Genomic DNA, 141,600 nt, shown 5'->3' with positions numbered 1-141,600 from the left:
CCCTGAAATGGAGGAATTCTGTTCCTCATCATGGTGAGAAGGGAGGGGGAATTCCAAAGACGCGGCTCCAGGGCCCTGGCGTGGGACCCAGGTCTTCCATTTCTTAGAAGCGTACTCACTGCTTTCCGGGAGAGCCCTCCTGACGTCTGGCCTCCTCTGGCTTCGTGGCTGAGTTTGGCAGGTGGATCAGATCATCCATCTCCGTGCTTGGAGACAGGGTAGAGTGGACACAGTTTGGCTCCTGTGGCTCCTGGGAGATTGGAATGAGGAAAAAACCCTCACCCCTGAACCCATCGGAACCTCCTCTTTCAGGCTGCCATGCCCCAAACGCCCCAGGACCAGAGGATGAGCTGTCTCCTGCAGCCCACCCCTTCTTGAGAAGGGCGGCAGGCCCACACCACAGAGGGGAGAGGGGCAGCCAGGGCATCCTTGTCCATTGGCCTTATCATTCTCGGGGCATTCTGAGTCTCCTTCACCCCCTGGTCCGGTGGACACTGGTTTTCTCTGCCCTGGGCTGGGGCCCTGAGGAATTCAGAGCAGGATCAGACAGAGGCCCTCAAGGCAGGAGACATAGTCATGCCCATGGGTTACAGACCAGACACCAGTGCTATGCAGACAGCAATAATAATAGACTTTCCAAAATGGGGCACTTGGGCTTCCCTGGTGGCGCAGTGGTTAAGAATCCGCCTGCCAATGCAGGGGACACGGGTGCGAGCCCTGCTCCAGGAAGATCCCACATGCCGGGGAGCAACTAAGCCCGTGAGCCGCAACTACTGAGCCCGCGTGCCACAGCTACTGAAGCCTGTGCTCCTAGAGCCCGTGCTCCGCAACAAGAGAAGCCACCACAGTGAGAAGCCTGTGCACCACAACGAAGAGTAGCCCCCCCTCTCCGCAACTAGAGAAAGCCTGTGTACAGCAATGAAGACCCAACGTAGCCAAAAATAAATAAATAAATAATTTTAAAAATGGGGCACTTTATGTAGATTGACCCATTTAACCCTCAAAACAGCCCTGGGAATTCAGTACTATAATATCCACATTTACAGATGCGGAAGCTGAGGCCCAGCGTGGTTGCATAACTGGCCCAGGGGCTTCCAGCTAGGAAGCAGGATGGGAACCCTAGTGGTCTACCCCAGAGCCTGCATTCTTACCCTCTACACCTGCACTGCCCAATACAGTAGCCACTAACCTCATGGAACTATTTAACTGAAATAATTAAAATGAAATACAATTAAAAATTCAGTTCCTCAGTTACCCCAGCCGCCTTTCAAGGAAGGGCTCTGCAGTCACACGTAGCCAGTGGCGACCATATTAGACAGCGCAGATACTGAACATTTCCGTCAGCCCAGAAAGTTCTGTTGAACAATGCTGGTCTACTCTCTACTGTCTCTTCAGAATCAAGATGGAACAATGGAAACTCATCCTTCAGTTGATAGATAAAATAATAATTAAGAGTGTGGTAATAACAGCTCTAATTTTCCATGCTTCCTACGTGCCAGGCACAGTGCCAAGCCCATAATCCTTGCTCAATCCCAGGCTCAGGAAGGTTACCCAAAGTCACAGTAGCTAGGAAGTGAATCCAGGTCTGGGTGACCCTGGTCTGGTCCTTCCCCCTCCTGCTCCACCCCATGCCAAGCCCCCAGGAGTTCATAGCCCCTGGGGAAAGGAGTGGAAGGCAAATGCTTGCGTTTCACAAGAACAGGGATTAAATAAATCAGCACATAATTAACATCATCACATTTCCTCAAGCCTGTTGACCAGAACATCAAGTAATGAGGTCATGGTCTTGATTTTGAGCCCTGTGAGCATTACTTCACTTCACAGGGAGAAAACCCTCACTCCCTGCCCTGAGGGCTGCATCAGGCCCCCAGATATTGTGATTAGGAGGCTGGGAGGCTGTGGAGGTGTTTCACCATAGCCTGTGGCCTGCTATCGGAGGTCAGCCCAGGGAAAATTGTTTTAGGCAGGGCCAAGCTGGAGAAAAAGCCCTGTTAAGTGCTGGCAGGTGCATGTCTTCTGGACGACGGAGATGGCAATGTCTTCCTCCTCTGGAATGGATGGAGTTAGCAGAAAGCAAGTCCTGAGTTTGAAGAAAAGATGCAGCGGGAGATAGAAAAGAGCTTCTGAGACATGCTTCCTCTCAGGTAAAACTTTGGTGGGGGACGTGGGGTTTATAGGAACTTTGGAGGGTTTGACTTGGGTGGGGAAATCTGCCTCTAGTATCCCATAAGGATTGTTCTCTTGTGGGAAAGTTAGCTTCCATTATATGTCAACCACCATATGTCACCTGGGGAGATAAGGACCAGTAAGTGATAAGAGCAGAGCGTTCAGCAGAGAGCTTCTCCCTGAGAGACTGAGGTGATGAAGACATGTGCCTACACAGGGCCAGACACGTGGTGGGTCTCAGTAGATGCTGATTGGTTTAAATGACCTCTCTCCTTAAGCAAATTTTTACTGGGCCGGCATAGCACCAGGTCTGGGGGACTCTGATGAGTTGCCAAAGGCACCAGCCAATGACTGGCCATGCAAGTCAGGATAGGCTATGCTGTGCTGCAGTAACAAATGAGCCCTGAAATCTCAGTGGATTCACATCACAAAGGTTTGTTTCTTGCTCACACAATTTGGCCAAGGCAGACTGGCAGGGGTTCTGCTCCACAAAGTCATTAGAGATCCTGGATATTAGATCCATTATTTTCAACAGGTGGCTTCCATGGTTGTGTCTGCAGGGGCAGAAAAGAGCAGGAGGGCTGTGCACTGGCTCTCAAATGCTCTGGCTCTGAAGTGACAGATTGCATCTCTGTTCACAGCCTATCTGTCAGAGTTAGTCTTGTGGTCCCACCTAATGGTGAGGGACTGGGAAGTAAGGGTGGGGCATGTGGGTATGTGGTGAAGAGAAAATGTCTCTGTCATTTCACCACTTCTTCTCTCAAAACCCATTTTCTTCTCCTGTAAAAGGACTCTGAGGTGCCTTTTAGCTCTGGGATTCCAGGTCTCCATGGAATGTTATTCCACAAATATTTCTTAGGTATCTTATCTAAATGATGAACATCCTCAGTGGGGTTTGATCCTCCCCGATCAGAGCTGGAATTGACTTTTTTAAACAACCAAAAGTTATTTGACAATCCAATTTAAAAATGGGTAAAACGTATGAACAGACAGCTCATCAAAGAAGATATATAGATGGTGAATAAGCCAATGAAGATGCTCAGTGTCATTTGTCATGAAGAAAATGAAAATTAAAACAACAATGAAAAACCACTCTATACTTTTTATTAACAGAATGGCTAAAATTTTTTAAAAATTGGCAATATCAATTGCTGGTGAGGATGTGGAGCAACAGGAACTCTCACTCATCTCTGGTGGGAATGCAAAATGGTAAAGCCACGTTGGAAAAGAGTTTGGAAGTTTCTCATAAAACTAAACATAGTCTTACCATATGATCCAACAATTTCACTCCTAGGTATTTACTCAACTGATTTTAAAACTTATGTCCACACAAAACCCAGCACAGGAATATTTATTTATAGCAGCAATTGACTTAGAATTGCCAAAAATAGAATTGCCAAAGAAGCAGGATGTCCTTTAATAGGTGACGAGATAAACAAAGTGGTATATCCACACAATTTAATACCACTTATCAATAAAAAGAAAAGAGCTATCAAGCACACAAAGACATGGATGAATCTCAAGTGCTTATTACTGAGTGAAAGAAGTCTTGAAAAGGTCCATTCTATGTGATTTCATTTATGACATTAGGGAAAAGGCAAAACTGTAGAGATGGTAAACAGATCAGTGGTTGTCATGGGTTTGGGGTAGGAGGAGGGTTGAATAGGTAAAGCACAGAGAATTTTGTAGGGTGGTAGGACTATTCTGTGTGATAGTGAAATAGTGGATAAGTACTGTGATTGTCAAAGCCCATAGAAATTTACAACACAAAGAGTGAGCCTTGGGCTTCCCTGGTGGCACAGTGGTTAAGAATCCGCCTACCGATGCAGAGGACACGGATTCGAGCCCTGGTCCGGAAAGATCTCACATGCCGTGGAGCAACTAAGCCCGTGCGCCACAACTACTGAGCCTGTGCTCTAGAGCCCGCAAGCCACAACTACTGAGGCTGCATGCCACAACTACTGAAGCCCGTGCACCTAGAGCCCATGCTCCACAACAAGAGAAGCCACCACAGTGAGAAGCCTGCACACCGCAACAGAGTAGCCCCCGCTCGCCACAACTAGAGAAAGCCTGCACACAGCAACGAAGACCCAACTCAGCCAAGAATAAGTAAGTAAGTAAGTAAGTAAATAAATAAATAAAAAAGAGTGAGCCTTAACGTATGCAAATTTTAAAAAATCATTTAGGAGGCTGGGAGATCACAGGATAGAACACAGAATGTGAGAGAAGAATCTAACTGTATTACAAAAGTATAAAACCACCTCCTTGAATGGGATGGGAGGAAATGTACTAAGTAACTCTGGGAATGAATGGAGTCTGTAAGACTAAAGACGAAGGGAGCTGAACACAGCACTGTACTCTAGTTGATAAAGTTGTTTCCCATGGAAATATGGGTTAACAATCTGAAGTAATATACAGGTATACTGGAATTGAACATTTAAGTAAATGGATGGCAGATAGGAGCCAGTTTCCTCACTGTTGGAGTGAAAGGTTTCAGTAAGAGGAGGAGCCTAGAATGATCCATGTGGTAATGGATTAGATTTGGGGACATAAGTACAGACTCATGTCTAATTTAATACAGATATGGATGGTTACAAAAGAAATACTTACAGAAATGTGTATTATACACGTGATTTAGTAAAGACATATATTTCCTTTCTCTGTCAACTGGGAGTGTCTATAAGCAGCTATACCCCAGTAGTGACAAGCACACCTAGTGCTCAGATCTTGGTTTCTAATACCATTCTTCATTCGAAGAAACCAGGGCTCCCTGGAGAAAAGACTGAGTCTAGGACTGGGGCAGGAAATATACAAGATGAGCCCAGAGTATCTTACAGTGCCAGGAAGTAAGGAAGTGCTAAAAACAAAAATCAAACAAACAAACAAACCAAAAAACCCCACAAGAGGCAACTGAAAGAATTCCAGTGGCCAAAGATGGAACTTGAGAAATGAAATAGTTTTGTACCATAACCCAAATATAAAATAAATTTCCATGAGCCCATAACTGATATAAATAAATGATTAAATAAATCAATGGGGGAGAAGAGACAAAATTTCCTATGCAGAAGAATTCCAAATATCCAGGCTGTAGATACTTCACTCTCAGGGAGGTAGACCATAGCTCCCTCCCCCTTAAGTGTAAGCTCTGCGTAGCGACTTCCTTTCAAAGAGGACAGTATGGAAAGGATGGGGTGAGGGGAAGCAATAACTTTAGGATAGAAAAAGCTGACGAACACCACCTCAGCCATGTGATCAAAGTCAATATCAGCGGTGATAAGTCATGTTGATGGTATGTACCGTTGATATGATGTGATGAAAACGACACTTTATCTGTGTTCTTCCTCCGTAAACTCGTAACTCAAGCCTAATCATGAGAAAAACATCAGACAAATCCCAACTGAGGGATGGACATTCTACAGAATACCTGACCAGTAGGTCTCAAAACTGTCAAGGTCATTAAAAACAAGGAAATGAGGGAACTGTCACAGCCAAGAGAAGCCTAAGAAGCATGAAGACTAAATGTAATATAGTATCCTGGAAGTGGAAAAGGACATTAGTAAAAACTAAGGAAATCTGAATTTCCTTAGGAAATTAGGAAGCGTGGATTTTAGTTAATAACAATGTGTCAATGTTTCTTCATTAATTGTAACAAACATACCATACTAATTAAGATATCTATTATAGAGGAACCTGGGTATGGAGTGTATGGGAACTCTATTATCTTTGCAATTTTTCTGGAAATCTAAAACTATTCTAAAGTAAAGGATTTGTTTTTAAAATGTTACTTGAAATCAAGTTGAAAAAAATAATGTGATGATGGGCTTCCCTGGTGGCGCAGTGATTGAGAGTCCGTCTGCCGATGCAGGGGACACGGGTTCGTGCCCCGGTCCGGAAACATCCCACATGTCTCGGAGCGACTGGGCCCGTGAGCCATGGCCGCTGAGCCTGCGCGTCCGGAGCCTGTGCTCCGCAACGGGAGAGGCCACAACAGTGAGAGGCCCGCGTACCGCAAAAAAAAAAAAAAAAAAAAAGTGATGGATTAAACTGGGTAAAAAAAAATTTTGATTCTGATGTGATGAGTTTAATTGACTTTAAAAGGACTGTGAATAAAACTACAGAAAGCCACAGCTTTCTTTATCACAGCTGAAGAAAGGAAGGAAGTGGCTGGTGGCATTGAGACAGGTCAGGGGCAACCTGCTTTTTTGATCTTTTCTGTTGTGCCCCTGTTGATTCAAAGAAATAAAACGTAAAACAAAAGCAAAACCAAAACGCACTGAACAAGCAGCATGATCAGAATAACTGCCCTCTTCTGAGGTAAACTTTTTGAATGATAACCTCATGCATGTGTGTAAGTTCCAGTGTTCTTTTATGAAAACCGGGTCCCCCCCCCAAAACGGTCAACCCTTCAGACCCCACCTAATCAAGGACATGTTGCTCCTTGTTCCCTGGGGTGTGCAGGAGAGCAGGCAAGGCGGTGCCGTAGTCAGAACACGGGTGTCAGAGCCCCGTGGCACTCACCAGCTGTGATTCTGGAGATAACCCAACCTCCCTCAGCCTCTGTTCCCTCATCACCATAATGCGGGCCTGAAATTGCCACTTTGCGGGTGGTGGAAAATTGGAGAGAACGTGTGTGAGCTAATAAGGCCAGCGTCGGGCATGTCAAAGGCCTTCCATGAACGGTGGTGACTATTAGCAGAGGAGCTTCGGGGCAAGCAGATTAATCCAGATGACCTGGATCAGACTGTGTAGACAACAGGAGGGAAGAGGTCTTGTTGACCGAGCTGCCCAGGAAGGCCCGTTCTGCAGGTGCTCAGCGTGTGGTGGGGTAGGAAGGGACAAGGGGTAGACTTCAGGCGCGAGAATCACAGGAGAAAACACAGGAGGCGGATGGAGAGGCAGCCCTCGAGCAGGGGAGGAGAGGGAGGCCTGGAGGGGCCAGGGAGAGGGCCCAGGGGCGGGCGGGGTCTCCATACGCTGGTAGGAAACCCCTGTAGTGTTTACCAGCCTAAGTGACCTCTCGGGTAATCCCGGTACCTTTTGAAAAAATAAATGGTAGGTGATGGCGCCTCTGGAGAAAGAGAATCGACCAAGGCTAGAACCTGCACCAGGGCAGAGAGGGGCGCCAGTGGGTCTTCAGCCGTGTTTCTCTTGGGGAGGTCTAAACGGTCACGGCCACCATTAGGGCCTTTGCCCTCCAGGGCAGCCTGTTCCCTGAGTCTACCTGAGGCCTTGAGCCTCAGGTGGTCCAGTCCACTCACCGAATGGGGAGGGACACAGAGACTGCACCTGCACTCTCAGACTGCGAAGGAGGAGGGAAGGGACTGAGGACAGGAGCTGTGTCTCCACGTTTAGGCTGGAGGCTGCTGTGGGCAGGGGCTGGTTCTTTCCCATTTGCTGGGGGGCTCCTTGGGGGCTAAGTTGAGTCTTCTCCTCAGTTTCTCCCTCAGCATCCTGCATGGAGATCTACCCCAATGCATTCTTGAGATCTGGAGCCAAAGCTCCCGCTTACTTAAAAAAATGTCCTCCACAAACTGGATCAAAGGCCAAGGGCTAACATTAAATAAAGAGGGCATTCTGCTATTCTTCAACTTTCCATAGTTTCAAAACACTTCATTCTGGCCTTTGAGAAGAAACCTCCCCTGGCCCAGTGCTAGGTCTTGGGGTTGGGTGGCAGCAGGGAGTGCCAGGGATCTAGGTCTTGACAAAATAAATCCCTCTCCCAGCCACCTTGGCCGGCAGAGCTGAGGCGGCCCACGTGGTAGAGTTTTCCTGGGGCCGCCAGGCCGAGGCCGTCGTAAATAGTTTAACTGTGTTTACGTAGCAGTAACATGCGTGTTACTGTTCACAGCGACCGCATTCCAGAGGACAATCGGGGGTGATTTACCTTGCAGCGCACAGCCGCCAGTCCCTATGGCGGGTGGGTGGCCTCTGGGGCCCAGCTCCGCTCTCCCAGGAGGACTGTTTTTAAAGAGCTGCTCCTACCTTGCCATGCCCTACCACGTGTGTGTTCCAGATCTGGGGATTCCTCAGCGGCCTTCCCAGGGCCGTTAGAGGAGTCCGAGGCAGCTGTCGGAGGCGAGGGCCTCTGAAGCCTTGGGCCATCCCCTCCCCTCCTCTCACCTCTCCAGCCAGGCATCCGGTGTTTGGAACTTGCCCATCTCGTTCATGGAGATGGATGGACACAGGTTGCAGCCCTGTTCTCAGTGCTGGCCCTGGTACCCACAGCGGCAGCAGCCCCCAGCCAAGATACTAACAACAGCTAACCTTTGTGGAGCCTTATTAAGTACCATTTTTCAAGCCTTATAGCTCAAAGGAATTGCTGTCATGAGCCCTTTTTACAGACAACAAAACCGAGGTAAGGAGAGTTTACATAACGTACTCAAGGCTGCACAGTGGGTAAGGGGCAGAGTCAGACTCATCCAGGCAGCCTGCACTCCCAGCCACCACACTTTCCTACCTCTCTCGTGCCGTGAGCACTGCCCGCAAGGGTCTGGCTCCTGGATGGGGCAGGGTGGTCGATGGGGAGATGGAGTGCAGGAAGCAGAGGATTGCTGGGTATCTGTGCGCACTCCCACTGACACGTGCCATGTGCATGCAGGTGCATGCATGTCTCCCACACAAACATGTACATATGCATGGGTCCCCACCCACACATGTGCCCCTCCTATATGGTTTTTTTTTTTTTTTTTTCGGTACACGGGCTTCTCACTGTTGTGACCTCTCCCGTTGCGGAGCACAGGCTCTGGACGCGCAGGCCCAGCGGCCATGGCTCACGGGTCCAGCCACTCCGCGGCTTGTGGGATCTTCCTGGACCGGGGCACGAACCCGCGTCCCCTGCAACGGCAGGTGGACTCTCAACCACTGCGCCATCAGGGAAGCCCTATATGTATTTTTATAATCACCTTCACACATACACAAATGCATGCATGCATATCTATATCTTCACCCTCTATAGATGAGTCCCCCACACGTGCGTTCTTACCCAGACCCACATAAATGCAGATGTGTACACCAACGCTTGTGTGTGGAGTGTGTCCCACCTCTCTGCTAACCAAGAGCATCCTTCCTTTCCCTCACCTCCAAGCTAAGTGTCAGCTGTAGCACAAATGAGGCAGAATTGAATCTTCTCTCAATACCTCCTGTGTTCACTCAACCAGTATTTCCTGAGTACCCACTGTGCGCAGGGCCTTATGGCAGGGACTGGGGTGGAAGACACAAACTGGGGCTCAGCCCAGCCTCTCAGGGGTACCATATTCAGGTCAGAGGAGGGCCACCAGCCAGTGGTGGCCTGTCATCCCTGTTGCCAAGCGCCAGCCTGGGGGATGCAGGCTCAAGGCGGGCTCCAAGTTCCTCTCTGGTGACAATGTATGTGCCTCTGGAGGCCAAGCTGCCTGTCTGATTCTGGGCACCCACAGGACCCTGGGCTTTCCTGCAGGCTTGAGGTCTGCACGTGTCCCCCCCCGGGGACTCTGGATGCCTCTGGCAGGGCCTGGGACCTCTCCCCAACATGCTCACAGCGAAAGCAGCAGCACAGCCAAGCTGTGTGAGTCACCAGGCAGGCCACACCCGGAACGCCTGCCTGCCTGCCGTCCCAGCAGTGTGCTGGCTTGCCTTTGTCCACGCAGCTTCCAAAAAGGTCCATGGCATGAGTCTTCCTGATGCCCGGCCCCTCTTCCAGCCCTGCCATGCCCTGCACTGTGGGTTACACGGGCTCCTCCCTGGCAATGAGGGGCCAGACCTTTTACTCTGTGTCTATTACCCAAGTGCCATGCCAGGGCGAGCCCCTCATTTGCGAGCTGAGAGCCAAGCAAACAACCTGCTGGCCAGGACTGGCTGGATGGGTGATCCAAAGGGCCCGTACTTATGAGGGTCCAAGACTGGCTTAAGGTCTGCTCTTGCCATCTTGAAATTCTTAGTAGTTTTGAACAAGGCCCCCCAGAATGATGTAGCCGGGCCTGCTACAGCCGGGCTGAGGCTTTCTGTGTACAACCCTTTCCTGCCCCCTCCCGCCTACCCCCCAGCCCACTGCCCACCTCCCCCAGCCTTCCTGCCACTCCTGCATGCCCCCAGCTGCCCTGCCACTGCCAGCTCTGCCTCCTGCCCCGGGCTGGCCCCGAGCGCTGAGATGTGGGCGGCTGTGGTTTCCCGGCACCCACAGCGCGGCCGCAGTGTTTGAAGATGAACTTCAGCGGTGTCCTCAGACTGTGTTCCTTCTGTCGCCCAGCCTGCGGTCACCCTGGCCGGCTCCCGCCCCACGGTCACTTGCCTGCCTGCTGCCACCCAGGCCATGAAAAGCGGAGGAGGGGGGCCCCCGGCCAGTACTCAGCTTCTGGTCCACAAGCCACGTGCGGACGGCTCAGCCCCAGCCCCACCCTGCTGGACACGGGCTGGGTGCTCTCTCCACCTCAGTGACCTCAGCTGTGAAATGGGGATTAAGCAGTCCTCCCAGCAGCATTGATGGGAGGATTCCTGGTAACACATAGGAAGCGTCTGGTAGGAGCCTGGCACGGAGTGGGTGCCTCGAGAGCATTTTGTTTCGGCTGCTCATTAGTTCAGCGTTTACCGAGTGCCAGGCCCGCAGAGAATGGGAGGCGAGGCCCTGCCGAGGGAGCGCACAGGGCTGGGTGGCTGAAGGCGGAAAAGCAAGTCGCTTAACTAGGATGCAGACAGAATACTGGAGCGTGAACTCGAGCGGTGGGAAGACCGAGGCCCAGGGAGAGGAGGCGATTTGCCTACACTAGATCTCAGCGGTCTTGCTCCTCTGCCCACCAGACACCCCTCACTGACAGGCTGCACCGTGTCCCTGGTTCCGCAGAAGTTGCGCCAGGCTTGGTACTCGGCAGCTGTGGCTGTGTGGATGGGTGTGTTCCAGCTTCTGTCTTCAGGGCATGAGCTGGGGTGTCCTGGGTGGGATGTGGACATCACCCATGCCTCTGCCCATCCCTTCAGACCACTGAGTATTTATTAAGCACCCCCGTGTACCCAGCACCTGCAAAGGCTCAGTGACCATCCTTGGGCACAGCACAGCAGCCCTAGATATCTAGGTGGATAGAATCTAAACATTGAACATCTATGAAATAATCCATACCTCATCCATCAAACTAAAGACCAGCTGTACATGGAGTAACTCTTCTGTAGCGTTCATTTTAAATTAGGGGGGGAAAAAGGCTTACAATATAACCGAGAAGGTAGCATAGAACTTTGGCTTTTTGATCAGATGATTTAAACTCTTGTCCAAAAGCTTGTTATCAATGTAAAATTTCTTTTTTGGGGTAAACCTATCAAATACTTCTGAATGAGAAGTAAATTATCTTCTTCACTTTTGTATACCCAATATAAATCCCTGCCCTTTGGCCTTTTGGAGCAGTGATGAGGCAGCTGACGTCCCTCCATTTCCATGTCCCATGGCCCTGGGCACTACTGGGTAAGTGACAGCCAGGCGCAGACCCTCTGCCCATCACTCCTTCCAATTCCCAGACTCTCCTCTTGTCCAATTCTTCGGGTCGCTCATCTTCCATGGGCTCAGCCCGCTCCCAGCAGGTTTAGTGAGGACAGAAAAGCCCTGGGAATGACTTACTGAAAGCAGAGGGTTGAAAAGGAAGGTCTTGGTGGGCACTAAAGGCAGTCTGAGCAGGGCAGTGGTGTGGCCAGTGTCATCTTGAGAGGCTCACTCTGCTGGGATGTGGAGAAGGGGCTGCGGGGTGACGGTGGACACAGAAAGAGCTGATAAGAAGGAATTTCAATAGTCCAGACACCGGCCTATGGGAGCCCGAGCTCTGGGACGAGTAGGGAGGCCTCCAGAGAGACTTGGAGATAGAGCCCCAGCCCTCCTGCCGGCCGTACCCCCACGCCCTGGCAGCCTCCATCCTTCCCTCGCTGAGTCCTTGTCCAGACTGTGGTCCCCAGGGCTCGGAATTATTCAGCCTGGGCACCAGGCAGCGAGTCTCATGTCTGCCCCAGGCCACAAAATGGATTATATATATTTTTTATGCGTTGTCCCTTATTAATTCATAATTGCAATCGTGTAACATTTAATAAAGACACAAAGCGACCCCCATCGCTGCCCCACAATCATTCATAAGCTGACAAGATGGAGCGGCTCATAAAAAAGGGCCGTTAAAAAAAATTCCGCAGAAATGGAAAGCAGGAGGTGATGCAAGCCGCGGTTAACAAAGGCCGGGGAGGCGTGAGCGGGTGTGAGCGGAATAACCCAGCCCTGATAAGCCGCAAAGCAGAGCCGGCAGCTCCCGCCCCCCTCTGCCGCCTGAGTCAGAGAAGCCAGGATGTGTTCAAAATCTAGCAATGTAATTAGCAGGTTGCATCATGCCCCTCAATTATAAATTACAATAGGCACAAAGAGGGTGGATGGAAGAGCAGGGATTATGCGGGTAACTCAATCCTGGTGCCCAGGAGGGGGCTGGGAGCTGCCACCCAGCCACCCAGCCACTCGACCCTAGCAGTCTCTGCCTGCCGTGTCACAAGGTGATGAGAGGCTTGCTCAATGCCTGCTTTGTGTAGCCTGGGATAATGATTTACAAACTCGAGGAATCAGGAGGTGCGAAAAGAAGATGACCCTCTTAACCCGGCCATTGTCTACCCGCCCCCCACCCCCGCTGGAATGGCCAGCCCCCGCCCGCCCAGTGCACCTGTGCACACGGATGCTGTTTGGGGATGGTCCAGGTGAGGAGCCCTCATAGAGGCTGAGCCGATAAGATCTAAAGGGGCTGAGCAGGGCGTTTGGAGACACCATCAGCGATGACTGACACTCAGCAAACAGAGATGGACTGTGGTGATGCTGAGGTTTCTCTGCAGAGCAGTAGGGGAAGGGGGAGTGGACAGGAGCTCGGGGTTGATGACAGAGCCAGCTCTGTCCTGAGTCCAACCCTTGCCTCTGCCACCAGCAGGTCGTGGGAGCCTGGGCAAGCCGCTTCTCCTCTCCAATCCTCATTTTCCCAACTTCAATCCATCAGCTAGCTGTACGACCAGGGCAAGCCATTTCCCATCTCCATGCCTCAGTTTCCCTACCAGACCTGTCCAGAGCTGGCTGTGTGACCTGAAACAAGCTCACTTCAGTGTAAGTGGGAACCTCAGTGTCCCCATGTACCATGAGAGCAGTGACCCAGACAATCTTAAAAGTCCAGTTTGGACTTTCTCTGGGTCTAGAATAAACTCTTTTCCCCAAAGCTAACCAACTAGCCTGCACCTTGGAGAGCAGGGAAACGGGACGGGCAGCTCTGCAATCTGGCCATCTGCGTGAATCAGAGTCTGGTGAGACAGAGGGAAGTCAGCACAGGCACGCGGCAGGCTTGGGCAGAGCGAGGTGCCGGTGGCACCGTTCCCCACAGCCTGGGAGACACGCCCTTTACTTCCTCCTGGTGGCAAAGATTTCCCCTTTCTGTCTGGCCTTTGCAAACAGCCTTTACTCCACAATGTTTTCTTAGCAGCCCTATTCTTCCACACGGAAAATAGTCCCATGAACTTTATTATCTCTGCAGAGGAAGGACAGGATATAGATGTGCCCTTAAGTTCAATGAACTCTGCTCTCTGGAAAACCAGAGTGAGAGCCACTATCCAATGGGAAATTGTTTTGAACAAGCCCCAGCCCCAGCAGAGTTTCATTCTGAATCCGAGAGAGAGATCGTAGCTGCCCCCTGAACTGTGAACTCAGCCACTCTGGGGCCTCCATGTCTTCTCTCTGGGCCTCAGTTTCCTCGATTCTAAAATGATGGGAGAGGAGGGGGTACTCTCAACAAGTAGCTGGAGGTTGGGATGGAATCCCAGCGAGCACTGCCTTTACTCAGACCCAGCATCTCGCCCCTGGACTGTCATACAGGTCCCCGGTCTCAGCCCCCACGTCCCTTTGCCTCTGCAGCCGCAGGATGTAGCTGAAACTCGTGACTCTGATCGCACTCTGCCCCATCAAAGTCCCCCCTCCCCAAAGTCCCAGGCCAGGGCCCCACCAGAAGGTCCCCAAGTTACCCTGAATGGCAGGTCCCTTCCCAGCACACCCCCGGCTATTTCACACTTCCATGCCTTTGTACATGCTGTTCCTCCTGCCCAGATTACCCTTCCCTCCCCTTGTTCCACTGGCCAGTTCAGAGTCAGCCTTTGGGGCCTCACTCCTGTGTCGTCAGCTCCCAGAAGCCCTCATCCAAGTGTTCCTTCTGTGCTCCCCCACCCGAGCGAAAGCTCCATCTTAGCAAGTGCCGCGTCAGATTGCAAAGCAGCCTGGGTACTGCGTCTCCGCTCGACCGCGAACTCCAGGGCTGTACCTGCATACAGTCAGCGCCCAGAAGTGCCTTCCTTATTGAACTGCAGCCTTTTCCCACAACAGGAAAGAGGCAGATGTAGCCTGACGCCCTGGACTGGGGGTGAAGTATGGAAAACTAACTCATTCATTCATTCACTTACTCATCCGTGTAACCTGAATATGTGTAGTGAAGGGAGAGAGGGAGTGCCAGACCCAGCCACTTTGAACATTTCCCAGAAGACACTTCCAGAAGCCCCTGACCTCAGGGAGAAGAATGTCCCTGAAGCCACTCCCCCCAGTTCAGGCCAAGCCCCAGGTAGACAGTGGCAGTGGGGTAGCTGTCCCGTCTGCTTGGCCCAGCAGGCCCTGCGCCTTATCGGCTGCCATCTCCCTGCTGCCTCAGTTAACAGAAGCTGGGGGTGAGGAGGTGGTGACAGGGAGGGGGCCACCTGGAGGCCTCTTCCCACCTGTCAGGAGCTCCCCCGGCACATCCTCCTGTTGGTGAGGCAACCGTCCTTGTATCCACATCGCCCAGGCAGGTGAGTACTCTGCTCCCATGTCAGGATGACATTAGATCCCTAAGTCGTGACCTCACTCAGGCATCTGTCCTTGGTACCTGTCTGCTTCTGAGCAGAGAGCCAAAATGTCAGCAGAGACAGAGCGCCTGGATACCCTTCCCGGCAACAGCAAAACCCAGAACAGGTGTAGTGCTCGCATGTGATCAGACAGAAAACTTGGACTCGACATGTGGACACGCCCACCCGAGGTCCTACAGCTCCCGTGGGCCTACTTCAGCCTGTAAAGTACATCCTTTCCTTCTTTCCCCACCCTTGGGTGTTGAGTCGTGCCCCATATTTGGTCTTTACCACATCCAGTGTAGGTGGAGATGTGAGTGACATTAATGACTACATATATTAGACACCTACTATTTACCTGGCACGGTTTTAAGTACTTTATTTTCATTCATTCAATCAATAATATTTATTGAGTGCCGGGCTCTGTTCCAGATGCTGGGGGTATGGCAGGAAGCAAGGCAAACAAAGTTTCTGCCCTCAGAAACTTTCTAGTGGGAGAAACAGAATAAGTCAAGAAGTGAGTAAATAGAAAATAGTCCGGGTGGTGAAAAGTCAGTCAGGAGAATGGATGGTCAGTGAAGGCCTTTGATTTGGTGACATTTGAGCTCACCCCTGAAGATGTTGAGGGTGGGAGCACGGGACAATCTGGAGGACATAAATGCTAGGCAGAGGGAAGAGTAAGTGCAAAGGCCCTGGGGCTGGAACATGCTTGGTGTGTTCAAAGAACAACGGCTGTGGCTGGAGCAGAATAAGAGAAGAGCAGAGCACAGAAGACGAGATACTTGTGTGGTATTCACTGATACACAGTGTGATATTAGCTGTGTGTTAACTCATTTAATATCACAGCAATGCCGAACACCAGGTGCTATCGTTATTCCCTTTAGCTGATGAGAAGACTGAGGTACAGAGAAGGAAAGGAATCTGCCTAGCGTCACACAGCGGGCACGTAGCTCTGTACTGATGATTTGTGAGCACCCTTCATGGCCCAGAGCACTGGTTCCCAGTCCCAGTAGGAACTGAAGTCACCCAGGGAGCTTGCAAAGAACCCGATTATCAGGTTCCTAATTTTAACAAGCTGCCTGGGTGATTATGACAGAATCTTCATGACCCCAGCTTTGGTGAGCCATTGGGAGATGGCTGCGGGCAGGTTGGGGTGGAGGATGGAGCACTGGGCGAGGAGCCTAACCCCAGCTCTTCTGTGATCTCTGAGTGGCTGCAGTCCCTCTGAACCTCAGTCTCTTCATCTGTGAGATGAGAGGGTTGAACTCCACCAATGCATTCCCCACGTGCTTGATAGCAGTGGAATTCTCCATTCAGTCAGGTCTTAGGTGGAGCCCACAATATGACACAAGTCAAATGAGCTTTATTTGGGGGGATGGGGCGGGCTTCGGGCCATTATGCCCTCGGCAGCCTCCGAAGCACGACTTACCAATTCCCTGAGTTGCAGTCTGCGGAGAGCATAGGCACGGGGCCAGATGCTTTGGGTTCTAGATATCCATCCTGGGTCCTCTCTTCAAGCAGTGGCCCCTGGAAGGACCCCAAGTCCCTGGTCTTATGAATACTCTGCTGCAGGAGCCCTCCAAGGAGGCTGCCCCAAGCCCAGGCTCTGAGCTCTGGGGAGGCCTGAGTGCTGATAATGGGATGGGGGTGGAAGGAGAGGGGACCTGGGGCTGGCACACGCTCAGCCCCCTTCAACTTGTCAGATTCCTCTACCTGCTTGCTGTCCTTGCTGGGGAGGGGGAGGGGGAATGTCTGAAATACTTGGGATGATCTTTGGACCAGTTGTTGAAGACCAGTATAGTGGGTAGCAGCTGGTCAGGGCAGGAATTTGCTTTCATAAGCGCAGGGCCTCTGACGTCTTGGATTGACCCTCCTTCCTTGCCTTGGGATGGTAAGAACATCTCTGCACGGGTGGGCCCCTGGAATTGGCCAGGTCCTTCCTTGCCAAGTTCCCACCCTTTGGCTATTTCACAGATGAGGAAAGTGAGGCTGGCGAGGTCAAGAGATCTGCCTGGAGTCATGTGGCTTCAAAAGTGGTGAGATCAAACCTCAAGTCCAGGGCTTCACCTGCTGGTACTGGGGTCCTCTTGGACAGGGGGGAAAGATGCCCTGCAGAAGACAGACAGACAGACAGGCAGATCCCTGTCCTGACAGAGCCTGCACTCCGGAGGAGGGTAACCTAGGTTGAAGTCCTTCCATACATTCCCTCAACATCCAGCACAGTCCCCTGCATACAGCAGGTGCTAAATAATTGTCTGTGATAATCGTGCTTCAGAGCTGGGAGTGAAATGAACTTCCTATCGGAGCTGCCTTGGAATCTATCTGGAGTTCTGGCTTCCTCGCCCATAGAATGGGGACAGTACCGTTCTCTGCCCAGCCTGGCGGTGAATGGGAAGAGGGCGTGGTGAATGCAGAAATTGACACAGACACCTATGACGCGCCATGCTTGGCCACCAGTCGTCACGATGACACCCCATGATAGAAATGACTCTCCCCATTTTATGGAGAAGGAAACTGAAGCTGGAGAGGCAGACCTACATCGATCACCAAAGTTCCTGTTCTTTCCGCTACATCCTGCGACCTCCCTACCATTGTCCCTGCGCCCAGCATGGGGTTTGGTTTGGTTTTGTTTTTATTCTAAGTTCCCAAGTGAGACAGGGCAAGATTGAAATAAAGCCCTTAGGATCTCTCGCTTCCAGGTGCAAATACCCAGGGGGCCTGGGAGGAAAGGACTGGGCTTGTGCTCTGAGTACAGAGACCCCCTCTCTGGCCAGGGCGTGGAGCTGACGTGAATTCCTCAGCACTTCCTTGGGGTTAGCGGGGAGGTATGGGGATCAAGTGGTCCATGGGGTCCCCTTCCCCCCAGGATAGATGCTGGTTGCTTTTGAAGGCCTCATCAGGGTCTAGGGCCTGGCCGTGGGCTCTAGAGTCTGGAAACCGTTCCCCTCTCCAACACAGCCCTGTGAGTGTTCCAGCCACCCACACGGGGCTGCAGCCTTGGACAGACAGAAGTCCGGGAGTCAAGAGGCTGGGCTTGACGGGGGCACAGCTGGCTCCTGTGGGGAGACCTTCTCTGGCCCCCAGAGTGAGTCTGTGCTCAGGCCCAGCCAAGGAAATGACCCAAGGGGAGGCCCGAGCCTTGGGTCCCCTGATGTCTGCAGCTGCTCCTGGGACCACCCCATGAGACGGAGGCTACCAAGCCCCCGAGAGACCTGTGGGGCTGAGGAGAGGCGATATTTTCTCAGCAGGATTTATGTGTGTGTGCGTGTGTGTGCGTGTGTGTTTAACGAGGAGTGGGGCCTGCCTGACTTCTGAGCCTGGAATTTATACAGCCCCTCTTTGGCGGCGGCAGTTTATCTTAAGCGAAAGAATAATAAACTGAGTTGACAGGATGATGTATTCAAAGCATCTTCCCGTCACTGCACAGAGCCCTGCCCGCTGTTAGGATGTCTGGCATAGTGGGGACCGTGTTATCGAATGTTTAGCCCCCGCAGATTGTCAACAACGCATTGTTTGCAGGTTTGGGGCAAGGCAGAGATGGGCCGGGCTGGGGTGGGAATGGGGGGGGTCTGGCTGCAAGGGCGGGCGAACGGAGGGCTGCCCAGATGGGGTCAAAGAGGCGTCTGCCTTTGATGGAAGCTGAGGTCCAACCCCTCCTCCCTGCCCTGATGCTCCCTTTCCTGCCTCGCAGAGTCCTCCCCACTGCCCTCCATATCGTCCCAGTCCAGCCTGAGGCATAGGGACAAACTCGGGTCCCCCTGTTCTCTCCTCCACCCTCCACTTCCCGTTTTTAACTTAAACAAGGAAATCAGCATTAAACCTCAACTTCAAAAACTTATGCCAGACTTACTAAACCCTGGAAAGGATGAGAGAAAGCCAGTACCCTGGCCTTATTCATGAGAGAGCTCTCACCCCAGTTCCCTGACCCTCTTTCAGACAACCATGGGCCATCCTGTGGCCTCTGGAACCTTCCCTTCCTGTGTGGGAGGGAATCACAGTGTTGGCCCCTCCTATGTTATAAATGACACTGTTGCCACATATTAAGGGCTTATTATGGGGGTGAAGTAAGATAAGGATTAGGCAAACACTTAAAAAACTTGGAAGAAGGGCTTCCCTGGTGACGCAGTGGTTAAGAATCCGCCAGCCAATGCAGGGGACGTGGGTTCAAGCCCTGGTCCGGAAAGATCCCACACACCGCGGAGCAACTAAGCCCGTGCGCCACAACGACTGAGCCTGCGCTCTAGAGCCCACGAGCCACAACTACTGAAGCCTGCGCGTCTAGAGCCTGTGCTCTGCAACAAGAGAAGCCACCACAATGAAAGGCCCGCGCACCACAACACAGAGTAGCCCCCGCTCGCCACAACTAGAGAAAAGCCCGCAACTAGAGAAAAGCCCACGCGCAGCAACAAAGTCCCAACACAGCCAAAAAAAAAAAAAATTGGAAGAAGATAAAATTATTTTTTCTCAAAGTGCCCTAAACTTCAGGCAGGAGAGCCTTGGCTCCTGCCTCAGCCAATGGGCTCTCTCCCTCAACCTCCATTATTGGAAAGTCCTTTCTTGTACACAACCTCAAGCTCTCTTGTTTCAGTTTTAACCTTTCCTTTGGGCTGTCCCACATATAGGTTCCAGTTCCAAATCTCTCTTAGGGCACCTCTTCTTTTCTGGCTTTAATGGTCCTCATTTTTTCTCTGCTCCCGGGCTGGGGGCTCCACCCAAACCAGCTCCAGGACTGCACTTCCTATAGGCGTGAGTTTTTCACTCCTACTCCTAGAAAGCAGGGGGGCTCTCCTTGGTCGCACAGACCATGGGTCCACGGGGGGTAGCAGTGGCAGGGACAGGGAGGGAAGGGAGACCCCACATACTGAGTACTTGACTGAGCAACTGGGTCCATTCCAGGGGTCAAGTTGAAACCTCATTTAGTCTCTTAACAGCTGGTACTAGCCCCATTTTGCAGATGAGAAAACTGAGGCTGGGGAAGACTCAGTCTCTTGCCCTCTGGCCGATGGCAGAAGGAGGACTCAAGCCCTGAAAGTCTGGCTGGCTCCAGAGCTGCACTTGACCTGGCAACCTCAAAGGAAGGCAGGAAAAAGCCACCCAGAGGTTGGAGGGCTCTAAGTCAAACAGCTGGGCAGGTGGGGTCAAGGTCACAGGAAGAGCCAGGGGGCCTGGGAGCGGAGGATCAAGGCTGTGGGAGAGTGGCTGGAGTGAGGAGTGGTGTAGGAACAAAGGCCTGGAGGCTGGAGTGGGCCCCCAGGGAGAAGTTGAGAGAGAAGCTCAGATCTGAGCACAGGACACATGTGTGTGCTGGGCCAGCTGGGCTGGGAACAGTGACACTGAACATCAGACAACAGCCTCCTCAGACCCCCGATAGGACTCAGCCATTTATTCACTCATCTATTTACTTGTTCATCCTTTCACTTTATCCATTGTTTGCCCAGGACCCCTCGCAGTCTAATAGTAAAGACAGACCGGTCAGCAGGTCAGGGACCCAGAGGTCCCCATTCACCCAACCATCTGTCCCCCATGTAGTGAGTGCCTGCTCTGTGCCGAGTCCTGAGTTCTCCAGACAGAGGAAGCTGCCCGCACCCTCTAGGCACTCATGGTCCAGCAAGGGGTTGTGAGAAACAGACACGCATGTTTATGCGTTCACTGAGTCAACCAAGATTTGAGCGCCCTCCATGGCAGGTGCCAGGACCAGCAAGAAGACCAGGACACACTCCTGCCCATGGCAAACTCAGGCCAGTTGAGGACATGAGAAAAGAGCCCAAACATTTCAGCTCTAGTACGCTGACAGCTGCAAAAAATATCGAGCAAGAAGCAGCAGGGGAGTACGACAGTCCCCAGAGGGAAGTGACTGTACATTTGAATTTTGCGTTTGTGTATTCATTTATTCCATCATTCATCTGTCGGTGAGCATCTTTTGTGTGCTGGGCATTGCTGGAAACAACACGAGGGCCCCCTGCAGGAAGCCATCTCTCTGATAAGTAGACCACTCTTTTGGGCCCCGTTTGGGGGACAAGGCAAGCTTGGCGTGGAGACTGTGGTCGTGGCGGGGTGGGCAGCCACAGACCCTTCCCAACCACTGGGAGGGGGACAGTGGTTAGGAGCTGGAGGGCACTTAGCAGTGCAGGCAGGAGGAAGCTGGGCCCCATGGGAGCTGCATCTGGGCCATCCTGGGCTCTGGCCACAGCCTGAGTAACCAAGGGCCAGACCACATGATGCAAGCAGAGGGCGGGGGGTGGAGTGGGAGAGTTTGGATTCTGGTAGAGCCAGAAGACCCAAGCTCTGTGCAAGGACATACTTGGGGATCCTTAGGTCCCATTCATTAGAACAGAGAGCCTCACTGTCAGGACTTTCCGGAGTCCTGATCTGCACATGTCCTCCCCATCCTGGGGTGGATTTGCGTGCCTATTTGCATATGTTTACATAAAGTACGCTTCTATCCATATTCATTTCAGGCATTTTGATTTCTGTCATTGCTCCCCTCCCCCAGCTGGCTGTCCCCATGCCTTGTGCTCCCCCTTCTGGAAGGGAAGACAGGGCAGGGACCATGCCCAGCTGCAGACAATCTCAGTGTTTCTCTTCAGCCTCGCCTGGTGAAGGCTGACGTGATTTTCCTGAGAGTGAATCCGCCTGCCTGACCATACTGTGCTCTGGTTGAAGTAACTGTGAGCTGGGCGGTCCCTGAGGACCCGTAAGCTGAGCTGTGTCCTCCACTCTCTTGCCGGGCCTTGGGGAGCGCCGGGCCAGAATGAGAACCGCCCTCGGACTGTCGGTTAGAGCACTAATGGAGTGACAAGTGAGTGTCGCCTTGAAGTCTGGGGGCCGTCCCATGTGGCTTACCTCCTCTGACCAGAGGGTCAGGGGCCCACACAGGGCTGGGCTTGGGACCCCTTCCAGGACCTGGCTGCAGCCGCTGGGCCTGCAGAGCACACGCCCACGGCATCCATGCATGCACATGCGTATACACATGCACAGATCAGAGGGGAAAATTGACTTCACAGTCCTTGCAGAGCCTGGAGCGGGGAGAGAGCTGGCAACTCTCGAGCGCTGAGTGACCCTAGGCAGGGCCCTTCACCTCCTTGAGCCTCAGCTTCCCTTTCTGTACCACAAGAGTCTTCCCAGTGTTGGCTTTTGCGAATGCATGCTGGCAACCCCAGCTCATTAACCGGGCCGCAGAGGGGATCCTCCTGTCAAGAAAAGGCCACAGCCAACTATGCCACACTCTTCCTCCTCTGGAAGCCTCCCTCAGGCTTCAAGGTCATGGGAGCTTCAGTGAGTGCCCAATAGACATGCCTGCTGCCAGTCAGCTCGCACTCAATATGATGTGACAGGTGGGGGGTGTGTGTGGATAGGAGCCAAGAAGCTGCTGGGAATCCAGACGCCTCCCCTCAGTTCCATCCCCACCATCTCCATCGTAATGAGGTCCCACTAGAGGGGCTCTGGTGTCAGGGAAATGGGAATATTTCCACCTGGGCAGAGACAGACGGGAGGAGCTGGGGGGCTGCCTCAGACGGCCTCTTGCCCAACAGCCCTGACCTCGTGCCCACTCCCCCACCTCCCCACCACACACGTCCTGGGCCGTGCAGGGCTCGGCTTGTCACCGACAGGCTCTCCACTAAATGAGGCGACCTGATTGCTTCTTATCTCAGGGGCTTATCTCCTGTGGTCACTCGCCTGCCAGACTCCAGAGAGCCACTAGGCTTCTTGAGCCCTGACTCTCCCCTGTCCCGAGGAGACACTGGATTCCAGTGACCCTCAGTGATGGTCGGTCAGGCTGGGGACAGAAAAGGGATAGAGGAAACTAAGGGTACAGTTCTTCCCCACTGCCCCTTGTCCCGACAGCTTCAGACACATGCTCACCCACACCCTCTGTGGGGGGCCCATCCCTCCCAACATCCCGCCGTCCTGCACCAAAAGTGAAAAATGGGCTGTTATCCAGAGCGCGGTTATCTAACTACTCAGACTGGGGCTTTCATAGAGCAGGGGCTGTGTCTCCCCTCAGACCGGGGCTCCCTGAGGTCCTGGCCGCATCTCCCCTCAGACCGGGGCTCCCTGAGGGTGGGGCCCCATCTCCCCTTCAGTGACACTCTTGCCACCAACCATCCAGACCTGGGCCCAGCTCAGCCTCACCTGCTCTCTGTGTAAGTGGTCAGTTCTTGGGGTCTACACGGGGCCCTTTGTTGCCCAAGGATCATTTCCTAGAGCTGGGCCTGATGGCTGGACACAAGGGGCCAAAGCTGGTGCCATAGGGCACCTCTGAGGGAAACGGGGCATCACCTGTGTGGATCTATACGCGGTTGCAACCGGAAGCAGGGGGAGGTACAGGATGACCCTTTTATTGACTCTTTGGGTCAATAAACCCTTTTATAAGTGCTCAGTGTTTAGCACAGGATGATACTGTGAGGGGCAGGGGGAGTTTTTGTTTTGTTTTGAACTTGGGGTGGGGGTTGTTGATAAAGACAGAATGAAAAAAGGAAGGAAAGAAGGAGGACGAAAGGGAGGGAGAGTAGGGAGGAAAGGAGAGCGAGAGAGAGGGAGAGCGAACTCACAGCCTTTCCTCTCTTAAGTCTCCTGTCAGGGAGTTGATTTGTTTAAAATCCTCTTATCTCCAACACTTGCTTCTCCGCTGGTTGAGGAGTCTCTGGAGCGAGGCTGGTTTTTCTCTCAGTGACAACAGGATTCCAGGCTCCACAAATGGCCCATGGGTGTCTGGCCGGAAGCGGAAGATGGGTGTGAGCTGAAGGCCCCGGATGCTTTTCCATGCGCTCTTCCCACCCAGCCTTACCTCAGAAGCAGCTTCATCCAGCCCCAGACCCCTGAGACCCAGGACAGGGGACAGGCCGGCCAGCCTCTGTGGGAGGCTGTGGCCAGCTTGGTCTCCCTCCAGCCCCTCTCCTTCCTGTCCACTCAGGCCTGGCGGGGCTCCTCTCCTCGACAGTCTCCCCTGACGCCAGCTCAGCAGAGGCCTCCCAGCCTTCGAGGCTCTCCTCCCCAACTCTGTGGGGCTCTTTCCCCAGGTGCTGCCTCTTCCAGGAAGAAGCTCTTGATGCCCTACCCTCCCTCATCCACTCGTTCACATATTCATCCTTTCAACACGTAGTTTTGAGTCCCTGAGATGTGCCAGGCATTGGAGATAAAGGTCCTGGGGAGCTCAGAGTCCAATGGAGGAAACCAAATGTCAACAGTCAATTAAGGCCCTTTAGAGTGGGTTACAATTCACTCCAGTCTGTAACAATCATGTCCAACATCAACCGAGGGCTTACTATGTGCGAGGCACTATTCTAAGTGTTTTACATGAGAAACTCATTTAATTCTGGAAACAAGTCTACCAGGGAGAGCTATTAGGCTTGATGTTTCACAAAGGTCCTGAGTGCCCGAGGTCTCAGCACGTGAGGCTCAGGCCTGACTGCAAACCCAGGCAGTCAGGGACAGAGGCTGAGCTCTCAAACCCGTTCCTGAAGGTTTCCACACACCCGCAGGCCCACTCCCTCCCCTTTGCCCTGCGCGAGGGCGCTGTGCCAGTCCCGCTGTGTGCCCTGCTCTCTGCCAGGGCTGAGTCGGCCATCTCTGAGTGAAGTGACCTGCATTTGGCCTGGCCTGCCCCAGCTGTCCTGAGCCCGCAGTCTGTGGCCCACCTCTCTGTGGAGAGTGGGCATCTCCCAAGTCAGGCTGGCAGCCCCTGGCAGCCACAGCCTGAAATCTCCTCCCGTTCTGGGCCCAGGGCAGGACTCCCTGAGCTGGCCGAGGAGGGCAGCCCTCAGACGGGGAGGAGGGTGGGTGCTGATGGCTGGCTAGCGTCAAAGGTGGTCAGAGCAGAGGCTCTGCCTGTGGTGGCTGTGATGAAAGTCCCAGTCTCCTCTGAGGAGAATTGTCTCTTAGAAGTAAATATCCTGCTGGCCAGCCTCAAGCCTCCGTTGTCCCAAGGCCCAGAGAGGCTGGCGAGCGGCAGCCCTCATCTCCGGGATCGATGGGAGATTTGGCCTCTGACGGGATAGCCTCGGGAAGCTCAGGTTATGCCCCTCCCTGGGGGTCCTAAGCAGGCTCGGCAGTGCTGGGGATGTCCCAGGCCTAAGGCATAGGAAGGGAAAGAAAGGGAGAAAAAAACGGAACAAATAGAAGTAAAGGAATTGGGAACAAACAGGGTGCATTGGCGTACTCCATGTGTACTGAGCACCTACCGTGTGCCTGCCACCATCCTGCCTGGGTCTCCACGCAGGGATGGAAGCCCCAGCCTCCAAGGAGCTCTCGAAGCTGGTTGTAGCTGGTGGTAGCCCATAGGCCCCCAAATCCAAGTAGGGAAAGTGGGCTGGGGTGGGATGACCCATCCCCAAGTCAGCCCGGCTAACCCCCACAGAGGCAGGGCCAGATGACCAGGTCTGTGTCCAAGACCTTAGGCCCCAGTGCCCTTGCCTCCTGGCCCAGGGCAGCGGGACGCCAGCCACCACTCCAGAGAGGAGGGAGTCAGCTCCTGTCTCTGAAGTTAACCACGGAGGAGGCATCACTCAAGAGTCGGTTCAGGGGGCTTCCCTGGTGGCGCAGCGGTTGAGAATCTGCCTGCCGATGTAGGGGACACAGGTTCGAGCCCTGGTCTGGGAAGATCCCACATGCCGCAGAGCAACTAAGCCCGTGCGCCACAACTACTGAGCCTGCGCGTCTGGAGCCTGTGCTCAGCAACAAGAGAGGCCGCGATAGTGAGAGGCCCGCGCACCGCGATGAAGAGCGGCCCCAGCTTGCCGCAACCAGAAAAAGCCCTCGCACAGAAACGAAGACCCAACACAGCCATAAATAAATAAATTAAAAAAAAAAAAAAAAAAGAGTCGGTTCAGGTCTGACCCTGCCTGCCGGCCCCACACACAGCAAGACGAGTGCAGGCGAGATGAGTGATCTCTGGCACCAGCCTTGTTCTCCTTTGTGTGGGGACAGAGGATAGAGAAGGCTCCTCATACCTCACGAGCCTCACGCATTGGCCTAGAAGCCCCTCTAAGTCAGGAAGGAAAGGGAGAACCTTTCAGAGCTGAAGCCAGAGCCCATGCCCTTCCCTGTCCTGGGGCCAAGTAGCCTGAGGAGGAAGATGGGACCAGACAGGGTGAGGCGTCCTCAGACCAGGCCCTCCTATCCCCCTGGCTGCCAAAGTCTGAGCCCTGAGCACGTGTGCATGTGGGTATTTGCATGCTGAATACGTGTCAGCCAATCCACACACGTGTGTGTGTGCTCGTGCACGCCTGTGCAGACTTATGAATGCAGAGGTCCTGGGAACTCAAGGACTTGGCCTCCCCTTGCTTCCAAAACCACAAGGCCGCTGGCCGGCCTCAAGCCTCGGTTTCCTCAAGGCCCAGAGAGGCTGATGAGAAACAGACCCGACTGAGCTGCCCATGGGCATGGGCAGCTCAGTAACCCATTGGCCTGAGGGCTTGTCTTCTCCTGGGACCTGGGTGACCTCAGACCACTGAGGGCCCCCTTTGGGCCTTCCCCATCATGGATGCAGAGGAGCAGTTCGTGAGGCCAGGGCTGCCAGGCTGACCCGAGATGAAGCTGGTGAGCCCCTCTGCCAGGGAAGCCACCCGCCTGCCTGGCCTCCACCGTTGCCATGGCCTCTGGAGGGATGCCAGAGGTACCAAATGTTCCTCAATGAATGAGGGGAGGAAGTGGCTGAGGGGAAATCTCCCCTTCCCAAAGGAGTGGTGCCCCCCTGCCCCAGGCGGAGTAGAGGGTGCCCTGGAAGAGGGGAAGGAGGGTCTCTTAGGTCTGAGTTTCTTGGAGTCAGAGCACAGATTTCCTGCAACACAGTCAGTCATGATGTGGTGGTTAGGAGCTTCCTGAGAATACAGCTTCCTGGGACTGTCCCTGTCCCCAAGAAGTCCTGACTGAGCAGGCCTGGGGTGGGTTAGGAAACCTGCATTTGTTACAAGTGCCCCCGGTGACCCAGGATGGCACAAACAGAGCAAAGTGTGATATTTAAGAGACCAGGTTTTGGAGACCTGAGTTTGAATCTCCAATCAATTTCTCCCCATCCTTAAAGTTGGGTTAATAATATGACTTCATAGAGATAACGGCGAGTCACAGATGCTCAGCACATGGTAGAAACGATAACAGCAATACTAACAGTGACAGCGGTCGACCGCAACCCAGCACTGCCTGTGTGCCGTGTCCTCTCTGTCATTACAGGACTCATATCCAGGAGGATGGGGTACTGAGTGCAGGACCCACCCCTGCTGTCCCTTACCTCATACATGGCAGATAGGAAGACCCCCTCCTGTGGGTACCCTGTGGGCTCTGGGCATAGCGCCACAGCTGCCCCTGTTCACCTAGCCAGCACTCCCAGAAGACCCTGCTCTCTTGGGAGATGCAGCCCAGAGCCCCCAGGAGACAGACCTGCTTTCCTCCAGGCTAATTGGCTAATCATCTGCTGCCTTGATAGCGGGAGGTCTAGACATGACTGCTCCCAGGGCCGGGCGCTCATTCTGCCCACCTCCCTGGTCCCTCAGAGCAAAAGGAAGGATTAACATGCAGGCTGGATTTGCTCACCTAATTCCTTATCGAGCCCCTGTCCTCTGACAAGAGAGGGCAGACAGTTTCTTTCTCAGGCAAAGGACCCTGGGAGGCCTCTGGACAGGAGGAGGGAGGGAGGGAGATGCGGTGAGAACAGGAAGGGAGGACAGCTGTCCCTCCATCCTTGCCTGCCCAGCCTCACCCACCCCTCCCTGCCAGGGAGTACAGCCACTGACCGGAGTCACCTCAGCTGGCCCTGAGGCCCCAGGGAGAGGGCCCCCAAACAACCTTGCTTTTCAGATAGGAAACCCCAGTGAGGGCTGGTGGCTGACCCAGCCGTTAAATGAGATGGAGCCTGCTTTGAACCGAGGTCTCCAGCACTTAGCTCCAGGGCACCTCATCTCCTGCCAGTGGGGCAAAGGCAGAGAAAACATTCCATGAGGCCTCAGGCTGGAGTCTCACTGGCAGAGGAGTTAGGGAGTACAGGCTGCAGCGTGTGGGCCCCACCAGGGAGAGAAGGTAGGAGGGGAGACAAGGTAGGAAGGAGCTGGTCACTCAGGGAGTCCACTGCAATGGGGAGGGATGGTTTGGGCCACCGGGGACGTCAGAGACTCCAGCAAGGAGGGCTCTGGGGAAAGATGAGAGACGTGAGGCCTCAGCCCAGAGAAGAGAAGGTGTGGGTGAGGAGTACTGCTACCGTGCCTAGTCTCTGCATGAGTTACTCCATTCACCCAATCTCATTATGGTAACAACCTCCATATTATAATTCCCATACACAGATGAGAAAACTGAAGTCTACAAAGTGTCTAGAACTTACCTAAGTTCACACAGCTGGTAATGAGCAGAGTAGTGAACAGCCTGCCCTGGCTCCCAGCTCTGGAGGGGGTCCCAGGTCACTTCCCCCAGGGCAGAAGAGAGGCAGAAGTCAATCTCTCTCTCCATCCTTCAACCCCTACCCTCAACCTGCTAAATGCAGGTGTCAGCTAAGGATCCAAGTCTCAGCTACCAGCCTCCCACCAGCCCTCACGTCCCGTGCTGCCTGTCCCCATGCTAGGAGCCGCTCAATCTCCCCTTCCTCCAGGAAGCTCCCTGACCATCCCACCCCTATTGCCCCTGCCAGACCTCCAGAGCCGGCCCTGTATTTGCCAAGATGCAGGGCATTGTTTCCTGGTCTCCTGGGGCGGCTGCACAATGCAGGGCTTTGCATGGGCTCCAAACTCACACAGATCTGGCTTTGAAACCCAGCTCTCAGCTGTGCATCGTTGGACAACCTGTGCCTCAGTTTTCTCATCTATAAAACAGGACTAATAATGGCACCGACTCAAAGTAGGTAAAGATTTAGAGATACCACAGGTGAAGGAGTCACCCCGAAAGGGATAAAACAAGGCTGGAAAAGTGTGTGTGCTCTCTATGACGTCCCAGAGCATACTAATGGCAGTTAGAACCAGAACTTTAGAGCTAGGAGGATGAGGCCCACAATAGAGGGTGCCCCAGGTCTCTGGACTCCTGGATCAGCGTTCCTATGCCTTGACCATGAAGTCACAGGGTCTCCATGGTTGTGAGCGCTCAGAACCAGGCCCTGGAAGCACGCCCTTCCGGCTCCCATGCTCCCGCAGGGGCTGTCTCCACCTGTCCCTGGTGGTCTGTCTCGGGCGTGGGCCTGTTTGCAACCGGCGCCTATCGCCTGCTGGCCTGAGTGCACCTGTAGTGCCTCATCCCAGCCTGGTGAGTCAGCCCTTGGCAGGCCTTGCGGCAGCCACTCCACATAATCTTAAGCCTGAAAGAGGACCTTTCTTTTTGCTTTTCTCCTCCTTCCTCCCTCCGCTCTCCGTGAAGTGGTCATCTCCGCAGGGCAGCTGGGAACAGCATTCTCTGCCAGGATTTCTTGAGTCTCCTTAGTCAGGAGACAGGGTGGGGCCTCGGAAACAAAGACAAGGCAGCCTAGCGCTGGCCAAAGCCCCTGAGCTGCTTTAGGACGCTGCTTGTGCCCCCTGACTCCCTGCTTCCAGTGGGGGCATCTAAGTCAGGGCAAGTGCGGTGTCACTTCAGTTATCCAGAACCCACGTATCTGACAACCTCAACCATCCAGACTGAGAGCCGAGATAAAAAGGCTTCTGAGGAGATGCTCTCAACAGCTGTCTGACAGTTCAACTTTACTGATCTATTTTTCCCCAACCTGAATCAGAGCCTATCTGCTCTTACCTTACACACTATTCTTGTATGCCTGGTTATCTAATTTACATATGTATTAAAGGTTTTTTTTAATCTATGCAAATAGGTCATTTATTAAACCTCTGTCCTATAAATGCTCTTAACTTTTAGATGTTACATTACCAAGTCTTTGAACAGGAAAACAAAAATTTCCAAGGGGTAAATAAATAGGAAAAACTCTCTGTGAAACATTGTGGATATTAATCATAGTATTTCATACCAGTTTATTCCCACCCCCACCACAGATGGGTTTGAGCCTTTTTAGCGAAGACTGTATTATTTTATCTTCATAAATGCTTTCTTTTATTTATTATTATTTTTTTAATCAATGCTTTTTTTTAAATGAAGAGAATCTTTACCTATCCACTTGGAGAGTGTTGTAAATGCAGTTCATGAACAAAAATCTCTGCAAATAAACACTTAGGACGAGGTGACTTAAGCTGGCTTGACTGCACTATTTGAGCTTCAGGATTCATATTTCATGACTGAAAACGGTGAGCAAAAGTTTTAAACTAGGATTGGATTACCTCATCTAGTAAGTGGAAATGACAATGCAATCCATGTTCTAGAGTGGGTTGGGAGAATTAAATGGCATAACATGTAGAACACTTAACACAGTGCTTGGCAATTAGCTCTAAATAAACGTTAGCTATCAGTTTTGGTATTAGTATTACAGTGAGCAGTAGAATTAGTAGTTGTTGTTATTCCCATTCTACAGGTGGCCAGACTGTGGTTCAGAGATGTTATGTATAACCACCCACGGTTTGCTTGAAAGAAGAGGGGCTCTTGACTACATAGCAGGGAGGCATCAGATGACAGATTTGTTCTGGGACACTGGAAACTAATGTTGTTTTATACATCCAAACTTGGCTGTGCTCAAGCACATGTCTGATGATTGGCTGGCTGTTGGCTGGGGGGCTCTGGTTCTCCTGGGTCTCCATGATCTCGTAGGCTAGCTGAAGTTCACACATCTGGTGGCTGCAAGGTTTCAAGAGCATGAGAGTAGAAGCGGCTGGGCTACTCGAGCCCTGGGCTTGGACCTTGTATAATGCCACTTCCCCATCTGTTGGTCAAGTCAAGTCACAAGCTAGCCCAGGGCAGGAAAATAGGTCCCCCCGATAGACCATTTTGTCAACAGACAGAACCTCTTGATGGGAGGAACAAAGGATTGTGGTGATTTTCTGCCATCTAGCACAGCTTATCAATAATAAAGTGATATCCCTTACTAGCAAGACTTATTACTGAATATGATATGTACATAGGAAGCAAAATAGATACCAAAGGGCTGTCTTTTCTCCCCCGATTCTTATTTTGCCAGAATTTTGTTCGCTGGATGAATGGCAGCTGCATAGAATGCCCACCTCAGAAGGGAATGGAAGAAGACTTGTTACAATCAGCTTTTACAATAATATTTCTCAGAACCCTCAGATAATTGAGCAGGTTGTTATGACCCCCCAAAACGTCCACAGGATTCTGATCAATCTTATGAAGTACCCGCAGAAATGCAAGCAGTACCGACCGTTCTGGAAACTGGACAAAGCGATCGTGATGGAGAAGTTTGCCGCCAAGAAGCCCCCTTGTGTCGCCTATGACGAGAAGTTGCAGTTCTATTCCAGTATCACCTCTGAAGTGATGCATCACCCCTTGATCAAGGATGAGCACTGCATCCACCTTCAGCTCGGACCCCTGGCGAACACCATGCAGGAAAACGCCAAGGTTTAAAGTTAGGATGGGGAAAATGTCATTAGGGATATTTTTACTGACCGCAAAAAGTATCAAGTGAAGACACAAACAATAAAAAGGAGACCCAAGAACTCAGAATTCAGGGTAGGGACAAAGAAAATGATGTACCCCAGTTTCTAGGGGCACCACTATGTTTTAGTTATGATAGGGGATATTCTTAATGGGAACCCTGTGTCTTCAGTGGAAAACTGGATTATGGTCAATATCTGTTTAAGGTTAGAGACAGTGTGATATATATCTTTACAAGAACTTTTGAAGAACATAATTTTATATTTCTTTGTGTTTTTGACATTTAAAGAATTAATTAAATGAGTTAATAATGGTAGACAAAGTGATTTAGACCAATGCTCCTACTGAGAACAGCTACAACACCTAGACAAAATAGTTTTAAAATTTACTTGAAGTCATCAGGGAGCTAACAAGACAGCAATAAATTTCTTTACCACAGCTGAGACCTAGAAAAGTAAGAGTGGCATTTGGGTGTTTGCCCATTCTGGAGGGGTCAGCTGAGAGTCCAAGAAGCTAAACAACTCTTTTGAGTTGTGAGACTAAGAGACGTAGATTGGAGCTCCAGGCTTACCAAGGGGTGAACCCTCTCTCTTTGGGAAGGCACCCCAAAAGGGCTATACATCCTAGGAGTTAGGGGTGAACCAGAAGAAGACAACTCAGTTTCTAATCACTCAGTCCTTAAAATTGAAGTAGGTGATTCTGTATTATTAGTGCCCCAGGCACCTGGCAGACACAAATGTCAATCCTTTCCAAAGGAAGGTAACATCATTCTACACCTCAGATTATTTTTACAAACAAGACTGTAAATACAATGTCTAACACATAATTGAAAATACCTATACACATGAGGAGTCAGATAACAATTTTTAAAACATCAGAAATGATAAATAGAAACAGACCTAGAAAAGCTGCATGTATTAGAGTTATCAGTAAAGATTTAAAGTAACTATGCTAGCTATGTTCCAGGAGATTGTTGTGGTTACTATTGCTGTTTAACAAATTACCCCCAGAACTTAGTGGTATAAACAACAATGTTGTTGTCTCATGATCTTGTGGGTCAGGAATTCAGGAGGGGCTCGGCTGGGCAGTTCTCACTGCAGGGTCTCTCATACAGTTGCTGTCAGATGTCAGCTAGGGCTGGACATCCAAGACAGCTCCCTCACATGGCTAGCAGTTGGCACTGGTCACTGGCTGGGAGCCCAGGTAGTGTTGTTGACCAGTGTCCTATGTGTGGCTTCTCCAGCATGGCAGTCTCAAGGTAGTTGGATGTCTTACATGGCAGTTGGCTTCCTCCAGAGTAAGTGTCCCAAAAGAGCTAGGCAGAAGATTCAGGGCCTTCTCTGACCTAGCCTCAGAAGTCACACAGCATCACCTCTGCTAAATTCTACTGGGCACAAAAAACAGCCCATATTCAAGGGGAGGAAACACAGACCTGCCCCCACTACTTCTCAGTGGGAGGAGTGTTGAAAATTTTGCAGTCAAATTTTTAAAATTCCACAGAGGCAAAAAAGTTAAGTTGCTATTGTTGAGAAAATTCCAGTAGATTGATGATCTCATCTGAATAATGAGATATTCTAGGTTTTATCCAAATGAGCTGTGTATCACCCCCCAGGAGGACCTCACAAGCCTGTCTGGGCCACATCACATGAACATCTTCACGACACAATGCACTGCTAGAGACGGTCAAAAAACAGGGGTTGCCCCAGCTCCACATCCACACTCACAACGACATCCCTTTGCCCTCACACCTCCTGAGGCCTCTGTTTCCCCCACAAGTGGCAAGGAATCTTCTCAGAAAGCCCAAGAATCTTAAAAGCATGCAGTGACAGAATTAGAAATGATCTACCCCAGGGCTTCCCAAACCCAGCTGAACCTTAGAACACCCGCTAAAATGGAAGATTCTCAGACTGGGAAAAGAGATTCACAACTTAGAAACCTGCCAGGGATTAGAATCTAAAATGGTCAATGAACTTCTTTTATCAACAAGAAAAAGACAGGAAATCCAATAGAAAAAAAAATGAGCAAAAATATATGAACAGGCATGCCACAAAAGAGGAAGTGCAATGGCCAAGGATATGAAGAGATGGGTCAATTCATTAGTCATCAGAGAGCTGCATACTTCAAACAACAATATGTCTCTCCACACACAACTGAATGGCACAAAGTAGAAAGGTGGATTATACCTGCTGTGAGGAGATGAGACTCCTGTGTCCTGCAGGTGGGAGGATAAGCTTATATATCCATCCTGAGAGCGGCAATCTGGCAATATTTAGTGAAACTAAGTACGCACACACCTGACATCCCAGAATCCCACAAATGAGTAAATAGCCTGGAAAAACGATTATATAGGGTGGAAAGAGGACATGTACAGGGTACTCATGACAGCAAAATCTAGCGTAGTGGGGAATTGGAAGCAGCCTAAGTGTCCATCCCTGGGGGAGTGGATAAGTAAGATATGGCAGCTCCCTTCCACATGGTGGTTAGAAACAAGCCAGAGGCATGTACCAGGATACACAGATCTTCACAGCAGTGCTGAATGAAAAAAGTAAGAAAAAGAGGAGAATTATAGCATAACACCATTTATATAAATGATAAAACATGCAGAAAGGTCTTCCCTGGTGGCGCAGTAGTGGAGAGTCCGCCTGCCGATGCAGGGGACACGGGTTTGTGCCCCGGTCCGGGTGGATCCCACGTGCCGCGGAGCGGCTGGGCCCGTGAGCCATGGCCACTGAGCCTGCGCGTCCGGAGCCTGTGCTCCACAACGGGCGAGGCCACAGCGGTGAGAGGCCCGCGTACCAAAAAAAAAAAAAACAAAAAACGTGCAGAAAACAACACGACCCAGTATACGAAGATGCATATTTCAAGACCAATATCAAGCACATAGAATGAGGGTCTGGAGGCAGGGGGCTGGGGATGGTGAGAAATGGGAGTGGAGATCAGGGGTGAAGGAGAAAAATAAATGAAAAATAACATTAAAGGGGGCTTTGAACAGAACAATGATGATAGTATAATTAGTTCAATTGTCTGCATCTGGGATAAAAATAAATAAGTAAAGCAGATTTCTAGACTGAACTTCAGTAGGGCTGCCATGAGCCCAAAATCATGGGTCCTGGTGATTCTGCTAATGCCCTCTGCAACACCCTAGATAGACGTCATCAGTGGCTACTCGAATACACCCAGTGGTGCAGAGTTCAAACCTGTACCAGTTATTAGAAAGTACTTTTATTATATTATATTGTTAAATTATGTAGTACAATATTTATATATTATATTATTATTATATAATTCAGTTCTAATGATTAGAAAGGTCTTGCCGAGGCCAAAATTCATCTCCTTGTACCTTCCAAACCATCAATCCAAGTGTTTTATTCTTTGGAGCAAATACGATAATCAGGTCTCTCCTGCTTCTACATGCCAGCCCTCCATTGACCCTCTGTCTTTAGCATCTACCCCACCTCCACTCTAGCCAAGCTGTCCCCTCAGGTCTGATCTAGCTACCAGTGCTTCTCCTCCCTCAGAGAGGCCCCACATTCTGGGTACAGCCTGACCAGCTCAGAGTATAGCAGGACATACATCTCCTCCTTTATCCTGGGTCCTATGCTCCTATTAATATAACCTCAGATTATGGTTGCTTTTTTTCTTTTTTTTTTTAAGCAATTCTCAGTGAGTTTATGGTTAACCAAACTTCCATGTCTTTTTCAATAGAATTTTTATAAAGCTTGCTCCATCCACTTCCCCCTACACACACACACACACACACACACACACACACACACACACACTCTCATATATGCATTTGGCCAATGTATGAGCCATCCACTGGAATTTGGCCAAGAGTTCATTTTACCAGATTTTGAACACGGACTTTCAAAATGGAGTTTGTTTCAGCACCCTCTCCACCCCCAGTGCCCCGCTGCTGCCTCCACGCAAGCCTGGCCATGATGGTTCGGAAGGGGCCCCTCTTCCCAGCCTTGCATATTTCCTGGCTCTCAGTGCCTCCCAGAGTGTAAAGCCATGGAATCCTTCCTTTCCTGGAGTCCAGGATGTCCATCACCCATAGGCCCCACTTCCTTGGGTTCACTGCTGAGCGAGCACTCACAAAGAGAAGCCACTGTCATTTCCAGCTGGCGCGCGCCTGAGCAAGGACCCCACTCACCTCGGCCAGATTTGTTCAACAATCACATGTTATGGGCATGTTTTGGGCCCGACTCTGCCCTAGGCACTAGGAATACAAAGGAATACAGCCCAGCTCCTGCCCTGGAGGAAACGCACAGAGACTTGGCCGCCACTGGCTGCCACAAGGGGTTGTGATCAGGCGGCTGCAAGAGCTCGGGCTGTGGGGCTGGCCTCTTCTGCAGGTTTTCTCTCTGCCAGTTTCACGACATCTATCAGGAGCACATCCTCCCATCCTGCCAGCTCTGAATTCTGAGATGCATAGAGCCTTTATCTGATGAGGCAGCCTGAGCATGTGTCCCCAGAGGCATCACTTCCAGTCTCAAACATCTCAAAGGGAGGCAAACGGGACGTAGGTGCGGTTGGGCAGAGCCAGGACACCAGTCCAGGGTCTTCCTATTGTTCCCTAAGCACACCCACCCCACCCCGCCTCCACCCCACCCCTTGCCCACTTCTGTCTGCTGTTCTCTGGAAGGGAGAGAAGTAGGAGGGGACCTCCCTCTGTACCAGGCACTGTGCTGAGTGGACTCCCACCCAATTCCTGCATTTCCCCCGGGCTTGTCTGTGCTTGGGGGTGAGAGATGTGCACAGGTGGTTGTCAGTCAAGGGCAAGGTGCACTGTGCCCAGGTGAGAGATATAGTTCCTGGGCATTGCGTTCAGAGGAAAGGCCACCCAGCTGTGAACAGTGGTGACATTGTGTGAACTGGTGAATTTACAGAGCACTTTGCAGCTTTCCTGCCCCTTATCCTCTCACCTCCCGTGAGCCAGCAGGCAGGGAGGCAGCGTCGCTGGCCAGAGAGGGCAGCTGGGGCCTGGAGTGAGCAGGGCTTGGAGCAGGGTCCCACTCTCAGTCTCCTCCGCCAGGGCAGGAGGCACGAGCTCTGGAAGACTCTGTGGGTCCCCCAGATCTGTTTTCTGTTCAGCCAGGGCGGGGAGGCTGGGCCTGGCCCTGCTGGCAGCACCTCTCTCCAGCGGGGCCCAGCCGGCCCAGAGGTGACGAGTGAGCAGCTGGCAGCCCCGCAGACGGGAGAAGGAGCACACACCCTGGGGGCACCCAAGCCCTGAGTGCCAAAGCCACCTCCACTCTCCCCGCAGCTCAGCCAGGGACAAGGGACAGCAGGGGGCCGTTCCATCTCACGAGCCCAGCTCTCCTAGCTCACTTCCCTTCCACCCCAGGACCCCAGCCTCTCCTCTGAAGGGTGGGCAAGAGTTTGACATCCTCAGCTGGGGTCTCCCAGGAGAACGTGGGTCATGGACCGAACCCCCCTGCTTAGATGCTCCAGGGCAGTGGTAGGCGGGGCCGTTCTGAGCTGGGGCCCTGCAGGCCTTCTATCCCCACCCAGAAAACGCCTCCAGATAAGTTCTTTGACCTCTCAGGGCCCCAGCCCCCTTGACTGGTGCATGGCGGCCTCTGAGCTAAGTGAGGTAATGCGGGTGGTGTGTTGAGGACAGAGTCAGGCACATGGCCAGAGCCTGATGAATGTGAGAAGCTGCTATTGTCGTCAGTATTACTACAAAGCTCTAGGCCACTCCCCGCCATTGCCTGAGGTTGGGGTCATTCTGTTAAGGTCCAAAAGACCACCACCCTGTGTCGGGGTCCAGGGGAGCTCCCCACAGCGGGTGGCGCCTTCTGATGTGGCTCAGGGGGGAGAGAGACGGACCTCAGACCCGACGCTGGATTTCAGGCGGTGGGGATCCTGACACACAGCTCAGCCTCTGAAGGTGCTGCATGTCTGAGGTGTGTGTGTATGGGGGAGCGGGTGAGGTGGGGTGTGCAATGTGGTTCAGCCACAGAAATGCCACCCAGGAGCCAGCAGAGAACCCCCCGCAAGAGACTCCACATGGAAAAGGAGTAGGATGAGGCCTTGTCAGCCACATCGTCTCAGAGGCCTGGTTCTCTGAGTGCGTCACCCGGGACATGAGAAAACTTCCAGCCTGGTCTCTGCTACAATGGGGAATGAAGGGCCAGGGCCTGTGTCCATCCCTCACTCATTCGCTCCCTCCATCTTTCATTCAACTGGGCTGTGTTGAGCACCTCTCATAAGTCCAGGTACTAAGGATGCAGGATTAACAGGAAACTCCTGCCCTCGGGTTGCTCTCGACGCTTCCTTGAGCAGCCCCCACCTCTCTCCCCAAGATCAACGTGAGACGGCACCAGAATCCTGTGAGAGAGCCCCAAGAAGTCGGAGTCTCATGGACCAAGCTGCCCTTCTCAGTCAGGAGGGTATTTCCAGCGCCAGTCTTAGAAGTTCTGTGGCTCACTTTTATCAAAGCAGGTGACATTTCCTTACTGTCTCACCGCCCATCGGGGAAAAGAAAGTGACCCCTGTCTCTTTCCTGCATCCTGACAGTGGCTTACCAGCCCCACAGGATCTGGTCCCTCCTACCTCTCTGAACTCATCTGCCACTACTCCCCCTCTCACTCATTCCACACCAGCCCCTTTGCTCTTCTTCAAATAAGCCAGCTCTGCTACCACCCCAGGGCCTTTGCACATGCTGTTCCCTCTCAGGGAATGTTTTCCCCTCGTTTCGCACATGGCTCCCTCTTTCAGGTCTTTACTCAACTGTTACCTTCTCCGTGTGGCCTTCCCTGACTTCTCTGTTACAAGTGCACCACCCCCTTACACCCATACTCCTATCCCTCATCCCTTCTTTATTTTTCTCCAGAGGACTTACCACCCTCTAATATACTTATTTTGATGTTTTCACCCTCCCCTCTAGAATGTGAGCTCCATGAGGTCAAGGACCCCTGTCAGTTTTGCTCACTGCTGTCTCCCTAGTGACTAGAAGTGCACAAAATAAGTGCTCAATAAATATGCTGAGCAGGAAAGAGGGGGAACACCCAGAGAGCTACATACTCCAAGGAGACCTCAGCACTGATGGCGGGGTCACAAGAGCCCAATAAGTCCTACTGACCTGCAGCCAGGAGCACATGAATGGGAGGGTTGCTAGGCAGGGTGCTAAGTGAAGAGCCAATGGGGTCGTGCCCCTTCTCCCGTCAGTGTCACTTCATTCTGGCTGCAGTTTGACGTGTCTGTGTTACGGGTTGAGAGGAAGCATCAACTCAAATCTCATCTCCAAAAGAAGCCTGCCCTGGTAGTGCCCCCGACCTTAGCTGGCTTTCCCCTGAGCCTTTCAGCCTCAGGTCAGGGAGAGGCCCCCTGCATGAAGCAGAGAAGAATGGAGTGAGGAGAAGGGAAGTTGCCTAACTGGCACCTACTATGTGCCAGGCACATCCTATGCACTTTCTTTCCACAGCAGCCCATTTTACAGATGAAGAAACTGAGGCCCAGAGAGATTATATAACTTGCCCAGAGTCACAGAACTAGTAAGAGAGGGAGCAGAACTCCCACCCAGGGCTCTGACCCCTCGCACTCCCTCCTATCCCAGGGACCGTGGGAGAGACTTCATAGGCTCAGCTGGAAGTGTGGAATTGGGGATTCTGCAGGGGGGGGTCTCTGTGGGGCAGCCCTGGGTATTGGGGTGGGCTGAGGAGGCCTGGGTCCCCACGTATGCTGCTGACACTCCAGCTCCAGCCATGGGGTGAATCGCCCACCCTGGGTGGGCAGCAGGAGCACCTCAAGGCCATCTCTGGGGTCAGGGCCGGCTTGCTCGGCTCCCGCTGGCTGCCAGCTCCCTCTGCTGGACCCAGACCCAAGGATGCACTCAGACATGGGGACGCTGCTGTCTGTCTGCACTTACGCTCTGGCAGCCCCTCCCTGTCCCATGTGGACAGTCACATGCAGGGCACCTGCCGGGTTCTCCCTGCATCTGGGCAAGCGATCCTCCTAAGAATCTGTTCTGGATGACCTGGGAGGCTTACACTGGAGGAGAGAACAGGGCAGGGGGTTCTAATCCCAGCCACCACCATGCTCAGCTCAGACACAGCCACTATCTCTGTAGGCAGGGGCTGTGTCTCCTCCATCAGTCAAGGGCTCTCTGAGAACAGGGACCGTCTCTCCCATCAGACTTGAAACTCCTTAAGGGCAAGGGCTCTGTTGTTTCCCTCAGACTGGGAGCTACCTGTGGGCAGGGGCTGCCTCCCCCCCCTTCAGACTGAGACCTCCTGAATTGTGGTGATGCTCCCCTGTGATATAAACCCACCTTAGCGTCCCCCTCCCACCCACCCCCACCCACCCCATACCCTGGGACACCGTCTCAGCAGTATGCCCACTCCCAGATACCAGGCACCTCTCCCTGCCACACTCCCTACCCCCTAGCCTCCCCTTCCCCACCTTGGGAGCTGAGCTGAGTCTAGGCAGTGCTGGCAGGTGCCACCCTGACCTCAGCAGCCCCAGAGGCGGTACAGTGAGTGGCCTAAGAGCTTGCCAGAGATGGGACGTGACTGGCCCCCCTGAACTCAGTTGCAGGTTTGGCCATGAGGAAAGCGATACCTCAGGGAGGTGGAGTGACCAATGACATCAACCTACGTGACTGTCAGCCCAGCTCTCCCCTCTGCCCTCCACCCCTCCTACCCACGGTGCCGGCCGAGCACACCGACCTTCAGCTCATGGGCACAGGCCTCTCTACGTGCTCACCCCAAGGACAGGGGCAGTACCCAGGGGGAGGGGCTGCTCTCTGACTCCTTGTCTTCAAGTGAGTACCCAGGGGACCAAGGAGGCCACAGGTCCCAGCCCTCTCCAGCCTGGGCTTCTTGGGCAGGAGACAGCCGCCTCCTGGGTAACCCCCCTTGCTGGCAGCTCTGCCCTAAGGGAATTGAGCGTTCTCTTGGCTCCGCTAGATTTTCCTCCTGAGTGTCTGGCAGGCTTCCGGTGACTGGAAGCCAGTGTAGAGGGAAACTGGCTCCCCCACCCCAGGTCTGCTGACAGAGGAGCCAGGACTGTATCCCTGTGGGAGCAAAAGCCCAGCCAGGATGGGCAGGGCCGACAGTCCTAAGGAGTCAAGTTCATCCACCTTGGATGACCACCGCTTGCCCCTGAGATGCCTTCTGGAGAATTCTGTTGCTGCAGCAGCTCTTCTCAAATGCTCCCTAGACCCCACCTAAGGGATGCCAGTGCCAGCCCTCAGCATCCAGACAGAGCCCCCAGCTAGGGCAGAGCAGTTAGAGATGCACAAAAGCAGACCAGTCGTTGCCAAACTTGTTTCATCGTGCACCCGTATCGGGAAATGGAAGCACGCACTCAGTATAGGTATATTTCTTTAAAATTACGTCCCTTAAGGCCAACATCGCAGCTAGCCTGAGGTATAATACTAGTTGCAGCAAGTAAGAAATTAGCAGAACAGCAAAACATTTAACAGGGATATCCAGGAATAAGAAAGCCATAGTGAGTCTAGATAAGCTCCTATATATCTCTGGGGATGTGGAAGGCTGTGTGCACACTAAGAGGACACTGGAGAAGGCCTCAGCTACCAACTCATCCCTGGCTCAGCACACAGGGAGTAACAACTGGGGCAGACTTGTAAACTGCCAAAATCTGCAATATGCTCCCCAACCCACACACAGATGCATTGGCAGAGGACAGAAGCCTAACTGGATCAAGGTATTTCAGCACAATTTCTGACCAGTCATTGGCAGAACACTAAGTTATGCTGACCTGGGGCAATTTCTAGGAAGCCAGGCTTAAAAATAAAAAGAATTTTAAAAATAAACTGAGCAGAGGCACCAGCAGCCTCACACTGTGAGGAAGACAGATTCCATAGAATTAGTCTCGGCAAGTCACTAAACAAACAAACAAGAAACACTGAACTCAACAACAATAACCCTGATCATGGTCATGGGGAGTCAGAATTCAGAGCTGCTACAATGTATCGTCTAAAATGTCCAGTTTTCAACAAAAAATTACAAGACATGCAAAGAAACAGGAAAATGTGATCCATTCAGAGGGAGAAAAGCAGTTAATAGGAACTGTCTCTGTGGCAGTCCACCTGTTGCACTTATCAGCCAAAGACTTTAAAGCAGTTATCATAAATGTGTTCAGAGAACTAAAGGAAACCATGTACAAAGAATTAAAGGAAAGACTCATCAAATAGAGGATATCAATAGACAGAAATTATACGCATATATATGTATTATATATATGATATATATATCATAGATACACACAGAGAGAGAGAGAGAACCTAATGGAAATTCTGGAATTGAAAAGTGAAATAACTGAAATTAAAAATCCACTAGAGAGGTTCAATAGCATCTTTGAGCTGGAAGAATAAAGAATCAGCAAACTTGAAGATTCAGCAATTGAGATTATTCAGTCTAAAGAACAGAAAGAAGAAAAGAATGAAGTAAGATGAACAGAGCCTCAGACACCTGTGGAACATCGTTGAACACACAATATACACTTAATGGGAGTTCCAGAAGAGGAGGGAATTAGGCATAAAAACATATTTGAAGAAATAATAGTCCAAAAATTTGATGAAAAACATGAATTTACACATCCAAAGTCCAAGTAGACATCATAGTAAAACTGTTCAAAGACAGCGAAAATCTTGAAAGCAGCAAGAGAGAAATTGATGCGACATACAAGGGAGCCACAATAAAATTAACAGCTAATTTTGTATCAGAAACAATGGAGGCCAGAAGGAATGAGATGACATATTCAAAGTGCTGAAAGAAAAAATATTCTGTCAATCAAGAAGTCTTTGTCCAATAAAAGTATCCTTCAACAATGAAGGTGAAATAAAGACACTCCCAGACAAGCGAAGAGTGAGAATTTGTTGCTAACGGGCCTGCCTTATAAAAAATACTAAAGGAAGTCCTTCAGGGTAAAAGGAAACGACACTAGACAGTAAATCGAATCCACATGAAGAAATAAAGAGCAAAAGGCAATTATATAGGTAAATACAAAGACACTACAAACATATTTTTCTCTTTTATTCTCTTAACTGAGTTAAAAAACAACTGTCAGGTTTATAACATAAAGAGGGAATAGAGTTATATTGGAGAAAGGAAAGGAAAGGAAAGTAACTTGAATCCACAGAAGAAAATGAAAAGAACCAGAAATGATAAATAGGTGGTTTAATATAAAGAATTCTATAAATACATTTTTTTCTCCTTTCTTCTCTTAAATTTTTAAAAAGACATATAAAGCAATAATTATAACACTATTATTGGATTTATAACATATATGGATGTAATATATGTGACAATAATAGCACAAAGGATAAGGGAGGGAATTGAGCTATATTGGAGCAAAGTTTTGATAATTTATTAGAATTGAGTTAGTATTAATCTGAAGTATACTGTGATAAATTACATATTATAATCTCTAGAACAAACTGAGACTAGTAACTCAAAAATATAATAAAGAAACCACAGAGGAATTAAAATGTACATTAGAAAAGTATTTATTTAACACAAAAGAAGACAGTAGAGGAAGAACAGAAGCACAAAAAAAAAACAAAACAAAAGAAGACATGAAGCATATAGAAAAAAATAAAATTGCAGAGAGAAATCCAACCATATCAATAATTACTCTAAATATAAGTAACTTAAACATTCAGACTAAATGTGAATGACTTAAACATTATCAAACCAGATTAAAAAAACAAGATTCTATTATACACTCCCTACAAGAGACATTTTAGATGCTTAGACACAAATAGGTTGAAAGCAAAAGAATGAAAAAATATACACCATGCAAACAGTAACCACAAGTGAGGTAAATTGTCTATACCAATATTAGATAAAATAGACTTTAAGACCAAGAAATATACTAAAGACAGAGATATTTTATAATGATAAAAAGGTCAATTCATCAAAATGATATGACCTAACAACAGAGTCTCAAAATACATGAAACAAAGCCTGACAGAACTGAAGGGAGAAATAGAGAATTCCACAATAGTAGCTAGAAAGACAACCTACTGAAAACATTTGCAAATGGTATGACTGATAAGGGGTTAATATATAAAATATATAAACAGCTCATATAACTCGACAACAAAAAGACGAACAACCCAATTAAAAACTGGGCAGAAGACGTGAATAGACATTTGTCTAAAGAGGACATTCAGATGGCCAGCAAGCACGTGAAAAGATGCTCAACATCATTAATCATCAGAGAAATGTAAATTAAAACCATAATGAGATATCACCTCACACCTGTCTGAATGGCTGTCACCAAACAGAACACAAATAAGAAATGTTGGAGGGGATGTGGCGCAAAGGGAACCCTCGTGCACTGTTGGTGGGAATGTAAATTTCTGTAGCCATTGTGGAAAACAGTATGGAGGTTTCTCAAAAAACTAAAAGTAGAACTACCACGTGACCCAGCAATTCCACTCCTGGGCATATATCCGAAAAAAATGAAAACACTAATTCAAAAAGATACATGCACCCCAATGTTCATAGCAGCATTATTTACAATTGCCAAGATATGGAAGCCACCTAAGTGTTCATCAATAGATGAATGGATAAAAAAGATGTTGCATGTATATATACAATGGAATACTACTCAGCCATAAAAAAGAATGAAATTTTGCCATTTGCAACAACATGGATGGACTTGGAGGGTATTATGCTAAGTGAAGTAAGTCAGACAGAGAAAGACAAATACTATATGATATCACTTATAGGTGAAATCTAAAAAATAAAACAAACTAGTGAATATAACAAAAAAAGAAACAGATTCACAGATATAGCGAACAAACTAGTGGTTACCAGTGGGGAGAGGGAAGGGCGGAGGGGTAAAATAGGGTTGGGGCTTAAGAGGTACAAACTATAATGTATAAAATAAGCTAAAGGAGGGCTTCCCTGGTGGCGCAGTGGTTGAAAGTCCGCCTGCCGATGCAGGGGACGCGGGTTCATGCCCCGGTCTGGGAAGATCCCACATGCCGCGGAGCAGCTGGGCCCGTGAGCCATGGCTGCTCGGCCTGCACGTCCGGAGCCTGTGCTCCGCAACGGGAGAGGCCACAACAGTGAGAGGCCCGCGTACCGCAAAAAAAAAAAAAAAAAAATAAGCTAAAGGATATGTTGTACAACACGGGGAATATAGCCAATATTTTACAATAATTATAAATGGAGTATAACCTTTAAAAATTGTGAATCACTATGTTGTACACCATAACTTATATAATATTGTACATCAACTATACTTCAATAAGAAAATTTTAAAATTAAAAAAAATTTTAAGTGGCTAAATGGATAAATAAAAACCGAAAGAAAAATTAAAAAAAAATTTTTTTAATGTATGCCTTCCAAAGAACTAGGGGAAAAATTTCAGGAACATGCAGTCCATACAGGGAAAAAAAAAGGAAAAACAATAGTAGCTGGAGATTTCAATAGCCCCCTTTCAATAATGTATGGAACAACTAGGCAGAAAATCAGCAAGGATATACAAGACTTGAACAACACTATCAAACAACTTAATCTGCCATGTATTAGAACACTCCACCCAGCAACAGCAGGAATACACATTCTTTTCAAGTGCACCAGGAATATTCACCAAGATAGATAATATGCTAGACAATAAAAGAAGTCTCAATAAATTGAAAAGGATTAAAATCATACAAAGTATGTTCTCTGACCACAACAAATTAAATTAGAAATCAACAGCAGAAGAAAATTTGGGAAATCACCAACTATTTGGAGACTAAACAACACGTTTCTAAATAACTCATGGGTCAAAAAAGAAATCAGGGCTTCCCTGGTGGCACAGTGGTTGAGAGTCCACCTGCCGATGCAGGGGACACGGGTTTGTGCCCCGGTCCGGGAAGATCCCACATGCCGCGGAGCAGCTGGGCCTGTGAGCCATGGCCACTGAGCCTGTGCGTCCGGAGCCTGTGCTCCGCAACGGGAGAGGCCACAACAGTGAGAGGCCCGCGTACCGCAAAAAAAAAAAAAAAAAAGAAATCACAAGGCAAATTCTAAAGTATTGATATTTTGAACTGAATGACCACACATAACACGAAAATTTGTAGAATGCAGCTAAAGTGGTACTTAGAAATAAAATTTATAGCTTGAAAAACTTATACTAGAAAAAGAAGATGCTAAATCAATAACCTAAACTTCCACTGTAAGAAATTAGGAAAAGAAGAGTAAACTAAACCCAAAGCAATCACAAGTAATGAAATAATAAAGATTAGAAATCAGTGAAATATAAAACAATAAGAAAAAAACAATGAAACTAAAATTTAAGATTAGCAAAACTGAGAAAACTTTAGATTGACCAAGAAAAAGAAAAAAAATGAAAAAAATACAAATTACCAAAATAAAAACCAAGGAGGGAATATCACTACCAACCCCACAGAAATTAAAAGGGTGATAAGGGAATACTATGAATAACTTTATGCCAAAAAATTAGACAACTTAGATACTTAACATCATTAGTCATTAGAGAAATGCAAGTTAAAACAACAATGAGGGGCTTCCCTGGTGGCACAGTGGTTGAGAGTCCGCCTGCCGATGCAGGGGACACGGGTTCGTGCCCCGGTCTGGGAAGATCCCACATGCCGCGGAGCGGCTGGGCCCGTGAGCCATGGCCACTGAGCCTGCGCGTCCAGAGCCTGTGCTCCGCAACGGGAGAGGCCGCAACAGTGAGAGGCCCGCGTATCGCAAAAAAAAAAAAAAAAAAAAAAACAACAATGAGATACCACCTCAGACCCACTAGGATGGCTATAATCAAAAAGACAGATAATAACAAGTGTTGGTGAGGATATGGAGAAATGGGAACCCTCTTACATTGCTAGTGCGAATGTAAAATGGTGCAGCCACTTTGGAAAACATTTTGGCAGCTTCTTAGAAAGTTTAACATAAATTTACCATATGATGCAGCAATTTCACTCTTAGGTATATACCCAAGAGAAATGAAAACTTATGTTCACACAAAAGCCACAAATGTTCATAGCAGCATTATTCATAACAGCCAAATAGTGGAGATGACTCAAATAACCATCAACTGGTAGATGGATCAATAAAAGACGGTCTATCCACACAACAGACTACTATTCAGCCATAAAAAGGAATGAAATACTGATACATATTAAAACATGAATGAATCTCAAAAACATTATGCTGTTAAAGGAACCAGACACAAAATAACACACATTGTATGATTCCATTTGTATGAAATATCCAGGAAAGACAAATCTATAAAGACAGAAAGTAGACTAACAGTGGCCAGGGGATTGATGGCAAATCAGCAGGAGGAATCTCTGGGTGGGGGTGGAAATATGCTAAAATTGGATTGAGGTGATGGTTGCACAAAGAATTGCACTGTTAAAATGGGTAAATTTATGGTATGTAAATCATACTCAATAAACCTCTTTTAAAACGAAGTATATGGGGTTTCCTTGGTGGTGTAGTGGTTAAGAATCCGTCTGCCAATGCAGGGGATGAGGGTTCAAGCCCTGGTCCGGAAAGATCCCATATGCCACAGAGCAACTAAGCCCGTGCGCCACAACTACTGAGCCTGCGCTCTAGAGCCCATGAGCCACAACTACTGAGCCCACACGCCACAACTACCGAAACCCACGTGCCTAGAGCCCATGCTCCACAGCAAGAGAAGCCACCACAACAAGAAGCCTGCATACAGCAACTAAGAGTAGCTCCCGTTCTCTGCAACTAGAGAAAGCCGGCGCACAGCAACGAAAACCCAAAGCAGGCAAAAATAAAATTTTTAAAAAATAATAAATGATATATATGTACTGCATGTAAAATATACATTCACAATAGAAATTTTAAAGGATGAGATAAAATGAATGCAACAATTTCTAGTAATTCCTTCCTGACCTCTTCCCACTTTGGAGACCACTAAACTACAAGAAAGGCTGTGTTGTCCAATGGTTAGAGAGATGGGCCCTGGAGCCGGGCTGCCTGGGTTCAGGCCTCAGCTCTGCCACCTATGAGCTGAATAACCTTGGGGAAGCAATGTAAGCTCTCTGGGGTTCTGTCTCTCTGTTCACAAAATGGGGATGATGAGAATAATAAGAATTAATTAATAATTAAGTGGGAATATCCAGGAGCTTCTGGGAAGATACAGTGGGGAGGGGCCACTCCCAACCCATCCCTGGGGTGACCACTGGATGCAGGCCCATTGCCCCTTAGGAGTCTTTCTCATTCCCAACTCCTGGGCAAGGCAGGCTCACCAAACCAATTCATAAAGCGCCTACTGTGTGCTTAGCACCAAGCCAGTACATCTGAAGGATGATGCTCCCCAACCCTAGACACACACAATATGCAGACTGCCTCATAGACTCATGGAGTCTCGCGAGAACTTATCTCTATTGTGAGGATGGGGAAACGGAGGCCCAGAGAAAGGACACTAACTTCCGAACACTGGCAGGACTCTCATGGCTGGAAAGAACTTGGAAAAGGAAATGTCAAAGGTGCAATGGCAATTCTGAGCAACGCAGGGAAGAGAGAGAGAGCGAGGGGACCTTCCGGGTGGTGCACACAGGATCAGGGTGTGCATGTGGGGATGGGGGCTTAGACCTGCCAGTCTGCCACCAGCCTCTGCAGAACGGAGAACGCAGACGGCCCGTGGGCAGTGTCCTGAAGACCTGAAGATCAGATCAGTGTCCCCCAGCCCTGGGCCCGAGCCCTATTCCAGAGCCTTACACCCCGTCCAATCCACGCTGGCCCGAGAGGATGTTGCCAGCTCCCAGTTCATTGAACCCAGACTGGAGCTGTTCCCGGGCTGCTGGGACTGACCTGACTTCTCCCAGGTCCTTGCTGAGCCGTCGGGGTCTGCCGAGACATCTTCCTTGCAAACCTGGAGAGAGTTGCAGCTGCATGGGCTCTGGCCTGGAGCCCCCACCCTGCAGAGGTTGCAGAAGATGGGGAAAGTGTGGGTTTCCAGGAGCGTGACCTCTGCCCACCCCAACTTCCTGCCCTCTCCAGGGAGCATTCACAGAGTAAGCTCATAACCACTCTCTAAAAATCACTTTCACCCCAAGTTGACTTCTAGAGGTCACCCCCTTCAGATTTAAGGCTTCAGCCAGAGAATTTCAGATGACCCCCCCACCCCAACCATCTCTTCTGACAGCTTTCTCCTGCCTCCCAGCTAACCCATCCTCCATTCACTGTCCCCTCCCAACTCTCCCTCATCTCCCTCCCTTTTGGGTGGCTCACAGGTGGGACAGGGCAGAGATTCAGGAGGACCTGAACTGAGTCCCTAGTTCTGCCCTTTATTGCTGTGAGAACTTGGACAAGTTGTTTGACTTCTCTGTGCCTCTGTTTCTTCATCTAGGAAGTGGGGATAATAATAGTACCAATCTCTTAGTCATTGGGAAGACTGGGGGTGGAGAGTGGCATTACTACTAATTCCTTACCCACCCTCCTTCCTACACATCCCCTCCACCCAGCCTTCACCTTCTCCCCCTTACATATACACAGGAATTACACAGAGGGGTGAGACACATATAAATAATATTTCATTAGAACCACTGCCTTTCTGAGACCTGAGGGCAGTAGTATGTTGAAGCCAACTTTCTCAAGCTTGGGCAATTATAAACATCTCTTCCCCATTTCTTATTCATTGACTTCAGGTTGGGAGACTGAAATCAACAATGGTGGAAGTATTTACACCCTGGTTATTGGCAAAGGCTACAAATAAAGACTTTTCCCCAGAGAGCAGTCCTTAAACAATTACCAGCACATCACTGCCTGGAGGTCAGGGTATCCTAAGCATTAACCATTAAAGTAAGCCCCTGGGATAGGGCTGGAGGAGCCCTGAAGGAGCTGTGGGTGGAGCTAGGCTGCCCCACCTTCTTCGTCCTCCCCTCCTGCTCCACTGCAGCCCTGTGCCTGAACCACTAAGGTTGCCTCCTGACTGGGGTCCCCACCATGACTCAACCCCCTCCAATCTCCTCTCCACTAACCTGGAGTCCCTCCTTTTAGGATGAAGACAAGCCCACCAGGTTCTTGCTCTGAGTACTTCCCAGCCTTATTTGTATTGTTCATTCCTGCCTCAGGGCCTTTGCACATGTTGTCCCCTCTGCCTAGGCTGCAATTCCCAGCCTCCACACCCACTTCCCAGGGCAAATGCCTAATCTTCAGATCTCAGGTGTTCCCTGGAAGACCTTCCCTAATCTCTCACCCCACCCCCAGGAACAATGCTTATCATTGCTGTTTTTATCATGTTTGTAAACGTGATTGTCTCAAGTCTTTCTTACTCACAAAGACGGTAAGCTTCAGGAAGGAGCCTGAAAAATATCTGCCAGATGGATGAATGAATGAATGAATGATCCAGTTGGAGCCTTGAATTTAGGGAGTAAGGGACTCCTTCTAAATCCAGTGGGGAGGCTATGCTTGCCAGGGCCCGAGCACTGGGTTAGAATCTAAGTCCCTTGTCCCATCTTTGACCCACTGTGGGACCTGGAGCCTCCGTTTCCTCCTCTGTAAAACAGGATAATAATAATGGTAATCACGTGCTTGGCATACCCCCAGGGTTGCTGTGCGATCAGAGGCAACATAGACAGAAGAAATTTCTATGAGTCATCCAAACAAGAGCTTGGGTTTAGATCCCAGCCGCACTGCTTGATAGCTGGCTTAGGTTGGAGAAGTGACTCAGTCTCTTTGAGTCTCCGTCTCCTCAGCTGTGCAGTGCAATCTCTACCTCACAGGACAGTGGGCGGGTCAGTCGCTCAGCCCCGAGTCTAGCGCGGAGTAAGCTTGGAGCTCCGTGGGTGGCCACTGTGACTATCACCTTCAGCTCCAAATCTATTTTACACAGGAGCTGTGGGGAACTGCTTATTGAGAGACCAAAGAACGATATGATAGTATGTGTTTTGATAGTACATCTGGGCCAGGAGGGTGGGTCAGGCCTCCTGGGGTGAGGCCTCCTTGAACATCTTTTCTGTGCCAGGCACCGTGCTGCACATGTGCGGGGAGCAACAGACCATCTGGGTCAGCCCTAGGTGGTTCCTTCCACAGGAGCAACCCAGGAAGAAGGTGAGGCTGGCCACAGTGGGAGCATCCGGGTAGGCCCTGGCCACAGGCAGGACCCTGGGGGAATCAGCCCACAGGACCTTCATGCAACGTGGTTGGACAGAACCAGGGCAGTGGCTGCTCAGAGCTGAGCTTCAGACCACAGGGAACTAGGGCTTCCCACTTGGACAGGCCATGCTGGGCTCTTGATTAGGGCTTGGAGAGGCAGCTGCCATGTCTGAGCACCTTCTACAGGTCAGGCTCTAGCCTGGGCACTTCACACCACATCAAAACAATCCTGCCAGTAGGCGCTCCTAGCTCACTTTTAAAAGGAGGAAAATGACCCATTGAATCCCAACAACCATGAGAGATAAAAATACTGTTTTAAGCCACTAAATAAATAAATAAAGGAGGAAACTGAGGCTCAGAGCAGTGGGGTGACTTGCCCAAGGTCACTTAGCCAAAGTGTGCTCAGGTAGAATTCTAATCCTAAACCAGCAGCTTTCTACTGCCCCATCCTGCCCCCCTGGGGAAGGAGGCTAGGCCCTGGGCAGGTCTGCCCTGGGCTACCTCATGGGAAGCAAAGGGAGCAACAGGCTTCAGGGCCCTGGACACTCTCCCCCAAGTCTCTGCCACTTCCAAGTAGAGGTGGGAACGCTGTGTTCCTCTAACAGAGTAATATTATTAAGAATATTATTAGATATAATTTAATGAGAGGTTATTATGTACCAGTGAGCTTTCATTAACTCATTTAATCCTCAGAAGAGCCCTGTGGCTGGGTCGCATGATTATCCTCAAATATAAATGAGAAACTGAAGTCTAGGAAAGCTAGCATTGATTCCTCTGACACCTCTTCTGCCCCCTTGGAAAAATAAGATGTGTGGTCAGGGCGCTTTGGAACATTGAACCAGAGTCATGGAACGACTAAGGGAGGCATGAGTGGGTTGGGAAGTCCTCCCTCACATCTGCCCCAAGTCCCCCAGGCTGCAGTGAGAGCCTGACATTCCACAGCTTCTCTGGGCCAGTCGGCAGCCACCCCCCACCATGTGGCCTTGGCCCCTCCTCTACTGGGGGTTGAGAGGGGGGTGGTTCTTCTTTGTTCCCCAGGCCTCAGGGAAGCGTCCTTACCCTAGAGAGGCTGGCTGAGGTCACGGGTCTGTGCCCCCTCCCCAGGCCAGCCTGGCCATGCTGGCAGCCCCGTCAATCAGGTACAGCCAGCTCAGCAGCTGGTCTTTTATTTCCTAAATTAAAAGGGCTTGTGATTCCTGATTGAATTAAAGGCGGGAAGGTCAGCTCCCAGACCAGCAGGGAGATTTCAATCACAGGAGCAGTCAGGGTGGGCAGGAGGGCAAGACACAGAGCAGACAAGGATGGGGACAGTTGCTTCTCTCCCGGACCAGACCCAGGTGGAGCCCAACATGAGGATGGCTAGTCTACAGCAGCCGCTCCCCACAAGCCTCTGGAGCATGTTGGTTTGAATCAGAGAAATTTCATTCCCCTTTTGCCCCCTCGCACAGTAGACAACCTGCACCACTGTACTAGGAAGACTCGCTTGCTTATCTGTTGGTCAAATACCCTCAGAAAAGTGAATTCCACGGTGCGCCTCACTTCCTACTGACAGCAAGTTCTTTTTGGCTTCTCTCCCAGACTCCGTGTTGGACCTTCAGGAGACAAGAAGGATATAGCTTCTTACTTTGGAGTCATAAAGGGCAGTTTCTTCCACCTGCTTTTCTTCCACCTGTGACTCGGGCTCTGGGATGCTACAAACCTCTAGTGCCTTCCCAAAGACCTGGACAGACCGGAGAGAGGATTGCAGTGAGCATGAGACCTCAGTCCTGGCTGTGTGCCCTGGGGAAAGCCCTTTTTTTTGCCCTGGGACTCAGTTTCCCCTGCTGTGCAATGGGCAGCATAGCCCTTACAGGGTTGGCCAAAGGCCTCCCCTCCCTGGATAGATAGGGTTAGGATGTGCCTTCTTGCCTGGGCTGGCAGTGAGCCCACCCTGTGTAACCATGGGGACCCCCTGCCAAAAGACAAGTCAGGAACGGCCAGGCTTTAATCCCTGTCCCTGCCGGATGGGTAAGGAAGCCCTGGAGTAAAGGCCCCATGTCTTCCAAGGACAGGCAAGAAGAAACAGGCTTTCCCGTGGTAGGTGGGAGTGCAGTTAGACATCAGGATGAACTGACTTCCTGAATGAGGGTGGTTTCTGAAATGGATCATACAAAAGCCGTCTCTCCTTCTCGCTACCTCCCCACCTCGGCCCCTGTGGCATCTCCACGGGGGAAGCCTAAGATGTAAGGGTCACTCTGCAGCTAGTGAGACTGAGGTCAGCCATGGGAAAGGACTTCCGGATGGTGTGGCTAGACAAGGAGTGTCATACATCATCGAAGAAGTGGTGCCCTGGGGCATATTAAGGAACTGGGGAGTCCTGGGTCGTACCTGGGGCAGTGGAGGTGAGCTCTGGGCCTGGGTCCAGAGAACAGGGTTTTCCTCACTGGCCTTGAGCAGGTCCTTTTCCTCGTCTGCAGATGGGAGGTGATGATGCCAGCCTAGCAAATGAGGCAGGCGCGGGCTGCCCATGGCAGGGTGATATGGTAGCTGGGAGACGGCACTGTGGGTGGCTTTTCCCTGTATATTTGGATGTTACACACCCTTCCAAAAAGTAAACCGTATCTTATTTTTAACGACTTGGCATGGGCTGTGCCTTTCTCTGCTGGCAGACTCGCAGGCCCTTTCCAGGTGCTGTTGCAAGTACTTTACATGCATCGAACTCGTTTAATCTTCTCAATGACTGTCGTTATCCCCATTTAGAGAGGACACCAAGGCACAGAGAGGACCAGTAACTGGCCCAAGCTTAGCGGTAGCACAGCAGCCCCAGCTCCGGAGCAGTGCAGCCATGATGGACATGTTCTGCGTCTGTGCTGTCCAACATGGTAGCCACGAGTCCCGTGTGGCTTTTAAACACTTGCCATGTGACTCACACAACTGGGGAGCTGGATTTTAATTTTACTAAATTTTAATTTAAATAGCCCCATGGGGCTAGTGGCTACTGTACTTCAAACTGCTGAGCCACTAGGCAGGACGGGGGCCTCCATCCACCCTCCTCCTGGCTGCTCCCAGACGTCCAGGAAGCCTCCCTCTTTCTCCCACATTCCCCTGTGAGGGCTTCATTGTCCCACCCACGTCTGCCTCCATATTCCCTACCTGCCCCAAAGGTGTCCTGGAAGGTAGGGGCAGCCCCGTGCAGTCTGAGTGAGCTCCCTGTGGGGCCTGACCCGGACAGTGCTAACAGCCACACGTGACGCCAGGGAGAGAGCACTGCTTTCCCCCCAGAGGGGACCCAGGCCTCCTCGGTGGGCGCTTAGTGACCCAAGTCCACTGGGAAGACATGTGTGGACAGCCCTCTCACACCAAGGCCTCAAGCTGGAGGACCCCTCCCGGGTCACACCCTCTCCTGGGGCCTGGGGTCCCCGAGACTCTGATAGGGTGTTCTGACAGGCCTCCCACTATGCCCTCGAGGGCCCTGATACAGCCCTGGATGCTGGAACCACAGGAAGGGCTCAGGCATGGGCCCCAGGGGTCATGGGGGATGGGGCGTTCCATTCCCTTGAGGTGAGCCCTGGGGAGGCACCTTGAGGTGAGCCCTGGGGAGGCATCAGCTCTGGAAGGCTACACAGAAGACATGGGATTCCCAGTGGGCCATGAATGAAGTAGGAAAAGTTGTCAGCTAGGTGGGCAGGTAGGAGGAGGCATCTGCTGCAGAAAGAAGAGCAAGGTCAGGGGCGTAGAGGCTTTTCAGTTTGGCTTCATGGCCACGTGGGAAAGAAGGGTCAAAGCTGCAGAGAGCCAGGCGAAAGGATGCAGCTGGCTGATAACACCGACGGCCACATACATGGAGTGCTCCTTGCAGGCCAGCACCTTCCAGACCCATCACACCTATTGCCTCATTTGGTGCTCACAACTGCCCCAGGGGTGGATATGCCAGACAAACGAGGAAGTGCAGGCTCCAAAACAAGAAAGTCACTTGCCCGAGCCCCACAGCCAGCAGGACGTGCCCCCGACAGCCTGGCCTCACCTGATGCTACACGCCCCTGCCCCCTTCCTGAGACTCTGACACTTCATTCTGTAAACAAGACTTTAAAGAAGGTCTGGCCAGGTTTGTGCTGACTGCTGAGTGGAGGATGAGTGGGAATGGGAAAAGCAGGAGGCAGGGAGCCAGAGCAGGAGTGGCTGCTGTAATTGGGAAATAGGAGGCCTGACCCGGGGTTCTTAGGAAGCCGGGTCAGAAGGGTGAGGGAGAGGCCAGGGGGTGGGGCAGAGAAGGACTGAGTTACCCAAGGAGGGGATGAGTTGAGTTTAGACCATGTTAAGTTTCAGAGGCCCTGAGAATTTCAGGGGTCGTCAGCTCCGGGAAAACGACCTGAGGCAGAAGAAAGGATTTGGAGGCCAGTGTTGACAGTTGAGGCCTTGAGGGGATTCAGGGGGAAGGGAGAGCCCAGTCTTACCCTAAGGACTTCTGGCCTCTCCAGGACCACAGAGGTGGGAGGCGTTCATGGAGATGGAGGAGGAGAACCAGGGGAACGCGTGAGGTCAGTGTGCAGAGGCTCAGGCCAGGGAGATAGGAGCTCAGCAGCGCCCGGCGGATTTGGTGCTCAGGAGGTCCTGGCAGGGCCCGCAGGGCGGGGACCAGGGGTGAGGAGGAGCAGAAGGCAGGCCACGCAGCGGGAAGCGGAGGTGGGGGGCGTTCTCCAGGAAGAGGACAAAGACGGGGCAGTGGTTTGAGGGGCAGTGGGGTGCACCTCTGGGGGTCGCCAGGCACGCCCCACCGCTTGTATAGTCCCTGGAGCTTCAGGTCTGCCTACCAGGCTCCCTCTGATGGGCATGGCTCCCCTGAATTCCTCCCCCACACCCTCCCCAGAGCACTTAAAGAAGTGCTGAGCCCATTGCAGGCCCTGATTCACAGAGGCAGAGGGCCTAGCAGCCAGAAGATGGCAGAGCCCTCACCCTGCCCTGGGGAGGGCGGGCATCCCAGGGCCCGGGCACGCGGGGCAGCCTGGAGGATGCAAGAGAGGCAGCAGCACCCTTCTCCATCCTTCACACACATTCTGTGCAGGGGTAGAGGTGGGCAAGGGCCGGCCCCAAGAACCAGGAAAAGAGAGACCCACGGATAGATGGATATCCCCTGAGGCAGAGGAGCAGAGAGTGCCAGATAAATGGTTTTAGGACAATAGTTCTCTAGGAGAGGGCACAATCCCCGCCAGCTGAAGAACCAAGGAGGGCTCCATGGAGGAAGTGGTACAGGTGCTGGGCTGAATAGAGGCAGAAGGGAAAGTGCACAGGCAGGAAACTGGGAGGCCTCGTCAGCATCTGGCAAGGGGCCCGGTTGGTTAGCCCCTTGGGTGGGATGGCTATGAGGTATGGAGTGACATGAGGCCAAAGGGAAGCTGGGTTCCAGGTAGAGAGAGCTTCAAATGTTCAATGAAAGAGTTTGAACTTTATCCTGTAGGCAATGGGGAGCTCTTGCAGGATTTACAGCAGGGGAGACACCTGGGGCAGGGGTGGTTGTGGGAAGGCAGCATGGTCCTCACTGGGAGAAGGAGGGTAAGGAATGTCCATCAGGATCTCCCACAATCCAACTCTCCCACATGCCGGGCTGGTAAAAATAGCTGGGAATTCCTCTGGGATAAAAATAGCTGTGGGCGGCGTGTTCACCTGCACTGACAGGTAGGAAAAGTAGGTCATGGCTGAGGGCCACCTGACAGTTCAGGAGAGGGAGCTGGATCTCCATCAGAGCAGCTGCTTCCTCCTCCACCCTTGAAGACCCAGCCCCTCTGGGCGGCTCTGAGCAAGGTCTGGCCACGAGGTGGGGTCTGGAGTTGGCCCTCCCAGGCCTGCAGGCCACCCACTCCAGGTCAAGGCAGGCCTGGCTTTGGGCATCTTCCAAGCATTTTCTGGGCATCTACCTTGCTTTCGCTTCATTTCTGAAACATGAGTCTGTTTCCCAAGGGCCAAGCATCTCTTTCCTAGAGCACTTGTCCACACTGGGCTTTTTTCTTGTTGTTATTATTTTTAGTTACCATTCAGTAAAGTTTACTTTCTTTTCCTTCTAGTATACAGTTCTATGGATTTTAACATATGTATAGATTCCACCACAATCAGGATATAGAACAGTTCCCTCATCCCCCAAAAATCCCTTATGCTATCGCTTTATAATAAGTTACACCCTCACCACACCCATAACCCAGGCAACCACTAATCTGTTTTCCATCACTATAATTTTGTCTTTTCTAAACTGTCAAATGAATGGAGTCATGCAGTATGTAACCTTTAGACTAGCTTCTCTCACTGAGTATAAATGTCTGCGATCCATCCAAGTTGTTGCCTGTCTCCATATAGTGCCTTTTAACTGTCGAGTAGTATTCCATTGTTTGGATGTACCACACTTTATTTAACCATTCACTCACCGAAGGACATTTAGATTGTTTCCAGCTTCAGCTAGTATAAATAAAGCTGCTATGAACATTCATGAACTTTCACGTGAAGAAAAGTTTTCATTTCTCTGGGGTAAATATGTAGGTGCAGGATTGCTGGGTCACATGCGAAGCGTATGTTTAACTTTACAAGAAACTAACATACCGTTTCTCGAAGTGCATGTACCATTTTATATTCCCACCGGCAGTATATGAGGGTCCCAGTTCCTCTGCATTCTCATCAGCACTTGCTTCTGTCAACAGTCTTTATTACAGCTACCCTAATAGGCGAGCAGTGTATCTCATCAAGATTTCCACTTGTGTTTCCCTCATGGCTAATGATGTTAAGTATCTTCGTCATGGCTTCGTCTGTCATCCTTATATCCTTGTGGTGAAGTGTCTGCACAAGTCCTTTGTTCATTTTTTAATTGGGTGGCTTATCTTCTCGCTATTGAGTTATGAGAGTTCCTTACAGAATCTGGATAGAAGTCCTTTGCTGGATGTGCAGTTTGCAGAGATTTTTTCCCACTCTGCAGTTTGTTTCTTCATTCTCTTGGCAGTGTCTTTGGTGCAGCAAAAGTTTTTAATTTTAATGAAGTCCAATTTATCAGTTTTTCCTTTCATGAATCATGACTTTGGTATCATTTTTAAAGCCCTTCACATCACCCCAAGTCATGAAGATTTTTCACATATGTGATCTTCCAAAAGTTTTATAGTTTTATGTTTTACATTTAGATCTCTGATCCATTTTGATTTGCTTTTTGTATTTAAGTCAACGTTTACTTTTTTTTGCTCATGGGTGACCAACTGCTACAATGCCATTTGTTTATTTTTTTGTTTTGTTTTGTTTTCTGGCCATGCCGCATGGCATGCGAGATCTTAGCTCCCCGACCAATGATCGAACCAGTGCCCCCTGCAGTGGAAGCGCAGAGCCTTAACCACTGGACCGCCAGGGAAGTCCCTCCAATGCCATTTGCCGAAAGGACTATCCACTCTCCACCGACACGTCTGTACCTTTGTGCATGTTGATTACATTTGTGTGCATCAATTTCTGGACATTCTATTCCGTTTCATTGATCTATGTGTCTATTGATTTGCCTTGATGACTGTCTTGGTGACTGTAGTTTTATGTTGTCTTAAAATTGAGTAGATTCCTCCCACTTTATTCTTTTTTTTTTTTCAAAATTGTTTTTGTTATTCTAGTTCTTTGCCTTTCCATGAATTTTAGAATCCACTTGTTAATATCTAACCTCCCAAAAAACTCCTGCTGGAATTTTGATTGGCATTGTGTCCAATCTACAGTTCACTTTGGGAAAATTGACATCTTGAGTACATTGAATCTTCCAATTCATGGATTGGAAGTGTATCTTTTCATTTATATAGGTCTTCATTGATTTCTTTTTTGGGGGGGGGCCATGCCACATGGCTTGTGGGATCTTAGTTCCACAACCAGGGATTGAACCTGTGCCCCCTGCAGTGGAAGTGCAGAGTCTTAACCACTGGACCGCCAGGGAAGTCCCTTCATTGATTTCTTGCAACAGCATTTTGTAGTTTTCAGCATAAAGATCCTGCACATCACACTGTTGTCTTCATTTGTTCAGCTAATACTTGCCTCCTCCACCAGACTATCAGCGCCATGAGGACAGGGACCACATCCATGTTGCACACTGCTATGTTCAGTGAGCTCCCAGGGGCCCACCTGGCATGCAGCAGGCCCTCCCTAAGTATCTCTGAATGAATGACAGCACTTCCGCATACCTCATCTCATATAATCTTCCCTAAATACCTACAGGATAGAGATTATACTCCTTACTTCACGAAGGAGAAAACCAAGGCTTGGAAAGGAGCTGTGGTAAGCATTATTCTGAGACTGTCCTCAAGATTCCCACCTCCTGGCATCCATACCCTGTGAAATCCTCTCCTCTTGAGTACGGTCAGTACCCATGAATACGATGAGATATCATTTCTGTGATTAGATCACATTCCATGGCAAAGATGAAAGGATTTTGCAGATGTAATTAAGGTCCCTAACCAACTAGTTGACTTTGAGTTAATCACAAGGGAGATTTTCTTGGGTGGGCCTGACCTAATCAGGTGAGAGATCAGAGGACACAGATGAAAGAACTCAGAGGGGTTCAAAATAGCAGAGGTGTTCTCCTGTTGGCCTTGAGGAAGCAAACTGCCATGTTATGGAGAGGGTCACATGGCAGGGAACAGCAGTGGTCTCTAAGCGAGGCCCCCAGTCCTACAGCTGCGAGGAACTTGGCCTCGGATGTGATTGCAGTCCCAGCCAACACCTTGATTTCAGCCTGGTGATACCTTTAGCAAAGAACCTAGTTATGCTGTGCCCAGACTTCTGACCTACAGAAACTGTGAGATAACAGATTGGTGTGGTTTTAAGCTAAGTTTATGGTGATTTGTTATGTAGCGATAGAAAATGAGTACAAGGCCCTTTCCCAGGGTCCCAGAGCTGGGACCCATGGGTCTCCAAGCTACCAAGCTCTTGCCCCCCACCGTTCAATCATTTCCTGATGCCTTCTCCTCTTGTGGGGACGTGAGCCTTCCCAGTTCATGCCTTTTGTTTTGCTTTGTTTTCTTCTTCTGTTTGGACCTCAGTACAGAACCCGTGATCTATGATACTCAGTGGTCCATGCGCAGCCCAATTTGATTTACATCGGTTAGTTAGTTGGTTTTAATAATGCAATAAGCGTCCATAAACCCACCACCCAGAACAATAGCTAGTTCTTGACAATAACCACATCTAACCTTGGCCCCCTCATTCCTCCCCGTCCCTCCACCTGTGGTAACTCATCTGAATCTGCTCTCCGTCCTTCCCTTACTTAATGCTTTATAGAGTTTAATTGCATCTATATGGATTCCATAAAATTCATTTTTAAATTTTAATGGTTTTTAACTTTATAAAAAGAGTATCGTGTGGAACATAATCCCATGGGACTTTTCCCTTTCAATTTTATGTTGCCAAGATTCATGCATAATGTTGCAAGTTAGAGAAGGTCATTCGTTTTGACTGCTGTCTAATATTTCATCCTGTGACCACACAGCCACATCCCATTCATCCACTCTGCTGCTGATGAGCACATGGGTGGCTTCTAGCCCTACTGTCATCAACAGCGCTACTCTGAACAGTCTCATCCAAGTCTCCTGGTTCAGTAATCTGTTTCTGAGTCCAGTTCTGCCTGAATAACGGCAAGGGGAAGGATTTTGTTTCTTTGACACAGGGGACACAGGAGCCTAACACACCTTCTTGCTAGGGCCCCACGCTTGACTGACTGCTCCCAACAGATGCATGCAAATGCCCTCGACCCCAGACACCCAGATCTGGGGTCCCGAGCCCCGCTGCCACCCACCCAGGGGTGTCAGGAGCACACAGCAGCTCTGCCCCTGCCCGAGTTTCCACAAAGACAACTGGCTCCAGGGAAGCTCCCTGACCACGGTGGCAGCTCCCTCACGGCCGTGGGCAGGACTTCGGCCCCAAAGTCGTCTCTCTGTGCACTCGGAACTCGAGGCCCCAGAAAGTCTCCCGGCCTAGACCCCCGCAGAGCAAGCGATGACAGCGAGTGTGGCGACAAGTTGGCCAAGCGGGAAGTGAAATGCAGCCCCAGTCAGACCCCTGCCCCTCTGGGCCTCGACGGAGACCCCGGTTGAGTCACTGACCCCTCTTGGGCCAGCGCGTCCTCACACAGCCCAGAGGCAATGCACACCCAGTGAGATAAGAGGTTTGACATCCGGCTGGAGGGAAAGTGCGAGAGGGAGGGGAGGCCTGAGAACACGGCCACATCTGGCAGCTCAGGGTCCTCCCTGCACAAAGCATCCTGCCCAGGGCTGAAGAGAAGGGCCGCTCACGCCCAGGGCCCCTAATTGCACAGTCATCCTCAAGTCGGAGGGGACAACAGCCCTCTCCAGGCTGTGATCCTGTCTCCCTGTCCCCTGCCTGCCCTCTCAGCAGGAGCCGACCTCACCCACACGGGTGGCATGAGGAATGAGAGCCCTGGATATGGGACAAGGGCACCCAGTGGTTAGGGGCACAGCCCTCTGCAAACAGAAGCAAATCAAAATCTCAGCTCCACCCCTTTCCAACTATGTGACTAGGCGGCTTGCTTAAGGTCTTCAGTTCAGTTTCCTCACCTATAAAATGCACCATGATGTCGTGGTTAAGAGCACAGTCCTTGGGCTCCAAACTTGGCTCTGCCCCTTACTAGCTGTGTGACCTTGGACAAGTTACTTAACCTTCCTTAAACTTGTGCTTTGGTTTCCTCAACTGTAAAATGAGGTTGCGAATGCTACCCACCTCACAGGGTTGTTATGAAAATGAAAACGAGTTGATATTTGTAAAGAGGTTAACAGAGTGCCTGGCACACAGCAAGTTCTCAGTAGTGACAGTCCGAGGGGTAGTCGACATCATTCATTCATTTATTTAACTAGTTTCAGTGGGGGCGTCAACTATGCACCAGGCACTGTGTCTAAAGCTGTGGGGGAAACACAGCAGAGAAAGACGACCCTTGAAGTTCAAGATCTCACCACGTAATGACACTCTCACAGACCCAGGCACCCAAGAGGGGCAGAGGAGCAGCTGCACTGCCTGTGTGCTAGGTGCTCTGCTAGAGAGAAATCAGAGCACTTCATGAGGGAGGTGGCGCTTGGGGACTGGACCTTTAGGAGGAGTGAGGGTTTATACAGAGGAGGCAGCGGGCAGCGGGAAGCACTTTATCCAGACTTTACTGTCCAGCAATGTGGGGAACTGGGCCTCAGGGCGCAGCTAGTCTGAGCCCTTCAGTGTTCAGAAAAGAAATCGAGGTCCAGAGCGGAGGGGTCCTGCGAGGGCCAGTTGGTGGCAGAGATGTTGGGACTCCAGGCCACATCCTGCCACTGATGAAGCTTCCATCATCGTACCCGGTCAGCTAATGCTGCGTAACGGAGCACCACAGAACTGAGTGGCTAAAACAACAAGTCGTTTGATAGCCTCTCCCGTGCCCGTGGGTCAGGGGCCTGGGAAGCGCCTGGGAAGCGTTCTGGCTTGGGTTCTGTCCTGTGGTTTTAGTCCGATGGTGGCCGGAGCTGGAGCAGCAGGAGGCTGTCTGGACGTCTGGACTCTTCACGTAGTCAGGGCCTGGCCACCTGGTCTCTCCACACGAGCTAGTTTGGGCTTCCTCATAGCATGGCAGCCTCTGGGCTCCAGCAGTGAGCTTCCAGCCAGCAAGGTGGAAGTTTTGACATCCTTTCTGTCCTAGCCTTGAGAGTCACGCAGTGTCTCTTCTGCCACTTTCTGTTGGGTACAGACAGGTCACAAACCCACCCAGATTCAAGGGGAGAGGGACCAGACTCCACCTCTTGACAAGTGTGTGGCAAGGAACTGTGGGATGGGAGATTTGGGGAACACAACGTCTGCCACTCACACCCCCTGGCCCCTGGCCTTGCTGCCCCCTCCAGGGGGACGCACCCCCAAGCTGGGGTTCCCTCGCTCTTCACCCTCCCTTTCCTTTGTTCCCATTCACTCAACACACCTTGAGAAGTGCAGTGGGTGGAGGGGGAGGAGTTGGGGGAGCACAGGGCAAGTTACATAGAAGAGTAAGAGGAACTCAGGCAGGAGATCCCCAGGCTGAGGAGAAAGCATCCCCTCTGCTCCAGCCAGAAGCCGGGCAGGGGGGAAATGAAGGCCTCTGGAGAGGGGGGAGGCCTGGCGACCCTGCCAGCCCAAGTCTGGATTGGGGAGGAAACCAGGGCTTCCTCATGCCCCAAAGGTCAGAAGGAGACATGGGCTATCCCTGGAGTGGGGTCAGAGTCAAGACCCCGGGTCCAGCCAGCTTCCCACCCAATACTCCTGTGTTCCCAGGCCCTGGCTGCAGGCTAACCTGGCCCAGTTCCCACGACAACAGCACTGCTGTCCCACAGGCATCAGAAGAGGGAAGCAGGGCTTTCTCAGAGCCCCCATCTGGGATGGGGTCCATGGGCATGAGCTCCCAGCAGAGCAGTCTGAGTCTGTGCTAACAAAGGCCTGCAGGCAGGAGGAGCCAGATGGAGGAGACCCATCCTCGCCTCCAGGAGTTGGGAACCAGAGGCTGAGCCAGGCCCACTCACCACCACCAAATCCCCAAAGCAGGGCCTTGGGAGAGGGGACGCGCCTGCACCGGACACTGCTGCAAAATACAGTTGACCCTTGAACAATGCCCCACCCTGGTGGGGGGGGAGCGTTAATATACGTATAATTCATAGTCAGCCCTCTGCATCTGCGGTTCACTCGCATCCACGGTTCCTCCGCATCTGCCCAACCACGGACCATGTAGTGCCGTAGTGTTTACTACTGAAAAATGTTCGCCTGTAAGTGGACCCGTGCAGTTCAAACTTGCATTGTTCAAGGGTCAACTGTACACTTAATTATTCAAAGCACCTGTCCGGAGGTTCTCCCTCAGGCTGACGGGATCCAGGGAGATGCTCACGCCCCGTGGAGTCCACGGGGTGGCGAGGCAAACACCGAGTCGTCGTTACTGCGAGCTCTACACAGGGAGGAGCCAGCCTAGAGCCGTGCTTTTTATCTTTTTGGCTGCACAGTGCAGCTTACAGGATCTTAGTTCCCTGACCAGCGTTCGAACCCAGGCCCTCAGCAGCGGAAGCACAGAGTCTTCATCACTGGACCGCCAGGGAATTCCCAAGCTGTGCTTTACAATATTACACTTGGGAGAAGGCTAGGGGGGGTGCCTTCCATAGGCCATACTCCCACTTGCCTCCTACCCCGGCCCCCAGGAATTAGACTCTTTCAGAGAGGATGCCTCTATCTCAGCCTGGTTTCCTCCAAGGGCGGGGCTTGCGGGGGCTTTGGACTGGAGTGGAGATAATTTATTTGGGAAGTGACCCCAGGGAGCAGGGGTGAAGGATGAGGGCAGGAGACAGAGTGAGACAGGGAAGGAGGGTCAGCCAATACCAGGAGGGTGACTGGTGACCCCACAGGGACCTATTAAAGAGCCTTAGGAAATGTATCTCAAAACTGTCTGCCCAGGAGGGCAAATAGGGAAACATTTATCTGTTTGTTGGCTTCTGTCCCTCCACTGAGCAAAAGTGTCCCCGTGGGCTTCCCTTCTGAGGTGTGCACACCGGGGGACCTCAGCAGGTCTCAGGCATGCACAGGCTGAGGTTCTCGCGCAGGACCTTGGAGAGGCCTCAGGAGGGAGACGGGAGGCTCTGGGCCCAGGTAAGGCTCCGTCTGACGGCACCTGTGTGGAGGGCTCAGCGTCAGCGTGGGGCGTAGAGGAACGTGGACCCCAGTGTCCAGCGCAGGCCTCCACCTCGCTGCCGCCATCGAGCTCTCAGCACCGTCCGCAGCTGCCTGCAGGGCCAGCTTTTGAGAGATGTGAGAAAGATTTTCCTGCGGCCAGAGAAAGCTCAAACTTGGCCTCTCAGTGTGGAAGTGGGCAAGTTCTAAGTACACAGCCAGGTTTCAGAGTTCTGCTCTGCTCTGTCCAGCGCAAGGGCCGGGCTGGCTTCGCTCCTCAAGTGCTTCCCTCACCAGGGGGCCTGGGCCTGGAAGGAAGCAGAGCTCATTCTGCCTGGAACTGTAGCCAGAGCCTTCCGCAAAGTGCCTGGCTTCTCCGGGCCCCGCCCAGCCTCTCCGCACGCACTTGTTTCCTGCCCAGCCAGCGGCCTCCCTTCATTTCTCCAGCATCTCATTCGGGCTCCTCCACCTTCTCCCTGCTCGGTGTCTCGCTCTCTGTGGCCGGGCCGCACCCCCAGCGCCCTCCTTCCTACCCGCCGGCCCCAGACATCGGCAGGGGCTGCCCAGGCCCCCCGTGGCTTGGCCCTTTCCGAGCCTGTTTGGGGCCCTGCCCAAATCAGCAATGACAAGTCCCCACTCTTCCTTCTCACTCACACAAGGTGACCATTGTCCACCACACGAGGGAGGACCAGCAGTGTTCACGCTGGGGCGGAGGAAGGATGTTTACCCAGGGTGGTGAGCACCGCCTCACGCTGCGTCCAGCCACTCCACTCCGTGTCACATGCAGGCCAAGCAGGCCCCTCACCCAGGCCCACATCAAAGTTAGAGAAAACAGGCCTGCAGGGCACAGAACGGGCAGGCGGGCTCAGAAGAGGCTCAAAGGCTCAGGACAGGCTCAGAACGGGCCCACGGGTGGCCCACGACTTGCGGAAATGAGGCTGTAGCAGGTCTTTCCCCTGTGGGTTCCCCCTGCTCAGGCCCTGAGACACTGTCCTCCATCCCATCCCTCCTTCCCACCTCCTCATTTAATCCTGACTACCCTCCCCACGGCGGGTGTTATGATTCCCTTTTGATAGATAAGGACACTGAGGCTGAGAGAGATTCAACAGCTTCCCCACAGGGAGGAAAGAAGAAGGGACAACGGAGAGAGGGAAGGAGGGGACGGAGGGAGAGGAGGGGAGGCAGGAAGAGGGAGGGAGGGAGGGAGGTCCGCATCAGCACCACTTCTGCAGAGAACGCTGGGATGGCAGAGATGGGAGAGCCAGCCCTAAGGAAGTTTCCAGTCTTCCTGGAAGAAATTCCAGGATGATAAATTGCTCAAGGTCATGTGGAGAATCCCCCACTGAGCTAGGGCTTGGGGGTTTGGATCCTGGGGTGGGGGAACCTCGTGGTCACCCTCTGCAGCATGGAAGGAGGTTCTCAGCCAGGACATGCCCATCCTGGAGGCAGGGAGATGCACAAGATCCTATGCCTGGCCATTCCAGCCTGCAACCTTGGTTGGGGGCACACAGAGACGGGGGGGACTGCCAGTTACGCCAGGCATTTTTTCTGGCTTTGCCCCCTACCCTCTGCCCACACCCTAGAGTCCTGGGCTGGAGCTGGGCCAAGGCCCGTGAACTTGGAGGGAAGCTTTCCAATGGGAGGTGATGTGGAGAGGGAGCTGAGGAACGGGTGGGCGTGGCCTCCCTGGATGTTCAGCATTCTAGAATTGGCGAAGTCCTTCCAGCTCAAGACCTTGTGTCTATGGAGTCTGAGATATGTTTCTCTGCACACCCCCTAGGGTGTCCAGAATCCTACCATGCTGGAGTGAGAGGGGCCTCTGAGACACAGCCCTCTAAGGTTTTTATGGCTGCAAATAAACCATTCCCCAACATAGTAGAGACTAAAACAACAACGGTTTCTTCATTTCTCACATTTCTGGAGTTTGTCCTGGCTGTCCTGCAAGTCTCACCTGGGATTAGGTCATTGCATCAGCTGCATTCAGCTAGAAGGTCCAAGTGGCCTCACTCACAAACCTTAGGCCTCCACGCCACCTGCTGGGCCTCCACTCTCCTCCACTTAGCGTCTCATCCTCCAGGGCCTCTCTCTCCCGGAGAACAGCCAAGACTTCCCTCCAGTATGGTGGGAACTGAGTGGGAAGGAGGGAGAGAGGAAAGGGAGAGAAGAAGGGAGGGGAACCACTAGGCCCTTCAAGGGCTAAGCTTGGAACAGACACCATTTCACTTCTGCTGCATTTTTTCCATCAAAGCAAGGCACAAGGCCAAGCCAGATTCAAGGGGAGGGAAAGTAGACTCTACCTCTTGACGGTAGGAGAAGCAAAGAAGCTCTGACCATCTTTAATCCATCGCAGCAGAGCCGAGTTTCACCAGAGTCAGGAAAGTCAGGTCAGAGCTCAAGTGGCCTGATGGAGACTTGGGCACTTAGAGATGGATGAGGCCCCACCCCTGCCCCCAAGACTCTCTCCCATCAGCCCCCAGACCATGACTTTCCCCAGTGCTCTGTCCATGGTGGCCCTGGAGACCTGGTCTGCAGGAGGAAGGGCTGGGGTCGAGGCTGCACAGGGAGGTGGGGAGGGCTTGGGCCCCTCTGTACCAACTGTTGAGGTGTCTGAAGTTGGTTTGGGGGGTGGGTCTCTTTGTTACAGGATGTGGGGAGAGGGCACCTACTCCTTGCAGAAACTGACCCCACGAAGCCTCTGGCAGGGACCAAGCTCGGGGAGGCTGAATCGTGGGGACAGGGAAGGCTCTGCTTATCTCGATGACCTGGGGGTCTAGTCCCGGAGGACTCCAGATCCCCCTTTCCTCTTCTCCCAGGTGTCCTTTGCACAGTAGCGGGTCTCAGCAGGCCCAGGCATTGGGCAGCCAAGTTGGTCCCTGAAGACCCCCGACTCCCACCCCTACCCTCCTGGCTTTCATCTAACTTATTCATGCAGCCATCTGACGGCCATTTATTGAGCACCGGCTGTGTGCCAGGTGCTGTGCTAGTCACTGGGGCTCTATCAGTGAGCAAAACAAACAAAATCCCTGTCTTCCTGGAGTCCAGATTTGAGGCGAGGGAGCATGTTTATAGATAATAAACAAAATAAATAAGTAAATTACAGAGTGCCACATTCATTTCCTGTGGCTGCCATAACAAATTACCCCAGACGTGGTGGCTTAAACACCAGAAATTTATCCCCACACAGTTCTGGAAGCTAAGAGTCTGAAATCAAGGTGTTGGCAGGGCCACGCTCCCTTCACAGGCTCCAAGAGGGGAGAATCATGCCTCTTCCAGCTTCTGGTGGTTCCTGGCAATCTTTGGAGTCCCTTAGCTTGTGGCGGTATCCCTCCAACGACCACCTCCATCTTTACGTGGCTATCTCCCCCATGTCTCTTTCTTTTCCTCTTCTTTTAAGGACACTAGTATTGGATTTAGGGTCCACCCCAAATCCAGGATGATCTCATCTCAAGAACCTTCACTTAAGCACGTCTGCAAAGACCCTATTTGCAAATCAGGTCACATTCTGAGGTTCCAGGTGAACCTCAAGTTGGTGGGGGTGGGGGCACTATTCAACCCACTATAGTCATATTCACAGGTTCCAGGGGTTTGGACATGGACATATCTTTTGCAGGACCACTCTTCCACCCACTACAAATATATTAGAAGAAATAATTTGAGGTTATTTGGAGAAAAATAAAGCATAGTAATATAGAAGGGAGGGTATAGGTGCTGGAGTGGGAAGGGCAGACTGCAGTATTAAATAGGTGGTCAGGAAAACCTCACTGAGAAGGTGATATTCAAAGACCTAAGGAAGTGAGGGGGTGTGCATGTCTGAGGGGAGAAGCATCCAGGCAGAGGGAACGGGCAGTGCAAAGGCCCTGAGGCAGGAGTGTGTCCAGCAATCTGAGGAATAGGGAGCTAGAGCAGAGTGAGTGGGGGGGCAGAGTGGTAGCAGAGTAGGATGACATGGGGCCATGTAGGTCACAAGAAGGACTTTGGCCTTGACTCTGAGGAGAGACAGGACCTGACTTTGTCACAGCATCACTCTAGTTGCTGGGCTGGGCATAGACTGTAGAGGGCCAAGGACTGAAGCTTAACTCAGCTGCCCACTTCCTGCCCCACCAAGGCAGCCCCCAGGCAGCAGGCCCTCCTTAGCTCTGGAGTGGCTTCCCAGGACTCTGTCATAGAGAGACGCCTCTGATCCCCTGCTGCCGGACCCCCTGCCTGCCCACACGGCTCAGGTTTCCCCTTGTCAGCTGTACCCACCAGAGCCTGGAAAAGTCAGCTTTCCAGAAAGATTTCATCATTTTCCATTCGGAAAAATTTGCTGCTCCCACCACTCCCTCCTCTGCTCCCGAGGCTGAGACACTCAGGAGATCAGAGGGGCCGTGGGCAAAGGCACACGGGGCTTCCAGCCTGCCCCATGGCAGCCTGGGACCAGACTACCCCATCCCCCAGCTGGCCCGACTTCCACCTGGGAGACCCTCCCCCCGTGTCCTCCATGGACTCCCCCAGTCATAGTCCTCCTGCCCTGGCACCTCTGCAGCCTGCTAAGTGGGTGGGCACTGGGCAGAGGCACTGGAGAGGGCTGTGGAGGAGGGGAGAAAGGTTGGGTGTCCCCCTCCGGGGCTCCCTCACAGAGGCTGAGCCACTGCTGGGAACCAAGCACCTGCCTTCACATCTAAGGTAAGTGGAAACTTCCCTTAGCATCTCTGGACCCCAGGGTCTTCTCCTCCATAATGTTCCTCATTCCCCTTGCCATTGTGGGGCCCCTTAACACAGAGCCTGTCAGTGTTTGCAGAGCCTGTCCGCATTTGCAGAACCTGCTGTGGTTTGCAGAGCCTGTCCATGTTTGCAGAGCCTGCTGTGGTTTGCAGAGCCTGTCCATGTTTGCAGAGCCTGCTGTGGTTTGCAGAGCCTGTCCATGTTTGCAGAGCCTGCTTGGTCACAGAGGCTGCTGCTACTTACTGAGATTGCTTCCTTTGTTCCTCCAGGCAGCCCTCACCCATTGCACAATGGTGGCTCATAAAGTCCCCTCTTCCTCCCTCTCTGCCCTGCTTCACACCCCTCGCTGTGGTCTCCCCAAGGATCCACAGGGCATTTCCCCAAAGGCCCCAAGACTCAGACCTCCAGAAATCGCACAGCCAATCCACACTCCCCAGTGGGACCATATAAGCTGAGGTGTGGGGGGTTGGAGGTGAACAGAGGGGCCACCCCCTTCTAAGCTCAAGTCCTGAAAAGAACATACAATTTGAAGCCAAGCTGACCTGGGCCTCTGTCACTTCCTAGCGATGGGGCTTCGGGCATCCTCTCAACTTTCTGAGTCTCAGTTTCCTCATCTATAAAATGGGGCTGCATTAGGACATGTGGCAGTGTGAGATTCACCTGATATAATGGGTAGGAAAAATTCGTGAATGGAAAGCGCCTGTGTGTGCTGGACGTGGGGCTTCCTTCTTCCACAGAACATCTCCAAGGGTTAACGAGGCAGTGGGCATTCCTACCATTAGCTCTGAGTGGTGAAAATAAGCCCACAAGGGTCTATGGAGGGAGTTCACCTCACCCAGGCCCTGGCTGAGAGCAGAAATCTGTCAGGAACTTGGAGAGAGTCAACGCGGGAGCCCTCGGCCACTAGCCCTCCTTCTCCCCCACCCTCAATGCTTTGATGGTGAGTAGGAGCTGAAGGGACAGGCCTCCCCTAAGGTAGGGGCTATGGCTCCCCCCTTAGACTACAGCTCCCTGAGGCAGGGCTGTGTGTCCCCTCAGACTGGGCTCCCTGAGGACAAGGCTGTGTCCGCCCCTCAGACTGGGGGTCCTTTCCCCTCTCAAACCCCAGGATGGGGATCTGAGCATCAGCCTCTCCAACAGTATTCGTGCACCCCTGGGTGACCACCCAAAGGAACAAGGTGATTGGACCTGACAGACAGAGGCGCAGGGTGGGGTGGAGTCCTCCTGAGGAAGGAAGTGCTGATAAAAGGTCACTTCTCTGACCACTTGGCTCAGGACAAACTAGAGCTTTAATCAAAGAATTCCGTTTGGAGCCATCAGCCAGCTGGCTTTGCTAAGCGCCTGCTGTATGCACGGCCCACTGGCAGGTGTTTGGGGAGCGACCAAGAGGATCTATATGCAATGTCTGGGCTGCTGGGGAGACAGGCCTGGGCACTGTCGGGAGTTGAGCACTGGGGTGTGGCTGCACGGACGCAGGGGTCTGGGAGAGAAGCGAGAAGTGGGAGCTGCAGTCAAGCAGCCTCCTTGAAGGAGACCCTCCTGGGACCAATTCCTGGGTCCAGGTTGACGAAGGTGGACCTGTGGCCTCAGAGCTTTGGCCCTTGGGGAACCCCTGAAGGCCCCTCCCCATCCCACCCACCCCTCTCCTCACCACCCTCAACTTATCTGGCAGCCTTGGTCCATGTTTTCCCAGGAGCTGGTCCTCCCCCATCCCCTGAGGCCCACCCAAGGCTGAGCCCTCTCTCTCCTGCTCCTGCCCAGCAAGTCCTGGCTGGGCCAGGGGAAGCAGGGGAAGGGGCTCCCTCAAGAGCCTGCCCCTTGGGATCCAACTCCTGGCTCCTGAGTCTCCCTCCCCCGACCCTGAATCCCCCATAGCCTGGCAATGTCTCACAAGACAGGTAGCTGGGGTGCTCTAGAGATGGAAGGAGGAGCCCCAGGGGAGACCTCTCTTCCATCCCCTGCCCCAACAAGGGGTGGTCACACCCAAAACCATCAAAGGAAGCAGATTCTATAACCCACCAGGAATGGTCTATAACCCAGACCATCCCACTTTTGCTCACTGCTAGCAAGTTGAAGCCAGCTTATTTCTCCGCCCTGCCCAGGTTCCTGAGCAATGAGGAGCTGGGGGTCCTCAGAGATAGCTTCACTCTGGGGCCCCTGGAGGTAACGATGATGAGGGAAGGTCAGTGTTGACCCAGCCTCAGGGAACCCAGTCTGTTGGGGGAGACATAGCCCTGCCCTCTGGAATATTCTACTCCAGTGGGAGAAATAGAGCCCCTGTCCTCTGGCAGCCCCCAGACTAAGCAGAGAAACACAGCCCCTGTCCCTTCAGGGTGGTCTGACTCAGCCTTGAACACCTCCATCCTCATCCAGGGAGTAAAGATCCAGAGGTCATCATCTCCTGCCGTAGGTAAGAGTCCTTCCCATCCCCACCCCCCAAAGGACTAAGGATAGGACAGGCACGGAGCAGCAAGGGAACTTAGAGACCTGTGTCCCAAATGGTCACTGGCTGGCAGTCCCCTTCGTTGCCACCTGTGAGGCCCAGGCTCTCCCAGAATCCTGCTAAAAAGCATCCTCTCCATGCAGGAATGGACCTGGGGGGTGGCCTTGCCCCCTGTCCCATCAACCCCTTCCCTCACCACAGACACTGATAGTGCCCACAGACAGGCCCGCAGGATGAGGGAGCAGGGGAGGCCGATAAGTTGACCTTCCTCCAGCTCCTGTTTTGGCTGGAGGGCTGGTGGGCTGTTTGATCTGAGGGCCCAGGATGGACAGGGGACCCTGTATGGGAGGGGCCCCCAGGCCCAAGGCCCCAGTGGGTTGGGACAGCCCATCCCCTGGCAGGAGGGCGACCGCACCAGAGCCCCTGCTGAGGTTCCCTACTGCCAGTTCACGACTTCTCTCAACTCCTCAGGATACCCACTTCACTCCGTGGTCCCCACCCCAGGAGACGCAGACAGAGGTCCCCTGAACCTCCCCAAAGCTTCCACCACCCACCAAGTTCCCTTGGGCTCCTCTTATTCTCCTACCTAGAAACCTTGCCCCCAGCGACAGGGAAAAGAGAAGGAAGGATCTGTGTCCCCAAGTGAAACTAATGGACAGAGGCTGACAAAGGTCTCTCCAAACCCTGTCCACCCACCTCTCGGCGGCAGTGCGGTCGAGTGACAAGATCCAGCGAAGATCATGTTCAGTTTGGGGGAGTTGAACATGATCTGTGCATTAGATAATTACAGGAAATTGTTTTGTTCAGCATGAGAATGGCTTGCTAGTTTATATAGAAAATTGGGTTAATTTTTGAGAGATGCATTCCGAAGTGATTACAGGTGACATGTCATAATGTCAATAATTTACTTTCAAATATTTCAGCTCCCCAAAGCAAGAAGCAAACCTGGCAAAATGTTCATTGTTCTATCTTGGTAATGGGTGCTTGCAGGGTCATTGTACTATTCTCTCTACTTGTCTGAATGTTTAAAGTTTTCCACAATAAAATATCCCCCCAAAAACTGAAAAAAGAAAAAGGCAACATTGTACCAACCTGAATTTGAATACCAATGCTACCACTTTCTTGCTGTGTGACCTTAGGCAATTCACTCAACCTTTCTGAGGCTCATTCCCTCTACACTTAAATGGTACAACTATACTCTTCTCAGTAGGATGTTGTGAGGATTAAAACATAGTAACTAATGGGGAACAATGCCTGGGACATAGTAAGTGCTCAGTTAAAAATGGTCATTTGTGGTGGCTTCCCTGGTGGTGCAGTGGCTGGGAGTCTGCCTGCCGATGCAGGGGACACGGATTCGTGCCCCGATCTGGGAGGATCCCACATGCCGTGGAACTGCTGGGCCCTGAGCCATGGCCGCTGAGCCTGCGCGTCCGGAGCCCATGCTCCGCAACGGGAGAGGCCGCAGCAGTGAGAGGCCTGAGTACCACAAAAAAATAAAAAATAAAAATGGTTATTTGTGAAATGAATGGAGGGGAGGCTGTTGAGAGGAGCTGTCTTCTCAAACTCTGAACCTCAGTTTCTCAGTCTTCAATAAGCAGTAGTTAATGATATTACTTAGGTCAACAGCATCGTGCCCAGCCCCTAATCCATGCCAGGGGTCTTGCTGGATGCTGGGGAGGAGAGAAGGTGGAGGGTACTCTTTTTTTTTTTAATAAGTTTATTTATTTTATTTTATTATTTGTTTTTGGTCACATTGGGTCTTCGTTGCTGCACACGGGCTTCCTCTAGCTGTGGTGAGCGGGGGCTACTCTTTCTTGCGGCGCGCGGGCTTCTCATTGCGGTGGCTTCTCTTGTTGCGGAGCACGGGCTCTAGGGGCGCGGGCTTCAGTAGTTGTGGCACATGGGCTCAGTAGTTGTGGCTCACGGGCTCTAGAGCACAGGCTCGGTACTTGGGGCGCATGGGCTTAGTTGCTCCGCGGCATGTGGGATCCTCCCGGAACAGGGCTCGAACCTATGTCCCCCACACCGGCAGGAAGATTCCTAACCACTGTGCCACCAGGGAAGCCCCTGGGGGGTACTCTTAATAGGACCAATGGACAGTGGTTCCTTACAAGGAGCCCTGAAGTTAGTGGACACCCTCCCCATTTGGTACCCAGCTCAGGACCAGAGCAACCCCTGCTTTGGCCATATCCAGTCATTCAGCTTTGAGAACAGTCAGGGCTGCGGGATCAACTCCCTCAACATCCACCATGGAAGAGCACAGTGAGAAGTGAGAGCCCCGTTCCGAGGACAAGGGCAGTGGGGCACGCAGTGGGTAATGGGAGAAGGCCAGCGCTTTCCTATTCTGGGAGGCAGGAGGCAGCAGGTGGCTGGCTGATGCTGAGACACGTGAGCCCTCCTGTCAGGACACCATGAGGCCAGCAGCAGGGAAGCCTGGACCTGCCACGCATGGCCTAGGCCCCAAGTGAGCCCACTGGCCAGGAGTACTTGTGGCCAATGGGGGAGGGAAACCTGGTTTCTCCATCACAGGGGCGTTCTCCCTAATACAGCTCAGGAGAAAAAGGCTTCCTAGAACCCACCTGACAGACAGAGGCGCAGGCTCCAGGGAGGCAGGCTCCAGGGCCTGGATGTTCTGAGGCGCTTCCAGTCTGAGTGGGGAGATACAACATTTGCATTCCAGGAGCTCCCAATCTGATGACAGAGCTTCTGCCCTGAGGAAGCCCCAGTCTGAGGGAGGAAATACAGCCCCAGCAGGCGAGGACTCCAACTGAGGAGGGAGGCTGGCCACAGTGGAGGTGCGGGGGCTGGAGTGCTCCATTAGGCTGGTGGCAGCCCACGATGTTGCAGGTTCCTTTGGGAGCCTGGTTATTTTGGGGTGGGCAGGAGGAACAGGCAACTTCCCAGATTAAAATAGCCTTCCCTGGGTGTCATTCCTGAGACATGCACGGCTCCCAGCTGAATGCTTGTCACATGGCTGTGTTCCTCCTGCCCCTCCCAGGCGGGCAGGGCGGGGCCTGCATGGTAGTGCTACCCAGGGAAGCGGGGCAGTGCAGGGAGCAGAGATGAGCCTTGTTTCCTAATCAGGGTAGTGTGGGAATGCAGCTCTGGTCTCCAGGGCCACCAAAAGCTGCCCATCACTTGCCCAACTCCTCCTTCCTAACGGGGCTGCCAGCCCCCTCCCTCAGGAAGCTTTCCCACGCTGACTCCAGCTGTATGAAGCCCTCTGGCTCCACCTGCCTCCCCAATGCTGTGGCCATTCAGTAATTTCCTGAGGTCAGGGGCTTCCCTTCCAACTGGTGCTCCCTGGGATCAGGACTGGGGCTCCCTGAGGGCGGGGCTGTGTCTCCCATCAGACCGGGGCTCCCTGAGGGCGGGGCTGTGTCTCCCCTCAGACTGGGACTCCCTGAGGGAAGGGCTGTGTCTCCTCACCACTCTGTTCCTGGTCCAGTGGGAAGAAAGTTGACCCAGGACTCGAGAGCCCTGGATTCTATGTGACTGGCATCACTTTGCCCTCAAGGGCAGTAGCCTGCCACGCATGGCTCTTAAGAGCAGAGATACTCTGGTCACAGATCCAGGTTCCAACCCCAGCCTGGACACTTCCAGGCTTCATCACCTCAGGTCACTTACTTACCCCTATGACCCTCCACAGGGTCATGAGGGCAGCAGTAGCTCCTGCCCTCCGGCAGGTGGTGAGGCTTAAGTGAGATAACGCACAAGAGATTTGGCACAGTGCCCGGCAGGGGGCAGGGAAAAGGTGAACCAAAGAAAGCCATGGCAGTCCCATTCTCAGGCCAGTTGTGGGTTGGGCAGAGCCCTAGGCTCCGTGACCCTGGAGTCCGAGGCCAAGACTGGCCCTGGAAGACCACAGAGTGACCTAGGTCACCAGCCAGGCCAGGGCTATGCTAGGATTCTGACCTGCAGTTCTAGGAACAGGGCCCTGCCTGACTCCGCGATAACGCTTGCTCGCCCTTCCCCCTCTGCAACTCTCCCTCTGGCCACCCAGCTCCAGCTGTCTTTGGTCCCTGTCCCCCACTACGCCCCCTGGTTTTCCCAGCCCCTCTCCCACCTTGTGGAGACATCCAGCTATCCCGTATGTGTGATTTCTGGTGTGGCGTGACCCCTCTGAGCTGGGCAGGGGACTGGGGCCAGGCCCACAGAACATAAATATGTCCTGGGAGTTTACATTGTAGGGACCAGGAGTACACACCAGTCAGCCGGCTGCTGTCCCTGTTTATTCCCTGGGGGTTCAGGGCCAGGGCGGGGGCAATCCTCAGGTGGCTGCAGCTGTGTGGATATCAATGTACCAGGGACCCCAGAAAAGGCTGTATGCTTCCCAGGCCCACCCCGTCCTGCCATGTCCCAGCTGCCCTTCCCCTCCTGCCACCTATGGATCACACCATGGTGCACGTGGGAGTCTGAGCACAGAGTGGCCTTCCCAAACTTGCAGTTAGGGACCCCTTGGCCCTCCTCCCCTTGGCCCCCACCCTGCTCCAGGAACCCAGATCAGACCACAGTGTGTTCTTTCAGGTCAGGCCAAGCTAGACCTCACTCGAGCCAATCATTATTAAGACTGTCCCTGGAACTTTCCCAGGGTGTTTAACTTTTCTGAACACTTCCCATTATCACTCAGCATCTTCGCCGACCTACTCAGGGAAGCAGGCTCTGCTGGGATTGTCCATTGTCTGCATGGGAAGGTTGAGCCCCAAGGGTATACTGGCCCTGAGTCCCATCCAGAACTGTCTGTGGCGACTGTGCTCAAGACAGACAGAGATGATAGTCTCACAGTGGCCAGGGTGGTGATCCACTTTACAGATGAGAAAACTAAGGCTTGAGGTGGATAAGTGACAACTTGCGCATAGTTGCTTCGCTGATGAAGTCAGGATGCAAACTCAACTCTTCCTGGTTCCAACTTCCCCTCATGGTCCTTCCCAACCCACCACACACCCCTTACCCAGAGGTCTCAGGCATCTTCTGGAAGCAGGTGGGGAGAGAGTTCTCAGAAAGGTTCAACTCTTCCTTCCCTCCCAAGATATTCATATTGCAAAGTCAGAGTGTATGCAGTAATATATTCATTTTCATTGACAGCACAAAGCCCTGTGTCAAGCATTGGCAGGAGGAAGGACTAATAATAACAGCAACAGCAATAACTAGTGTTTATTGAACACTTGCTCTAAGTGCTGTATATACAACATCTCAGGCACCCCTCACCACAACTCTATGAGACATGGGATTATTAAATCCAATTTACAGTTGGGAAGACAAAGAGACCTGGCTTGTCCCAGGTCCCACAGCTAGAAAGTGTCAGAGCCAGGAGTGGGACCCAGAGCCACCATGCTCTGTGTAGGATATCTGGGTGGAGGTTGCCTTTAGAAACCAGTTTAAACAGTGTGGGTGTGAGTACACAGACACACACACACACAGCAACCAGGGAGGGGACAGGTGAAGCTGAACCACAGTGTACAGAAGAAATCTGAGTAATGCAGGGTAGATTAAGGAACAGTTCCTGCCAGAGATGGGCTGTGTGTCAGGGCTTAAAGGAGGTGAGAGGTATAGGCCATTCCCAACGTGCGGGACCCTGGACAGAAGTAATTTCCAAAAGGCTGTGAACACAGTAGGTATTGAATAAGCGTTCTTGGAGCAATGGAGTGGTGATCGCGTGGTGGCTGTGATGGAAGGGTCGCCGAGGAGAGCAGTGTGAGGAGGCTGAGGACGATGGCAGTGATTCTGTGATAGAGGAAGTGATGGTGTGAAGGAGATGGAGGTGTCGGTGATGGTGGTGGTGATGATGGAGATGGGGATGGAATTAGTGACAGAGGCAAAGACATAAAATCCATTTCCTCTACACTCTTGTACAGCCCTTTATAGCTTTACACCAGCCATCACACATTCCTCATCCTCACAGCTGATTTTGGGAGGGCGTTTTTACCTTCCTTTTATAAATGATGACAGTGAACCACAGACAAGTCACGTTCTGCTCGCCCAAGGACACAAGGCCAAGAAGCTAGCCCAGGGTCTCTGCTTTAAGGGCCCCGCCCCACTTGGAGTGGGGGTCCAGGGCAGCCTCGTGATGCCGTGAGTGGGTAGCGAGGCAGAGGCCCTCCTGAGCTCCCAACACAGAGGGCTCAGTGGTCCTCGGTTTGGGGGAGCGGGATGTAGCAGGACTGGGTTACAGAGGAAGCGGTTCTAATCCCAGTCCCATCGCCCACATGCTGTGACCTCTGGGCGGCAGCCAAGGCAGATGTCAGCTGCCGGATGACAGCGGGCCTGTGGGGCAGAGCCAGGGCAGCCTGGCGGGAGCCCCACACACCAAGAGGATGAAATCAGCGGTGGGAAATAATCCTGGAGTCAGAGGAAGGTTTGCTTGGGGGTGACATTCCTGGAAAGTTCTGCTGTGATTGGCTCGAGGTTGGGCCTCCTGTACAGGCCTTCCCAGTCAGGAGCGAGTTTATTAATAAACCCTGCCCTGCCCTCTGCCCTCACCCTGGGTAGAAGGCAGGGCTTCCTGGGGCTTCTGGCCTCTCACCCCAGGGGTGGCGAGTCCCACTGTGGGTGGGGGGAGAAAGAGACTGAGCCTTTAGGTCCAGGCAGGGGGTGCAAATGCCCTGCATCCTCCAGACTGCATTCCCCGACCCCCCTGCAGCCCCAGGGCTCCTCTGCTTCTGGGGGCTTCGGAGAAATGGCGAACGGGGGTGGGTGGTGTGCATGTGAGGTCATGGGGCTGCAAGCATGCATGGTTGGGCGTGCAAACGTGAGCGCCTGAACAGGATTATAAGGGTGGTAATGGGCTCCCAGGGGTGCAAACGTGCAAGGGTACCTCCGCGTGGTTGCCCTGCAAGAGTAAAAACCGTGTCTCAGCGGCTGCTGGGCGTGTTCTGTGTGTGCCTTTGTGAGCCCTGGGTGACGTGGGGGCGGGAGGGGGGCAGTGGGGGGATGACTGAGTGTGAGGGGTGCTAAGGCCTTAGGAACAGGCAGCCTCCCTCCAAGCTGCTCCCCACTACAGCTCATTAGCACCAAGGCCTAAATTTACCGCCTCTACTTACCCACGCACTGGCTGTGACCTCATTAAACTCCTGCCCCTTTCCTAGGACAATGGGATGGAGGGGAGGAAGGACTCCTCGGTCTGCACTGCAGGATCCCCTGCGGGAGGAGGGAAAGTCCTGGGGATAGGGTGGAGGGGAGACCAGGAACAGAACTTAATATAGTCACAGGGCAGGCCGAGGAGGATGTCAGCTCCTATTATACCTGCCTCCTCGGCACCATCATATGACCCAGCTCCTGCGGGCAAGGCCTGGGTGGGTGGGAAGCACCTGGTCCTGGGCTGTGCTGAGGGCCACCCTGCACACTGCCCTTCTATACATCCTTAATGAAGCCCCTCTCCCAGCTGGTTCTCCTGGCAAGGGGCAGGGTCCAGCTCTCCATTCAGCATGGCTCTGGCATGGCTTAGCTGGGTGGTCCTGACTCCCACCCAGTGGGCCGGGCCAGGAAGCAGTGGAAGGGGTGGGAACCTCTAGAGCTGATTCCAGCACAGTCGCTAAAGGAACAGGTCCTTCTGATCCATGCCCTCCCCCGCTTCTTCCCTCACCCCCCAGATCCATGGTCCCAAACTATGGTACACCTATGGGCAGAGCCCTGAGCTAGGCAGAACGGTCAGAGCCACGGTGAGGGGCAGCTGAGTGGCCAGGAAAGCAGTGCCTGTGCTACGAGTCAGGTTCAAGACAAGATCCTCCCCTAAATCCCTCCTGCAGAGGGACTTAGAAACCCCAGAGCCCACACTGACCGGGAGACACAGCCTTGCCCACAGGCAGCCCCAGTATGATGGATCTATCATGCCAAATCCCCTCCGTTGAGCTTCCTGTGTGACTTTGGGAATTTGCTCAACAGCTCATAGCCTCAGTTTTCTTGCCTGTGAAATGGCAACACTGCCACCTCCCTCAAAGATGCTTAGTATGTGCCTGGCAGATAGCAAAAGCTGCATAAAAAGGTAGCTCTGCTTCAGTGTAGGCTTTTTGTGAAAGAAATGATAACATGTGGTCTTAAATTGGGGAAACAGATTGCAGTGGGATCCTCTGCACACCCATTCCCACCCAGAGCTGCTGAGACACACCAGGGCCTCCCCAGGCAGCCCCTGGCTCAAAGTTTACAGTCGACAAATATCCTGGAACGTCAGCCACAAAAGGGGTCCCAGGTCCAAGGACACCAGTGCAGCATGGGGACGAGGCAGGCTCTGCAGCCACCCACCCCAGAAGATGCTATCCAGTGGCTTCTGGTCATTGACTTCCCGGGGACCCAGTTTTTTTAATTTACTTTTTTTAAATTGAGGTGTAAGATTTGTGCACCAAATTGCACAAATCTTAGGGGTACAGCTTGGTGAATTTGTTCATGTTTGTACACGCATGTCACCACCACCTAGATCCAGCATAGAGTATTTCAGCCCCCCAGGACGCTCCCTCAAGCCCCTGCCAGCCAATACCATCCCCTCCAGGAGAGAAGTGACCACTATTCTGACTTGTTTCACCACAGATTGGCTTGGCCTATTCTTGAACCTCATGCAAACGGACTCCTAGAGCATGCACTCTTTGCGTCTGACCCAGTTTATTGGACATGAGGTCTGTGAGGGTTAACCACATTGTTTCTGCAACACCAGTTCTTCCTTTTTCGTAGCTGAGTAGCCTTCCATTGAATAGTTATGCCACAACTGATTTATGTGTTCTGCTGTTGATGGACATTTGGTTGTTTCCAGTTTTTAATTAACAGCATTAAAGCAACCGCAGCCTTCTTAGACACGTCTTTTGGTGCACATAACCATGGCTACCCATTCTTGAGAACAGATTTTGAGGGGGATGCCTCGTTAAGAACTCCAGGGAGGGAAGGAGAGATGAAAAATTATTGAGCTCCTGCCTGGTGCCGTGAGCCTTTTTGTGTCGACTGGACTAGTCACAGGGGAAGGAGGACAGAGACAGAGCAGCCCCTAAAAGGGACTCCACCAACCTCATTCCTGCGCCTAGAGCCACTGTGAGTGTGTGAGTGAGTGTGTGTGTGTGTGTGTGTGTGTGTGTGCGTGCGCATGAGTATTCATTTCCTAGGGCAGCCATAATAAACTATACCATAGACCTGGTGTCTTAAAACAACAGAAATTTATTCTCTCATAATTAAGGAGGCCAGAGTCCAAAATCAAGGTGTCGGCAGGGCTGGTTCCTTCTGGAGGCTCTAGGAAGAGTCTGTTCCACGTCTCTTTCCCAGCTTCTGGTGGTTGCAGGCAATCCCTGGAGCTCCTTGGCTTGTGGCTGCCTCACTCCAAGCTCTGCCTCTGTCATCACGTGACCTTCCTCCCTGTGTGCCTCGTATCTCTTTGTCTACAAATCTCTCTCCTAAAAGGACACCAGTCATTAGATTAGGGGCCCACCCTAATCCAGTTAGATATCATCTTGATTACATCTACAAAGACCCTGTTTCCAACTAAAGTCACATTCACGGGTACTGGGGCAAAAATGTCAACATATCTTTTGAGGGACACAATCCAACCAACAATAGTGATTATGACTCTGCAAGTTTGTGTGTCGTGCACGAGTGTGTGCGTGAAGTCGGGTGTTTATGTGGGTGTGTATAGGTGTGAGGGAGCAGTGAGAGTATGCGTGTGCGTGTGCTTGTGGGAACACGTCTCTGGTTGTGCTCGTGTGGCTGCGGACATGTGTACAAGAGCATGTGTGTGCCTGTGGCCCTGTGGCCATGGCTTGGACAGCCTTCCTGAAGGGCTGAGAAGGGTGGCAAGGCAGCACGAGGGCCTCAGGCCTGGCTCCCTGCTCCCAGCTGGGGCGGCCCCATGAATCCGGAGGGCGGAGGGCTCGCTGTGAGAAGCAAGGACGAGGGTGTTTGCTGAGCTGGGTACAGACTAGTAGGCTGAGGCGGTGGCTCCAGGCAGCAGCGTGGTTCCCAGGTCCTCTTCCAGGAACGTTCCTAGAAGGCCCCTCCACCCAAGCTCCCGTCCCCTGCGCCCCATTTGCCTGGATGGGGCGGTGCTGACTGACTCATCCCCTCCCAGGGCTGGAAGCCAGCACTCAGCTACCTGTTGGGCCAGTCAGGTAGGGGCGGGGCAGCCAGACAGTCCCTCCCAGGCCCTGCCCCCAGGCCAATCCGGAGCAACACCCTATCAGCCCCAACGCCTGGCCAGGGCTGGACGCCAGGAAGTGGAGAAAACCAGCGGTGAGCACATGCTCAGGTAAGGCCCAGGATGAGGGCTGCTTCTCTCCTCAGGGCAGCTCTTGTGGGCAAATCCACCACCCAGAGACGGGACATAGGGAGGGTCTCCTCAACGGTTATGTGGGCTGGGCACCTGCTCTGAGCCAGTTACCTCCATTAAACTTCCCAACCAAGTTTAAATGGTGTCCTTAATATCCCCGTTTTACAGATGCAATCCCTGAGGCCCTAAGGAGTGATGATCTGCCTAAGATTCCACACCTTTCTTTAAATTTGTTGGAACTTTTTTATTCTCTCTGGAAATCCATACCCTGCCCCCACCTCCAGACTCAGACCACAGCTGCTCCCACTTGCCCACCTGCCCACCACACACCCTTCCCACCCTTCCCCAGGGAGACACCGAGCCCAAGGGGTGGGATGGGGGAGGGGGGCGTGGTCTCTCATCCCACCCTCCTGGGCTGGGCTCCTCTGTCATATCCTGGTTTTGGTTTTGGTGTGGTGGTAAGCTTGTTGCCTGTGAGCATGTCGGTGGGTTTGTGTGCACGCCACAGGAGGGGTCGTCTGGGCATGTGGTATACCTCCAGGTGGGTTTGCCTGCCAGGGACACCTGAGTGCATGACTGCAGCAGGACACACACTGCCCAGGTTGGATCTGTGAGTGTGCCCAGGTGCAGGTGTGCAAGCCCCCCATCGGCATTCAGGAAGAGGCTGCCCCCCTGCATGTTTGGGTCTCTGCAGAGGGCCGTCCATTGCTCCCCCCTTACCAGGTCACTGCCACCATCCTCAGTGCACAGATTCCCAGGCCCCAGGTGACAGCCTGATGAAAACTGCCTATGACTGGGGACAGAGACACCTGAATCTCAGGCCCAGACCCGCTTGCTCCACTCGCTCCAGGCTGAGGTGCCCTTGAGCTGGCATTGCCCCACCCAGGCAGTGGGAGTGTCCTCACCCAATGGGATGGGGTGACATGGAGGGAGGAGGGAGCAGCGAGGCTTCTCCCGCCCCCAGGAGCGCAGGGTCCCAAGATGAAGAGCTCAATACCCCAGCGCTCAGTAGGCTGGGGGGAGGTCCTGCCAGGACTTGGCACTGACTACAAAGTGTGGGGGGCACCCCCCAGCACTCCGCCGCCGGCTGGCCTGGGGGGAGGGGCTGTGACGTTCGGTGGCCTCATGCGGTAGCTAATTGCTGACCTGATGACTGGGCGGCCTGAGGAGTGGGGTGATGCCACTCGAGGAAGCAGGCGTCCTGGCTCAAGGAGGGGGCCCTGTAGGGATGGAGCAGGCCAGGCTTGTGCTCTGCAGAGGCTAAGGTGGCTGTGGCCGAAGGAGCAGGGGGTGGGGTTGCTGAGGCTGTGATCGTGGGAAAGGGCTTCTCCACGGCTTCCCTCAGCTTCAAGGGAAAAGAGTTCAGAGGCTGGGGAGGGGGGAGGGAGAGGGGGTGGAACAGGGGATTTGGGAAGGGGCTACAGTGGCGGGGGGCAGCGGGGAGGAGATGGTGGCCAAGACTTCCTCTTGCTTCCCCTTGCTTCCCCTCCACCTCCACTCCCCCCACCTTCCCATCTCTCCCCACCCCCACCTTTGTCCCCTCTCTGGCCCCTGTGGCCCAGGTTGGTGAGGAAGGAAGGAGTGGATGGATGTCTCTTCACACCACAAGACCCCCAGGCACAAGCAGCCTACTTGGCCATACCTACCCTGCTGAAGGCCAGAACATCCAGGAGCTGTGGTGAGACTTCAGCTGTCCTCAAGGACAGGAAGAGAGGCACAGAGAACAGCACAGGCAAAGGCTGGGTAATGGGGTTTGTGAGGTTGATAGAGGACAGAGGCTTGGCTGCAATGGTTATGGGAAGAGAGGAGGTGGGCAGGGCCATTCTGCACCGAGGGCCACACTGTCCCTTCCTGCCAAAAACTGTCGGTAACCAGACTCAGAGATTCTCCCACATGCTGGCCACGGCTTCTGCCAAAGCAGGCCTGGCCTCAACTCCCGGACAGGGGCCAGGACCAGGTCAAGAGCCACACAGGATGGGGACCCCACCTCCCAAGTCCCCAGGTCCATCAACCCTAGAGAACCTGCAGCCCTGAGTGCCAAGAAACAGGACCCATCCATCTGTAGGTCAGTCCTCTGGGACCCTGGCGCCCCCTGTAGACAGGAAACTACACCAATAGGGGGAGGGGCCACCACCTGTTTGGAGGAGGAGACAGACTTGCCCTCAAGGAAGCGCAAGCGCACACACACACACACACACACACACACACACACACACACACACACACACACACCCCTTCAGGAACCTCCAGTGTGATGAAGACACAGACGTTGACCTCAAAGGTCCAATCTGAAATTGAGCTCCGTCCTCAGGAAGCTCTTATTCTGATGGAGACGTGTACTCTACCATCAGAGCTCCATTCTGAAGGGTGAAACACAGCATTGGGCTTCAGGAAACCTACAGTCTGAGGGTAGACACACACAGCCCCACTGAATTTTTAGGGAGCCCCCAATCTGTGGCAGACACAGATTAGACATTTTGGTGACTCTAGGGCTGCTGGAAAAGCAAATACAAGACGTCCGGTTAAATCTGAATTTCAGATAAACAACGAATAATATTTTAGTATAAGTATATCCCATACAACACATGGAGTATACTTATACTAAAAAAAAAAAAAACCGTATTCGTTGTTTATTTGAAATTCAAATTTAACTGGACGTCCTGCATCGTTACTTGCCAAATCTGACAACCCTAGATGCCTCCAATCCGAGGGCGGGAGGACCCCCCCAGACACGGAAATGCAGGTAAACATCTGAGCTTGCTCCTGCTCCTGGAGCAGTGGAGGGGCAGGAGGGGAGTCCTGGGGCGCCGGCTCGCAGCAGTTTAAAATTCCTTCCAGGCCAGATCCCTAATCCCTCGGTGCACAATGGCCGCCTTCTCCCCCGCCGCCCGCGCCCACGCCCTCCCCCGCGGGGCCGTGGCAGTGCCACCACGGGCCTCTTTAAGCCCCTTTGAAGCCGCCTGAGCCCCGCGCCGCGGGAGGCCCCGCCGCTATGCCAGCTATGCCAGCTATGTCCCCGCCGCCGCCGGCCACCACCGCTCCCCCATTAATGCTGGCTAATCTGGCTAATAAATAAACTCCCCTCCCAGCCTCGGCCCCCCGCTCGCTCCTCCCTGCTCCCCCAGAATTGATTTCAGGGCTCAGCTAGAACAAGCGCCCCCACTTCCTTCTGATGTCTCTGAGTGTTTTTTTCTCTCACTGCCCTAGGTCTGTTACCGCGTTGCATCTGCATCTCTTTCGGTCCACCTGCGCGCGGGGCGCCAGCCACATGGCTGGGTGCAGGGCACCGGACTCGAAGCCTGGGGAAGAGCCGCAGGACTGAGCAGCGCCCCCTGGAGGCGGGAGGAGGCCCGGGCCAAGCCCCCTCGCTGCCCCGCCCCAGGCCCCGCCCCACTCTGTCCGCGGAAGTGGGGAAGCACTGCGAGCAGCCACGGGACGGGTGACTCCTTGCCAGGAGAAGGCGCCGGCGCCTCCCGCGGCGGGAGTCGCTTCTCCGCGGCCTCTTTCGTCCCCTGCGTCCCTAGCCGGGCTTCCGAGAGTCTGACTCAGAGCCGAGCCCGCATCGCTTCACCTCCTACAACACACCCGGAGCGCGCGGAGAAATTACAGGATTGCAGGGGCACGGCTAGTGCGCTCCAATTACCCACCGCCGCTCTCCTCCGCGGCGCTCGGCGGCACGGGGACAACGCGCCGTAATTAGGCCGCCCCTCCCAGGTCCCGGAACCCATCCCCCGTCCCCTGTCCCCAGTAGCGCGCGCGTCGGTTCCTCCCGCTGCTTCCTGCCGCCCTCCGGGACTGCCCCCTTGGTCCCAGGATAGAGCTATGAGACACCCCCCAACCTGGGGTGGGGGGAGGGGAGGACTTGGAGACCCGTCCCTAGGCCTGAAGTGGGGAAGCCGGCCCCTCCCCTCCCGTAAGCCTACAGTCTTTGAGATCTCTGCAGGAAGGGACTGGGAGAGTGGGGAGGGGGCAGGACCCTCTCGTAGACATGGTCACTGAGGCCGACTGGAAAGTTAACTGTCCCGGGCGGGGGTGGGTAGGGCACCCGGGCGATAGTATCCCATTTTGCACTGAAGCCTCAGACAAGTAAAGGCTCTCAGGGAAGACCACCCAGCTAGAACTTCCAGATCAGCTCATTTAAGGAGCCGGACAGGCTCCTTCCCCTGCCTGGGGAATTACATTCCTGCGAAGAAAGGTGATACCCCCGCCGCAGACTGGAGTGCTGGCAGCCGACCAGCTGTGGCCTGTTGGCCACAAGGGAGCTGGTGAAGTGTGGCTCAAGTCTTCCATCCCAGGAAGGGTGGGAGGAGGCCCTGAAGACACAGAAGCCAAGCCTGGTGGCCAGCACTTGAGGGGAGCAACTTGGCTGTCAGCTTCTTTATCCAAACCAGGCTCCAACCTCTCCACTATCAGGAATTTTTTCCTGATGCCCAGGGGGTTGCAAACTGATGGCCTTGGGCCAAGTTTAATCTTTAGTGAGGTTTTTTTGACCTTCAGTGAGTATGTGGTTTTTATATTCTACGGACAATGTGGGCTGCCCTCCGCATTGGCAAAGGCCAGTGTGGCCACACTAGGTCCCCAAAGGCATTTGAGTTTGAGACCTTGATTTAGGCCAGCCCACCTGGCCTGCGCCTTTAGCCGTTTCCTCATTTTCTAGGATCTCAGTCTGCACTATTGCACCTTTGTAGTTTTTGCATGTTTCTCAGTAAGCGTGCCAAGATGAGTGTCCCTCCGAGCCCCGCCTTATGCTCCCTACATGTGGGGCCAGTGGTGGTTGCATATGCTTCTGGAAACCCCTCTGGCAGCCACTTTTTTCATCTTGAATATCGTTCTCTGCCTTGGGTAGGCACCAGATCTTTTCCAGCGGGGGTGACATGGTATTTTCTGCCATGAGACCAGAGGTTCCTTGAAGGCAGGATATTGGATCTCTCCCTTAGACTGGGATCTCACTGAGGGCTAGGGGAATGGGGTGTGGAGGTAGTATCTTACATCATAGCGAGCTCCCTGAGGGCGGGGCTGTGTCTCCCCTCAGTCTGGAGCTCCTTGAAGGCATTGGATTGTCCCCTCAGATGGGGCCTTTGCACCCATCTCACCCCTCTGGCTCTCGGCTACGCGTAGGCATTCCTCCCAGGACACTGTTTGTCACGCTTCGATGAATGAAACCTACTAAGAATAACTCAGTCCTTGTAGTCTCTAAAGGACAGGGGTGTTGGAGGGGGCGGGCGGAGACTGGTGATTGTGGAGAGGCTGGTGGAGGATGGACACAACTATTCATTCAACAGCATTTTCCCCGGTGCCCATCTGGACACTGGCAGGAGACACGGGGTGCCACAGAGCCCCCTACTGTGCCATTCCTGCTGTTGCCAGTAGGGGGATGGCTACAGGACTCCTGAGATAGAACTCCCACCCCACTTCTTCACAGCCTTCCCACCCCAGAAGTCATCACCTCAGTGCCACCCAGCCCTCTGTATGCCTGCCACCAAGTCCCTCTGCCTGGAAGTCAGGTGCTTCGGGTGGGGGACTGCTTCCAATGGGACAGGCGCTGTGGCAGGGAGTGCCTGTGGAGCAGCCTTCATCTTCCTCCTGCGGAGAACTGTCAGACTGACCACGGGGGAATGGAGAAGCAGTCTCAAAATGACAGGAGGGCATTTGGTGTTCTAATTGGGGGATGGGGTATGAGTGACCCAGAGGATGAACCCCTGTCCCCCACCCCCACTCCACGTTTCCTCCCTCATCCCGCCCCTTTCCACTCCCACACCTCAAGCCTCCAGTTAAGAACTGAGGGAACTTTCCAATGCAGCTGTTCTCCTGGGCACTTCACAGGGGGCCCGTGGGGTGGGGAGGCTGTGACCTTAACCCGCGTCTCTGGATGAGGCCTTCCTGGCATTCCGCCCTCACCTGCCACCTCTTGAAAGGGACATTTCGGCCTGGTCAGCCTGTGAGCCAGGCAGCCTGGTATGATACCAGCTCTGTCACTGATCCCACTGTGACCTTGAGAAGCCATTTGCTCCCTGGGCCTCAGTTTCCCCACACATAAAATGAGTTTTGTCTAGGTTTCATGATTTTCAAACCTTTCTTTTTTAAAAATAATGGATCCTTTTACTTAAATAGTAACTTATGTGGAGTCTCACTAGTAACAGAAAAAGTTTGGGGTTCTATGGTCACAGTAGGAGTGGGGACCCAGAGCCCCAGTATTTAGTCCATCATACATGTGCGTACGCACGCGTGCGCACACACACACGTGCACGCAGATTGGCTCCAGGGCACTCCACAGAGCCCACTTCACAAACCTCTGAACCCTGAAATCCCCTGTGCAAACATTCTGGGGCCCTTCCAGGGCTGGGAGCTCTAGAACCGGGGGTGCTGACAGCTCTAAGGATGAGGCAGTGACTCTGGGCCACCCCGGTGTAGAGAGCAGGGCTGAGGGGTCATGGGGTGGGGGGACAGAGCTGGTAGGGGGCGTCCTTGCCACCCCGGGTAATGCCACTGAGGCTGGCCAAGGGCCTGGGGCCAAAGCTGGGTCCATGCACACCCTCTGTGCCTACCTGAGCCAGAAGCCAAGTAGGCTTGTCTGGCCCTGGACCCCCTCAGTTGGGGGGAGAGGGGGACACATGGGGACTGAGTTCCCTTCCCCAGCAGGAAGGGCAGCAGGTACAGGCGGGAGCCTCTGGCAGCCTTTCTCTGGAATCCCTCCCACCATGCCCAGGGCAAGGGCCAGAGTGGCAGGGTGGGGGCTGAGCACCAGGAAGCCCCAGTGGGGTAGCATTCCCCACTGCAGGAGACACAGGGAACCTCGCAGCACCCCTAAAGCTGGACGTTTGAGGATTTGGTGTTGATGGAGAATGCAGGTGGGAGGGGGCCTGTCAGACTCTGGTGACAGGAAGGCAAGAGTGAGGAAAGGAGAGGAGCAAATGCCACACAGGGAAGAAAATGGCACCAGTAAGAGGCAGGCCAGGGCCTGGGGTCCCAGCTTAGGGCAGCAGGGAGTGTCCCTCCAAAGTGGGGGAACAGCGGAAGCAGCCCCGTCCCTCCTTGCTGGCAGATGGACCGTGTTCAGGAGTCACCAGAAGGTGCTGCCCCCTCCCTTACACGCCCAGGCAGCCCTGGAGGGACCATGGCTCCCGATTTCCCTCCAGGAGCACGTGGGGGAGCACAGGAGTCTCCCCCAGCCCACTTCCCTGGGACGTATGATGAGGGGGGAAGAGCTACCCTCTATCCCAAACACACACACACACACACACACACACAATACACACACACTGGCATTTGTCCCCTAGAGACTTCACAGCCTCAGCCTCGGAAACTCAGGGATCGCCGCCGTGTGCCAGGCATGGCTCTGGGCACTGGGGGCTCCAGGAATGGGAAAGGCAGCCTAGGTCTCTGTCCCTGTGGTTCTCACATTCTAGGGAGCGAGTGACAGATCAAAAAGTTACAAACGAATCAAGTTCAGGTCATGATGAGATAACCACTGGAGTGGAGAGTGTTGGATGGGTGGGGCAGTTTAGATGGGGTCATCAAAGAAAGTCCCCGTGAGGAGGTGACCTTCCAATAGAGACCTGAGCTACAAGAAGCCGCTTGTGCTCTGGGGCCAAAGGACTCCAAAAATGTACAATATTTTTAATAGAAAGGATTTAAACAGAAAAGAACGTGTATCCATAAACGTTGGGGCAGGGACATGAGAGTTGTTTCTGGAACATCTGTGATTTCTCCAGCACAGCGACAGGAAATTCATATCATCATCTACTTCCCTATTCAGAACCCTTGTGTCAAATAGTATTATTTTCATTTTACAGATAAGAAATATGAAGCCCACAGAGGTTATAGTCTGATTCATTTAAAAAGATCTATTAGGTTTTAGCCTCTGAAAACACTATAATAAATGCCATGTAGGCCGTGCCCTCTTAGGTCCTACAGTCTGAGAACACAGAGGAGGATCAGGGAGGGCTTCCTAGAGGAGGAGTCCATGTCTACGCTGAGTCTGAACGGATGAAGAGGGGGTGACAGGGGAAGTGATGAGGTGAGGAGGGAACCAGGGGGTGGCACCAGTGGCAGGGATGCTGTGGGCAGAAATAAAAGACTGAGGAGGGGATCCTGCCCGGCTCCCTGGTCAGCAACTTGAGAGGGTGGGGTGGTGAATGAGGACCCTGCAGGCAGGTAGAGAGGCAGGAGAGCAAAGGGGGCCACGTGGTGTGGCTGTTAGGCAAGGTAGGTCGGGTGGGGCCGCTTCCAAGTCTCTGGTGACCCGGCCCCTGTGAGTGATGGGGTTACTAATGGCAAAGGGTGGTGCCAGTCGACAGCAAGGACAACTCACACCGGCTCACACACTCCACACACACACGCAGACAGGCAAGCGCCCACCACACACGCACGCGCGCACGCGGAGCTGGTCTGCATTGGTGAGGGGATGGGGGGAGGCACAGAACAGCAGGACCCCAGCATAGCTCAGGCCTCAGGCCCTAAGCACCTCTTTCTGGGGTGCCAGGGCAGAGGCCCCTCCACAGCCCCCCCCAAGGATCTCAGGCCCCTTGCCCTCCCCCTGCTCCCCATAGGCTCTGAGGCCTCTCCTCTTGACACCTTGTCCAAGGTATGCAGACTCAATGCTGGTCACTCACCAGGGATGCGGGCCTGGGCATCGCGGCCAGCAGTGGAATCCAGACTCACAACAGACCCTGCCGGCTGGAGTGAGCAGGCCACACTGGAGCGACGAGCATGCGTAGGGTCCATGTAAGGACTCACAATTAGGCCTCTACACAGCAGTCAGAAGCAGACTGGGGGCGGCCACATGTAAGGTCAGTTCAGATGAGCATTCCTGGGAGGGGACTTGTCCCCCAGGGCCAGCAGCAGCCAGAGAGAGTGGGGTGCCCCTGACCTTAAGCTGACCAGGCCCTCCTGGAGCAGTGGGTCCAGACCTGGGTGTCTCCCTCTCCAGGGGCTGATGACAGAGAGTGACAGGGTGGGGAGGCGTCCAGAAACCCCATCATATGAGAAACGGCCGCTGGCAAATTTCCTGTTCCTCCCTAGTCTTTTTTTTTTTTTTTTGCGGTACGCGGGCCTCTCACTGTTGTAGCCTCTCCCGTTGCGGAGCACAGGCTCCGGACGCGCAGGCTCAGCGGCCATGGCTCACGGGCCCAGCCGCTCCGCGGCATGTGGGATCTTCCCGGACCGGGGCACGAACCCGTGTCCCCTGCATCGGCAGGCGGACTCTCAACCACTGCACCACCAGGGAAGCCCCTCCCTAGTCTTCATATCAGCTAAAGCACCGCTTCCTCAGGAAAGCCTTTTCTGACCTCTCTGTGGATTATGTCCCACTTTTATATGCTCTGCCTACCACCCTGCCCTGGTCCCAGGGTGGCTCTTACCAGAGGCAGCGAGACAGTTATCTGTGGAATTGTTCTGTTCGCAGTGTCTCCCTGACTAGATGGTGAGCGCCCTGAGGTCAGGGCTGGATGTGCTGCTGCTCAATATTGTCTTCCTGGTGCCTGGCGCGGAGAAGTCCATAAATGTCTGCAGAGGGAGGGAAGGAGGAGAGGGCAGGAGGGAGGGAGAGGAGGAGAAAGGGAAGGGGGAAGGAGGGAGGGAAGGGCAGGAGGGAAAGAAGGGGGGGGAAGGAGAGAGGGAGGGAAGGAAGGAAGGGAAGGAGGGAGGGAGGAAAGGCGGAGAGGGGGAGGGAAGAATGGAGGGGGAGCTGAATGAACTTTGAACCCTCCAAGGGCTGCCATATAAAGGAGGACAGAAGGACCAGCAGCAGAAGGTCAACCTAGGAAGTCAGATTTCAAATTACCAACAGTAAGGTTTTAAAAGTCAGATGTTCACATTGTGGACTGGGCTGCCCCAGAAGGCTGAGCAGGGTGAGTTTAAGCAGAACCAAGAGGAATGCTTCTCAGACGTACTATTACTTGAACGAATGGTGGAACCAATGAAGATGAATGAATGGATGAAAAATGGCAACGACAGAGCATTTCACGCACTGAGCAGAGGCTGGAGTCTGATCTTTGTCCCAGAACTGGGTCTGTGGGTCCGGCCCCACCTGGATGAAGAGCCGTGGGCCTGTCCTCAAGGCGCTCGGCCTAGCGAGAGATGCACACAGCACACGCACATACAGGAAAGAACACGTCTTTTTTTTTTTTTAAATATCTGGCGCATTTTCCTTTCGGAATTGCTTCCAGAGCTAGAGTTTAATTAATTTATTTTATTTATTTTTGCTGTGTTGGGTCTTCGTTTCTGTGAGAGGGCTTTCTCTAGTTGTGGCAAGTGGGGGCCACTCTTCATCGCGGTGTGCGGGCCTCTCTTGTTGCGGAGCACAGGCTCCAGACGCGCAGGCTCAGTAGTTGTGGCTCACGGGCCTAGTTGCTCCGCGGCATGTGGGATCCTCCCAGACCAGGGCTCGAACCCGTGTCCCCTGCATTAGCAGGCAGATTCTCAACCACTGCGCCACCAGGGAAGCCCCCACACTTCTGATCCATCCAGCAGTGCCAGACGCGTGGTGCTGAATGACACTCACAGCGGGGCCAGGAAAGAGGCGTCTTGGGAGCAGCTCACCCCTGAATCCCCTCCCACATCTCCCAGCTTTCCCAAGGAGGCCACAGTCCGGAGACCCCTTTGGGCCACTTTCCCAGAGGATGACCCCTCAATAGGAGTCTGTCCTGAGGTCTGTGCCCCTCTGGCAGCTTCCTCCTCACGGTGAGAGGTAGGGCTGGGAAGGAGGAACAAGACACCTGGCCTCACTTGGCAAAGGCCTGGCCTGCAGAGCCTGGGGTGGGCAGGGGGCAGCACCCTGGCTCTGGGTCCCCTATCCTGGCAAGTTCAGAAGCCTGAGACAAGTGCCCAGCCCACGCCTAGATGCACCTCCCCACCCCCGTGAGCTTCCTGAGAGTAGAGATTGTGTCTTATCTGTCTCTATGCCACCCCCCGACAGAGGAGGCGCCCAGCGCAGGGACCGGGGATACAGTAGCATCTAGACAGGAACTGGGCAGAGCCTGAGTCCCCCTGGGACCCCCAAGGCTGGGACCAGGTTGGACTCGTCTCCCGTCCATGCTCAGAGCCTGCCCTGTCACCAGCAGCCCTGTCACGGTCAATGACTGTCAGTGACTCACAGCCAGCTGTGGGCATGGAACGGAGAAAGTGGCCCCCTGCTGAGCTCATGAACTCACAATTAGGCCTCTACACCCCCTCACCACGGACAGCCTCCCAGCCTCCACGCACGCACGTCCCAGGCTGCCCTTTCCCAACCGCAGCGTGCCTCTTACTGCTTATTTTAGCCTGATGAAGCCTCTTGAAATGTCAGAGCTGGAACCAAGCTCAGGATCATGCAGCTCAACCCTCTCACTCAACCAGGGAGAAAATGGAGATTCAGAGAGAGTAAGTGACATGTTTCAGGTCACACAGCTAATTGGTGGTATGGCCAGAAATTGACTGCAGGCTTTGGGGGCCCAAATCCAGCTGTCCTTAACTTTGGGCAGATGGCGTGGGGTGCAATCTGCTTCAGGCAGCCCCTCGCCAGACTTCTGGAGCCTCTGGAGCCAGCATGCCTGAATTTGAACCCAATTTGCCAGTTATCACCTGGGAGACTATAGGCAAGTTACTCAGCCTCTCCATACCTCTGTTTCCCCATCTGTAAAATGGGGCTAACAGTGGTCCCTACTTCCCAGGTTAGTGTGAAGACTGAATGAGTCTTCAAAATATATTTTGAATTGCTGAGCGCAGTGCCAGGCGCAGAACGAGCACTGAAAACGTGTGAGTTAACCTTCCTGGATGGTTGGTGGAGTCACCAAGACTTGGTCCTTCGTGTGGAAAGTTCAAAATTTTGGTTTTATCAGTTTGCCGAAGGGTGAGCAGATCCCAGGAGACTGGTCATATAACCAGGCTTGCAACAAACTGATGGATGGTGGGGACAGAGGTGGCTGTCGGAAGGACCACGTTGGCCACAGTGGCTGCCTCCTGCTCTGGCAGCCACCCCCTGAGATCTAAAGATTGCAGACCTCACAGCAAGGGCAGCTGGAGATTTTCAGGGCTGTTCAAGCTGGGTGAGCCTGAAGGATGCCCTTTTGAACTCAAGAATGGGCCTCTGTTCATCTGCAAAATAGGAGAAATCATAGCGTCTAACTCACACAGCATCAGCGGCCGTGGTACCTTTCCAGCCTTCCTCCCTCGCCATCTTGAGGCCAGTTGTCTCCATTCAGAACAGCATCTCCTGGACCCACTTGGATAAATATTGACGAATTCTTCTCCTTCCACGTTCCTCCTTTATCAGTCACCAAAGCCCTGACACCTCACACCAGATGAAGTATGATCCCACAACACGTACAAGATTGGGGTGGTCTCATTCCAGCCCCAGAGATGATTGTTGAATGGATAACTTAGTGAACCAATGAATGGAGCAGTTCCCAGAACCTCCTGAAAACTCACCCTGGGCTCCCAACATTGGGCAGCTCTCTCCAGAGCCCCAGCCACATGCTAGGTCTGAGGAAAGGCTTCCCTACAGCTGTTTCATCCACCCTTACCATCTCTCATCTCTCACTAACATGGCAACCTTTCTCTGCCTCCATCCCCCACACACACCATGCAGTCTAGACAACCAGGTGTGTTTGCAGCCTCCCCCAGCAGGAGTGCTGCTGTCACAGCTGTAGCCACTGCCCACATGTCGGGTGGTCAGTCTCTAGCACTCTCCTGCTCCCCAAGTCACAGCTGTCCATGCTAAATGCTAAATGTCCCACAACGCACAAGGCCATCTGCACAGTGAAAAATTGCACCCCTTCCTTCATTGGAGAAACACTGATTCTAGTCAAAAATACTTACTGTGTAGTTGTCGTAACTAAGAGCCATGGAGGATAAGGGACTGGCCCAAGATTACACAGCACATTTGTGTTATAGGCAATCCAATGAGGGGAACCCAGGAGTCCTCCTTCTTAAGAATTTCAGTGTCATCTGTTCAAAATCCACCAGCAGTCACCAAATTTGAGGCACTATGGGAGAGTCAAAGACTAATGTGAGACTAATGGGAAGGCTGCACAGAAGTGTCGTTTGAGCTGAGCCTTGGAGGTTGGTTGGTTCATGGACCTGTGACTTCTCAAACTGGGGAGAGCATAATGGGCAACAGTGAGACATGAGGACTGGTGCCCAGGGGTGAAGGTGGCTGAGAAGTGAGCACAGATTTGGGGGAGAAAGCAGTGGAGAATGGGGAGTGGCTGAAAGGTGAATTGAGGCTAGATCACAGAGGACTTTGCATGTCAACTGAGGGTTGGGATTTTCTGCTACATGCAGTACGAAGCCACTGAAAATGTCAGAGTAGAAGGTGGGCAATGATGAGCTCTCTGCTTAATAGGAAGATTACTGAAGCCGCCTGTGGAGAAACAGTAGGAGAGAAATTATGGGCGCTGGAAACCACTGTCTGAACAGTCCTCATGAAAGACACACATGAAGTCATAGACGAGAACAGGGTCAAAGGGATGGGGCAGGGGAATGAAGACCACCTCAGAGCCAAGCAACATTGCAAGGATTGGTGATGTCCTTAACATTAAAACAAGTGATATCTGAGTTTGAGTTCCCCTGGAAGTAAACCCTAAGAAAGGATTTGAGGGAATTCCCTGGTGGTCCAGTGGTTAGGACTCTGAGCTTCCACTGCAGGGGGCACTGGTTTGATCCCTGCTTAGGGAACTAAGATCCCGCATGCCACACGGCACGTCCAGAAAAAAAAAAAAAAGATTTGAATATAGTTTATTTGGAAGATCATCTCAAAGAATAACAGTAGGGGAGTGGGGAACTCAGGCAGGAAAGGGAAGACAGCAACAACAACAACAAAAAATGTGTATTACATCAAGCCAGTTACCCCTGTGGGCTACTGGAGATCAATCTTGCTGGAAATCTCCGGGAACACACACTTCTGAGTTAATCCTTAAAGGGCAAGGGAGTTGGGAGTATCCATCCACTGACTCACACCAGGCATTGTTTGAGGATTGCTCCTGGGAGCATTAACTCTCTGGTACTTCTGGAATGCTCCACATGCAGGAGCAGACTCTGCAGCCAGAAAAAGTCCTCAGGTACAGTCTCGGGTGCTTGCAATTGGAAGCCACCAGGTAGATGTGTAGGAAAATGGTGAGTACCTGTAAGATGGAGCAAGGCACTGATGGTGTCTGCAACACACATTATTTACATACAAGTTGAGTGAATTAGCCAAGATGGCTCCCCATCTAAAAGTGACTCCGTAAGTGAACTAGGTGGGAGTTTTCTGAGAGAGGGCCTTGACAGCTGAAATGCCTAGCTTCTGTGACCCCAGGAAGGCAGAGAAGGAAGCTGAAGTACAATAATTTGTTCTATCAATTTTTGCTTTATATATTTTGATGCCAAGTTATCAAGTGCATACAAATGTAGAGTTATATCTTCCTAGTGAATTAAGCTTTATATCATTAGGAAGTAGCTCTCTTTACACCTAATAATGCTTTAAAATCTAGTCTTATTTTGACATAGCTCCACTAGCTTTTTGTTTGGTTAGTGTTGTGTGTTATATCTTTTCCCATCCTTTATCTTTCTTTGTCTCTATATGTCAGGTACCTCTGTGTAAGCAGTGTATAGTCGAATTTTGGTTCTTATCCAAAATAAGTTTGAAAATCTGAAAGTCTTTGCCTTTTAATGGGAAAATTTTACATATAATAAAATTACTTTTATACTTGGGTTTTAAATCTATTTTTTTATCTTGCTTTCTATATGTTCTTCCTACTCTATGTTCCCTCTTCTCTCCTTTCTTTGTGCCTGAATTATTCTATTCAATTATCTTCCTCAATTATTTTGTGAAGTCATTCACTCTTTTACAGTTTCTTAGTAGTTACCCAGAGATTACAGCATGCATTCTTAACAAAGCCTAATATTAATTAACTCTTTTACTCTCTTCTCTCAAAATGTAGGCTAGGACCTTAGGGCCTTAACTCCCCCCAAACACTATCATATTATTTTTCTATACAGCCAGTATTATTTGATATTTACCCACGTATTTATCATTTTCATTGGTCTCCCTTCCTTTCTGCATCTCTGACCCCCCATTTGGGATTATTTTCTTCTGCCTGAAAAATATTCTATTACTGTGGGCTTGCTGGTGATGAATTCTCATGATTTTTATTAGCCTTAGTATTTATTTCATCTTCACCTGAATATTTTTTTCTGGGTATTGAAAAATAAGTTGGTGGTTATTTTCTTTCAGCTCTCTAAAGAATCCCATTGTCTTCTGGCTTCCATTGTTTTCCATTAAGAAATCAGCTGTGGGCTTCCCTGGTGGTGCAGTGGTTGAGAATCTGCCTGCTAATGCAGGGGACACGGGTTCGAGCCCTGGTCTGGGAAGATCCCACGTGCCGCAGAGCAACTAGGCCCGTGAGCCACAACTACTGAGCCTGTGCGTCTGGAGCCTGTGCTCCGCAACAAGAGAGGCCACCATAGTGAAGAGGCCCGCGCACCGCGATGAAGAGTGGCCCCCGCTTGCCGCAACTAGAGAAAGCCCTCGCACAGAAACGAAGAGCCAACACAGCCAAAAATAAATATAAAAATAAACGAATAATTAAAAGATTACTATTTAAAAAAAAAGAAATCAGCTGTATATCCAGTTTGTTGTCCCTTTGAAGGTAATCTGTTTTTCTCTGTTTTTAAAATCTCCTTATTTTTGATTTTCAGCTTTTAGTTTTATCTAGAGGTAAAAATGTACTTTTTCATTTTACGCTGATAGGCCTAGGTATATATTCCTTCTAATTCTCCTGATTTAGGTTCTTAGAGCTTACTAAACAAATGGATTGGTGTCTTTTATCAGGTTTTGAAAGATCGCAGCCATTATCCCTTCATATCTTGCTTCTACCCCATTCTCTTGAGCCTTCTTACTCTTTCCTTTGGTCTATTCGACTCTCTTCTATGTTTTCCAACCTTTTCCCTTTCCATGCTTCATTCTGGATATTTTTTCTCATCTAGCTTCAATTAACTAATTCTCTATCAGCTTTGTCTAGTATGCTGTTAAACCCATCCTTTGTATTCTTAGTGTCAGGTATTATAACGTTCAGTTCTAGGATTTCCATGTTGAAAAAAATAGTTTCAATTTTCTGCCAAAATTCTTTTTTTCTTCCAGTTTTATTGAGATATAATTGACATACAGCACTGTATACATTTAAGGTGTACAGCATAATGATTTGACTTACATAAATCATGAAATGATTATCTCAATAAGTTTATTGAACATCCATCATCTCATATAAATACAAAATGAAAGAAATAGAAAAAAATATTTTTCTTGTGATGAGAACTCTTAGCATTTACTCTTTTAACAACTTTCATGTATAACATACAGCAGTGTTAATTATATTTATCATGTTGTACATTATATCCCTAATACTTATTTATCTTATAACTAAAAGTCTATACCTTTTGACTGCCTACATCCAAATCCCCCTACCCTGACTCCCTTCCTCTGCTAACCACAAATTTGATATTTTTCTGTGAGTTTGATGGACGTATCCATATAATTGACCTACAACACTATGTTAGTTCCTGTTACACAACACAGTGATTTGGTATTTCTATACATTTCAAAATGATCACCATGATAAGTCTAGTTATGATATATCACCCCTACAAAGATATGACATAGTTATTGACTATGTTGCTCCACATGGGCATTTCATACCCATTATTCATTTCTTTTGCACTGGAAATCCGTACCTTTTAATCCCTCTCACCCATTTATTTCCTTCTCCATCTCCTCACCTCTTGCCTCTTTGTTCTCTGTATCTATAGCTCTGTTTCTGTTTTGTTATATTTGTTCATTTGCTTTGTTTTTTAGATTCCACATATAGTGAAATCATGCAGTACTTTTCTTTGCCTGACTTATTTCACTTAGCATAATACCCTCTAGGTCCATCCATGTTGTCACAAATGGCCAGATATCATTCTTTTTTATGGCTAAGTAATATTCCAACATATATATCTATATATCATCTATCTATCTATCTATATATATATATCATATATTCTTTACCCATTCATCTGTTAATGAGCACTTGGTTTGTTTCCATATCTTGGCTATCGTAAATAATGCTGCAGTGAACATAAGGGTGCATATATCTTTCTAATTAGTGTTTTTGTTTTCTTCAGACAAATACCCAGGAGTGGAATTGCTGGATAATATAGTAGTTCTATTTTTAATTTTTTGAGGAGTCTCCATACTGTTTTCCACCGTGGCCGCAACAACTTACATTCCCACCAACAGTGCAAAAGGGTTCCCTTTTCTCCACATCCTCACCCATCTGCCAAAATGCTAAGCATTATATTTTAAAATTTTAAATCTACATGCATAACTCCAACATCTAGAGAGGATGTTATAAATGTTTTCCTTATATATTTGTTCATGTTGTCTCATCATGTGTCTGGTTTTTTGTTTTTTAGGTTTTGGGGGGAGTCTTGGTTTTTTGGTTTTTGTGAGGTTATGTTTTTATGTGTGCATGCCCTGGACATTGTCTTTGCAAAATCATTTGTAGAAATTATCTAATACCAGGATGATATCTTCTTCCAGAGAGGATTTACAAGAGCCTGAAGGCACTAGCAACATTGGATCACCTTAATCCAATTTCAGGAATTGGGATGAGTCCAAGCTAAGCTGCAGCCTCTGTGAGAACCTGTCCACATCCAGATCATCCTTCCTTCTCAGGTGCAGCCCTTTGGGGTCCCAATGCAAAGCAAGGGGGTGACCAAACACTTCTCTCAATAAGCCTTGTCTTTTATCCCCAGAAGACCCTCAAAAGCCCCGGTCAACCTTGCAGCACCTCAGTTGCTTCCTCCCCTCCCAAACGAAAAGCGTTTCTGAAGCCAGGTGCACCTCCCTAGTCTCCACATCCCAGCCCAATAATTCTCTACTGCCTTATTGATCTTATTAGCACTCAGATGCTTCAGTTTGTTCTTTTCTTATATGTGTGTGTGTGTGTGTGTGTGTGTGTATACACACATACTGTGTTTTCATATATATGGATATATACACATATTTTGATATATTTATATCTTCTCTAATTACCTTCAGCAGGAAGGTTAATCCACATTACCTAGTCTACTGTTTCTGAAAGCACCATGATGTGTAAGAAGTTTCTGAGACATTTGCAACAGTGTTAAAAAGGTGTGTGTGTTTTTTGAAGCTAACAGTTTACGCAACACAGATTAACATGTTATGGTTTGTCACAACAGAGTTTATGTTTCTGAGTTAAAAAAAGATCTGAGATTTATATAATTTATTGACTTTAATACCAAAGAGGGCTTGTTAATCAGGATTATAAACTGTAAAAGGGCAAAGTTAAATGACGAATTTATGTTTTGAACAAAGTTTCATGTTTTGAAAATAAAATTAGATTCCAGGGCTCCCCTGGTGGCGCAGTGGTTGAGAGTCCGCCTGCCGATGCAGGGGACACTGGTTCATGCCTCGGTCCGGGAGGATCCCACATGCCGCGGAGCGGCTGGGCCCGTGAGCCATGGCCGCTGAGCCTGCGCGTCCAGAGCCTGTGTGTCCGGAGCCTGTGCTCCACAACGGGAGAGGCCACAACAGTGAGAGGTCCGCGTACCGCAAAAAATATATATAAAAAATTTTTTTAAAAATTAGATTCCATGTTCATTTTAAAAGCACCATGACCTGGGGAAATTGACAGGACTGGTGGGTGGGTGGAAATTTATAAGAAGGGATGAGGAGTGGAGGGTTGGATCTGGGGTGATAGGGAGTGGAGAGCAATTAGATCTGGGGAGAACACAGTGAGTTCAGCACTGGATGCCTTCCTTTACTGGGTTGGAGGGAGTCTAGCAGGGAAGGCCGGTCAGTGGCCGGAAGTGGAGTTCTAACTGGGTGATCTGATAGAACAGAGACGTGGACTTGGGAGCTGCTTGTGCACAGACTGGACTCAGACCAGGGGAATCAAGTGACCCCGGAGGAGTGTGTACAGAGACAGGAGATGCCATCAGAGCACTGGTCTTTGCGGGCAGAGGGAGGCAGAACAGGTGCCTGGTGGCAGAGAGAAGGAACACGTGGGCCCTGACGGCCCTGGGAAGAGGCCCTCTCGAAGCCTTGCGGGTCGTAGGGCCAATTTCCTCCAAGAGCTTGAGGTTGAGATGTGGGGGAGGTCTCTGCTGACGGGGAGAGCAGTTTCCGTAGAGTGTCGGGAACCCGGAGGCTACCAAGAAGGGGTTAGGGAGTGAGTGGGAGGCCAGGAAGCAGAGGCCAGGTGTATCCACTTCTTTTTTAGAACGTGTGGGGCTCTGAAGGAAGGAATTGAGATGGTGATTAAGGGAAGAGCCATTGAGAACTACTGGAGGAAGTTTGTGGGCAGAAGAGAAGGAGCTAGGGCAGATGGAGGGACCAAAGGCATTCTGTCAGGCCTGGAGACAGAGCAGAATGGAGGAAGTCAGCGCCCACCCCAGGGGGCCCTGAACTCCACCAATAGCTCTGATGATTCCCATTTTTCAGATGAGGAAAGTGAGATTCAGAGAGGCTGATTTTCCCAAGTGACTCCTAGAGGGAATTGGGACTGGGATGGGACCCAGGTGTGTCAGGTTACTAAGCCCACCCCTCGACTCCCAGCCCACCCACCCCCATCGTGATTTCAGAGTTTCCATGATCATGACCACCCCCGTCACCACCACACTGCCACCGTCATCACGCCCACCATGGCCTCCACCACTGTGACCACCACTGCCACTGTCCATCCCACCACAATAATTACGTTCACCAATACGAGATTTCCTGTGCCGAACACATGCAGTTTCTGTCTTTGGGGTCTCCTATTCTGAGAACATGCGAACAACAAAACAAACTAGCAGAGACAGTCAGCCAAAGCCTTTCGATCATACGGCCAGTCAGGGGTTCTGCTGGTCCATAGTCAGATGGCCGGCATTCCTGGCTTCTTCTTGGGGGAGGGGGCATTTCAGAAACTGGCTTTTCCATTTCCAAATGTCTTTTCTCACAGCAAGCTCCACAGGCCTCCCCATCACCCATCCTCACTCCACCCCAAATCCTCCATTCATTGTCTCTGAGCTGGGAAAATTAAACGGATTTTTCCAAGGGAAAATCCTTAGGGAAGGGAGTGTGTACAGAGATTAGGGCTGGGCTGAGGCCAAATCATTCTTGGTCCTCCTCTGAGACTCTTGGCTTCCTGCAGGGACATATTCCCACTCAATAGGGCACCCTCCCCTCCCCCAACTCCCCACACCCCTCCCTGTTACAACCAGGGAGGGGAAGCCCGGGGCTGCAGCTCGGCCCCCCTACCCCGTACCCACGGGCCCCAGAGCCTCCCCAGCCCTGCTCACAGACCCTGTTCTCTGGGCTCCCAGGCCTCAGGCCTGGAGAGATGGAGGTCTGGGTTGTAAAGAGATATGGGGTGGTGAGGTGTAAGGCCTGAGGATGCTCAGAGAAGTTTCCATGATGAGTAGCTTGTCCTGAGCTGCTCTGTCAATTCCCCCTCCTTACTAATCCCAGGATTAGAGTAAGTGGAATTCGGGAATACAGGGGCCGGAGACTGGGAATGGGGCGCACCGTGGTGAGGGGTACCAGGCAGGCTTGCACCCGCTGTGTGGTCTGGGCAGGCATTGACCTCTCTGAGCTCCACTTACTCACTTGTCAAATGAGGATCATCAAGTCCAACCACAACTGGAGAGGACGCATATGAGACAGCGTTCGGTAAGCGGTGGCTAGCTGACTGTTACTGTTGTTATGAGCTCTAAGTGCAGAGAAGAGCCGGGAAGAACGGGCATTTCTTGAGCCCTGGAAGGCCAAGCGGTTCAGTGAGGAGAACATGGCATTGGCATCAGATAGTCTGGGCTGTACCTCCTCTCCACTCTGAGCCCGGCAATGACTCACCCTTCCCAGGCCTCCACTTCTGTGTTAATACATGCAATGCCTTACAGCCCTGCTTCAGGGACCGAGTGAGATCTAACGCGGGCGTGGGTCTAGAGCAGTGTCCGTTGTGTCTGCCCCACTTCTATTTTGTCTCTGTCAGATCCCGATGAGTCCCATTCCCTCCCGCAACTCACTAGGGCTGAGGACCCCTGGTTCCATCCTCTGCCCTCCTCCAAGGGACAATCAAGGGGTCCCAACCGTCCTTCTCTTGCCGGATTTTTGCCACACTCCCTTGCTCCTTTTCTCCAAAACCATATCCACCTGTCACCTCCCTTGCTTCAATGCCTACCAGGCTCCCTATTACTGACCACATGTAAACCAGCCTTCTCAGTCTGGCATTCGAGGCCCCTATGCCCCACCTTCTGGCTCCATCTTCTCTTCCCTGTCTCACCAGACGCCCCTTGCCCTGAGCTGACTTGGCCCTGGCTGACCTCCTGCTCCCCAGCCTGTCCCCACGGCACTCATCTTCTGCCACCTCCCTCCTCCCTCCTCCCTCAACCTCCAAGCTGGGCCCCGACTCATGCATCTCTAAGCATAACGGATATAAGAAGTCACAGGCAAACCAAATCTCAAGCAACAGCCGAGAGGAAGCCTATCAATAATGGGCCCTAACACAGTTACCAGGAGGATTGGCTTTAGGGAGAAGTAGGTAATCCAATCTCCCTCCGGTCGCCATCTGTCTCCATCGCCCCAGCCTTGCCCGCAAGGTGCCCACCGCGCATCCGGCAGCCCAAGCAAACGAGTCTCAGGACATAATGCAATTCCGTTAAAGAGAGCTTGGGTTCTTTGGGGACAAGAGGAAGGTTTCCAGAAGGATGATGAGGAGGGGACAAGAGCAGAGTCAGAGGGGACAAGTACGGGAACAGCACCCACCCTGAGACTGAAGGGGGAAGGCAGTGTGGAAAAGAGCCTGTTGTCTTCAATATTCTTGTTCCTCTTGTATTTTTATCCATGTGGTCTTCCTTTCAAGTTTCTGGAATGGTGGCATGTGGGAGGCTTCTGAGCACATAGAAGGTGCTTAGACATATAACTCCCACTCAACAGGGCAGAGGGGCTCAGCCACAGGCTCTGGCCCCAGGCTGCCTGGGATGGTGACCCCACCCCATCCCTGGGCAGGGATGTGACAGAAAAGACCTATTTGACTTCTCTGTGTCTGAGTCAGTCTCTCTGTGAGATGCAGATGGTAGTAGTAATACCCAATTCAGCTGGCTGTGAGGACTAAGTGAATTGATCCAGGGAAAGCCTTAGAGCAGGGCCTGACCTCTGGGACTGTTCGCATTATGTTAACTCTTACGGTTACCGTGTCACAAGGAGTGGGATGACTGCTCCTGAGGGGCTGCCTACGGGGGCCACCCAAACCCTGCCTGTCTGCAGCAGAATGGTGTGGGGATGATAGCTTTATAGCTGGCAGTGGCTGGCAGCAGCTGAGATCCCCTTTCAGCATCAGAACTGAGCCCTACTCCCCATGGGGCCTCAGGGACAGCACACTGGGGCTGCAGGCAGCATGTTCCCTGCGTGCACAGCCAGCCCACCCCAGAGCTTCTCATCTCCCTGGTGTGGGGTGAGGCCCCAGTGAGGCTGACAGACAGCCAGGAGTGGGGACCACCCTCTCTGGCCTGGGAGACCACCTGAATGTGGTTGCAGGGCCAGGCAGAGAAGCAGAGGGAGAGGTCAGCAGGACCTGGAAACACAGGGACCCTCACAGGGAGCAATGGGTAGCATCAAATCTCTGGCTGCCAATTGCCCATTCATTTAGTCCATAAAAGGTTACGGTCTGCCTGCTCTGTGCTGGGGCTGGGGCAAGCCCCTGGGGCTCTAGGGAGGAAACACAGGGTCCCTGTCCTCCAGGCCACAACTTCCAGTAGGGGAAGCAATGGCAGTCAATCATGATAAGAGCAGCTATCTCTGGGGTTCATCCTGAGAGGGCTGGAGTCAAGCAGAAGGGAGTCGTAGAGATGTAGTTTTGACAAAACTGGAACTCTACTGTGCATACTCAAAGTTTATATTTTTTAGCAATAGCTTCCCACCTTAATAAACAGCCATCCAATAGGATGATTGCACTAAGCTACATCCTATTGTATAATGTGATGTGTCATAATTTATTTAGCTATTCCTCTGCTGTTGGGTTTTTAACTTTTTTTCTAGTTTCCACTGTTATACGTAGGACTATGGAGAATGAACGTTCTCCTACACAAATAGCTGTTCATTTCTTTGACTGTTATTTAAAACCAAAGTTCCAGGAGCGGAATTGCTAGGCCCAAAGGGAGACACCTTTTTTCAAATCTTGCTCCATAGGCAGGACCTCCTATTGTAGTAGGACACCCTAGTGATGAGCCCAGTGCAGGAGGGACCCACCTCAGCAGAATCCTCTCAGGAATGTCTAGCTGGGATTTCTTGCAGCCTGTGTTTACCCATCACAGGAGTATCAACCCCTGTTGCTTCCCAGGGAGGCTACAAATTCTTACAGCCTTGGAGCCTTTTGAGGCTCACGTAAAATGGGACTAATGGCCAAGATGCTCAAGCCTGAGGAACAGCACCCACTATAGAACGTTTGGGTCAGTGTGTTGGTTAGGACTGCATTAGGCTGCAAGTATCAGAAACATGATCTCAGAGGCTTAACCAAAGAGGCCTTATTTTCCTCACACAATGAGAAGCACAGCAGTAACAGCAGCTTGAGACTGATATTCCATATTGTCACTACCCTCCATGACCCAGGCTTCTCTAGCTTTCCTTCCCTCCAGTCTGAGCATATGTCTTTCCTCCTCATGCTCAAAAGATGGCTGCTGGACCCCCAGCCATCACATCCATATTCTAGGCAGGAAAAGGGGGAAGAGGGAAGGGCAGGGCATGCTGCCTGCTGAAAATCCCTACCCCCTTTTAATCAGGAAAACCATGCAGTCATCTCCAGTCACATTTCATTGGCCACAACTACATCACAAGGCCCACACTTGTTGTGAAGAAATAGAGAGAGTATAGCTTTTGCTGGGCACGTTGCTGCCCTGGAGAGAATTGGACTTGTATGAGTAAGGAGAGTGGGGAGGACAGCTCTTTGGTGGGTACCTAACACTGTCTGCCACCTTGCCCACCTAACATGACAAACTGTACAGATGCCTGAATGCCTTGCCCCTCCAGGCAGAGGGGAAGGCTGGTGCGATGACTCGAGGTGGGCTGTTTCCTGGAATGTTTGAGAAACAAGAAAGCTCAAGTGGCTCAAATAGATTAAAGAAGCAGAGTGGTGGGGAGAGGAGGTCTGAGAGGCAATGGGGAGGCATTGGTCAAGGTTTTGCAGGCCACTGTAAGGATGTTGAGGGGAACGGGAGCCACTGGAAGGTTCTAAGCAGTGGAGCAATGTGATCTGATTGATGTGTTAACAGGATCACGCTGGCTGCTGCTGAGAATAGACCAAGCCGAGGGGAAACGGAGAGTCCAGGTAGGAGGGGCTGTTGCGACGACCCAGCTAACAGAGGATGGCGGCTTGGACCAGGTGGTGATGGTGGAGCTGGTGAGAAGCGGTCAGATTATGGATGCATTTTGAAGTTAGAGCCAACGGGATTCGCTCACAGATTGGACAAGGTGTATGAGAAAAAGAGAGGCGTCAAGGAGAACTACAGATTTTTCGGTCCGAGCAACTTGAAGGAAGGAGTTGTCATTAGCTGGGATGGGGAGACTGTGGGGAAAGCAGGTTTGGGAGGCAGGAGCAGAGTTTAGTTTCAGAAGTGCTGCTTTTGATGTTCCCATCAGTCATCCAGACAGATTCTGAGAAAGCAATTCGAATACACAAGCTTAGAGTTCCAGGGAAAGGCTTGGGCTTAAGATAGAAATGAAGGGGTCGTCAGCATACAAATAGTATTTAAAGCAATGAAAGTAAATTAATTTACCAAGGAATAAGTATAGATAAGAAAGAGAAGAGGGGCAAGGACCAAGTCCCTTAGCTCTCCATCGGCAAGAGGTCGGAGAGATGAGAAGGAAGCAACCAAGGAGACAGAGAAGGCACAGCTGGAGAGGTGGGAGGAGAAAGGAAAGAAAATACAGATGACTTATCTGGAAATATGCATAAAGGCTTTCAAAAAGCTAATACCCTTTAATTAATTATTGCACCTCAAGAATATATTCTAAGTAAATACTCTTGGCCTTGCACAAAGATTCATGGCCAGCGATGTTCTTAGTGTAGATTACAAAAGTGAAAGACAGGAAACAACTTGTTTAAGAAAAGAGGGTTGGTAACATAAATTATGGTACATCTATATGATAGGTTAGCCTACAGCCATGGAAACCCAGATTTTTAAAAATGTTTTCAGAATACCGAATGACCTGTGGACAGGTTTATCTTCACGATCTATTATTTAGTGAAAACTAGAAGGTTATAAATTGCTATGGTCAACGAGATCCCTGGATCGGTGAGCTAGGAACCTGGAAACCACTCTAGGCATTTCCAGCAGAGAGGGATGTAGTACAGAGAAGGAGGTATCTACAAAGCTGTGCAAGGGCTGGCTGTCAGGTTCGTGACAAGCTTTTAGGGCGCTAGGAAGTTGCTGAAACCTCAGGACATCTGAGCCTCCTCAGGTGGAAACATGGAGGAAGTGCCTGAAGTCTGCTCCCAAATCTCCTATCTGGAAGTGCACGCACCTGCCTGTAGCCGCCGGGAGAACAATGCTATGATTTATGCTTCTCCCCCTCCCTGCCAGATCTCAACGCAAGTGCCTCTAGTCGGCTGGCCGGGATTCTGAGAACTGTAGCTCCCTGGCTTCCAGCCCCTGCCGGGCAGAGGAAAGCATAGACCAGGGGAAGGAAATGATATTGAGTTGCCAGCAGACTACTGCACGCTTTTACAAATATTTCTTTACAAAGATAATATGCCTGGAGAAAAGACTGAAAGCATAAATACTATGGTGGGCCAAGAAATGTACCCCCAAAAGATGTCTCTGCCCTAATGCCTGGAATTTGTGAGTGTATTATGTTCCCTGGCAAAAGGGACTCTTTGATTAAGGCTGCAGACCCTAAAATAAGGAGGTTTTCCTAGATCATCCGGGTGGACTCCATCTAATCACACAAACCCTTAAAAGCAGAGAATTCTGGCTGAAAGAAGAAGAAAGATGGGGCAAAAGAGGAAGAGAGGAGAGAGATGATGGGAGGGAAGTCAGAGAAAGTCCAAGTGACTAAAGAATACTTCGTGCCATTGCTGCTTCTGAGATGTAGGGGCCACACGCAATGGCCAGAGAGAGGCCTCTACAGGCTAGGGACTCCCAGGTGACAGCCAGCAAGGAAACAGTCCTACACTGCAAGGAACTAGATGCTGCCAATAACCTGAACCAGCTGGAAGCGGATTCGTCCCCCCAGAACCTCCAGAAAGGAAAACATTCCTGCTAACACCTTGATGTCAGTCTCATGAGACCCTAGGCCAAGAGCCCAGTCGAGCACGCTGGAACTTCTGATCAACAGACACTGAGATGATAGATGGGGATTGTTTTAAGCCGCCAAGTTTGTGGTCATTTGTTATGGCTGCAGAGAAGCGAATGCCAGCCTCAAGATACTGCATCTGGTTTTCTCTGGGTAATTGGACAGTGGTCATTTCTATCTTTATTGTTTCTTTCTTTCCTTTTTTATTTTTTCTTTCTTTTATTCCTTGTCTTTGATCTTCTGAATTTTCCCTCTTTACTATAAAAAACATGTATTACCTTTATACTCAGGAAAAAAATCCCCTTCAAGCTGATGAGACAGAGTGGCCCTTGCCTAATCAGGGAGAAGGGTCAGAACACAGACCAGGCGTCCTGCAGAGACAGTGAGCTAGTGTCATTCCTGGGTTTGCAGGTAGGATAAGGACATTAGTAATAGCTAACACTACACGCCAGGTATCGTGCTAAGTGCTTTCTTAATTGTCACGACAGCCTAGTTTACAACTCGGGAAACTGAGGCCCAGATGGAGTTAAGTAGCCTGGCTGAGCTCCCAGAGCTGGTAGAAGGCAGCCCCAGGAGTATGACTCTGGGCAGCTGGCTGCAGCTGGCTGCCTGTAAACCAGGATGGAGCACGGCATGCATGGCCAAGGCACAGAGCCCACAGGGCAGGGCCCCTGGGCTATTCCAGGGTCTTTCAGATGTATTTTAAGATTCAGAACTCACGGTATAAAGGACATTACTCTGAACCCAATAAGTACAACAAATCGAGGCAGAGGCTCATCTTTGGTTGAAGCTCAGGGTGGAAGAGTTGGGGTGATGCTGAGCACTTCCCGTTCAGCTGTCCACCCCCTCAGGAGGCTCCACAGAGCTCCCAAGGCGCCCTGGGGCACCGTTTGGGGGGAAAGGGTCCCTCCAACCCCAAGGGTCCCTGGCTCTGGAGAGGGGAGGAAGAGCTCTTCTGGTCTCTCTGAGCTGCTGACATCAGGTGGTGTCTGCCCAAAGGAGAAGGCTTTTCTGAGGAAATTGCTTTTTATTCCAAAAGGCAGCCATCTCGCCCGCCATCTTGGCTCGTCTCACACAGCACATCTGGGATGTGTTTACTAGCAGCTCACCCGCTGCCAGGGGGGCCTGGACCTGGTACAGAAAATGAGAAGAACTGGAAATGAGTAAGGCTCATGCCAAATCACTTAACAGGACCGTGGCACCTACTTTTCCACAGGAAGCCACATCCTTTAAGAACCCACCATGATTTTGCAAGACGATTCTAAGGAAAGCCCTTTGGGTTGTGGCTGGAAGGGACCGACTCAAATGCCCCTAGGGTTCCTCATTCCGCACGCAGCCCTCCTTGTTCCGGACCTTCAAGTTCGCACTCAAGGGCCCATCTTGCCTCTTTCTATCCAAGGCCCTGCCTTGAACGCTCACCCAGCGTCCTGACGCCCCCAGGGCTACAGTCGGCCTTGCTCTTGCCGTCTTGCCAGAAGCTGGATTTCCAACCTGAGCCCCAGTCTGTCGGCAGGAGCCTCTTCCTGCTGACCACACCCTCACTCTTTTCCCAGCCTCCCATGGCCGGGAAATGGGGTTAGCCCCAGTTGCCCCTACTGGGATGTGCCGAAAGTAGCAGGAAAAGACAAGAATTCGTTAATCTTCGCAGCATCATCGACATCCAGAGGTCATTGCATTCAATCCCCTGCCTCCGGGCAGGGTGCCCACCATTCACTCAGGCCTGCCTCCTGTGAATGTCTGACCATGCTCTCCCTCACTTTCCCTGAAACTCAGTTTACCTCCACACATGTCTGTATGCTCTTGATCTCTCATGAGAAAAGAATGGATTGTGTCTATACCCACTCGGTTAATATGAACACAGTCACAAACTCACCTCCCTTCCTCTTAAATGACTGGGTTAATTAAGGGCCAGAGGGGAGTTCATGGGTCTGGAAGACGCAGCAATTCTGGGTCAAGGGCTTACTCCTTCTGTGATCCTGGAGCTGCTGGTCATGTAAAGAGAGGGAGGCCAGCTCAGAGAAGACACCTGAAAGGCACTTCCACCTCTTTCTGGCTACCTGGCTTCAGCCCATCATGTACATAGGTGCCCTCAGCCACCTCGATGCCCTGCACCCATTATGGACCACACAGCTCTTCGCCTATCTCACACCTCCACCCATCTTCTCTGCTGCCTCATGCCTTCTCTCATGCCTCTGCTTACAAGGGAGGAATGATCATCTAAGAGGAAGTTCTGAGCTAAGGAAGGATGTATTTGTTAGGATTATGTTAATAAAAAGCAGAATACATGAAGACTAAGTGTGGTTCCTTTCAGAAGAACAAGAAGGCCAAATACTGGGAAACTCAGCATAACCTACTATCTTAATATGTAAACAACATATTTCATGGGGAGAGTCTAGAAGCAGCCCCATATTAAAGACAGATGTCAGCCGTCACTGTCAACTACCACCAAGAGTATTTAACATCGTTTTGGAATTACTTGACAATGCAATTAGATAAAAGAATAAAATAAGAGTTATAAATATTGTAAGGAGAAAGCATAATTATTATCATTGGATGATATTATTCTATACATGGATTCCAAGAGAATCAGCTAAAGGACTTCTGGTAATAATCAGAAGATTTAACAAGGTGGCTAGTTTAAAAACGAGATTTCCTAAGCACAAGAATCAAGGTCCCATGCATGAAGGCAATAAACTCCTAACGTGAAATATAGAAAAGGATGTGCAGGAATACATGGAAAGAGCTATAAAACCCAAATCATAAACTTGAATAAATGGAGAGAGAAAGAGACTTTGCTTTTGGATAAAAAGTCAGTAACATTGAAAGCATGTCAGTGTCCCCATAATGAATCTATTAATTCAGTAGAATTTTTTTTGAGATAATGTGACAAAGTGATTATAAATTCATCTGGGGGACTTCCCTGGTGGCTCAGTGATTAAGAATCCGCCTGCCAATGCAGGGCACACGGGTTCAAGCCCTGGTCCGGGAAGATCCCACATGCTGCAGAGCAAATAAGCCCGTGCGCCACAACTACTGAGCCTGCACAATAGAGCCTGCGAGCCACAACTACTGAAGCCCGCATGCCTAGAGCCTGTGCTCCACAACAAGAGAAGCCACTGCAATGAGAAGCCCGCGCACCGCAACAAAGAGTAGCCCCCGCTCACTGCAACTAGAGAAAGCCCGCGCACAGCAACGAAGACCCAGTGCAGCCAATAAATAAATAAATATTTAAAAAATAAAAAATAAATTCATCTGGAAAAATAAATAGAAAAGAATAGCCAGAAAATCCCTGGACAGAAAAAAGTAAACTAATAAGGGAGGGGGGAGCCCTATAAAATACTTTTTAAAATATTATACAACTATAACAATTAAAATAGTATGGGACTGCTACAGGCAGACAGATCAGTAGTAAAGAATGCAGTAAAGAATTCTGGGTCAAGGGTTTACTCCAGTAGTAAAGAATGCAAATTTGATATTGACTCAAATAAACATAAGAATTCAATTTAATAAACAGAGACACTAGGACAAAAATAAATAAATCTGTATTCCCTACCTCACTCCTAACACTGAAATAAATTTTAACAGGATCAAAGATTTAAAGAAAATACATTTTTGAAAATAAAACATTTGAAAAATAAAGCCATAAAAATGCCAGAAGAAAATGTGTGTAAATGTTTTTATGATCCTGGGGTAGCAAAGGCTTTTCTAGTCATGGAACAAAACAGAAGTCATAACAGAGAAGACTCATAAATGTGTCTACATGGAAATTAAAAGAGAAAAAACTCCATAAATAAACTCAAAGGACAAAATAAGAGATAATACCTGCAAGATGTATAACAAGATGCTCCTTTTCCAAATTTAAAACAAAAGATGTCGGGCTTCCCTGGTGGCGCAGTGGTTGAGAGTCCGCCTGCCGATGCAGGGGACACGGGTTCGTGCCCCGGTCCGGGAAGATCCCACATGCTGCGGAGTGGCTGGGCCCGTGAGCCATGGCCGCTGAGCCTGCGCGTCCGGAGCCTGTGCTCCGCAACGGGAGAGGCCACAACAGTGAGAGGCCCGCGTACCGCAAAAAAAAAAAAAAAAAGATGTCTTTTATAAAACAATAAGGAAAAGACAACAATCCAGTGGGAGACTACAGGCAAAGAATATAAATAGGTCATTCACAAAAAACACAATTGGCTAACAAAATATACAAAATGTTCCATCTCACTAACAATTTTAAATGCAGATGAAAACAAGATATAATTTCTCACTCAACAGATTTGCAAAGATTAAGAAGATTCATACCACACAAGGTTGTGGAAGATGTGGTTACAAGGCCGTCTCATACAATGCTGATGGAAGGAAAATTAGTACATTCTAGAGAGCAATTAGGCATTATCTATTAAATTTTAAACATTCATACTATTTGACCTAGCAGTTTAACTTCTTGGATTTTATCCTGTAAAAGCACTTATGCATGTGCCCAAAGGTAAATGGACAAAGATGTTCACTGCAGCATTGTTTATAATTTTTTTTTAAGGGGCAGTTCGGGGAACAACCCAGGGATTCATTTATAGGGAATTGTTTAAATAAATTATAGTATATCCATAGAGTGAAAGTCTATGCAGCTATTAAAAAGAATAAGGGGGACTTCCCTGGCGGTCCAGTGGTTAAGACTCCATGCTTCCAGTGCAGGGGTCATGGGTTCGATCCCTGGTCAGGCAACTAAGACCTCACATGCTGTGTGGCACAGCCAAAAAAATAAAAATAAAGATTAAATTTAAAAATAGTAAAAAATAAAAATAATAAGGAAGCTTTCTATATATACTATTGTGGAAAGATGTCTAAGATAATAAGTGAAAAAACAAGTTGCTAAATTTACCTATAATATAACCTAACATTTGTAAAATAAAGCCTAATATAATATGCTTTAATCATGCCTTGGTCCCGCCACACCTCCTCCTTCAAAGGTCCCTAAGGAAGCTTAATGCATAAGAACAGAGGTAAAAGGAAGCAAAATATCATGTTATTACAAGCTGGGACCCCGACCTCAAACCCGAAATCCAGTCAGTGGGACAAAGGCTCCTCTGACTCGCTCACAGCAGGGGACCCAGCAGCTCACAAGGCCTGTGCTCCCACTGTCTTTGTACCCATCACCCCACCTAGATGTGACCCTGATGTCCCTGACCCTGAGGACGGCCCCATCATACATGTGTGCGCAGATGCATCTGCTTTGTTCAAAAGAGCCACAGCCCCTAGTGGCCCCAGCATCTCTCCCTTCTGGCTTTTAGGGCAGAGAAGATGGACTCAGGGGAAGCAGGGAAAGGGGTTGACCCCCCTTCTGGGGTCAGAGGTGATGAGCCCTCCCGGATGCAGGGGGTGGACCAGTGCCAGGAATTGCGACAGCTGGTGGCTGGGTTTGTGGGTGAGTGGGCAGGCGGCCTGCTGTGGTGAGGACGGGAGGGTTTGTGGGAAACATGGTTGGCAGAAATAGCCAGGATGTTGTGCACCAGCAGCCTCTGGGGAGGGGACCCTCGCCCTCAGCCAACACCCCCAGGGTCTGTCCCCTGGGCACCACAGACCACCTGTCTGCCCTTTAGCCTTGAGTCACTTCCTGTGTTTTTCTGTTTCCCCAGGTAGGCTCCTGACTCACAACCCTCCTTCTTTCCTTCCTGTCCCTCTGTGACTCAGGGGCACGGACGAGGACCCACCTGAGGGCCAGAAAAAAGGGGACCCTGGCTTGGGATAAGTGCCCCCCTTGTCTCTGTACCTCCTATACCTTGGTCTCCCCATCCCTGACAGAGAGTTGGCCTCAGCTCTAGGGGAAGCCCAGCTCCAGGTCATCTCAGTCAGTCCCCTGCCTCCAATCCAGCAGGAACTGGGATCCTCATCAACTCCTTCCCTCAGAGAGAAGGGCTAGAGAACTTCCTGTCTCCAGTTTCAACAAATTCAGCCTTCTTTCCCGGGTCCTGTACCCTGGCCCTGCTCTCTGCTCTCCCATATTGCAACAAAATCCCTCAAGGGCAAAACCATATCTCATTCCTTCAAAAAATGTTTTCTAATTGAATCAGTTTCAAGCTAAGTCTGCAGAGCAGGAGCCACAGGCTTGTCTATTCAGTCTCTGTTCCCAGACTCCTTTTCTCCTTTAAAACCCAACCTGGGGCTCACACATTCTCCCTACAAAGTTAGGGAGTTAACAAAGGAATGCACATGTGCCCTAACCTTGGCCTATGAGAGCCGAGGATAAGTTTTGCTAAGGGTATTTCAGAGAAACATTTTCTTGATCTAAAAAATAGACACACAGAAAGAGATCCCTCTTCAACCTCCAGACATAGCATGTCTGGATGTGATGTCTGGATCTTCAGCAGCCATCTTGCAACCATGAGGAGAACTACAGCACTTAAGGAGCAAACCAAATCTGAGGAGAGCAGAGCAGAAAATCAGAAAGAACCAGGATGCTTGATGAAGTGGTAGAGCGACTCACTTAACCTCCCTGGAGCCACCTTACCTCAGGACATTTTTTCTTATGAAATGAAAACTTCCTGTATAGTCGAAACCATTTTTGAGTTGGGTTTTCTGTTACTTCCAGTCAAAGGTTCTTATGATACAGCCGGGTGTTTAGAAAGCCTGGCTGAAGACAGCAAATGAGTCGTTGTGAGGCAGGAGGGTGTGTGGCCTGAGGGGGAAGAAGATCACATTTTCCAAATTTGTGGCTCATGTTCAGCCCCAGGACATGAGCTGGGGTCTGAGGAGGAATGTGGACCATGTGTGGTTAGAGACGAGAGAAACAGGAGGTGAAGTGAGGGGACCTCGGGGAGTCAGCAGCTCAGATGTGGTGAGGGAGAGGCACAAAGACGTTCATTACAGCACCATTTCTAATTGCTTCAGATACTTAAAAACAAAAACAAAAGCAAAAAAAAAACTGGAAACAACCCAGAGGTTCATTTCTAGAGAACTGGTTGAATAAGTTATGCCTAGAATGGGAGAGGCATATCAACAGGGCCCTAAAAGAGGAGCTGCCCGCTCAGCAGGGACCCTGGGTAGGGTCATGTGTTTCTCCCCATCGAGGGCCTCCAGGGAGAACCAGGTCGTGGCTGGGCTTGGGTTCGGGGTTCAGTTGCTATCACACATTCCTTTATATTATGCAATCCATTCCCTGACCCCTCAGACAAGCTCTGACTCCCTAGGACAGCTACTCCCTTCCTGAGAGCAGGGACCCCTGTTCTGTGTCTGGTGGTTGCCCTGGACCCAGTGCAGCATTTGGGGCCTAATTCCAGGGGGCCCAGGAGGAAAGGAGCATCTGGGGAAGGTGAGGGAGGAGGAGGACAGTCCACAAAAAAGAAACAGGCGAGTGGAAGGACCAAAGACTCCAGAGCCCAGAGGTGGCCAGAGGAGGAGATGAAAGAAGTAGACTCTAAAGGGAGGGAAACAAGGGGCTCGGGCGACGATGGTGACATCAGAGAGCCGATGTCAGTCCATACAGCACTGTGGGGAGGGGCACCCGGCCACAGGCCCAGGCAGACGTCTCACCTCGCAATCCAGGACGAGTGCGTGTGTGCAGTTGCCTGAAATAAACACTTCATAAAACCACACTTCCGCTGCTACAGGTGAGGCGTTGTATTTCCTATTCTGTTCTATGTCATGTTTTGAAAATGCGGGTCACAACCTATTGAATTAATTTCCCACCCCACTAGCTGGTCACGACCTGCAGCCTGAACACCCCGCTCCAAGGCAGTGACACTCCAGGAGCGATCCATCCACCAGGCTCAACCACGGCTGCCAGGGACCGGGCAGTGCAGACCAAGGACAGGCACTTAGACTCTTAATAGCTATTTGACGAAGTGATTTTATGTCTGTTGAATCCAACAATAAAATGTTGGGGCTTGTACGTCTTGTTTTATTTTTCTAGCAATTCCTTTGTATTGTATTTTATAATTTAATGGTCTATGACAAATTGGAATTTAAAGAAAAACAACTGATCCTTCCCCCAGGCAGTCTGAGAAGCCCTGCTTCAGAGGATACAGGCCCTGCCCAGCAGCTCACAGTGCAAGATGGAAGATTCCTCTGGGGAGTGGCCTGGAGGCTCTTCCCTCCACAGATCCGCACACAGAGCTCCCTTCTCTGCCTGTCCTTCAAGGCTCATCCAGGAGGGCACCCGCCTGCCTCTGCATTCCTCCCTGAGCTCCCACAATGCCTCGTGTGGGCTCCTGCTACATTAGTTCATGTTTTTGTTTAGTTGGCTGTTGGTGGATCCACTTACTCTGCATTCAAGTCCGGTGCTTTGCACATAGTACACACCCCAGAGGAAGAGAGAAGGAAGTGCAGAGACAGGGTGGGAAGAGGAGGGATGAGCTCCGTATCCGGTCACGGAGATGGGAAGTCTGAATCCAGGCTCTTCCCAAAGCCGGAGAAACACCTTGGATGGAGATCCTGGGCGAATCCCAGCCAAGGTGGTCTGGGGAGGGGAGCCAGGGAGACGGGTGGGGGCCGACTGGAGCAGAGAACTAGCAGGCTGCTCTGAACCAGGCCTCCCCAGGCCAGCCCCGAGGAAGGGAGCCAGAGGTGGGGTCCGGGGGGGCACTGGGCAGGGATCAGGAGCTGCTGAGTGTTTGCCCTCATGGGAGAGCCAGGGTCTGAGCCCTCTGAGGCTGGGGCTGGAAGCTCTTCACAGGAAGTGCAGAGGGAGCAGACTGAACCCAGGCAAGCATTCAGAAGGTCATTTCATCCATCCTCCTTCCTCCATCCCAGATGCTGGTAGCAATACCTAGACTTCCCATCCCAACAGGCCCAGGAGCTAAGGCACTTCAAGTCCTTGTAGGGGCAGGGGCTGCCCCCTCCCCCACCCTGGAAGCCTCTGTCATTCCCACATCATTTTGAGAGTGTCTTAGTTTAGGGGTGTTGCTGTGTGACCTCAGGCAAGTTGGTAATCTCGAAGAGTCTTGGTTTTTCTCATCTGTCAAATGGCAATAATAATCTCTACCTGAAAAGGCTGCTGTGGGAATGAAGTCAATAACGCATGGAAAGTGCTGGCAGCTGGGGGGTGGTAGTCAGTGCTGGCACCTTCTCCTTGCCCCAGGCTGTTCCTTGGAACAGCACTCAGCCAGGAGACTTGGATGTCAATCACATAGTGTGTCTGCTGTGGACCCAACCATCTGGCAGCACCCAGGAGGAATGGGCTATCTGAGATGGAAAGTGGGCAATCCAAGAAGGCTTCCCAGAGGAGGTGAGTTGCAGGCAGGAATCGAAGCCTGAGAAATGGAGTAAAGAGAGGGTGAGCTTCCCACACAGGGTACTGGCTTCTTCAAAGACCTGTCGGAAAAACCAGGCTGGGGTGGGAATGGAGGGCAGACCAGGCTTGCTTGCCAGCTCCTAGAATGGGGCAAGGTGTGCCGGTGGGCAGCTGGCAGGGAGGGGCGTGAGTGCCATGCCTGAGGCTCAGCATGCCTGTCCCCGCCCCAGAGTGGCTCTTGCCCCTGCCTCCTGAGGGGAGACATCAGATAAGCAGCGGAAGGAGCCGCCACCCAGCCAGGTGAGCAGTCCCAGCCCCAGAGAGTGAGGCTGCCAGCTTGCCACTGGGAGCTGGCGTTGAAGTCGGCAGGGGCGGGGCAGAGACCTGGGGAGTGGCACAATGTGCTCTGTGTACACTGGCCATGGTGGGGCAGGCTCTTGTGACTTTCCGAGAATGAGTGTGGGCCTGCGGAGGGGCAGCAACTACTGTAGTCCAACTACTGTACCTTCTTCCTTCCCTGAACTGGGTAGGCAGGGTTTCCCTCTTAAAGAAGCAACCGTATTGCTTTTCTTCTAGAAAGTCAAAGCACTCAGGGCTTCAGTGCCCGGCCCTTTATTATGAACTCCTCCAGCGGGCCTGGTATGGAAGCCTGCTGATCTGAGACCCTGTCCTTGAATCTCCTCCGACTTTGACAAGGAAGAGGGTGGCCGTCATGGTGCCCCTTGTCAGGTCTCCTGCACACTGCTGGGCACAGATGTGCCCGCAGTCCCATAATCCCAGCTTCTCCTCCAGCGTGTCCACCAGTGTTGCCAGAGGACTGTCAGAAAGAGGGACCAAGGGGACAGAGACTGCGGCCTTGAGGGAGGGAGGGGGCAGAGACAGGACCAAGGAAAGATGGGTCGGGGGTGGGGGAGAAAGAGACAGAGATAGGAAAAAAGATAAAGATAAAAAACCAAGGTAAGGTGGACACAGTAGGGGAAGGGGAGGGTGGGATGAATTGGGAGATTAGCTTTGACATAAACACACTACCATGTGTAATATAGAGAGCTAGTGGGAACCTGCCATATAGCACAGGGAGCTCAGCTCAGTGCTCTGTGATGACCTAGATGAGGGGGAAGAGGGGAGGGCGGTCTAAGAGGAAGGGGATATAGGTATGAATATAGCTGATTCACTTCATTGTACAGCAGAGACTGACACAACATTGTAAAGCAATTTTACTCCAATTTAAAAAAAAAAAAAAAAAGGAACCAAGGTAAGAAAGAGACAGGAACAGAGCATGAGGTTCCCTGGCTCCTCCAGCCCTCTCAGTGTGATCTAAGACCTCAATCGATCCTAGAGATCAAGGTGAAAGCTTGGTCCGGGGCAGAGGATGAAGCTGCTTCCCAGGAACTAACCCCAGGCCCTGGACCCAGCCCCAGTGGCCCAGGACAGTACCTGGGGTGGGAAAGGGATGGGGAGGGCCTCTACCAGGGCCTGGGGGGACGGGGAAGAGAGACTGCCAGCCCCAACTGTGGTGTATGTCCACCAAGGACACGCAAGGATGCAGCAGGTGAGACTGTGATTAGACAACAGGGAGCACTTGATGACAGTTAGGGCCCCAGGACACATTCCCCACAGGACAGAGCGGGGGAGGAGTCTGTGAGGAAGGAGCTGACCGTAATCCTAGAAGTCCAGCCTTCTCCCATCTCCCTCCACCCCCAGTGATGAGTCAGGGATTCCACAGAATTTTGAATTCTTGCCTTCCTTTGGGCAACGGATACTTGACACTCTCTTGGGTTTTCTCTCCTGCCACAGCGATGAAATCTCCAACCCTCTCTAAGCTTCCTTTCTCCTTGACTCCAGGGCAGTCTCTGCTTCCTCCCTGCCTACCTCAGCCCTGGCTTTACCTGTGCTGCTCCCTCTGCCTGGGACCCCCTTCCCAGAACCAGCTTCTTCTCATCCACTGGGAATCAGTTTAGACAGTATGTGCATGGCTGGCCAATTCACAAGAGCCCGGCACCCAGCAGGGCTGCCCTGAGGGACTGAATGAATGAATGAATGCAGAAGACCCTGTGAGAGGGAGACACCTCAGGCACCACCCTCAGGGAGCCCACAGTCTGATGGTGGAGACTCAGGACTGAGGGGACCCCCGGTGAGCAGAGCTGCAGAACTCAGAGGAAAGAAAGCACTGTGTGGGTCCTGCAGTGAGGTGCTCTGAACCTCAGAGCAGGGTAAGCCTTCACTGATGGCCAGGGCCTAGCAAGGCCTGCTCCAATGGAGGACTCAGTAAACATTTGTAGGAGGGAGGGAGGAATCTCATGGCCCTTGGCTTCTCTTTGAAGGCTATTCTCTGGTGTTGGAGTTCCCTGGTGACCAGGACCACCTGGGCCTTTTTTCAGCGCTGGCCCCCAGTGCCAGGCACAAAAGGGCACAGAGTGGGTCCCTGCTACTGAGTTAGAACTCTGACTTGAGTTGGATGACTCTGATCACCAAGAAGTCAGGCTTCAGGCAGGCCCCAGGCCCACGGACAAAGAGGCCTCAGCACCTGCCTCGGTCTCCAGCTCCAGAGCGAGCACATCAAAAGGGGACTGAGGGGCTTCCCTGGTGGTGCAGTGGTTAAGAATCCACCTGCCAATGCAGGGGACACAAGTTTGATCCCTGGTCTAGGAAGATCTCACATGCCACGGAGCAACAAACCCCGTGAGCCACAACTACTGAAGCTCGCGCGCCTAGAGCCCATGTTCCGTAACAAGAGAAACCACCGCGATGAGAAGCCCGTGAACCGCAACAAAGAGTAGCCCCCGCTCGCCACAACTAAAGAAAGCCCGTGTGCAGTAACGAAGACCCAACACAGCCATAAATAAATAAATAAATAAATAAATAAATAAATAAATAAATAATAAATAAAAGGGGCTGGGGTAGGGGGCTGCAGTGGGACCAGGTAGAGGTGGCCGGCAGTGTGAGGCTCTGGCCTGCGGCTCACAGCTGCCCAAGATTCCATGTGTCCCTCAAGGAGGAGGGGTACAGGGGAGACCAGGGAAGACAGAGGTCTGCCCCTCTGGTGGGATCTTAGCCTGGGAAGGAGGGAGAGACTGGGGAGGCGGCCTGGGAGGACAGAGCATCCCTCCACCAGCCCTGCAAAGCAGCATGTAGTCCCCCCCTACTACTGCCCTCAGCCCAGCACAAGCATCTGGAAATGGACTAGGTTCATTGTCCCGGGAAGGCGGGTGAGTTTCCATGAGAGAATCTTTTCCATCCTCAAACCGAAACCTACGTCGTCTCTAGCCCAGCAGGCAAAGCTGCCACCTCCTTCCTCCAGAACATCCAAGACCCAGAAGGTGCCGGGGAGAGACCTGTTGCACGGGCACCTCTCAAAGAGCAGTGGGAGACAGGTCACGGTGAGAGAGACTTTCTCCTGAGCCCCCTTTGGGCTCCATGTTCTGCTGTGACATCCCTGCCCCAGGAGTGATAAGGTCAGGGCAAAATGGTGCAGATGAGGCTTCAACACAGAGGAAAGGGGCAGAGGTCAGAGACGTCTTGGGTCCATGTGGGGTAGGAGCTAACTGCCAGGACAGGAGTAAGTGCTGACGCACAAAGCTAGAGGTTAGCAGCTCAGTGACCCACCCATCCTCCTAGTCCTTAGCTGGTCATCATTTAGGAAAGCGATGTATTTAGTTAACCAACACTTACATAGTGCAAGAGAAAGCACAGGTCCCTTACACATATTAACCCACAGAATCCCAGAACAAACCTATAACTATAGCACGATGATCATCCCAGTTACAGATGGGGAAACAGAGGCTCCGAGAGGGTGAATGACTTGCCCAACATCACACAGCTGGAAAGCGGATGAACCAGGATTCAAATCCAGGCATCATGCCACCCCAACTGATCCCTGCTGCTGCCACAGTGTCAAGACCTGGCCGGGGCAGGGAGACTCAAAAGGCGAGAGGCCTAGCCAAGGATGACCTTCCTCCTTCAGGATGAGCGGGTCCTTTCAGGGACCAGACAGAGGCCTCTCCCACAGAGGGCTGGAGCCAGGAGAGAGCAACTGATGTAACCGCTCCCCCTTGTTGGCGGGGGTGGGAGCTGGCCCAGGCCCAGGGGGTGTGCCTGCTGTGACTGCAGCCCAGGCCAATGGCAGGGCACCAGCCTCCCCCAGCTGGCCCAGGAGGAAAGGAACCCCTCCCGGGGTATTTCTATTATCTTGAGGAGAAAGGGCGGCGGGAAGAAAAGTTGGCCGGAAAGTGGAATGAACTTGCAAATCGGTTCAACAATCAAATCCCAGTTCTCCCGTGGGCCAGAGCTCCCTCCTGCTGTCTCCTCCAGGGAAATCCAGGCCAGGCTTGGGGCTGGGAACGGGTAAGCCTCTCCTCAACACCCCCAGCCTAGAGCCCCAGAAGTGGGGTCCACCTGCCCTGGCACCTGCAGCGGCCCCTCCCTGGCCAGGTAGAGAGAACACGGGGTCCTCCCCCAGCCCTAAAGGAGAAGGAGACTTCTAGAAATGGGGGCTGCATTTTCCAAGCTGAATATGAGTCTGTACGGGTTGGCAATATAAATGGCACTAGTGGGGCAGTGGGGTAAATCGTGTGAATGAGGGCTGTCCTAAGTAATGCCAGGCACTCATCCCCGGACAAGAGGCAGGGCACCCACTGCAGAACAGCTAGGCGAGGGGCAGGTCGGGGAGAGCTTCTGTCTCCTCACCGCTTCCCCAGCACTCCAACACACATTCACACACTCATACACACACACTGATATATACTCACACACATATATACACACCCACAAAGACACAGTCAGATACTTATGTACACACTCCCACACTCATACACACATACACTCATACGCTCATATATACACACCCACGCAGGGGAGACCAGGGACTCAGGCACCGAGGCACACTCATCTGGGCACACACACACACACACACACACACTCACGCACTCTCATGCTTCAGGGGGTGGGACGGGGCTGGGTAGGAGAAAGGCCTGCTGGGAGGAGGGTATGGCTGGTAGCTGCCAATGAGTGGGTGGGTGGGCAGAAACCCAGGACCGAGTGGGGAGCCCAAGATTGTGGGTGGTACTCTGGGCCACCGTGCAGCTCCAGGGCAAGGACTGTGAGTTAAGTGGGCCCTGCTCCTGCCCCTCCTGGGCCTGCCTCTGGCCAGGCCGGCCTCCATTCCCAGCATTGTCTTGGGCACCTCAGGCAGGGTTCCCAGGCCCAGCTGAACTGGGGGCCTGGCCAAATAGCCCTCCTCTGCCCTCCCATTCCCTTCTCCCTTGAGAGGGAGGGTTGTGTGGGGAAGTGGGAGAGAAGGAAGTTTCCTGAATCACTGGCATCCCATCCCCCAGCCCATGCAGGCGGCCTGCAGATGAGCTCAGGTGCAGGGTATGACCCCAAAGGCCCAGACTCTACAAGGTCCCCATCCTTCCCAGGGCAGCAGACTTGGTAGTCCAGCCCACCCCCACCTGTCCCCTTGACCGTGAAGTTCATTTCCACCCCCATCTCTGGGGTCCCATCTGCCCCCCTCACAGGCTGGGCTTAGTCTGGGGCAGCTCTCTCCCACCCAACAAACCCCTCCCCAAGCAAAGGGAACCACTTTGTGTTTTACTCTTAAAGACCAAATGAATCACCTGGCAGGAAGGGGATGCAGGTATGAATGGGTTAATCGGAGTGGTCGCCTTCTCTGAGAACTGGCTCTTCCCTGCCCCCTCCAGAAGGTTTCCCCACCTGTTCCTGGCAGCCTTCACCTTACCTCTCCTCAATGGTTCTGGAGAGCTGGGCCACATCATGGTGGCTGCACCTCAGCCAGGGGAAGGGACCCCATGGGCAAGAAGACCGGCCATCGCCCAGGATCCCACGTGGCCTCCATTAATGGGATTTGGGCAACACTCCCCACTGGGCTCTGTGGAGTAAAAGCAAGAAGGCCGCCATCTGCCTTCACAGGGCTGGTGTCCTGGAGGCGCCCCTCCCTGTCCTAGAGCTGATTCTGGTACAGGACATCCCTCAGGTGTCCTCCAACCAGATCTCCGCGTGAGCCAAAGGGATTTTTCCAAAACAGATCTGATCCCATCCAGCCCTTGCTTAAAGCCTTTCAAAGGTTTCCCAGTGCCCTCCAGATAATTCCTTAACATAGCTCAACACGTGGGGCCTGGCCCCTGCCACTAGCCCTCCACGGCCCCCTCAAGCCATGATCTTCACCGGTTGAAAGGAACATCCACCCGCAGCCCCGGTTCCGGTTCCGAGATGCTCTTCTCTCCTTCCAGCTCACTCATCACCCCGCAGGTATCTCTCCACCTCCCCGGGGTCTGAAGCTGAAACCCTCCTCTCTGCTCTTGCGGCCCTTGCCTCCCTCCTCTCCTGGCACCAGTCAGTGTGCTGGGATGCTCTGTTTGCTCCTCAGCCTTCCCAGCTAAACCAGGAGCCCCAGGAGGGAAGGGACACATCTATGCTACCCATCAGTAAGTCCTCGGCCTCAAGCACAGCCTTTGGCAGGGAGGAGGTACTGGATAGATGCAAATGATTGAACGAATGAATGAACAGCCCGTAACCACCTTTAAGGCCTTCAAACCTAACCAGCCTTCAGGTCCACGAATGCACACCTCTTCCAGGGCTGGCCAGGCCCTTACCCCTCTGCTCTCACCACTCAACCCATTGCTTCGTCCAGCTCAGTAAGGCCAGCCCCCCACCCTCTGGGAGGGACCTCCTGCATAGCCCTTTCCCCTATCCAAGCCCCACACCCTTTGAGGCTCAGCTCCAGTCAGGAGCCCCACTCCAGGAAGTCCCCTGACTGTCTCCTCTCCTGCTCCAAGACCTCACCTGCTTCAAACCCTGCAAAGCCCTGGGCTAGGGCCGCTCTCCCGCTTATGATGTGCCCTTTTCAGGATGCTCACTGTTAGTCCCCCTAGGGCTGCTGGATTCCCCTGAAGAGGCAGGCCCTGGCGGACAGTCTCAACAAATGCCACGTGGGCTGCACCAAGAGTCGGGCCCTGGGCCGGGTCCCCTGGAAATGAGAGCGGGCCTGGCCAGACCTTGGGGGCAGGGAGCAGGGCTCAGGAAGCCAGGGGCTCGACGCTTTCCTTCCTCACCCCCAAGCCCTGCTCTAGGACCTCAAAACTAAACATCAGAGAAGGAAGTTCCCAGTGTGGGAGGGAGAGGGGGTGTCAGTCAAGCAGGCGGGATCCCAAGAGAGGAAGGAATGAGCTAAGATTGGGGCAGCAGAAGTCAGACTCCCAGTCCTGAGGCAGGAACCCAGAGGAGACACAGAGGAGCCTGGCAGGAGACGAAAAGCAAACGGAGGCTTCTCCCCTCCTCCTTGCCTGCTGCTCAGCTGGGGGGCTTCTAGGAAGGCGAAAGCCTTACGGTAAGGGCAGAGCTTTGTGTGAGCTCACGCCACGTCCCTGGAGCCCTGCCTGCCCCCTACACTCCTGGCAGTGGCTGTCCCCCCCAACTCAAGTCACCGATGTTCTCAGGACCAGTCAGCAGAGAGGAGACACCCACCTCCCGCGTGCTAGGTGGGCTGACCCCTGGCAGTGGGCCAGAAGTGCAGCAGACCCAGCGCTGGCCTGACAGGGGGCGGGGGGGTTGCTTCTTGCACTGACACCTTCATCACCTCCCCATAACACACACACACTTACGGGCTTGCCAAGCCCTAAAGACAGGCAGAAGCCACCTGGCAAGAGAGGACTTCAGGATGGGGCTTGAGGAGATGGTGCAGTTCCCCTGGGCAGCCACGGGATGGGGCCTTAGACCCTCCTGGCTCCGTCATCACCTGCTGGGTGACCTTGGCTGGGCCTCCTCCTTCTGCCTTTAAAGTGGAGGTGACAATCCCTGCTCAACTCACCTCTCGGGGTTGCCGGTTGCCGTGATGATCGGACGAGGTGTACCCATGAAAACCCTCAGTGCACTTTACCGTGTACTACAGAATGAAAGCGTTCTCATTGACATTCTTACTGTTGTTATCATCATCTAGGGAAACTAACCCTACTGTCTTGTTTAAGTACAACGGCTTTGGGCTTCCCTGGTGGCGCAGTGGTTGAGAGTCCACCTGCCGATGCAGGGGACACGGGTTCGTGCCCCGGTCCGGGAGGATCCCACGTGCCGTGGAGCGGCTGGGCCCGTGAGCCATGGCTGCTGAGCCTGCGCGTCCGGAGCCTGTGCTCCGCGACGGGAGAGGCCACAACAGTGAGAGGTCCGCGTACCACAAAAAAAAAAAAAAAAAAATTACAACAGCTTTATCTCCCTGCAGGATGCCCTCGTTCAACAACCATCCGTGGCCCCCCATTGCCTAGAGGAGGAAAGCCACATTCTATGGTCTGGGAGTTCATCTGGGTTAAGCCCACTTTCCAATTTTAACTCCAGTATATACTGAATCCCTCTGGTCCTTTCAGAGTTCCCTCAACACACTTTTTGCTCTCCTGCCTCCGTGCCTTTGCTCATGCTGTTTCCCCCTTCCAGAATGCCCTTCCTTGCTGCTCCCTATCATATTTAGCACCGTCCTTCTAGACCAAACTGTGATACCAACTCTCCCATGAAGCCTCTTTCCTCAGCCAGACCGGAAGTGATCTCTCTCCCTCCCTGGAAGGGCTCTGGTTTACGCCAAATGCCACAACAGTTCCTGGCACAGAGCTGGTGCTCATGAAATGAAAGTTGTAATGACTACACCCTGGGCGCTAAACACTTTACATTCACTGGGTCATTTACTCCTCACCACAGCCCATGGCTGTGGTACTGTTAGTACCCCCATTTTACAGAGGGAAAAACCAAGGCATAAGATGCTAAGTGCCTTGCTGAAGTGAGTGTCAGACCAGGGTTTGAACCGCGCAGACCGAAGTCAGAGCCCATACACGTGCCTCTAAGCACCACGAGGGATGGAGCCACGTCTGCCCATTCATCTTTGTCACCACCCTGCCCAGCCCAGGACCTGGCTCAGAGCAGGTGCTCGGTAAACGTGTGATGGTTGCCGCAGTCAAGCCTCCCAGATGCGCTCAGCTCCCTGTGCTGGGGGCCTCTCTAGAGCAAGGCCCAGAGGCCAGCTCAGAGGGGTCTCAGGGAAGGTGGCCAAACAGCCCCATTGGCCTGTAGAGCCACACTGTCCTCAGGTGTCCCAGCGCCTGACCAGGGCTGGCAGAGGTGGGCCCCAGCCCTTTGGCCGGCATCGCGAGGCTACCCAGTGGCATGTTTGCTGACCACTCTGGCTGCCGGCCGAGGTCGTGATGAGCCCCCCACTGTGGTCCTGACAAGGTGTGTGGAGGGGGGCCCAGATCGGGGTGGGGAGGCAAGCAGGCAGGAGCAGCAAAGTCCAAGCACAAGGAACCCTAGGGACCACCTAACCTCACTGTTCACTCGCATTTAACAGATGCGGACACTGACGCCTGGTGCCAGGAGCCGGAATGAGGCCTGAAACTGAGGGGCACAGCAGAAGCGTCGGCCTTTCTGGGCCTTTTTCCTCCTCAGCTGCGTGTGGCCTGGCTCCCCTCCCACCGAAGAACTTGATGACTAGCCCCGTGCAGTCCGGTCACGGAGAGGCCTGACCTCTCTGGTGATCCCAGCAGGGGCAGGGGTGCCCGAAGTCCGCTTCTCCAGTCCCTGTGCCCAGCCAGCGGCCACCCCGACAAGAACCCTGGGTGAGTCACTGGGAGAAGGCCAGCCGCTAATTGTGGAAAATAAATCAGGGAACTCTAAACCCCACAGCTGAAGAGGGGCCAGCTGCACGTAGCCTTGTTTCCTTCTGTGCTCTTGCTCACCAGCTCTAATTGTTCATTGAAAGCTGTGAGTTATATAAGTTCCGTGGATACCAAAGAAGGAGTTGAACAAGCTCTTGAAAAGAACCCATGTGCTGAGTGGTTTTCAGGAGGGGGGTCTCAGAAAAGCGGGCGGCCGATGTGGGCAGCTGACCCCAAGAGGGTGACCAGAACAAAACCGTTCCCCGGTGACAGCCCTCTGGATCCGCAGACATATCATTCCTGGGTTTTTATAGCACAGCGATGTGTGTTCAAGTTGCTAATTCTTCACAGAATCACACAGAAAATCAAGAGTGATGCCATTACATTAATTTCTCAGTTTAACAACGAGACGAAATTTCCCTCTCTCATCTCTGACCCTGAGCTAATTGCGGGCAGGGCTGTGTCTCCCCCCTCAAACTGGGGCTCCCTGAGTCAGGGCTGTGTCTCCCTCTCAGACTAGGTCTGAGTTGCATCTTCCCCATATAACTAAGATCTCCCTGAAAACAGGGACAATGTTGTTTCTTTCCCTTCAGACTAGGGGCTCCTGAGGCAGGGACAGGATCTCTCCCCCACTCCCACCAACCTGGGTTGAAGAACCAGGGACCTGGAGCCACCTGTTAGGGTAGAAAAGTCTCAGGACACACCCTGGTGACGGGCTTGGGAAGGGTTAAGAAAAGTTCGCAGGGACACCTTTCCCATGAGCCGCCCTCCCCTTCCTGCCTGCTGCCAGGGCTTGGTTTGGGCTCTGATGGGTTCCAGCTGACGGCTGGGCCTCCTCCGTTCTGACCCTCGGGCTGCTGTGTCCTGTAATGACCCCACCACGGGTATCCTTAGCCACCCAAGCCGGGAGGGCTGGCATCAGGATGGAGTGGGATGCAGGGAAGGAGGGGCAGCCTCGCCTCGGGGAGAAAGCAGAGCATAGGAGGGCTGGAGGAGGGGGCAGGGGACTTGGGGCTTCCATGACTCCCTCTGTTGCCTGGAGGCCCAGAGTGGGGTGATAGGGACCGCCTTGCCCACATGGGCTAGTTCTTCTGCTGCCACCACCCCAGGGGAGAGGCCTCCACGTAGCCTGCATCCTGGGCAGCGGCCCCTGGCTCCCCCAGCTCCTGCTTGTCTGCGAGTCATTCCCGGCAGCCTGTGTGAGCAGAGGCAGTAGACGCTGTGCCACAGCCTGAGGAGAACAGGGGACAAATGACAGGACTGGCCAGATGCAGGTGCCCAGCGCAGGCACAGCATCCTGGTCTGGATGAGGAGGCTGAGTCTTGGACCTTGAGAAATCTCCAGTCCCATCCCCTGCTCCACCCACATTGCTTTCTGTGTTTCTCATTTGTACCCTTGTCTCTCACCCAGGCCTCCTCTCAGCATCTGAGCCGTATAATTGCTTTACAGTGGTGTTAGTTTCTGCTTTATAACAAAGTGAATCAGCTATACATATACATATATCCCCATATCTCTTCCCTCTTGCATCTCCTTTCTCCCACCCTCCCTATCCCACCCCTCTAGGTGGTCACAAAGCACTGAGCTGATCTCCCTGTGCTGTGCAGCTGCTTCCCACTAGCTATCTGTTTTACATTTGGTAGTGTATATATGTCCATGTCACTCTCTCACTTCGTCCCAGCTTACCCTTCCCACTCCCCATTTCCTCAGTTCCATTCTATAGTAAGTCTGAGTCTTTATTCCCGTCTTGCCCCTAGGTTCTTCATGACTTTTTTTTTTTTGATTCCATATATATGTGTTAGCATACGGTATTTGTTTTTCTCTTTCTGACTTACTTCACTCTGTATGACAGACTCTAGGTCCACCCACATCTCTACAAATAACTCAATTTCAGTTCTTTTTTATGGCTGAGTAATATTCCATTGTATATATGTGCCACATCTTCTTTATCCATTCGTCAGTCGATGGACACTTAGGTGGCTTCCATGTCCTGGCTATTGTAAATAGAGCTGCAATGAACATTGTGGTACATGACTCTTTTGGAATTACAGTTTTCTCAGGGTATATGCCCAGTGGTGGGATTGCTGGGTCATATGGTAGTTCTATTTTTAGTTTTTTAAGGAACCTCCATACTGTTCTCCATAGTGGCTGTATCAATTTACATTCCCACCAACAGTGCAAGAGGGTTCTGGGTCTGTTCTTTATGCATCCTCGGGGCACCATGTGCATCCTTTTATCTGCTGTCCACATCTCTTCTTTGGCTAGCCAAGGTACCACAAAGGCAGCTGGGACTGGATTCCATTCCTGTCTGTATTCCCAGCACCCAGCACGGTGCCTGACACATAGTAGGTGCTCACGGAAGTGTTTCCAAAGATGGATCCAGCCGGCAGATAAATAAAATCACTCAGACCCTAGTAACGAATATCCGCTGGTCCCAGCTGCTTCCAAAGTCCCATCAGCTATCGCTGGGCAGGCCTGGGGCGTTCTCACCTGGTGCAATGACCTGACGCCAAAACTGCCCCCACCCCGGACCACCCGCAAATGGCAGGTTGATGTGTCTAAGCCCTTGAGGTGCCAAAGCTAAACAGTGGTCTGCGGTAAAGAGAGGAGAATGTACCTCCCCCTCCCATTCCCCTACAAGAGACTCACGAAACAGTGCTGCTGTACCTGGCATCTTATAGAAGTTTACGAGACAGTGTGCAGTGCATATGGTGGACTGGCTCTCAATGCCCATTCCACCCTCTGCTAGGTGCCTTCCTAGACTGCAGAGACAGGAAGAGTAAAACAAACAAACAACAAAAAACCCTACATTTCTCAGTGTCCCCTGCTGTTAGGATTCAGGAATCCAAGATTCAGCCAATCAGATGCACTTGCATGAGATTTGGAAGGCTGTGCTTCTGCAGCTCCTGATGCTTTCTGGGATTGGGGGGTGCAATTTGTGTTGTTGTTGTTGTTGTTGTTTTGTTGCCGAGCTCACAGAGGGCATCAAGTACACTAGGTCTAGTGCATCCATCTCCTAGTGTGGATCACAACAGGTGCAGTGTGGAGCTGGCAGCAGTAGCAGCTTCCTAATCATGGTACTGTGTGTGGTTCTGGAGTTGGTGACCTCATGATTACCAAAGAGGCAGCAGCTTCCTTGGTGGCCCAGTTCTGGTGTGGGGCTTTGAGAATTGCTCCTGAAAACTCAACCTTGAGTCTCTGTCTTTGACCTCCCAATAGATCTGTAGCCGTTTCATAAATCCCTTCCATTTTAAGCTCACCAGAGTGGATTCTGTTGTCTGTCCAACAGAATCCTGATGGACAGCACTTTGTATTCTGCTGCCAGCTCACTCTCCTGCTCTGTCTCTCAGACCCAGATATAAGTCTACCAGAGAGCTGGATCAGAGCATATCCAATGACAATCATCCACTCAGCTTAGAACTGCCCTTTTTTGCCCTTTGACAGTGAAACATTATCACTTGGCCAAGATTGTCTCCCGACTCTCTCTTCCCTTCGATGAGTTTTCTTCTGAGAGTTTCCTTAGACCCTTGTGCATGTCTGAATCTCAGTCCAGGATGGTAAATAGATTTTCATTTCATCTGTCAACTCTGCTCATTTAGTAGTGATGATCTGGACCAGTGTGTAAGAAAAAGGGTGAAGCTGCTTCTGGACTCAGAAGGAAAGAGCACTGTGATCGGCTAGTGATGCCTGCCATGGTGCAGAAATGGACATTGACAATGTTCATGCTGTGTAACTGTCCACATATTTGGGGGAGAAGTGAATGAAAGTGCCTTCTACTTAAGCTAGAGTGGCGTGCATTCAGCCATATACTCCCCAGGCAGCCCTAATGTCACCCCACAGGTTCCTGGCACTACCCGCTGATTACCCCAACTCAGCTTTTGTTCACTGACCAGTTTTACCAATCATTCATAATGCTTCTGATTCCTGTCCGCAACTTAATCCCTCTCCAATTTACATCCCCAACCCTGCCCTCCAACATTCACATGAACTCTCATGCTTACCAGGGTTCTGACCTCTGAAATGGGGTAATTCCTGGAACTTTTAAGTCCACACCCCTCCAGGAAGATCCTTGACCTTTAGGCCCTCCCTCACTCGTCTGTGTGCCCAATCAGCACTGGGCCCTCAGGAAATGTTCCACAAACCCCTGGATCAGTGAAAGAATGTGAGGATTGCCAGGAATGACCTCACCAACCACGGGCTTCCCTCTTCCCATCCTGCCTCCTGCCCATCCCCGTACTCAGATACTTTTGTTGACATTGACATACTGGCAGCCTAAATCTCCAGGAAGTCCATACACAATGGGGTGCCCTGCATCCCATCTGAGTCACCGTTGAACCCACATCCAGCCTGCTGCAGAAGCTAGCTGCTGTGGGACAGAAAATTTTGTCCTTCGGGGGGCTCCCAGGCTCCCCTGTGAGGAAGGGGAGCCACCTTCTAGGCACGGCAGAGGTCAGGGTGGGTGTTAAGTCATTTTCAAGGGAAGAAAACCAGCCCAGAACCCAACCCACACCATCCCCACTCCAGGTTCTTGCTCACCCCTAAAGGGAGACAGATAGTGTGGTTAACTGGGGTGTCATAGTGGGCTCTGGCCCTCATTAAGGGCCGGGTGGGGGGCAGTGAGTGATGTACCCGGTCATAAACAGCAGCTCAAGGGGGCCAGTGACGTCATACACACAGCCCCTGGGGACTGAGGGAGCCGGGGACAGAGGTCACAGGTCTTGGGCCAAGAGGTGAGGCTGGAGCCTGACAAGAGACTCCTCGCCTCTCCCTGATCGCTGGGCTCTGAGCCGAGGCAGCCCGGGGTAGGCAGAGCCCAGTGACAGCTCCTGGGGGGTCCAGATGCTCACAGATAAAGTGAACACTGACCTGGGAGCAGGGGAAGGAGAAGTAGGGTGCAGGCAGCAAGCACAGAGGAGCAGAGACAGCCAGGGAAGGATGGTCAGGGGCTGCTGGAGTCTGAGAGACCCCCAGAGGTGCAACTGAGGCCTGCCTCTCCCGAGCAGAGCACCAGAACCCCACGCAGACAGCCCAGCTCCAGAATCCCCGCAAGAGGGACATGAAGAAAAAGCAAGTCCATCCCTCTCCCTAGGAAGCCCTGTGCCAGAGAGGCAGTGGTTAAGAGCCAGGCTGTCTGGGTTCAATCCCCAGCCCTGCCAGTCCCTAGCCTGCGTGACTGTGGGCAGCTTCTTTAATCCCTCTGTGCCTCAGCTTCCCCATCTGTAAAATGGGAGAATATTTTCTCAAGATTTAGTGGACTAGTTAATGGACTCAGAACAGAGCTGATACACAATGCTGTGTGTTTGATCTAGGTTATTATTTTTAAGGCAAGAGGCCCTGTGTGGGGGAGATTCTCACCCTTCCCTGTCACCAGCAGCAGCAGCCTTGAGGGAGCTTCTCTTTGCATACCCATTATTCCCAACCTCCGAATCCCCTCTCTCACCCCACCAGGATCCCCACGTGGTGAAAGGAACAAGCGGCTCTAACCCTGCCCAGGAAGTGAATGAGCCAGCTGCGTTCCAAACACAGCCTGGATAAAGAACAAGAATGAACACTGGGCACCTGCTACGTGCCAGGCCCAATGCTGGTGCTTTACCTGCACTTGCCCATTTAGTCTTTAAGGGGGATATCGTCGTCCCACTATACAGATGAGAAAGCCAAGACCTCAAGAATCAGTGTCCAAAGTCACCCAGAGGGCAAGACTTCCGACCTCCAGAATCTGAGCTCTTTCCTCAAAAGCCGAGTGTGCTTCTTGGCCATTGGTGTCACGAAGGCTGAAGGACTTTTTGAAATGCAGAGTCCTAAATCCTTCCAGACCTAAAGAATCAGAGGCTCTGTGAGTAGGACCCAAGAGTCTATATTTAAATACAGTAGCTGCCCCTGGCTTTGGACCTCCTCCCACCTGGTGCAGCCCCCCATCTCAGACAACAGGGACCCCCGCAGAAGGAAAAAGGAGACGGAGCCCAGTCAACGTGCACTCGTTAATTCTGGAGGGATGGGAGCATCCCTGCCTCTGAGCCCCCTTTTATTCATAGGCTCCTTCACTCTCTCTCTCTCTCCTGGAACTGGGGCCCAAACAGACAGAGTCAGGCAAAAGAGGGCAAAAAAACCATGTCTCCAACGTGTCTTATGGTGGGAGGTCCAAAGCATGGGGCAAGAGAAGCAGCAGGGTCAAAAGGGCCACGTCCTCCATCCACTGCAATGGTGCAAGTGGAGCGCAGAGGGACTGACACCCTGGGCAGCGCCAGGGGGCCCTTCAGCTGAGGGTGGAGGACCAGATTCTCTCAGACCGCCCCTCTGCCTGAAGCACAAGGGGAACCCTCTCCGCACTCCGGCATCTCCCCCAAACACCTCCAGAGGAGATGCGAGCGCTGCCCCAGGCTCCCTGTGCTGCGGGGGCAGCAGACACTGGTCTTCAGTAAGGAGCGGAGAGGGATCGGCACACATCACATCACGCTTGGCACGGCCCCCATTGGTGGGCACCGTGCCACCATGCTGGCCAGCCATCTCCCTGCAGAACCCTTTCCGGCAGGGGAGGGCTGCCAGGGGGATCTGCGCCCACCAGGAGTGCCCCAGACCCCCAGAAGCTCCCTAACCGCCATCCCCTCACCCCCAGGCCCTGCCCTCCCTGGATCCAGTTTGCAATTCTTTTTTATTTGTGTGACCATTTGCTTTCAGTCTCTCTTCCAGGCTCTGAGAGAGCAGGACGGAGTCCATGGGGTTCACCAGTGTATCCTGAGCACCTGGCACATTTGTCAGAAGAACGAATGAATGAATGACTTGAATAAAGTCTCCACATTCCTGTCCACACCCTCGCTCCTAGCACAGAAACTGTAGGTGCCCAGACTTGGCACGATAGAGCCCATCTTGCCAGAGGTGGGAGGGGAGCCAGGGTTGGGGGGAGGAGGGTGGGGTTCCAGTCTCACATCTGCTCTTCCTGTTCATCACCTATTTCCGGTGGGAAGTCCCAGAGGCCAGAGGTCATGTCTGGGTCTCAGGGCTATCCCCAGCACATCCCTATGGGAGCCGCACGTGGCCTGCCCCACAGCCGCAGCTGCCAGCTGTGACTCATGGCTCATGAGCCTTTCCTCTTGGCCAGAGATTGGGGAGCAGATATTACAGTAACATTACTAACCGATGTGGTGGCTGTGACCGTGCTTACGCTCAGAGCAGCTCCCCCTACCCCGAGGGCAGAGCAGTGACCTCACCCTCGGGGGTCAGCAGCAAGCAAGGACAGTCCTTCCCACAGGCAGCGGGATGGGCTGGATGGCCCTGGTCTGCTTGAGAAGCCCAGAGTCCGGCCCCTTGCCCTCAGAGTTGGTTGCACACCCTCCCTCTCCCCCACCAAAGCAGCCCAGTTGGGGTAGGGGCTCAGCCGAGGTGGGCAGGAGCTGGAGAGAGGAAGTGGCAGAGCCTGCCCCATCCCTGCCCTTCCTCCCTGCTGGCTCCAGGACGCTCATGCCGGGGAAAGTGGCGTCTGAGGACGTGGCTGCAGTGGCCAGCTCCTGGCGCCAGCAGAAATCCCCAAGCCCGTCAGTAGACCCTGTTCAGACGCGTCGGCTGACCGTGGCATTGAGTTAAGTACTGAGGAGACACCTGCGGACTGATGTCACGCCCCGCCTGCCCTCTCCTCCCAGACAAGCACTCCTGGAGCCCAGACCATTCCAGTTCCTCCTGTCAGACCCTAAGAGACCCAAGGGCATCCACTCCTCCAGGGAAGGCTCTGTGGGAAAGAAAAGGACGCACAGCAACTGGGCTCAAAGCCTAGCTGGGTGCTCTTAGGAAAGTTACCCAACCTCTCTGGGCCTCAATTTCCCCAACTGTAAAGTGGGGCTAAGATGAACTGCCTCCCGGGTGGCCACGAGAATAAGTGAGTGCCCCGGCCTGGCAGTGGATAGACAGCAGCCCACAGCAGCCAGTCTTGCTGTTGCACTGCCACCCTTAACAGCTCCAGGCAGGAAATGCCAAGTACCAGGAAGAACTGGGGCTTCAGATAAGGGCGGGGAGCAGGGCTGTCTGAGGAAGGGAGCTGGGAAAGCCCCACCCAGGCTCTGCCAGCTGCACACTAAAGGTAACAAGGGCCTGGTGGCAGACACGGTCTCCCAACCTCCATTCGTCCCTCCTTCCTCAGTTTTCAGCGAGACCCACACGGGAATGACTCTATGGTCCCCAGCTTCCCTTGGGCCAGGGGTGGCTGGAGGACTGAGTTGTGGCCAGTGGGATAGAAACAGTGTGTGATTTCCGGGAAGTTTCCTTAAAGGGAAGGGTCAGGCTTTCTTCCTCCTTCCCTCCGGCTGGAGTTCCAGTGGCTGAACTGACCTTGGAAATGGAAATGACACCCAGCAGATCAATAAGCTAGAAGGGGCCTGGATCCATGGCAGCACAGAGTTGTTGAACCCACCTTCAAGTACAGGAGCAAAAAATGCACGATGGCTTCTCAAACCTAACTCTAATAGGCCCTTCCTCTGGTGGACTCACCTCAAGACTCGTGTGCCTGGGTCGGGTGGGACAGATGGCATGCCTGGGAGAGAGGAGTTGCCCGAGATGTGACATCCCCTCAAGGAGCACTTCCTTCTGTATGAGCTGCAAGGCCAGGAGGAGCCCTGTTGGGAGGACCTATCTCCAAGAGGAGCTGGGGATAGATGGGAGGGTGGATAAAAAAAAAAAAAGGAAGGAAGCAAAGAAGGAAGGAAGGAAAAAATCAGGTAAGTGGGTGAGCTGGGGAGAGATATCCAGAAAGAGGGAAATACCCTGGGAAGATGTTTCAGGTGACAGACAGCCAGGCTTGGGATGTGGGGAGAGGAGGATGGCCAGCCTGACCCACTGTTTGTGTCGGACTCTCTGTTTTCCCATCTGTGCTTTGGGAATGGGTCTTACCGCCTCGTTACTCAAGGGCAACAAGCAGTGATATTTTTTTTAAGACCACAGCATCAGTGCGGCATTGCACCAGTACAGCCCCCAGCCTGGAGCCCCTCTCTGTACTGGGATGCCCCCCGCATTGGAGCCCACCTCATCCAGGTGTCACGAGGATTCAGGGAGCTGAGTCCACAGTGTGCCTCTCACAGCGCCTGGCGCAGTGCAACGCGCAGGAAACCCTAGGAGCTCGTTACTGCCACTCTCGTGAAATCCTACCCTGGGGTGTGAGGAACAGAGTTGCCACCGGGTGACCTGTGGTGTGAGTCTAGGGAGAGACCTGGCTGGGCTCCTCATCCCAGAGCAACAGCCCCAGCCCTTGGGGACCCTAAAGATCAAGGAACGTAAATGCCCTGGGAGAGCTACCCTCCCTCCCCATCGGGACCCCGAGGACGCAGGCGGGGATGGGAGTAGCAGAGAGACCTGGCAGGGTGGGGATGGCTAGGGCATAGCCTGCTGTCTCACTGCAGTGAGACCAGACCCTCGGCAGGTCCATGTTTGGTCACAGGAAGTGGGCGAGAGGCCACGCAGGGCAACAGAGGCCATGAGGAGGGTGAACACAGGCCTGAGCAGAAGGGGAAAGGCATTGGCTTGTCCTGCCTGGGGAGGGGAAGGCTTGGGGTCCACCTCAACGCCAGCTTCTGCAGCTCCATGAGCTATTGCACAGGGATGCCCTTCCTAAAACTACCCAGAAAAACCCCGGGGGTTATAATACGAGTGAGACTGCGATTCAGGGTACGAAGGGACTTTCCCAGGGGAACTGAGGGCTGTCATATCTCCTTGGAGCAGCAAACAAGAAAAAAATGATCTTACATAAAAGTCACCGTGACTCCAGGTGGCCTAAGGGAGAACTGTGACTGCCCACGAGATGAGCCCTGATGCAGAGGGAGCTATGGATGAAAGGGTCCCGCACCCTAAGCGGAACCTCCAGCCAGCATCTGAGCCTCCCGGCCTCCGCTCCCACCTCCATAGAATCTCACAAGGTAATGATTTGGGGATCACTGGGTTTGGGAATCATACAGAGATGAGTTTGAAGCCACCTTGGACAAAGTTACTTAATTGCTGTGACTTTGTTTCTTCTTCAGTTAAAAAAATTTTTTTAAATACAAAATAATAAAACAACAACAGAGCTGGGCTCAGAGGGCCACTGGGAGGATTAATTAAGTGGGCGTCAGATGAGGGCCAGGCACCCGTAAGTATTCTCTAGTGGGCCACTGCTATTTTTCTCCTGTTTGGGCAGAGATCAGGCTGAAAGTGTCCCTTGGAGTTCTTTTCGAGTCTAGAATTCCTTGATTCCACAGTCCCGTGGTTCCCGATTCTGACTCTGGGATCTGAGGACTAAGAATGACACATCTGCACAGCTCTGCCTCGTGCGGCCCCAGCCCAGAACCTGACAGTCCAGGCTGCAGCCCACATCATTTTACTTCCACAAGTGGGCTTCACCCTGCCCATCACATGCCCCCAGCCTCATGGCAGTCCCGTGGCAGCCCCAGGGCCCCAGGTGGCCCTGCCAGCTGTCTCTGACCCCTGCACTGTGCCCTCACCTGGAGTCGGGGCAGCACGAGCCCCTCTGGCTGATTTCCTCACACCTATGGTCCCCTGACAATGTCACATGCTGTGGAAGTTGGCAGGCCCAGAGGGGCCGCGGATGCCAACATAAACACCATTCGTATGGAACGAGAAGAGCCTGTGGGGGTTATTTTTAACCTGTTGATCAGAGGCCACAGCTCTGGCCCTGGGAGGACCGGGGATGCGGGCTCTCAGGGGGAAGTGTGTGGCCAGGCCTCACCTCAATGACCCTCAAGGGCACTGGGCTGTGGGGACCCCAGCCTTCACCGCACTTTGATGGAGGAGGGGAGAGAGATACATAGAACAGGACATGCCCTATCTTGTGCACTGGTTTCACCTGGGGTTGAGCTCAGCCGGGAAGAACAAGGGTATTGTAAATCACAGATTGGTGACCTGGAGATGGGGCCTCTGCCGTCCGCATCCTACAGGTAACTGAGACCTGAGAGAGGAGGCCCAAGGTCACACCACTGGTTAGCACCAGCTCTCTGCCCCCTTGTGCACCTGAAATCTGACATGGACATCTCAATAACTCTCCAAGGCTGCGTCCAGGGGGTCACCTTGCCCTTCCCCCCTGCCCAGTCTGTTCCACCCTGGTGGACCCAGCCCCTGACAAGCCCAAAACAAAGTCCCCAGGCCCTGACCCACCCTGCAAGGATTTCCCAGGTGCCCAAGCAGTGCCCCCTGGAGTCCAGCCGCAGCGGTGGCCAGCGCAGCGGGCAGCGGGCAGTGCCACGGTGGCTGGAGGCCCAGGCGAGGACGTGCGGGCCAGGGCGTGCTTGCGTGGGGGAAGCAGGACCAGAGCTTCTGCCAAGGGCCCGCTGCCGGCTGCTGGTGAGGCTGTGCTCACCAGAGGGGGGCAGCGGGCAGACAATGGACCCCACAGCCCAGCCTCCCAGCCTTGGCCCCTTGAACTGGGCAGGCGGCTGTCAGCCGAAGCAGCCGCCTCCGCTGGCCCCCCCACGTCCTGACTGCTGGGTGGCCCTTATCACCGGTACGTGCCAGGAGCCCACATGCCCACACTCTGCGGTGGGGAGAGGACTGGAAGCCCGGGATGGATGGAATCAGTGGGGAGTAAGGCTTTCTGCTTCCCCCTGCCCCCCGAAACTCCCAAGGAGAGGCCTTCACAGGCCCAGAGTACCCTTCGGGGAATGTCCCACCCCCAGAGAGACTTAGCCCCATCTTGCCAAGTCCCAGCTCTCAACCACTCTTCTCTTGGACTGAGGGGATTAGGGTGGGGGAGAAGGAAGAGGCCGACATCTTCATATGATTACTCTGGGTCAGCTCACAAATACCAACTCTACCTCCATATAATAAGTACTATTACATTATACACATTTAATACATAGGGAAACAGAGGCACAGAGAGGTTGAGCAACTTACCCACAGCCACACAGCTGGAAGGGACAGAGTCAGGATTCAAACCATGCAAGCTGAGTCAAGAGCCGAACCACACCCAACAGGATGCAGCAGGAACGGGGATGGGACTGGGCGATGCTCAGCCTCCGACCCCATGGGAATGAGGGCTTTGGGGTCTGACAGATATGGGCTCGAGGCCAGGAACTGTGTGCTCTAAGCCCAGTGAAGACCCTCTCTGGGCCAATGTTTCCCGGCCCGTAAAACGGGCACAGTGATGCAGTGATGAAGTACAGTGGCCTGACACAGAGAAGGTACTACTGCCTTCACCTAGCAGAGTTCTGAGTGTTCTTCCATCGAGTGATTAGAATGTCCTCTAGAATGTCTGGTCAGTTGACGTGTGCCATCCCAGCCTCCCTCGGGCCAAACCCACAGAGTGGCTCCATTCCCTGGCACTCGGGCTCTGCTGCAAGCCACAAGCATGTCTAGCCAGGCAGCTCCAATGGCATGGCCAGCTCAGCCCGAGCACTGTCACGTAACCCTCCACGGCTATTGGGTTCTCCCTGTCTTCTCCCCAGGGAGACTGTGCGTACCTGCAGGCAGGCTGAGGGCAGAGGCCGTGGCTCCCCCCGGTCTGCTCAGAGGGTCTGAAGACAGGAAAGGTGCTCCCTCAGACACAGACACCCCAAGTTGGTGCTCTCTGAGAGCAGAGGCCGAGCAAGGCATGCCATCCAGGCTACTGACCTGGGGAACGTGCACAGTCAGGCCCTGCTCCATTTCCAGTCCACCACCTAAGAGCTGTGTGACCCTGAGCAGGTCCCTCAATCTTTCCATTTTCTCACTTGCCAAGTGGAGATTACATTTCCTGTCTACATCCCAGGCTAGTGAAGATGAGATGAAGCCACGTGTGTGCGTGTGACACGCTCCCTCCTCATGATCTCTGCGGGTACATTAGGACTACACTATGTGTGTGTGGGCAGCGTGGGGGCCGTCCTGACTGGGAGGACATGGGAGACAGGCATAGACGTCAGCGAAAGAGGGAAGCAGAGGGATTTCCCCACCGTGATGTGGGGCCTGAGGCTGCTCAGGCAGAGGAAGAAAGGCTGAAGGAGCTGAGTCACCAGCGATGCAGGAGATGCTGGGAATCTGCTGCCTTTCCAGCCACTGAGAGTGAAATGACCACAGGAGGGACCACAGGAGACCCCGGGAAGCCTCAAGGAATGAGGCGGTGGCCAGAGAGGACAGGAAGGGAACTGCAGCTGACCTGAGTTCCAGGGACCCTAGAGGAAGCAGCCTGAGCTGGAGACTCAGCCCTGACCTCATAGGGACCCCAGGTTGATGGGGACACACAGGCCTGCCGTCGGGAAGCCCCAGTCTGATGGGGAGAGAGAGGAAGTCTTACTCTGTTTATCCAAATTAACTGATTTAAAAAATAATCAGTCAATACTGTTCAGAGGATCTAAAAGAATCCAGCTCAAACTCCGGTGTATTTGATTCCAAAGTTATCTTTCTAGCTGCTTCCTAGCTATTTAAGTAATCTCCTTTCAAGCATTGTAGGTGGAACTCCCTAGCTGATGGGGAAGTTGTACTGACGTCTGCCCCCAGGAGTTACAGTGTGATGGGGAGACTCAGCCTCCGCTCCTAGGGAGCCCCAGCTCTGGGCATCTATGTGGGCATCTAGGGAGCACCTATCTATATGGGCATCTAGGGAGCACCCTATCTATATGGGCATCTAGGGAGCACCTTTCCTTCAGACCCTCTAATCTGATGGGGCAAATGTGGCCTCTGCCCTCGGGGCGCTCTCTGCCTTAAGCACTCAGGCTTAAGCGAAAGGTGTGCAGGCACAGGTGAATGCCCTGTGTGGAACCCCCTCCGGGACCACCCGCCTGATGGGGGGAGATAACGCCTCACAGTAGAGAGAGAGAGAGTCCTCTGTCCGCCCAGGGCTGGGGCATCTTCCCCAGAGGTGCTTCTGAGCACCCGGACCATAGAGGGTGGAGGGAAACAGAAGTGCCGCCACATCTGGTCCTGGGGAGGCTGGGCTCGCTGCCCTGCACAGCTGGCCCACATCTGGCTTCCAGACATCCACCTCTTGCCTAGTGATTCACTCCCATCCCACATGTCTGCAGAAATGGGAGGACGTAGGCTTGGAGCTACACAGGCTCCTCCACACACGTGTGCGGCCCCAGCGCGCACAGAGGGCAGCGGGGTGGGGGGGTGCCCCTTCTTCTCCTACCTCTGGCTCTCTTGTCCCCTCTCACACAGCCACTGCTGTTGGGGCGAGGGGGGTCCAGTCCACCCTGGAGTCACCATGACTCACTCTCCCCGCCTGGAACCCTCACACTCAGCTTCACAGGTTTCATGCAGGGACCATCAGTGGGCTTGGAGTCAGCAGGCAGGCGGCGCAGAGCCGGCCCGGAGTTCCCGATCCCCACCCCACCCCACCCCACTCCCCCACACACACCCCGCCATGCCCTGACCAATACTGCCTAGGAACGAAAAGCTCCAGGAGAGCAGAGGATGCGGCTGGGGAGAAAAAGTAACACGCCAGGGAGGAAGTAGGGAGCATAAGGCATTTCCCCATCAAGTGGGACATTGATGGCAGGGCTGTGTCTCCCCTCAAACTGGGGCTCCCCGAGGGCAGGGCTGTGTCTTCCCTCAGAATGGGGTCCCCGAGGCAGGGCTGTGTATTTCCCATCAAACTGGATCTCCTTTAGCTCTGTAACAGGTGACTCATGCACCACCTCCATCCTTGGGGTTTTCAGACTGCTTGGAGGGTTGGAGGTGGGAGGGAGCCTCTTCCCTACAGAGCCACATCCTGCGGGAGACCCATTATGCTCACTGGCAGGGGACCCCTCAGAGAGCAGCCTGCTCGAAGTTCACCCACTCCCCTCTCTGGGTGGTCCCTCCCACTCTCTAGCCCCAGTCTCTCATGCTAAGTCACCCGCTGGGCAGGGTCGACCCACAGGACATGTGCAGGACGTGGTGGGGGTCCAGCTGAGGGAGCTGGCATTCTCTGGCATCACATCCAGCAGCCCTCAGCTGGAGGAGTCTGCAGGTCCAGTTCCCCCTAGGTCTGCAGCGGAGCATGGGGAGGAGCAGACAA

The 141,600-nt window shown here is 52.3% G+C and overlaps 1 protein-coding gene and 5 long non-coding RNA genes across 9 annotated transcripts; 4 read left to right on the top strand and 2 right to left on the bottom strand.

Moving 5' to 3' along the window:
- The first annotated feature begins 22,951 nt into the window (after positions 1–22,951).
- On the top strand, positions 22,952–87,563 carry LOC137231940 (uncharacterized). The gene is made up of 2 exons (XR_010946821.1): positions 22,952–23,012; positions 86,533–87,563. It is a non-coding gene; the product is annotated as an uncharacterized lncRNA (long non-coding RNA).
- On the top strand, positions 68,250–86,699 carry LOC137231938 (uncharacterized). 2 transcript variants are annotated; one of them, XM_067752818.1, is made up of 3 exons: positions 68,250–68,804; positions 81,326–81,502; positions 83,086–83,689. In XM_067752818.1, exons 1-3 carry the CDS (start codon positions 68,542–68,544, stop codon positions 83,555–83,557), a joined length of 912 nt encoding a protein of 303 aa, XP_067608919.1. In that variant the 5' UTR covers positions 68,250–68,541; the 3' UTR covers positions 83,558–83,689. The 2 variants fall into 2 exon arrangements, 1 of the variants encoding a protein (XP_067608919.1); XR_010946819.1 differs by lacking the exon at positions 68,250–68,804 and adding an exon at positions 84,731–86,699 and having other exon boundaries at positions 81,479–81,502; positions 83,086–83,201.
- LOC137231939 (uncharacterized) lies at positions 80,334–84,833 on the bottom strand. The gene is made up of 3 exons (XR_010946820.1): positions 84,740–84,833; positions 83,170–83,306; positions 80,334–80,654 (listed from the first exon to the last, which is right to left on the bottom strand). It is a non-coding gene; the product is annotated as an uncharacterized lncRNA (long non-coding RNA).
- Positions 87,564–95,366: 7,803 nt separating the features above from the next.
- On the top strand, positions 95,367–100,029 carry LOC137231937 (uncharacterized). Its single transcript, XR_010946818.1, has 3 exons — positions 95,367–95,614; positions 96,714–97,128; positions 98,642–100,029. It is a non-coding gene; the product is annotated as an uncharacterized lncRNA (long non-coding RNA).
- Positions 100,030–113,389: 13,360 nt separating this feature from the next.
- On the bottom strand, positions 113,390–139,547 carry LOC137231936 (uncharacterized). 3 transcript variants are annotated; one of them, XR_010946816.1, is made up of 3 exons: positions 138,522–139,547; positions 114,301–114,468; positions 113,390–114,210 (listed from the first exon to the last, which is right to left on the bottom strand). It is a non-coding gene; the product is annotated as an uncharacterized lncRNA (long non-coding RNA). The 3 variants fall into 3 exon arrangements; XR_010946815.1 differs by lacking the exons at positions 113,390–114,210; positions 114,301–114,468 and adding an exon at positions 132,195–132,476; XR_010946817.1 differs by lacking the exons at positions 113,390–114,210; positions 114,301–114,468 and adding an exon at positions 132,195–132,476 and having other exon boundaries at positions 139,088–139,547.
- On the top strand, positions 121,127–133,467 carry LOC137231935 (uncharacterized). The gene is made up of 3 exons (XR_010946814.1): positions 121,127–121,362; positions 126,359–126,626; positions 133,338–133,467. It is a non-coding gene; the product is annotated as an uncharacterized lncRNA (long non-coding RNA).
- Positions 139,548–141,600: the final 2,053 nt, after the last annotated feature.

This window comes from Pseudorca crassidens, chromosome 10 (assembly GCF_039906515.1).
Source record: "Pseudorca crassidens isolate mPseCra1 chromosome 10, mPseCra1.hap1, whole genome shotgun sequence".
In the NCBI taxonomy this organism is placed as follows: domain Eukaryota; kingdom Metazoa; phylum Chordata; class Mammalia; order Artiodactyla; family Delphinidae; genus Pseudorca; species Pseudorca crassidens.
Note: the sequence above shows the minus strand (reverse complement) of the source record. Positions and strands in the feature narration are given on the sequence as shown.

Bases quoted from the DNA above. Each gene is read 5' to 3' on its own strand.
- LOC137231938 (XM_067752818.1), top strand. From the start codon at position 68,542: ATGGCAGCCTGGGACCAGACTACCCCATCCCCCAGCTGGCCCGACTTC. The intron at 68,805-81,325 runs GTAAGTGGAAAC...ATCCCCTCCCAG, and splicing joins CACCTGCCTTCACATCTAAG to GGCTGGAAGCCAGCACTCAG. The intron at 81,503-83,085 runs GTAAGGCCCAGG...CCTGTGGCCCAG, and splicing joins AGCGGTGAGCACATGCTCAG to GTTGGTGAGGAAGGAAGGAG.